At 44.5% G+C, this 117,719-nt stretch overlaps 2 protein-coding genes across 3 annotated transcripts; one reads left to right on the top strand and one right to left on the bottom strand.

The window, feature by feature from the left end:
* Positions 1-808: 808 nt before the first annotated feature.
* SCAI (suppressor of cancer cell invasion) lies at positions 809-108,236 on the bottom strand. 2 transcript variants are annotated; one of them, XM_073313759.1, is made up of 18 exons: positions 108,105-108,236; positions 107,002-107,052; positions 60,931-61,062; positions 38,018-38,113; positions 37,253-37,339; positions 35,868-35,966; positions 34,134-34,230; positions 32,337-32,435; positions 30,964-31,116; positions 25,508-25,609; positions 24,555-24,656; positions 23,267-23,345; positions 20,923-21,022; positions 19,118-19,199; positions 13,190-13,262; positions 11,292-11,465; positions 10,971-11,071; positions 809-9,396 (listed from the first exon to the last, which is right to left on the bottom strand). In XM_073313759.1, the coding sequence occupies exons 1-18, from the start codon at positions 108,149-108,151 to the stop codon at positions 9,247-9,249; spliced, it is 1,824 nt and encodes a 607-aa protein (XP_073169860.1). In that variant the 5' UTR covers positions 108,152-108,236; the 3' UTR covers positions 809-9,246. The 2 variants fall into 2 exon arrangements, with proteins under 2 accessions (XP_073169860.1, XP_073169861.1); XM_073313760.1 differs by having other exon boundaries at positions 809-9,393.
* Positions 108,237-114,032: 5,796 nt separating this feature from the next.
* Positions 114,033-117,003, top strand: RPL35 (ribosomal protein L35). The gene is made up of 4 exons (XM_073313984.1): positions 114,033-114,132; positions 115,090-115,226; positions 115,856-115,937; positions 116,779-117,003. The coding sequence occupies exons 1-4, from the start codon at positions 114,130-114,132 to the stop codon at positions 116,926-116,928; spliced, it is 372 nt and encodes a 123-aa protein (XP_073170085.1). The 5' UTR covers positions 114,033-114,129; the 3' UTR covers positions 116,929-117,003.
* Positions 117,004-117,719: the final 716 nt, after the last annotated feature.

Below are 117,719 nucleotides of genomic sequence, written 5' to 3'. Positions count from 1 at the left end.
TCTGCGGTTCCGTGGCCCGGCCTAGCTCGGGGGAGCGCCCGCGGCAGGCCGCGCCGACCCCGGGGGCCGCCGGCAACCGGGGCCCTGCCGCCCCATGGCGCCGCTGGAGGAGGAGGAGGAGGAGGAGGAGGGCAGGCGGCTGGCCCGGAGCGGGCAGGCGGCTGGCCCCGGGGGCGGCGGGGAGAGGCAGGCCGCAGCCCCGGAGGCCAGGCCAGGTTGCGGCTGGAGGATTAGACGCCGCTGCTCGCCTGCCTCCAGCCTGGCCTCTGCCGCCCGTCCCCGAGCGCGGTCCCTTCTCCCCCCCCTCTCTCGGCCTGGCCGCCCGCTTCTCCAGGCTGCCAGCCAGGGAACGACCCGGCCCAGGGCTGGTGCGCGGCAGCCCGCCCGAGAGGCTCGCGGCCAGGCGGCGCGAGAGCGAGGAAAGTGCCGTTCGGCCCTCGAGGCTTGGAGCGGAGCACGCTCAGGGCACAGGGAAGCCGGGGAGAACGGGGCAGCCGAACTAACAAAGGCCGAGCGTGCCGCTGGTCCGAGCAATTTTGAGAGACTCACCTCAGCCCAAATTTGCTTCCTCTATAACCCCAGGAGCAGCCACTAAATTTCAAGTTCCCGCTCCCAAGAATAAAGGTGCAGAAGTTTTTCCTCAAGACAGAGGGATTTTTTTTTTAATAGGCGTAAAACATTTTCCCCTTCTCTTGCCAAAAATGCCATGGAACCTTTAAATGACCATAAAGGGTTTCACTTGACACCACAACGTCAATGAGCATAAGCTCACCAAGAGCGGATACAGATGTACACAAGGAAAACCAGAAATGTTTAAGCAAATATGTTTATTTTATATTGGTCATACACAATTTGAGTGGATTTCAGATACAAAAATTCATGTACAATAGTTCACAACTGATTAATGTAGTCACATTGAGAGAACATTTACCAATGTGAAAATGTCATCAACACGCTAACAGCAAAAAACCCACACTTTTCATATTGTCATTCAATGCAACACACATTGTTACAGTATTTCGTTCCCTTGGTGCTGTATCAGCTCTGTGCAGAATCACAGTGTTAAATTGGAAAGTCGGTTTAGTGGAATAAGTCTTCCCAGCAGCAGCAAGCAAAAGGACAGCACACACACACTCTACGCTTTTGAGGAACAAGTTGCCACTGGCTATTAGGCAGTCCTAAACCCACTATTGCCATCTTGCTGGGGTATTTGCCATTGAAACCCACATAATCTCTCTCACAGTTTTGCACAAACTACTGCATGAAGTATCATCAATATCAACAGACTAAAGCTGGGAAGAGATTTATCAGATGGGATGAAACAAATGAGAAAACTTCCATGGTTGAGATATTATGGTGTAAGCAATTCAGATGCGTTAAACACAGACAACAGCTTATAAGTATTGCACAAAACAGACATCAGGTTTCGACATCAACCATGTAAACCGTTGTTTATGTGTATTATCATCTTGGTAGCACTTTGCAGAAAAATGTCCTTTCTAACATTGTGAAACCAAAATGACCTCAGATTCCCTCAGCACCAGAAAGGTTTCTCACTGCACTGGTCAGATCAGGACTATTTTCTCTTTAGTATTTTCTTTTTTTAAACCTCAAGTCATAACAGACTGATAAACTGGCAACAAGACACATGGTTATGTAACAAAGGGAAACAGAGACTTTGTGAACCATTACAGAGGTTTGTCACCCAACAGCATCATCACATGCACTACCGACTAGCTGCACTTGGAACAGGATACGTACATGTAAAACTCTTGTGCTTCCATCTCTTCAAAAGAGAGCGCCTATTAGAAATACAACGGTATATTCCCTACAAATGGCATCACAGTTCAACAACATTTTAGTTACATACAAGCATTGGCCACAGTTTATTAAAATTCCTTTCATACCACTAAGGCCGCAAGTTATGACCTCCAAACAATACATGTTAAAAAACAAGCATGTTACTTTCTAATAACAATACAAAGCTATAAAAAAAGTTACATAAATCATTTGTCTCCATGGGAAAAAAAAAAGTCAGATACTAAGTGCAGACATGCTTGTTCCACACATGGCTGATTTCAGCATTACTTAGGATCGTAATATAGAGAGTAAATGTATACTCACTTGAATTACAGTAGGGATTCCATCTGGCTAAGATGGCATTATTGAGTCCAAATATATCATGATTTACATATTCATATCCCTTCTTGACATAAAACGCTGCTGTTGCTATCTGATTAAAAGCTCGGCTTGTATCTTGTAAACTAGAGTGGATCATCCCATTTAAGTTGGGTGGTTTAGGCATTTTAGTTGCATGCAGTTTCCATTCATGGACATTTCAATATGCCTTCCACCTGGATTATCCAAACATCTCCTTATGACTCTCTATTCTCTTAAAGTTGTCTAGTCACCACAACTATGAGAGACTAAGGTTTGTGTATAGCTAAACCAAGAGAAAAATCTGGAGCGCCACTGGTTCATCAAAGGCCAGCTGGCAGAAGCAAAAGCATGCAAGAAATCTGCTTGCAAAATGGCACTGAAAGAGGCTTAGAACTGATAATGGAAGCAATAAACAGGCCTTGGTGTTATTTAATTCTAATTACTAATAAGAATTAAGGTGGAAACTGAATTTTTTTTAAATGAAGTAACTTCAATTCTCACTTTAATCTTAGAAGCTCTAACTTCTTCCTGAAATGTCCAGTGGTCATATATATGTCATAATATCTAATATATATATGTCATAATATATTCCTTTCCTCCCAAAGACAATAGACTATTTTCTGGAATTACATTGCTTTGGTGAGTTACAGATACCTTGCAAGAAAAGTCCATTTGCTCCAAAAATTTTCTCTTTATATACTTTTAAGTAAAATAGGTTTTGTTTTGGTTTTTTTTTTTTTTTTTTTTACCAAAATAGGATATACAGGCACCTGGCTGTAAAATAATTTTGAACCAATTCAATATAAAATTATTTTTAACAATAAATATTCTGATTCCCAGACAAGGCAGAAAGCTCCCATTTTGTGCATGGATGGGCTGCCTGAGGTGGAGTTCATCTTTCTGAATTTCCATCCCCATTTTCCTTGTACTATTTGCTGATCCTAGGGGAGGGGCAGGAGAAGGTAGTGGCACCTTGTGCTTTTTTAGAAGTACATGCTCCAGCAAATCAGCTGAGCGCTGCTACTGAGAAGTGGTAGTAACAGAGTCCTGGGGGTTCCTTCTTGTAAGCAAATATTAGGGAACACAGTCTGAAGAGAAAATGCAAAACAGAATTTCTGCAGCTTCAGCTTGCATGGCAGGCTTTGTTAGCCCTGCAGGAATACGTGCAGAGGAATGACCTCTGAATAAGATCTGAAAACTGCTTCAGTATCTGAACTGAACAAGTAAGCAGTATTTGAAGTCTGTGGCTCAAGTCTCAAAAGCAGGAGGTGAAGTTGGGATCTAAGAGCAATGCACCTACAGGAAGACAGCTGATTGGCAGAAAGACTGAGAAGGAATGGAAATTGATTCCTTCAATCTTCTGAAAGACCACTCTAATTCAGAAATTCTCAACTCTCTTCATCTGGGCGGGGGGGGAGTTACAAAACAACAAGGCAGGGTCTTTTTAAGATGAAGGGTCTGAAGAGCAATGGCAATACAGAGGCCCCATTATGACGATCCTCCAAGCCTCCACACAGCATCCTCAAACACAGACCCAGACTGTACCACAGTCCAGTTGCACCAAGTTTGATGGCATGGTCTGTACTAGACTTTTCCCATAAGATTACCATGGTTCTTATAGGTGCAGCTCTACCAGTTGTAGCATTGGAGAGAGCCCTGGTATGGATCAATTGTAATGTTTTAACTGCTATGTTGCCTAGTCCTGCCAACTCTATATGAAGGCTTCTAGTATACCACTGCTACCACTACTGAGTTTTAATGGTGAGAAAGTCTAGGGTAGACAAAGCCTATTTAAGAAAAGTATTAAGACAGAAGGGCTATTCAGAGAGGTCACAGGTTTTTAACTTCCAGGAAGGAGTTTGGTTCAAAGGTTTATGTACAAGTCTGGATATGGTTCTGATGCTAATGAAAGGATAAAGAAATCAAGCCTTTTCCATGAAGCCTTTTCCACTCTCCAATATCTGCAACATTGTATGGAATTTGGGCTTCTATGTATGCGCCCTCACAATACAAAGAGCAGCCATAGATTCACACACAGGTATTAGCATCTCCTCCCATCCTCACAGGGTCAGTTTTTACAGAGCTGCTAAAATTTTAAGATCTCCAAAGATTAACAAGGGCTCCTGCTGAAGTCTGAATTCCCATTCCTATATGCTCCATTTGACTCTTAGGAGAGAAATATCCTCATTTTCTCTCCCTGAAAAGGTTTCCTAGTAGCCATTACTTCAGCACTATTTGCCAAACATTATTTTAAATCCATCAGGACAAAACCTGAGACTTCTCCAGAATTCATTCCAGAGTTCAACTCAATTTTTCACAGGTGTTCATGCACCTTCATTTCTGTCAGAGTCTAATCCACAAGCAGCAAAGTGGTGGCACCTTTTTATACTTGGAGGGGTTAGAAATTACTGAATTCATAAGAAGCTTCACAGCTCTGTTTGTTGCTGTTAAGCTGAGACACCTAGAAAAAAAAAGGCAACAACAGTAACCTTGGCCAGATGTTTTAAAGCCCAGATAGCAGAGGAGTACAAGGCAAGAGGGTTGCCACCAATGGAGGTAAATTACACCATACCCACTATGTTATCATAGGCAGAACGTAGGAGCTCTGACAGAAGAAATCTGCAAAGCAGGCACTTAGTCAAGTTTGCATATTTTCCTCTAAACATTACAGGCTCAGCTTGCTGTCTTCATAGGACCTTTCCTGCACTTGGAAGGCAAGTTCTCTCCACTGTTGTAAGCAAGTGAAACACCCGTGTGTGTTTGTTTTTTTAAAAAAGGTCTGACAAGAGTGGGTCCATTACTTCTCCCATGCCTCTCTCATAACTGTGATACTCCCAGATCAATCTTTCTTTCACTACTATTCACTTCCTAGCCGTGAGGATTTCTGAACATGAAATGAACAGGAGAACATTTTTCTGTTATGTACAAGCGTGCTGTATGTACACAGAGGTATCCACAACCATATCCACGTGCCTATGCATACAGTAGGTATACACATGTTGAGGACAACTCAGACTTTAAGGTCAGAAGGTACCATCATGTCCATGTAGTTTGCTCTCCTGCACATTACACACCACAGAACTTCACCCACCCACCTACTCCTGGAATAGACCGCTTAGTCCCTGGCTGAGTTACTGAAGTCCAAGTAACAGAGAATCCACCATTTACAATGGATGAGTTAAAGTAAGTTTGAATGGGACAAACTGTTGGAACAAGATAAATGAAGTTCACTCTTTGAAAATCCCTGTTGTCAAGTTTGATTAATAGCAAGAATTCTGAACAAGACCAACCAGGTATGATAGAATAGCAAAGAAGAGAATAAGAGACTCCTTTAAAAAGTGCATCTCTGACTTTTTAGATTCAGGCAGAGTAGATGACATGTTTCGATTTTGACTTAAAGTTCTCATTCTTTTCAGATTCTAAACCAGCCTCTTCTACCAGTCCTCTCTTCATGTGCCTGTCTGACTGGACCTACAGCAAACTCCAGCTAATGGGGAGGAAGGACCAAATACATCACTTGGTCCTGTAGACATAGAAGTCACACAGATACACCATAAGCAGAGAGACTCTTCTTCATCCAGGCTGAGCAGAAGAAAAGCATCAGGGCTTCCCCATCAGCTCACAAACCACATTCCACAAGGGTTCACCAGGACACAAGGAGGGTATGCTAATGGAATCCTTTCTTCCAAGCTCATGTACACATGCTATTCCCAGCTGCAGGGAAGTGAAATGGAACCACAACAGTCAAAGCTAAACATGGGATTTCATTACAGTCACAGTGCAGTGACTTGGGACTGAGCTTCTAGCTTATTTAATGTTGAAGTGCAGGAGGGGGAAGGTAACACAGATGCTGTGTTCCCTCCCTTTGTGCTGCAACTACAAAGATTTCCATATTCCTACATGGCTTCCCCTACGCATCTGCATATAAAGGATGCTCCATGAAAGTTATGACAAAAGAAAAACTAAACATTAATGCAAACACTCCATTGTGTGATTGGGACTTCATGCCCATGGGAAAGGGCAAATCAGCCTCAAGCTTCACATTTCCTGGATTCTGTTGGTTCACGTCACAAAATTACTATAATTTCAGTGTGAATTGGAATATTTACATTTATAAAAACCCCCCTGCTCACTGGATGAGGCCTGCTGCACCTAGTTTTAGCCCCAAATTATTTTATTTACCAAACATAAGCCCCTGAAAATAGAGGATTACAATGTAATGCAATCACAAACTTAACTACAGCATCTTGAATAATGCTTCTAAAACACCCTCATAGAATGCAATCCAATTGGCGTACGTGTGTATATATAATATTTATATATACATTTATTATCTCAAGACCTTCCTATATACAAATATCTATACATATTTACAAGCACACCCAACAGGTAGGTGGGTGTGTACTGTACATAAACACACAAACACTGAGTATATACATATTTATTTTAAAATAAACTCAATCTCAAAGAAGGGTGACAGAAGAACCACAGCTCCACAGAAAAGAACTGCATCATCAACTAGAGGTCTGCTAAAATAAATTCTTCTCATAATGTTCCATTGATTTGTAGTGCCCATGGGAGTGAAGGACTTGGCTACAGCCCAGCCCAGTGCCAGCAAGTGCTATGGAAGCTCCATGCCTGCCACCTACTCTGTAACACCCACTGCTGTTCTGACTGGACTCCCCTACAACAGTGCTGATGGGCACCAATCCTGACCTGTAGCACCCTCAGCCCCTGGCTATTCCAAACAAGAAGATGGTCACATCACTGTGTGATTCTGTGAAGAGGCCCACTGAAGTAGGCTCCAAGGTAAGGAAGCTACCAAAAACTCATTTTAAAAATTGAAACACTGGACTAGACCTCAAAATTAAAGGGCTACTCAGACTCCTCCCCATTTTCCAGCATTGGAACAATGAACGCAGAACAAAACCGCTTTCATGTAACAGCTTAAAACATTCCCACTGTGGTACCATATACTACATTCTGTAAGGACACAACAGAGTCCAGCATGGTGTCCTTGCTCCATTACAGGTTTCGGCATTACAGTACAGGGAGCACTCCACGGGACTTCACTTCACACAGCAATACAGCCATGCAGAACAAAAAGCCAAAAGGCAGCCTTTCCAGCACCATACACCTTATATTCACACAGAAACAAGATGACCACAGTTTGCTTTGCTATCATTATTTCTAGACCTGTCATTTCAGGCCATTTGACAATCTGTTGTACAATTTCAGATACAAAAATTACAATCCATATCTCCATAGACTTGCCTTTCACTGGATTTAAAGTAAACACCTTCTTGGTAGAATGAGTATTTTCAGTTAAAAGCCCACTATTCATTTTACAGATCTTTAAAAACCAAACACTGGAGCCTACAAAAATCAGTTGTGCTTCAGTCTTGGCTTTGGGACAAGCTGGCTTTTACACTGCCAGCAACTGAAGTGGAGCCAGTCTCAAAGCTGAGTGTCTACAGGCTATTAGATTGGGTGTTTAGAACATTTGCTTCATAGAAGCCAAAATCCTTCTACTGTTCCAGTGCTTCCCTCCTCCATGCCTCCTTTCTGTAAAGGGGTGCAAGAGCTCCTGGAGCCTGTTCTGAAGCTAGGAGGGCATTGCTTTGGTAGCTTTACCCTCCTACTTCTCCAGCAAACACCTTCTCTACCTTAGCTTTGAATTTCGTACAAATCATTATGTTCCTTGATGCAGACTTTATAGAGCCCTGCTGGATATTGTCTAGGTCTGGGTGGAATAACTGTGCAATTAAAGGGGCACAGCAGAAGCGGTGATACCTATAAACCAATCCCCACTAGCTGTGTTTTGGGGTTTGTTGGTGACTATGTGCCTCACACACCTTCCCTCTGCTCAGCCTCCCAGTGGCTCATTTGAAAAATGCTGTCAGAGCACGACTCGGAGCAGACATGTAGGGAGTGGGGTGGAGTGATGGGCCCTCACCATACTCATGAAGGGCTACAGTGCTCTGTGGCAGCACTTATTAACCATTATAACATAAGAAAAAAGCACTTCCAGGGTCACAAGGATCCCATGAAAGATCATCCCATTGTTAAAGCAGGCAACAGCACACCAACCCCAAGAGGCTTCCTGCCAGGTGTTTCTCTGTTGGGAAGGGCTGGAACTCAGTACTACTATGGGAGACTGGTTTGATTTCCAGGCAGAGACTCACCAAGGGCTGAGAATACTGCAGAAGCCACTCACTTCATTCACTCTACGAGGTAAGAAGGGAGACACCCTCCACCCCCTGCCCCGGTGATTAAGAAGCTCTACTGACTGACTCAAGAGGAGTTATGGACCAGCATCCTCAGCCAAAAGGGTGGTGGCTCTGACAAGACATGGAGGTGTGACAGACCTTGCTATACTGAGGAAATGGGGCCAAGTTTGTTAATTTTGTAATATATGCCACCAGCCTGCTATCTACACCCAAGCAGGCAGGAGGGGACTTGTGTTCTTGGCCAGAAGTGCTGCTCAGTAGAAGATTTAAATTACTAATTTACATGGAACACTAGATGTCAGGAGATCCCTCTATAGCATCGCTCTAACTGCCATTTGTTCTAGCACAACTTTGTCTAATTACTCACCTAAGATTGAAAAAAATATATTTGTTATGAAGGGCTGTTTCTTTTATTGCTCTTGCTGGTTTGCATTATGTGTTTCCAGCTTTATCATTTCAAATCCAAACTCTTTGGGGATAAAAAATTGGTTTTCTATTGGGTTTTTGCTTCCAATTTTTTAAAACTGTATAAAAATAAAGGATTTCCATAAAGTGGGCTAAAATTGACCAATAATATTTTTATGCTTAGGATCTAGATATGGTTGCTTTCAACCACCAAAACAAAAATAAAACTCCAGGGATTCCTTAGTTTAACATTTAAAAGATGTGAAAAGATTAGTTTAGAAAATTGACCCCATACAGAATGAGGCAGCTGGGCTAATTTAAAAAAAAGAAAAAAAATCCCAAATTTTAAAATAAAATCAAGTAACTCCTTTTGTGGATTTTCACATTAGAAAACTGCACCATTCAAAGTCTGTGGCTAGGCAAATCCTGTTGCAGTAAGGAAGTGTTTCTTTTAATAGTCATCAATGGTGTTTTCCAGGAACACATTTCTAACATCTAGGATGGAAGCCAGCTCCAGAATGTGTTTTTGGAGGTGAGGGTTCTCCACGGTTTCATCTCGTGGCAGTTGGGGATAAGATTCAGGGTAATTTCGAGTTTCCTGCTAGATGAAGAGAAAAAGAGTACAATTATTTTTATAATCTAACAGTACAGAACAAAAAGTATAAAAAGATAATTCATTAAAAAACACACGCTGATCTGTTTGACAGGCCGCAAAAGTGGCCAGATCTTGGCAGAAATGATGAAGTTGATCTTCACAGCCATCTGCCTTGACACACAGGGAGTGGCCTCGTTTTCAAATTATGGCAATTTGGTGCCTACAGGTGACTGTGGCAGTAGCAAAGCCTCATTAACCCAAGATGGCCAGGTGTGTTTAAGTGAACACATGATTAAAATAGAACAGGCCAAAGAAGGAGATTTTATACATGTGCTGAATACACTGCTAATAATATTTTTCTGCAATGCTCAAGCAGCAAACAGGTAAGTTAGATCTGTGCGCCAACATCCACAGTATACTTCACAGTGGACATGTATAATCGCGTAATCCTAGAGGCAACACTTCATTCCTGGCAACAGAGGAACCATCTTTCTGCCCACTGTAATGATCTGCAGGCTTCAAGGTCACAGAAGCGCAGAAGTGTAGGGCTAAAAGGGACTGCAAGAGGCCAAGTCCAGCTTCCTGCAGTGAGACAGGACCCAGTAAATCTAGATCATCCCTGGTGGGTGTCTGTCCAGCCTTTTCTTAAAAGCCTCCAGCACTGGAGATTCCACAGACTCCCCTAGAAGCCTACTCCAGAACTGAGCTACCCTTAGAGTTAAGAAGTTTTTCCTAATATCTAACCTAAATCTCCCATTACTTCTTGTCCTCCTTCAGTGCACATGGAAAACAACTAATCACATTCCTCTTTATAGCAGCCCTTAACATATCTGAAGACTTATCAGCTTCCTCCCTGCGGCTTTTCTCAAGGCTATACGTGCCCAGTTTTTTTTAAACCTGTCCTCAGGGGGTCAGGTTTTCCAAAACTTAACATTTTTGTTGCTCTCCTCTGGACCCTCTCCAGTTTGTCAATATCTTTCCTGAAGCGTGGCACCCTCACACTCCTCAAAAACTCCCACCCACCCACCCCACTTTGGAAATCATGAATTCTGTGATGCTTTCCAATTTGAAAGCCCACCCACCACTCTTGTTTATAAACTTTCCAGGCTGTGTGCCAAGAGGTCTTCTGACTATATTTTTTGACATAGCACTCTTAGTATACACAGCTGTGTACAATTACAGTGCTATATAAATGAATATGTACGTGAACAGGCTCCATACTAGAATGTGTATTTCAGAAATGGAGGGATGTGTCCAAACTCAGATAAATTGTTTCATGCTCTACATGGAAACAGAAGACAGATGCACTACATTGTTAAAACTTGTTTTGATCATTTGTATACAAAGGCCTTTCCACCTGTAAGAATAGTTAACATTACCCGCTACATGCTTCACACATACATTAATGAATACTCATTTAAGCATGTGAGGAGTCCTTATGAGCAGTATTAACGAAGCCCACGAGCAGAAGAGCCACAGAAGTTAGATAGAAAATCCCTTTAATCCCCAACCAAGGCAATTTTGCATGAAAACAGAATTTGTCTGGTGACTCTTTCTCAGAGGGAAAGTTCCCTGCATACCCGGAAAATTTTGTGCATCCTCATGGTGGCTGAGCAGAAGACGAATCTTGTTAGAAGTAAACGAAGAAATTCATCCCCAAAAAACTGAAGAAATGCCTGATCTGCAGAGGAAGAAGGTGACACTTAAAGAAAACTGAATTCAGAAAGGCATTTTTGAGGCAAAAGACCTTTGGGAAAACACCACATGGAATAGCTGTGTATTTCACCCACAAACTGTATTATTCTTTGGCACAGCGGAGCATTGAGAAACAGAAAAGAAACCCAGCTCAAGTTGTGCCAGTAAGTTTTCTGTTGAGTGCGTGTAGGTCTTTAAGGACATACCTATGGAGCGAGAATGGGTCAGCAGCTGGGCGATATCCCGGTTGATTTTTCTAAGGTAATCTTGACACTTCTCCCACAATCCTCTGCGCATGCTTGATAATCCAGAGACAAATAGGAATGCCATTAAAGGATTGTTCAGAAAGAGGGTGAAGAGGCTACCCCGCTGAGACTGATCTAAAAGCCAATAATAAACAACAACATGATGCATTCGGTGTGTGAAACAGGAGCGCTGTCCCTGCCAGAGTAGACCCCTGGACCCCTCCAATCCTCTCCAACTGCGGCAGTAACCTGCCGTGTTTATGGAAAGATCTTCCCAGCCTTTATGATGGGGGCCAGTTCTCCTGGTAATGCACTCACTAATTCCAGTCAAGGTTCATGAGAGGTATGTGCATGATGGGAGCACAGGAGACCCCACATACTTCTGAGTGGTTTAGATCTTTCCAGTTCTGTGCATGGTTTTAATACAATTAGTGTTAATCTTACAATGTAAGATGTTGTATAAGAAGATCATAACTGAACCCACCATATAACATTTCTTTCTTTTACAGTTTATCAGCATTACCAAAAACCCACAGAAACGTCTTTAGTCTGGTAAGAAGTAGGCAAGCAACACAACACTTGGATATATATGGTCCCCCTCCCAAAACAGACATAATGCCCCTTTGTTTTTTCCAGTTACTCTCCAGAAACCTACTCCTTTCCTTGGGAGTGCTGCTGGCTCTATTTAACAGCTTACAACAGAAAGAAGAGAAGCTAGAGAAGTCTTTTACTGTGGGAACCCCCTTTTGGTCACTGGTCAGTGTCTTAACAGAGTTACAACAGATATTTACGGGTGCATTACTAACACTAAACAGGAACCCCACTGGAGACATTGTTTTAATAGGTAAGTTCTATTATTTAATCCGAATTCCTCTGTTAACAGTTTTCACTTGAACAAAAAACTTTTAATATTTTCTACTCAAAAGTTTCTAGCAAATAATAGAACTTACCTTAAAGCAATTGTGAAGTCTCCAGCTTCTCTCATGCATTCATTTGCTGAGCACCACTTCCTGTGTCTCAAACTATGTCAGCAGACTGGACTTCATGCTGGGAAGTAGCGGTAAAATTGGCAGCCCTCACAGATACACACCAGAACCATTCACAGTTACAGGTATTGGAAAGTTAATACGTATATATTCTTATTTAGCAAATATTTATTTTGCTACCTAAAGTAATGGCTGCAGTTGTTTCCGTTAAACTCTGACAAGTAGACCTCCTGACCATAGTGCAGGCCACACTGTAAACTCTGTTCTAATGGAAAAAGGCAGATGGGAATCTGACCATGGTCATCTTTAACCTAGAAACTGGCAGAAGTATTCTGGTCTCTGACTTGCCCATTCTGAAAACCCATTTTCCCATGAGATGCACGAATTGTTTTCTTTAAGAAACCCTCCAAAATCTACACTGGTGCCAGAGAGATTCTGCAGACTAGATATTGATGCAGATTCTACAGCTGGCCTTTAGAACTGCTCCTGGAATAGAGTGGGCAACTTTATCTTAGTGACATTCCATTTGTAGTAAAGATTCTCTCAAATGCTAATAGAAAAAGTGAATTATGACCCCAGCACTGTGATGGCAACTTTCTGGGTCTCTGCTCCTGCAAACTGAGTTTCCTCTCTGGCACTTGGTGAAGCTGCTTGGACAGACTCCAGCTGAATCATGCCATGTTAAAGTCATTCGTCATGAACTGTCAGTAAACTCTGGGCATGCTACACCGCTTCAAGCACTGCTCACCCCCGGCTGGGGTCATCATCAAGTGAAGAGAAAGCATCAGAAGGTGATAATTTTGGAAGCTGATAAATGTTAAGTTTTTTAAAATAATACAAGTGAAGCTGTGAGGAAAGGCAACCCCTTTGTACCTTGTAATGCTTTTGGATACACTGTTGGAGAAAGCAAGCACACCAGTGGCTGTCCAAATAAGTTTGTGAAATTCTGTAACAGAACAGTTAAAACATCAGTTGTTATTTTGTCTTGTTGGTTGGAACCTCAATATATGTTTAATACATACAACTAAGGAGGGGATGAGTGGGGAAGGAAGGGACACACACAATAACTGAAAGTAGGCACTAGTTTCATAGAAACAAATTGCTTTTAGGTAGTAACCCATCACCGTAATGGACTTACTTTAATAACATATTCTGTACTCCAAACAACAAGTTTGTTTGTTTTCAGGCCAAAGACCAACCTGGATTAGCCCTTTCAATTACTTTCCTTGCCATTAGTTTGGCTGTCCAATGAAGGTAAAAATATTGCTTTTTCCTAGCAGTAGGACTGTTCACACTGGAATAGGACAGCCACAGGTAGGATGAGTATTAAAATTGGCTCCATTTAAAAACAAATGTGAACCATTAAGCAGCTGCTATGCGAAAATACTGTTTCAAGTTAATTGCTTAATCAATTTTCCTTCAATATTAGTAAAAGCACACCATATTTTACAAGAATTCATCTGCAATTCAGAGCACTGCATTGTTCTACACTGACACACACAAGGAGCAGAAGATGCATTCTAGAATCTACTTCTTATAGAAAAAGAGGTCATGAAACATTTGTCCAGTTTAGTTACTAATCTGAGTTGTTCTTTTCCTGCTAGCAATCTTTCTAAAACTGAAGAGTTGCAATGCCTTATAAGAGAGAGATCAGGATGTCGGTATGACACCAGCGCACACATTCACACTAATGAAACAGCGGCCAGTTCAGTGCAATTCATAGTTCCCTTCAGATTACATATTATAAACCTAAAATGCACGTTAATGATCTTGGGTTCAAGCCCCAAAAGGATCATTTACCTACTGTAGAACCATCAGTCCCTCAGCTCAAAAAAGAAGGGAGGTCCCAATTCTGGATTCTTTCTGATTTCTGCCTAACAAGCTGATATTTAAACTCCTTGCAAAAGTACTTTAATTAAACTAATTCCTTTTAAACATGTCAAAATACTAACAGTGGCCAGGTCTAATCAAAGTAATATACATTTCCCATGCCTAGAAAAATACTGACTAGGCTAAAAGCTCTGTTCCAAGAAGAGCCCAAGTGAGATTTATGGACTAGATATTAAGATTTTGGTGTCTAATGAAGAATCATCAGAAACTATTACTGTGCAGATGACTGCAAGGCAAAAAGAAACGGATACGATTGAACTATATAGCACGGGTGGCTGAACTGCGGCTCACAAGCCATACGTGGCTCTTTTACAGTTACAATGCAGCTCGCAGACACCCCACCCGTTCTTCACCTCCCACACTGGGGACAGCGGGGAGGAGGGAAAGCTCTGGGCTTCTACCCTGTGGCCGGGTGGTGGGTTCAGGAGCTTCTGCTAGAGATGAAGGGCGGGGGGGGGGGGCGTGGCAGCGCACACAATTTAACGCCCCCCCCCCCCCCCCCCAACAGCTCGAGTCATGCCCCCTCAGGCAAATCCCCCTTATCCTCAGCAGAACCTCCCTGCAGCTCCCAGCTGTTGGCTCCATGCGGCAAGGCAGCAGCAAATCCCTGGGAGCAGCCGCTACCTTAGCTCCCTGGGAAGACACAGCAGCAAAAGCAGCAACTCTCCCTGCTGTTTGCTGCTGCCTTTCGCCATGGCCTCAGCTTGCCAGCTCCAATGAGCGGGGCTAGCAAACCCTGGCAAAAACATGAGGGGGAGGGGCACGGGCACATGACCACCCCCCCCCACATACATATCGCCTATAGCTTCTGCCCAGCAGGGAGGGGGGGCGACTCAGGGCTTCAGCAGCAGTGGGGCCCCAGCTCTCAAACTTCTGAAGATTGTCGTATGCATAGAGTCAGTATATTTAGCTACCCCTGCTATTTAGGAACCATTTAGAACTCCAGGGGTATGTCTACACAGCCCACTAAGCTTGGGGCTTTGTGACCCGGGCCTGCTCTGGTGTTCCACGTCCAGGAGCGCCTGACTGATAAGTAACACCACCCTGGAGGGTATTGCTGACTGCAGGATATCCAGCAGCTTGTGCTGCAAATCCCTGACCTCAAGGAGTGGAATCAGAAGAGCGCCAGCTACCTCTTTGTGAGGTCTGGAAATTTCCGAAGATCATCGGCCCTGGATGGTGGCAGAGGCATAACTGCCTCATCTGGAGAAGAGGTTGAAACAGGTGTTTGACAGTGGCTTCATTATCTGCCCTGGCCTCCTGCTCCTCAAAAGTCTCCTCCTAGTGGTGGGCCAGTTGGGGAGGAGAGGGCTGTGCAACTCTGGCCTCCCTATGGAGGAGAGTACCGATGGTCTGGCAAACTCATCAATAGGCAGTCCAGAGTATAGCCATGGGACGGGGTGGGGACGGGGGCACAATATGGAAGGGGGGGTGGAATACAGGGTTGGTTCTGCTACCCTTGATTAGGAACCTGATCTTTACCTATGACTGTCTAAGAATGGGCTCCTGAAGGGATATGTTGGAGAACCCTGAACAGAAATAGAGAAGACCAATTAGAAGTTCCAGGCAATGGAGGAGCACCCACAGAAAATAATGGAGAGTCCTGCGGTACCAGAAGACAGTAGTCTGGAGATTGGGGTCTCAGCCAAATTATACCAGCTGGCTCAGCCTTCCACCATTCTACCATCCCTCTCAGCCCTCTGTGTAATTACTTAATTGCTTCCCATTATGTGGTATAAAATCGACTCACATGCATTTGTTCTAGATAGGCTTTTCTGCCTTCTCCAGACTTAAGATATGACGATACCCCAGTTCCTCGATTCCAAATTCCGCATTCTCTAATTGGCAGAGGCCCAGATCACTGCACTTCCAACCCACCCTACAGGCTACATTCATTGGCACACAAGAGAGCTCGCACGAGATGAGGACAAAGCACTTTTGGTAGTCAGCCTGCTCCTCTGGAGCTTGCCCCCAATAGAAACAGTGAAGCACAAACCTGTCTCTACTTAGAGCTGCAAGATGACTCTTGGTCCAGGTTTCTCCAGTGGACTAACTATGAAAACCTGCTCTCACAACTGACTGGCCAGATTCCTCCTCTGTCCCTGTGGAAAAACTGTGAGCTGCAGAGGAGCTCTTATAATGTTAATTACTCAATCTAAGCCATGCAAAGTGCACACTTGTCATGGTGATGGGCACCTACTAAATGTTCCTAAATAAAGCAATCCCCAGCTTTGGATGGGTACAACCCAGATATAAATATCAGAGGCATTCCTCTGTCCTTTTTGCCTCCCACTCTACCCCCATAAGAGCACAGTGGTCAGCTCTCTTGCTTAAGTGCCCTGCTTGAGGAGGAACCAGGCGATTTCTCTACAGCATGTTGTTCAGTGTGACTATGCATGCTGCGTTGATAGAGAAGAGATACAAGAAAATGAACGTTTTCTTTTCAAGACCTATTAGCAGGTCTCCTTTTTCCTAAGACCGTGGATGCAAAAATGTTTTAAGACCAGACACCTTTCCTAGAGATAACCTCTGCTGGCTAAGGAATAAGGGACAGTGCCTACATCCCTCAGAGGGCCAGTCCAAAGTCGAGTAGAGTATTTCACAGAGGTGCTGAGTCTCTCTAAGAGCATGACATCACTTCACGGCAGGACTCCCTCCCTGTCATCACCATTTAAATTCTTCAGGAGGAGAAGGAATGACAGAGTGCACATGAGCAGAAAGCAGCTTTTGGGAGAAGTACTATGAGCAATTCATGTTACTGTCAATACGGCTAAGTAGTGCCATTTAAATGTCAAACTAGCGACTGTCCTCTCTGAAAGGATCAGAGCAGTAGCGTGGAAAGAAGTCACTACACTGGCTCTGACTTTTCACAGTTGCACAGAACCTCTCTCTGCGCTGACATGCTTTGACTACAAAGCATTTCATCTCCACTCACAACTCACCCAGGGACATTTGCCAACAGCACTAGTTACATATTCTTACTGCAAGTCACCAAGCACACTTGCAGAGCAATAACATGGGACTTGCATTTACCGAGGGCTGGGAAACACTACCACAGCTGGGCACTCCACTATTTGCCTCTCATTGAAAACTATATACATATTTATGAATGGTGATAGTTTTGTAAACAGTGTTAAGGACCTCATGTCTGAACTTCAGGAAATCTATTTCAAACGCTCACACTAACTTTCCTGAGTTCTCTCCAGAAAGTCACAAACAATGGAGTCCATCTAATCACCAATGTCCTACAAGTTCCTAGCAGTTAACACAATTCCAAGGAAGACCAAAGTATCCACTTTTCCCCTTGCACACAAGCTGGGGGTAGAGGTTTCTCTCTGCTCTTTTCTTCTGCTGGCTGGTTCGTGAGCTTTGGCATAACAACTAATGTACTGGATAAGAAGTTAGAGGTTTGGATCACTGACCAAACAAAGTAAAATGAGGAGCAGAACTCAGGCCAAGACAGGTGTTTGTCTTATTTACGCATAGAAATTCTACAGTCTCCACTTGGATAGGACCGAGTTATTCCTGAGTTTACAAAGCAACTTACTTCCAAAAATATTGTTTATGACTCATGAGAGATGCATGCCCAAATGAGGGAATCCATGACCTCCACCTGCAGATCCCCTGGGCAGAGAACATGCATGTCCAGAGTTGCAGGTGTACCGAGGTTCCCTAATTCTGCCCTCTCCCATACCAGGCCTACATGTTTTTTCAGAAGCTGTAATAGGAAGGGAGGAAGAACGGTCTTGTGGCTAAGCTGGAATGAAAATAAAGAGATCTGGGTTTATTTCCATCTCAGTCACCGATTTCCTTGTGGCTGTGATCAAATAATTTATCCTCCTTTCTGTAAATTGGGATAATATCTACAAGCAAAGCATCATGGTGAAACCAGTTGCATTAGTGATTGCAAAATCCTTCAAGATGCTTTGACAAAAAGGCACTAGAGAAAAGCAGTGCAGTGTTACAACATTTAGGTCAAAGTGTTCCCAAATTGATGATAGACTCATTTTGAATTATATGATTACTGATATGCTGAGTCTTGTTCTCTATCACCCCTCTCTAAACAGGTGAAACAGACAATGGACACTGGAGAGAGAACAAGCATATTTGGCCACTAGACATCCCTAATGCTCCTTAGAAATACAGCTGCATATGTCCATTTGTCTAATTGTAAATAAGTCAAGTTGTAAGAGGAAGGCATCAGGAAGTGACAGTTTTGCATACCCAGCATGTTTCTGAACATTACATTCATTAATGAAATAATGTCATCCAGAAGTGATTGGTACCTCTGGAATTAATCACACTTGCTTCCACATTAACAATCTACAATTCAGGTAATGAGGATTTGGCACTGAATAATTCTACTATGTCTTTACAGCAAACAGTTACAGGAATTTGTCATTTTTCTAGCACATATTATACAAGAGGAGATGCTAAATGTATATCTGATTTTTGTAGCACATTTGTCTTTTAATTTCTCTTTTTTTTTCTCATTCAGATTTTTTTTTTTCAGATAAATGAACACACCTATTTACAAGGCAAAACTCTATTCATTGACACTTTTCTGCCATTTAAAGCAGCTCAGAGTAGGAGGGTTAGATATCTGGAGTAGAAAAGCAGATGAAGTAATCCCCACCAAAAAAGAAACTATCTTTGATATATAACAAAAATAAACCTCCCACCAGTCCCAATTTTAAACTGTTTTCTTACTCCAGGAGGATTTGTTACTTTCCAATGAGCAGCCATTCATGTGCTTCTGTTCTTGTTCCTATTCAAAAGATCAGATCCTGCCCAGCATGCACAACCTCGACAGAAAAGACTAAATACAACCCATTTATAGTTGGTTTGTTTAAACTGTAGACTACCTGTAAGCACTGTACTCCACCACACGTCTGTTTTCAGAAACCTTACCTTATAGGCAACACTGTTTGAGGAGTCCACAATGATAAATAGGGGCTTTCTTGTGAAAGGGTAGAGATCACCAGGGTGAAGGCTAAAAAAGAGAAAGATGAGACAATTCACACAGCACTAGAACTTTCTGTGAAGCTGCTACAGAGGTCATACTGTCCTGCTCTGAGCGAGGAGGTTTCTCCCTAGGCACATAGCTGCCCACATCAAAGGGATAACAGTAGGATGGAACAAGGCAGCCCAATACTCAAGTTGTAGCTCACTTTACAGGAAAAAACAAACAGAATATTTAAGCGGAAATTTTTTTTGCAGTCACCCACAGAGTATTAGCCCCAAACTAGAGAGGATTTAAAGAGGTGATATAAAACATTAGAAATAGCTGGAAAACACAGTGGACATCCAGGATGATTTAGTACAAGTCGGGCCCGACCAAATTCATGGCCATGAAAAACATGTCACAGACTGTGAAACCTGGTCTTGTGTGCTTTTACCCTATACTACACAGATTTCACAGGGGAGACGAGCATTTCTTAAATTGGGGGTCCTGACCCAAAAGGGAGTTGCAGTGGGGTTGCAACATTATTTTAGGGGGGTAGTGGTATTGCCACCCTTACTTCTGCGCTGCCTTCAGGGCTGGGTGGCTGTTGGCCGGGTGCCCAGCTCTGAAGGCAGCCCCCCGCCAGCAGCAGCGCAGAAGTAAGCGTAGCAGTACTGAAACCACCCTACAATAACTTTGTGACCCCCCCCCCCACAGCTCCTTTTTGGGTCAGAACCCTGACAATTACAACACTGAAATTTCAGATTTAAGTACCTGAAATAATGAAATTTATTTTTAAAATCCCATGACCATTAAATTGACCAAAATGGACCGTGAATTTGGTAGCGTCCTAAGTATGAGGCAACAATCTTTTCTAGCCTTTCAGGAAAATAACCGGGGGGGAGAGAATGGGAATGTTCATAGGTAGTATGCAGCAGAGGTATCAGCCAGTGTTTCACCAGTTCATAGTTATCTTACCCTCTATTAGGGGAGTGAGTCTACCTGAACCCCAAATGTCAGAAACAAAGTGAGAGCCCCTGATGTCATCAAGCCCTTAATGATTTGGGGCTACGACCCCATGGAAAAGCAGTCTGATCCTTACCCAGTTATTTCCTGGGTTGAAAATACTCAATTGGAGTCCTCGTTCTGCTGCTGCCCAGAGCTCCACTACTGCCTCAGTTCAAGGGGCAGAAGAGCAGTCAGTGGTCTCCTGGCTGGGCCTGAAGGGGTGCAGGTCCTCTCCTCCCCCTTGACCACACAGGACAGGGGGAGGGAAGGATGGATCCATTCAGTCAGCAAAGAGCTCCAATAAGAGTCCTGATCCTGTTCCTCCTGAACATCCAGGATTTGGGGAAGGAATGGGGGCTTTTTTTTTTTTAAACTAAGATAGCTATGTCAGTGCAAGCACTAGCATAGCTGCAATTTACACTGGTAAAAAATAGCTACACCACCAAAAAACTTTTCTAGTGTAGACAAGTGTCATCTAGATGCAAGTGGAGATGATGGGCAGTAAATACAGCTCAACAGAAGTTAAGCAGCTCAGTCAGACTGACTCCTTCCGGGGTGCATTCTCTTGCCCTCGCACTCCTAGTTCAACAGACAGGAAACTCACCCATCTCTGAAGTTTTGTGACCTATGCATTTGATAAAAAATAAAAAATAAAAGAGCACACATTTTTTCAGAAAAGTTAAACAGGGTTTGGGGCATCTTTATCAAGAAGAAAAACTTGCTTGCCACTTACTTCCCCTTGAGCTGAACTCATGAAACTCACCAGTGCATCTCCTTGTAAGATTGGTTCCGTTTGTGGATAGCATCACCATTTATAATGTCCCGGTTACTGTTTGTAAGGACACCACCAAAATCATAAGGACCTACAAATGTCAAAAAAGAGATAAGATTAGCTGTCATGCCACAACTTGGATAAAGTGATTATAGGTGTAGCACAAAAAAAAAAAGTAATGAATCTGAACTACTACAGTTTCGAGAAAAAGTGATTATGGAGAGTTTACAATTTACTAGCCATGCAACTTAAAATGTGTGTGTTTTGGTAATTTCAGTGACTAACCTTCTGGTTTGATATTACTGAGCATGTTGTAACTTCTACACTATTCACTTATTCTTCAAAACACTGTAGAAATCATAAGACATATACTGTAACTCATTAGGCTATGTAGTAAAAGGAATGCACATCTAGGTCAATAGATGCATCTCCAGGGACAAGAAAAGAACTTTACATATATTTCATACAGGACAATCAATACTAATTTTAAAAACCACTTGTATCAATACATTCTAGAATCAGAATTTGTCCTTCTAAGGAGTTAAGATAAATCAATTTCAAAATTTTAACTTTTCCAGGGCAGCCATAATGCCAGGCTTTGCAGCCATCAGAGCTCTATTAGGAGCACTGTAAACAAAGCTCATAAGTTGAATAGTTGGTTTTTAAACCTAGTGACAATCCAACATTATCAGTCAGGTTTCAGAGCCAAAGTGATGGCTAGCTAGTCTTTGGAATTCTGTTGTTTCTGAAGTTCTAATAAAATATTATACACTTTTCAAAGCTATGTTGCTCTTTTTTGTCTGGTCCTGATGCAGGCTTAGTGATTATTCCACTAGGCATAGCATCTGGGCTGGCAGTTTAACTGACTAGTGGACAGTGTAGAAGTTTTAAAAATTGCTGTCTCCACAGAAATATCAATGGTCCCTGCAAGAGTGTGCTGGTACAGACAAGTATATATTTCTCAGTTTAGTGGGAGTAATGGAACTCCTCTAGCATTAATGGGATAATTGCATATATACTGAGACTTCCTAATTCTGCACAGTTGGATTTCATCTCCAGTATTTCATTTGCAGATAGTCCTTTCCTGTCTACACCTAAAAACCCCTTCCCTCAATAAACAATTACTTTTCACTTGTAAGAGAAGCTTTAAGGGGTCAGGAACAGAGCAAACTCATTTAGTGCTGTCACAGGTGGCTTAAGTGTGACCTATCAGCCAAATCTGGTCTGTATAATTTAACAATGCAACCTGCAGCTCCCGCTTTTTTAATACAGAGCACTACATGCTGGGAATTTAGTTTTTGCAGGCCACACTTTCCTATTTAAAAACCACCCCCACCCACCCACCTGTGACTGCAATCTGATTCATCATGCAAGCCCCTGGGACCTGAAAAGCTGCCTGTGGAGCTCTCCAGAGGACAAAGATTGGGTGCCTCTACAGTAGAGTAGTAAGTTAGAACAAGGCATGCAGTGAAGTTAGCTACAAAGCAGGTTGCAAGGGACACAATATCGTTAAAACCAAACTGTCCAGTTACACCACACTGTAAAATGTTAAAAGCAATTAAAAAAATCACTGCCACAATAGAAAGTTTGAAGGGATTTTTTTTTCTTTTAGCATTTTGAAAGATTCACAAGTCATGCAAGGAGGATGGAACAAGCATGCATCTTATAAAGGAATGCAAGTCTCAAACAGATGAAGGGCAGACAATATTTAGGATGTTTCAAATAATTTCTTCCTTTAAAGTATTATACAAAAGTAACAATCTTTTGACTGCATTTGCACCAGTTGGCCAGTTTTAGATTTTTAGACTGGATCTGCATCCCAATATTCTGCTGGGTTGAACAACAGGGGAAGATGAGGTGAGGGGAATTATTAAAATCATGACAAGAGCTTGAATTGTCACAACAAACGTATAAGGAGTACAACAATCTCTGCAGAGACCCCTTCAGCCCCTTTACCACCATTTTCCTGAACATCTATTTTGATACTTCAGATTGGGAAGAAATGCCAGATGATGTTGAACCATTTTATTACAATAGCTCTTCACTGACGGGCCAATTGACCCATGGGTCTTCAAAACTCATGACATTTTTAATATTTCAGATCTTTCAAAAACTTAGTCGTCCTTTGAAAAGATTTCAAGTCAGTAGATTGTGTGCTAAACACAGAATTGGCTGTTGTGTGTCCAAAAGAAAGCAAGTCTTGGTAGGTAGATGGGCATATGAAATTGGACTTGTCCTTTAAAAGGAGTGTTGCGAGATCTCTGTGGGCCACTTATCCTGAAATATAAAGCAAATTCAAGCCCTGCTCATGACAGGGAGCATTCCTTTATTGTACCTTCACTATCCGAACGACCTGAGGGAAACACGCCAGTGGCCGACAAGTAGATTAGCAGCACACTGTTCGCAGGCAGCTCCTGAAATTCAAGCAAAGGAAAGGGGCAGGAAGAAAATTCAGACATTTCTTGTAACATGCAACATACATTCTGTATCAGCCTGATAAAATCATTGGTATTTACTGGTGCAATTCCCCTGCCCCAGTTGCCCTTCAGCCTTATGTGGCTCCTTTGCATGTATCTATATCGCTTACGCAGACACTTCTTGAATCAATGGGCATTTGGGATAAGAGCGGCCAGACTGGGTCAGACCAACAGTTCATCTAAGCCCAGTATCCTGTCTTCCAACAGTGGCCAATGCCAGGTGCTTCAGAGGGAATGAACAGAACAGGCAATCAAGCGATCCATATGGGTACACACAGTGATGTATGCTGCAGAGGTACTCAGTTGTATCTTTTTAAATATCTGTGATACGCTGGGTTCAGAGGCTGTAACAGCACCATTTCCCGCACATCCCCTCTTCCCTAATATCTAGTGAGAGACAGACTTCCTGGAACGTGGAATCTAAGAAACTCTCCAGCTGGCCCAGAATTCTGAAGGAGGTCTTAGCTCCCAGCCCCTCCTTCCCCCGCAAAAAAGGGCCTACAACAAAAATAATATCCCAAAACTACTCAGTTGGGCAACTTGCCAAAAAACAACCCAGGGTGCTGGATCCTGCATGGGTCTGTGCAAGAAACTCATATGCATCCATGTGCCACCTTTCCGTTCACTCCCTGCATGGGAGCACCGACATATCAGAGACCCCTGCTTTCTGGGGGAGAGACTGAGCATGCAGGCACGCACAACACCAAACACAGCCAGGAAGTTTCATTTTAGGCTCATCAGCTGTGAGACTGCTTCCTCTGTAAAGAAACAAGTTGTTTTTAGCAACTAAATCCCCAGGTTGCTGCTGGTACAAACAAATATACTGGGCCCTACAGCTATATTAACTGGAAATGAATTTAGCCACTGTACCTTTGTAGAATTCTTAGTAAAGATACTTATATATTTAGATCAGATAATCTGCCACTGAGACAGAGAAGTCATTAAAACTTCCATCCTATGAAGAGGATGGAGATTAACCCTTTGCCATTTACTTTACAATTTAAAAAGGCTACTAAAGGCTTAGTTTTCGGGAGGGGGGGAGTGAGGGGGATCTTCTTGACTCAAGTCACTTTTCTTTAGCAAAATGTACCATTCTAGAGATTTTTTTTTTTAAATCAACTGACAAATACACCTGATTTTACAAACCTTAAACGCTGCTGCTAAGAACGTATACAGCTGGCTGAAGGTAGGTTTATACAGCAAGTACTTATGGGGATTTTCCCGCCTAGCAGGTTTCTCAGTCGACTCCTATTTGAAAAAAAAAAAAAAAGCACACCATGTATATTCCTAATATAGCTTTATCTTTAAACTTCCATTTATCTGAATATTCATCTTCAATGTGCTTCCCCAACGTATTGGTCTGCCCATGTAGCATTCTCTACTGAGTACCACAGTAACAAAGTTCATGTCAGAAACCGTTTGACAGTCCGTATTCAAGCTTACAACTCAATGCAACTTGCCACCCAAATCCTGCTTTTATCCTGGATTATAATTTAGAGAGAACAAGGTGAGAAAATGCAGTCTCCAATTCAGTTAATTCCCAATCCCTTAATAAAGCTCCTTGACCATATCGTCAAGGACACAATGTGAATATAGCACACGTCCGCTTCAGTCTAGTGCCTCGTTTTTTACTTTATTCTCCCAAGACAAACATTTTCTTCCATTTTATTTGTACCTCAACACGCTGCTGTGAAGTGTGCCGACAAAAAACAAGGACTGGCAATTCTTCCCTTTGTCTACAGATGAAACACAAAATGCATCCTAAATATCTAGACTACACTAACAGGGATGACCCAAATGAGAGGGACAAACTGCAAGTCCAATAAGCAGAAAGAAAAGAGAGGGGCTTTTGGGAGGACAGCAAACAAAATAAAGTCTTTCCGTTATAACCAAACAATACTTGCGACTGAAGCTTCCACATATAATAGAGAAGCTATCCTTACCCAAGTCCAACTCTAGAGTTTGAACTCCCTTTCTGTAAGTATCAGAATAATCGTTATAACAACGTAACTGCCATGCTCTATGTATAGAGCAGAGAGAAGATCACCTAAAGTTAACAGAATTCTGTTGCCAAGTTTGCAACTGAATATGAAACTCACCTGCATTCCAGGTTTGTTCATTTGTGAAGCCAAGTTCATTGGTTCCCTTTCCAGTGCTTGCAACATTCGGAACATGTCAACCGTTAATTCACTGAACTTTACCTGCAAGAGGAACGCTGCCATCACTAATGCATCCTGTCTGGCATAGGGTAAATAGGTACTCTGCTTCCTAAGAATTACCCAGGTAAGAGCATTGAACGGTGTACTGAAAAGATTAGAGTGCAAGACTATACAATGTCTAAAAGCACCCAACATTTGGTTAAGATACTCGTAACCCCACTGCTGACATGGAAGTATAGAGGTAAGATACGAAAACCACTTGACCTCATTGTTAGCTAAAGACAGACAAATTCCCCAGTCTTTTTGAAAAGATGTTCGTCTGTTGCATTACCCGTGCTCCAATACGTCTGTTAGTCTGTAAGGTGCCACAGGACTCTAACCACCTGTGATGTGACCCTCATATGTGCAAGTGTCACATAACAAGCAATGCAACAGATTGGGTTTCTCCAGACTGTCCCACAAAAGACATGGCACTAGCATGTTTTAAATGTGCACAACAGGCTTCAGGTGTCAGAGAGAGATCATTCTTAACTAGCATAATGGATACAAGTGGTAAAAAAAGGTGTGTGTCAATGGGCTGATATGGAGAGGTCACTTACCTTGCAGTAACTTGAGTTTGAGCAGTTTTGTCGCTACGGGTACTCTTTCGTAGGAGGTGCCCATGCACTCTTGACTAAAGAATGCAAAGTACTGTGTGCAGGGCTGCACCTAACAGCACCTTGTGCCTCCAAATGAGGGCATATAACAAGAGGCACGGACCTGCAGTCACTCAGTTCCTTCTTGACTGTGAAGCAGAGCTCCACAGCTGAGAGAAAGGGGGAAGGGAAGTAGAGCACCCATAGGAACAAAACAACTTGAACTCAAAGTTACTGCAAGATAACTAACCTCTTCTTCAGGTATGTGTCCCTATAGGTGCTCCACCATAGGAGACTCCCAGCAGTAACTCAACAAGGAGACCAGTCCAAGACATTTCAAAGGATCACCACCAAAGGTAGCATCATCCCTGGAAGCAGGTAAAATGGCACAATGCTCGGCTAAGGAATGAACAGAAGACAAATTGCAGTCCTACAAGTTTCTGTTACGGGAACGTCTTTCAGGAGAGCTACAGATGTGGACTGCGCTATAGTGGAATATGCTGTCACTCCGTGAAGGGGCTGCATCCCAGCAGATTCATAACAGGTTAAACAGAAACCCGAAACCCATTTCAAGAGTCTGAGTGTAAATCGGTTGTCCCTTCCTCTTCTGTGCAGTCTACAAATAATCTGGGAGAGGCCCAAAACGTCTTAGTCCTGTCCACGTAGAAGGCAAGAGCCGTTTGGACATCTAGTGTATGTAGGCTGGCCACCACTCTGGAAGCATGAGGCTTTGAGTTCCTGGTATGTGGATCTCTTGATTAACATGATATTCCAAAGAGCTTTGGAAGAAGTAAGGATGTGCTACAGCATAACCATATTTCTATAGAAGGTAGTAAATGGTGTGTCTGCCATCAGAGCACTGAGCTCTCTCAGAGGTTCTATAAAGAACCAAGTCTTGAAGGAGAAGTGGAGGAGAGAACAGGTAGCCATCAGTTCAAAGGGGGTTTTCCTCAGGGCACTGAGATCCAAATTAAAAATTCGCATTGGGGGGGCCAGAGGCCATACCAGGGAAACAAGTCATGTAAACCCTGGAGGAATCTGGCTGTACTGGGATGGGCAAAAAACTGAGAAGCCATCAAAACGTCGAAGGCAGTGATAATGGGCAAATGTACTCATTGCTAGACAGCATGTCCACAAATCCAATAGTTAGTCTAGGATTTTAGAGAGCAGAACACCTCTTTAGTCTATACAAGCACCAGAGAACACCAGGAATGCAAGTATTTCTAGTTTTGAAGGTAAGTTTTGCAAGTACTAAGTTTCCTGCTAGATAGGAGAACTGACTAGACCTTATCCAAACATATTAGCTCCATGCTCAAGAACCATCTAGGAACCATGCTCTCAGATTCGGGGGGGAGGGGGTTCGGACAGACCAGGGTCCCAGAGTTCTGGGACAGGAGATCCTTCGTGAGAGAAAGTCTGGGAGGCATTGCCAAAAAGAGGTGAAAGAGGTTCAAGTACCACACTTGTCTTGGCCAGAATGGCGTTATGAGAATAACCATCCCTTTCCTGTTGCAGTTTAAGGTCTTCAGGATCAGAGGTAGAGCAGGTAAGCACATCACAGGATATGGGGCCACAGTTTTATCAGGGCAGTCTCTATCCCCCTGCTGATTCATATGTAAATAAGTCTCCCCCTGTTTTGATTCCACACTGCTCAATTTACATCGGAGACAGGTCGATAGCTGCCTTCCCTCGAGTTCAGGAGAAAATCTGTTTCTCCCTGGGTTTGGTCACAGACTTTGAAGCATATCAGCAAGTATCCATAATTTCTCATATAGTACTTCCAAAATATATGTATTATGATATTAATCACCAGTAAGTCACAGGCTTTCATAAAAGACCTTACTAAATAAAATTTTTTAATACAGTAATTTGGATTCAGTTGAGTCAATTACTTATCATCTGAGGTTCAGACCCTCATCATTAACAGTTAAGAGATATCTCCCCCCGCCTTGCTAGTTTGATGGCTTTGTTTATCTTTAAAGTAAGTATACCTTCATTATCTCTGCTTGTCTGACCAACCTGCTTGTCAGGCAAATACGCATTCCTTTGTCCAAAGTGTGTTTGGCAAGCAATGCATAAGAACATAACTAGCCTATATGTATAGCTTTGTACACACAACATACAAGAATATTAATGATCAGCCAGAGCCTGCCACCTAAGGGCTGAAGCCCAAAGCCTGAGCCCCACCGCCCCTCGGAAGGTGGGGAACTCACTGGCTGCTTGCTCCTCCAGCGTTGTGTCCCAGGTGACTTCAGAGGGGTCAGGGTCCAATCCCTGCTGGCAGCCCCAAGGCAGGGCATCTAGGAGTGGTGCTTTGCTACTTTGCCCTCCCTGCCAGCCCAGGAGGCTGTGGCCACAAGAAAAGTCCCTGGTGGCCCCATGCGGCCACAGTGGTCGCATTCGAGAAAAACTGGTCTAGATCTCCTCCTCTGAAAGCTCAAATATATGGGAAAAGTCTGCTGCGGATGGTACCGTAACAGTTTAAAGAGCTCACATTTGGGACCTACTAAACTGTCTCTGTTGCAGAAACCAAGTTCCCAGAGACCCTTGAGTCCTTCAGGGTGTGGATGACTGAGTCTGTCAGCACTGAAGAGCTTGGACCCTTTAAAGGGAAGGTCATTTTCAACCATACTCTGCACCTTTCTCTGGAGACCAGAAGACTGGAACCAGGATGCTCTTTGCATAACCACAGGCAGGTATGTGGCAGCCCAGAGGGAGGTTTTAGCTATAAACTGACCTTCTGAAATGAGGGTCTGAAATTGTTCCCGCTGATCCCGTGGCAGATGGTCAGTAAAATGTGTGAACTTGAAATATGTATTAAAATCGCATTTCACCACAGGGCTTGGTAGTTTGCCACCTGAAATTGGAGAGATGCAGAGGAGTAGTTTTTTCTACCCAGGTCTAAGACTCCTTATCATAAGGAGAGAGTCTAGAGTGGGTTTGTTGATTTCTCTATTAGCCGCATCCACCTCCAGGGAATTGGGAAGGAGGAGGAAAAACAAATATTCCATTCCCTTGCTCATTTACAGGTGGGTTGGATAGTAGCAGGTGTTTGCTAGACTGCGCAAATAGGCAATAATAGAGCCTCATTGATTGGGAGAACAATTTTCTCGAGAAGTGATATTTAAAATGTCCACCAAGGAGTGTTGAGTCTCCTGGACCTCTTCTCATAGGATCTGGAGGGATGGTGCCAGGCATTTCAGGGGGGTTTGGAAAGCCCAAAAGTCATCAGCATAAGATTGCTCTCAGTAGACGGACGCAGCGGGGTGTGATGGTATGGTGCCAAAAAGAAAGCCCTGTACCAGGACCTTAGAATCGAAAGCAGGATCATCCCTCGGGCTGAAAGGGGAAACATAAGATATAGGTGCCGGTACTGGAGTCCAGCTGGGGTTCAATCTGGGAGGATTGTGGTTGGAGATGTTCACGCAGTACCAGGGATGGAACGTTTATAGAGGTCCATAACAGGGGAGATTCCAGTTCTTCCAGTTATATAAGTGGTCCTCTGTGGAGAGAAATGTGGAGAGTGCTCGTGGGCTATGGTATCCAGAAGTCTGGTCAGTACTGGAACCTGGAGAAGGGGTCTGTGCTGGAAAGAAAAGCATGGTACCAGAGAGGCTTGTAGAGGAACTTCTGACATCAGAGCTCTGGTGCAGGGAAGGCCCTGACAGTGGAACGTGAGTGGGAGGCCAGCATGCATCTCAGTGCACAAGACATGCGAGTCGGTATCCAGGGAGATGGCTGCTTGTACTGTTTATTAGAAGACTTCTCCTCATGCTGCTTCTTGTGCAGTACTGGCGGCTTGGTACCGAAATCAGACAGAGGCCCAGCTGTACCCCTGGAGGAATGTGAGGTCTCCTGAGAGTGGGATTAATGAGGCTTCTTCTTGGAAATCCGAGCCTCTGGAGGTGCTGCTGGAGCTGCAACAGCCACCGGAGCACCCTGGGATGTTGAGGTTGACATACAGTGGGGGAGTGAACAAACTCCACTGGGGCTTCCGAGTGTGCCATTAGCAGGTGCTTCAGCCTACTCTCTGCCTTTGCAAGGACTACTTTGAAATACTGCACAGACCCTACACCTTGATGGGACGTGGGTGGCTCTGAAGCAGCTCAATTGCCCATCACTATGGTGAAAAAGACTTGAAGCAGGTCTGGCAGGACTTAAATCCCAGGGTCTTCAGCATCACCCAGAGCGCTAATGGACCAAAACAGAGGACTGAGATATGGGGGGAGGCGCGAAGCGGCTCAGAGAAGAGTAACCACCCTTCTAAGCACAACTGTGTTAAAACTAAGAGGAGAAATAAAATAAAACAAATAAAGGAAACACTAAGAATTGCTACATTTAAGTAAGGCAGGAGGCTGAGAATGAGTGGATGTGCATATCTCCATATTGAGCTGCAGCCGGTTGAGAAAGAACTGAGTGGCGGTCGGTCCAGGCTCCTTATATGCCCTCATTTGGAGTCACAAGGTGCTGCTCTGCTTTGCATTCTCCAGTCAAGAGCACTTGGATGCGAGCGTATCCTATGGTGGAGTACCCATAGGGACATACACTCGAAAGAACAGGACAGAAAGGATAGTTCTTGTTGGTTATCACTCAGGTTTTGCCAAACTCTCAGCTAATTTACTGTCACTCTTAACATCATTGCTAAAGGATTTTATATTTGCCTCTTTTGGACTCTGCAATTTCCTTTAGTAGAATCAGAAAAAACCTAACTGTTTTCAATTCCAATTGAAGACTGAACATACAATGCCTTGTCTCCTTTACCTGGTTATTGCAATTCCCAATAATTAATGCATCTGCAAGAGTGAGCTGTCCCACGATCATTCCCTGCTCCAGCAATGGGGCCCCTGTTTCAGCCAGTCGGTTGGAGGTGATTACAATGGTATTGTCATCATTTAAAACCATCACAGGATCTGCCTGGAAAGAGAACCAGCACAGACCATGAATTCCAAGGAAACCTACAGAGTCAACGACCACAAGCAAAAGGGACTATATCCTGTCACTCATAACAGACATCCCATAGCTGAAGTGAAGACTACTTTATGGTGTCTTAATAATGTGCCTTTTATATCCTATGGCTGCAGAGCAATTCCAGCTTGGAAAAGGAGCTGCTCTTAGGGACTAGAAGAAAGTACCTTGGATATTTAAACACAAATATTTGTGTGGCAGCACTTTAAGTGCAGTTGAAAGGAGAACGTACCATTCAGGATAAGCCATCTGACTTAGTTTCCCAGAATCAGAGGAAACAAACTTCACTAACACAAGCGCAGCAGGCAATCCACATGCAGCCCATGCAGATAATTGGTAACACTTTACATGGCAGAAAAGACTTGCATTATTTACATTTCTCTTCTTTCCTAAAGAGAAATAAGGACGGAAACAAGCCAACAGTAGTCCAGCATTTCAATCTAATAATGATTAAATACTGGAGCATAGGTCTTCGTACACATGTGTGTGCATACACATTGTACAAATGAGGTGATCAGGAAACTGTCTCCTATTTTAGAGAAGAAATCCTCATTTTTCTTTGTAGCAAGACATAAAAAGGGCAATATTACAGCTATGCCAAGACATACTGTCAGTATAACTGTTAAGATTATACTGTATTTTCCATTACATATTGCTTATGCATTGCCAGAATAATATGCCAATACTGCAAGCATCAAAATATACTTATTTGGAAGTTACTAACAATACAGTCAGAAGCAGGCCTCCCACAAAGATGGGCCTGTAGCTGGCAGACCTTCTATAGCAGTTACTATGCCAATGGCTATGTTCTGACCCCAATGTCACCTGAACACCAGGTGTAAGAAGAGAGGTGGTGGATTGCTGAGAGATAGCAGGTCACAACCTCAAGTTTCCACTAGCTGCTAGCTTTCTATTGCTTGAGCAGATCTGGCTCTGATGTCACAGGAGCCTCCTTAACAGCTCAGCTAATGCAGAATATTTCATCAGCAGACTGGAGAGGTGTGTGACACACCTGCACACAAGACTGTTCCTTACTAGCTCGCTCCCCATGGCATGGCCTCAGAACAATCTGCAGTGAAGAGTTCCCATGTTTTACTTTTAAAACAAGAGCGGGTTTTTTTGGACACTTTCCAACAAACTGCAGAGACCAAAGTTTCCTTCACTCTCACCTCAACAAAAGCCGCCACCTCTTGAAGAACCAGGTTCCACTCCACCTGGTCCTCAGTGTTAAAGCGGTGAGTGTAATCTTCAATTTCATCTGACAATTCCTGAGGTAGAAAGTCCAAAGGAAGAGGAATAATGAATAACTCTTTTGGAAGGTAAGGCAGTCACCTCTCATAAATAAGGCGGTCTCAGCACTTCAGGGATGAGACATCTAAGCAATCTAATTATGGAAGTTTTGATGGTCATTACCCACATGACCATATCCAATCTGGAACATGGCCAAAAAGTTGGCCAGCATGTGCTACTTCAGGAGCCAGGACTCCAGGTACCCTTACTTTGCCCTCTGAGAACACAAATACCTTTCAACAAACCCAAGAGCAAGGGATGGCACTCATTTACTATCACAAGTGCTGACTCAAATCTAAGGTTACAGATAACTTTCAACAAGTTCAGGAAGTGAATGCCCTGTCCTTTCCCGATGCCTCCTCTGCTAGTTTGTGCTGTGCAGCCCTTTGGTGTCTGTCCCACTGGATCCAGACAGGCAAAGAGCAATGCAGCCTACATAAAACAGTCAACAGCAGGATATGGCTTGCAGCAGCGTAGGAAGGTTTGTAGTGGTAAACACCCATTTTTTCATGCTTTGTGTGTATAAAAAGATCTTCTATACTTTCCACAGTATGCATCCGATGAAGTGAGCTGTAGCTCACGAAAGCTTATGCTCAAATAAATTGGTTCGTCTCTAAGGTGCCGCAAGTACTCCTTTTCTTTTTGCGAATACAGACTAACACGGCTGTTACTCTGAAACTTGGGAAAGTTTGGTGTTCCTGTCATTACTCTTTGGAAAGCAAGACTGTCGTGAGAAACAGCCATCCAACTGCAGACACCCATGCCTACTTGGATGGTTTTCCCTTAATATGAAGTCTCTTCAAGTGGAAATCAGCAGGTCACTGGAGCGTAACGTTTTCCCTAAACACAATAAAGTATCTAATTTGGTCCTGGATATTCCCTCAACTCTAAACATACTGAAGATGGATTACTGCTTGATGACATACCCTGGACTGTATCCTAATCCCTATGTATCTATTGTCCCCCAAAGTCTGAAGCAGTTCTGAAAGGTAAGTCTTTCCCTCACCCCCACCATGCGCATACACAGACTAACCTTCCTGTCCCTTAAAGTCTCAAGCCTTTCCCAATCTGGTTTCTGGAAGTGCACAATAGATTCTTCTCATTTGCAAGAAACACCTCACAGACTCCAGGTACCAGATTGGAAAGGAACACAGCACTGTTCCGAGCAGAAGGACTAGAATCAAAATGGGAGGGATTTCATGGAGACTTTTGAGGTCAGAGAGAGGTGGGAGCTACTGGCAGGGGAGGAGGGAGATGCACAAGGCTAGAGAGAAGACCCCCAAAGCATTCAGACAGCTGAAACAAGTGTTATATTCACATCCACACTGTCTGGGGTTTATCCAAACCCCACTTAATGAGATCTGCCTTCCACCAATAGCAAAAACCACTCTTTGGTCAAGGGCTCGGGTCATTTACGTCTACATGATGCACAGAACACCAAAACACATAAGGATGTTGTTCCTCCCACTGCAGCTCCCAAGGCCAGATTTAGTTAAAGCTGTATGATTAACAGGAACAGCAGCAGCTGAGATCTTGCGTGTGAGATTTCAACTGAAAGAGACATATCCTGCATGCCATAATATCCTACTACATGCAGGAAGAATAGCTCTCCGTGACTAGTGGCCTGTATTGCATGGGCATGTACACTTTCCATTGTCCTCATATCATTAATTTACCTTTACGAGGTCCTTCACAACATCCATTTTGTTGAGCAAAAGACAAACCACTATAAACCTTGCATAGTAACGCAGCTTCTTAACCACCAGTTCAGGCCTGAAAAATAAAAATAAAACACCAATGCAGTGGTCATGGAAAGACGATCTGTGCTAACCCAAGCATGAATTCAAGCAATGTAGGAGCTGCTCTAATTTAGACCTGCTGGGCATAATCCCTAAAGGGCCCCACACATCAGCTAAGGACCAGCAGAGCTCTGTGCTGCCTTGCACACATCCCCTACTCAAATGTGGGATGTGGATGGGTAGTGCAGGAGTTGGCTCTACTGGCTTTCTGCCAGTTTATGGTCAGAACCTGTCTCCTTTGAGTTATCTGCTGAGGGATGACAAATGAGAATCTGGACCACTGAGTCCAACCATCAGAGAGAACAAAAGATTAAATATCTGTAAGTTCAACTATGGGACATAACGTCTGATCACATTTTCACCTTTGTAAAATAAATCTGCCACAGTATTTAAAGGAGACATCTCTGCCAAGCACATCTAGTCTGAAGGAGCTCTGACACCCCAACCGGAGCGAGGAGATTCTCCAAGGAAAAATAAGCTAAGATCTGAGGCCAACAATAAGAGACACTAAAATGGTTGTTTAGTCTATCTGCAGATTTTCAGAGGGTATGCTCAGAAAATCAGTAAGTCTAGGCTCTGCTAACCAAGTCCAAAATGCTTGAGTGCCTGTAACAAACTTGGCAGGCAATTCTATATTGCAGTGATCATCAGTATAAAACTCACAAAAATCAATCCAGATCACTTCTTCTCCAATTCTAACTAGCCACTGACCTCACCTCCCAGCCAGAGCACAGGACTGACAGCCAGAACCTCCTGAGTTCAGTGTCTGCTAATACTGAAAAAAGAAAAGCAGGATGAGGCACCTTAGAGACTAACCAATTTATTTGAGCATAAGCTTTCGTGAGCTACAGCTCACTTCATTGGATGCACTCAGTGGAAAATACCCACTGAATGCATCCGATGAAGTGAGCTGTAGCTCATGAAAGCTTATGCTCAAATAAATTGGTTAGTCTCTAAGCTGCCACAAGTCCTCCTTTTCTTTTTGCGGATACAGACTAACACAGCTGTTACTCTGAAACCTGCTAATACTGAATCCTCCTAGTCTCTTGGGAGCCTGACGTGTTAGACAACACCTCACAGCATCCTTCTGAATGAGCCCTGCTCCGGATGGCTCCCCATAAGAACGCATCTCTCAGGCTTTCTGGAATAGTTAATGGACAGGGAAGACACATTACCCTAGTCAAGTGTGGTAAGGCTGCCAAACTGCCAACATCACTGCACTTCAGAGAAGTAAAAATAAAATGACCTGTTATTTCCTCTACTTTGCTTCTGGATGAGCAAGTTAATCTCCCAGCTCTAGAACATTACGGGGGTATTTCCAGTGACAGCACTGATAACAAGGGTTGGGAAGAACACAGATGAGCAGCTGAAGGTCTTCCTTGCTGCTGAACCCAATTGCTAATCCTGCTAGTCTCCAAACATGGCTGGTGGTTCTACAATAAAGTGTTTAATCAGGGTTGTTAGGATTAACAACGACTTCCTCTGAGGAGCTGCTCTTACACCAGTTATTTTCCCTTAATCACACTTTAAAATTCAAGGTTGCTTCTGCTCATCGCTCTAATCCTTGAAAACAAAACAAAAAAAAAGGGCAAGATGCTGGTGCAGTCATACCTGTCCTCTTTATTGACTTGGGAGTAATATGATCTCTGTCTAATAGCTGAATAGAAGGAGAAGGCCTCATTCAGGTAGCTGGTTTCAGACGTCCGCAGGCTACGGGAGAAACATATTACCTCACGGCTCCATGTATAGGTTCCTGTCACCCATACCTCCCGCCACTGACACACAAGATGATTGAGTGGATAAAACATGCTCTCTCTCAAGTGAGTGCCACATTAAAAAAAGCAAGTTTCCCAACCCCAGCACATGATTGAAGGAGATTCCAGAGCTTCAATTTTGTTTCAGTCTAAGGAAGTAGCCAGCAACAAAGACCAGATGTCAGTACCTCATGCCCATATGTACAGGTGATATATTAACATGGAAGATTTAAAGGGAACAACAGTTTAAAAACCCAAACTAGTAACTAAATCTCTATGCAAAGTCAATGCAACATATATGGAAGACTTTAAAGTGACCCTTGAGGTCGAAGAAGCAGACTTTAGCACTGTCAGTAAAACTAGCAGAATAATATTTGGGCATGAGGGTCATCTTTGGGATCCACTTTTTGATTCTGCAATGAATCTTTTTGGGCAACAAATGCTGTGAGTGGCCCCTCCTGAGGCCTTCTTGTACCACGCCTGAGGGCATGCCTACACTAGAAATATAAGTCGACCTAAGTAAGGTCGACTTACAACTACTGCAGTAATTACTATGGTGGTTCACATCCACAATATCCTCTTTCTGTTGGTGGTGCACATCCTCACTAGGAGTGTTTCCACAGACTAGAGAGGGGCAGTGAGGGGGGCTGAGAGCCTGGCCAGCAAGGAGCCGGGCCAGCTGTTGGTCTGGGAACCAGAAGCGGGGATCCAGGGGGCACCTGTGCTCCGAGCTGGGAGGACACAGCCTGACTGGGAGCAGGGAACCCGGAGAACAGCTGGGCTCTAGCTGGAAACCCCCACGACCCCAGTGACAACTGGGCTTTCTTGTCAATTTCATGGTTCCAGTATGGAGCTGCAAAATTGACAAGAATGAGAGCCAATAGCAGATGTAAGTAATGCAGTGTCAACATGGACACTGCGACACCCTAACTACACGACATACACCCTCCATTTCTCGGGGAGGCAGAGTTATTATGTGGGTGTAAGAGGGCACTTACATCAGAGGGAGGAAGGCTGTAGTGTGTACCCTGACTAATTAGGTTGACGTAAGCTGCCTTATATCAACCCAACTCTGCAGTACAGACCAAGGCTCAGTCACCTGAGAGTACACGATTCCTCCCAACCCCATCCTTCGCCACTGGCTCAGGAAGGAAATTGTTCTGGAACTATCACCATGTATGCTGCATGGGGCCATGAGCAATACCACTTGTCTCCAGCAGACACAGAAATAGATTCACTTACTAATAATGGTAGTAGAGCTGCCCAATCTTGGAGGCAATTTCCCCAATCTGCCACCTCTTCAATCCATATCGATTGTCCAGTACTTGTCTATTTCAAGCAAGAGAAAAAGAAGAGTATTAATATATCCCATGATTTTCCCAGAACAGCGACCCATCCAAATCCAAGTCAAGACACCATTCTAAGACCAAATCCTGCTTGCCTTATTTACATGGGTATTCATAACAGCCCATAGAGAAAGTTTTATAATCTAACATGGCATTTACAAGCCAGCTCTGGCAGAGTTGTGCACACATTAGAAGGGGCACATTGCAAAACAAGGGATTTCACAGCCCCAAAAATGTGTGACAGCTGGCGGGATAGTGTTTCACAAATAACGTGAAAGAGGGTCACAGCTTCCTGAGAACACTCAAGAGAGCCGGGTACAGTTAGGTGTAAAAGATCAGCTTGAGTAGCAGCAAGACATTGCACCCATTCTACATGGGCACACAGGTGCACTGCAGAGACCCTCAGCAGGTTAAGGCAGCGTGCATGTAAGCAGCCTGGGAGTTTTTGGTTTTGTTTTTTAAAAAAAGGTTACAATAAGAAAAGATTATATGCAACATTTTTTGGTTTAAATTTTAAATTTAAACTCTTCAGGGCAGGGACTGTCCCTATTGTGCTGTCCCAGCACAGGATGAAACTCAGTCCAGGCCTCTGGGCACTACCATAATACAAAAAGAACACTGCAGAATTATTTGAAGATGGTTCTCAGGAGCATTTTCTTACCTATGCTGCTGTTGAAATTTCCAGAGTTTAGTGTAAACATCAAAGGTTCGCCCAAAATAGGACTGCCACTGCTTCTGCCCATACTGAGGCAAATCTCTGCAACAGACAAATGCAGAAGAATTGCAGAATACATCAATCAGCCCAGAATATGAGATGCAAACTCGGTCAGAGATTTTTGTTTGGGTGGGGTGTTTTTTTTTGTTTGTTTTAAAGTTAACATTTGTATTCTTAAAAAAAGGCTTGTGATTTTCTATGACCAGTCTACACCTGCAAGTTCATGTTCTGCCTCTGTGGGTAGACCAAATACACCACAGGCAGAAGAGGTCCTGGGTTCAGGCTGCAGGCCAGTACTTGGGTTCATACTTCCTACTGGCACTGCAGAGTTAGGGCAGGGGCACTTTGCTGGAGACACCACACTAAACTGGGTCAACTCATGAAGCAGCTTCTGTGAGTGCGTCAGACAGACACGTATTCCCACACCCCTTATGCTCAGGCAGAATTATTTGGCCCCTGCATAGACAAGACTGGGCATTTCATTAACACTAACAATTCCCAGACAAACTTGGACAACAACATGAATATTTGCTAACGGTCAGTTTGTCACTGATTGAGAATGGGAGAGAAGGGCAGAGTAATGCAGAGATCTGGTGCCTTTAACTGCCTGGCATCATTACCACCCACCCCATGCAATGTCATATAATCTACAAGGCAACACTAGAATCAGAGGCAGGAGGAGGATACGCTGGCATCAGCTAGCATTCATCAGTACTTGGGACATAGCCTTTTGGTGGCTAAGAAGGTATTTTTGCCTCTGAGAGCAAAGAATAGTAGCAAAGAGCTGCTACCTTTCTTCAAAATCACCCACACACCACCACTCCAAACACACTGCCCTGCACTGCAGTATAAACTCATTTTCACCTGCACAAACACACACAACTCTCCCAGCACAACACATCCCACACACAAATCAAACCACCAGTATACATAATAACCCCCAAAATCACTCTGAAGCCTAGAATGTTTATTGGGTCACCATGAAGTGATGGAAAACAGCTACCAATACAGCTGAGAGCTTTTTTTGCTCAGAATATCACCAGATTCAGTCTTCACTAGGATTCAGTCTGTTACCACCCAATTTTAAGTTCTCGGTCATTTTTGTTTTTTTTGTTGTTTTTAAACTCAACTTTATAAATTACACCTGTGCAACAGCAAAGGCTTTTATCTACTAGAACATCACTATAGACTGTGCATTTATAATACATACAACATATTATTATGATGTACTTGCCTCATCCTGCTATGCCTGGAATTAGGGGATGGCTGCCACAATATGCAAGTACAGCAACAGCTGGAGGGAGCTAATGCCATGTGTGAATTCACAGAATGTGTTTACATGAAGTAGGCTGGTGGGCTGTGCAGATGCAGACACACATGTGCATGTGTATAGATGCATGATTTGGAGTGGAAAGGAATTCATGTTTTCCAAGCTCCGTGACTGTGCCTTTTTACCACAAGGTGTCAGGTCTCTTGACATCAGCAAAACACAAGACACTCTCTACATATTTACTGTAACCCTGAAAACAACTCCCAAAGGAAACGGCAGAGTTCTTGCAGCTCCTATGCTCACAAGCAGGCAACTGGAAACTGCAACAAAAGCAGTTATATGCACCAAATACTAAATATCATCCACAGTCAGGAACATACTGCGGAGACTTCAGTTGTACCAAAATCTCCTCTTTTTTTGGGCAGAACACATCATTGTTTGGTTACTCTTAGACACTATGTTACGCAGCCTCTATTACTGTTGGCAGAAATGGGAAGTTAATGGTCAGTGGAATAAAATTAAATGGTCCCCAGTGATTGCCCCATAAGCCAAATCTCCTTGGAGCTTGTGCTGTGTAAGGGCAACTTTGGTATGAAACAATTGTTTATAGACCCCTCCCTAAATTACAAAAGGCAGGCCCATTTTCCTAAAGCCTGTTCTATTCCAAGGCAGAGAGAATACTGATTTAATTCAAAGCTCCTGTAGATATCAGACTGCATTTTTTAATACACAAAAGGGATTTAAGAGGTTACACAGAGAAATTGCCCTATATTTCCTCCGGGGAACTTCTGCTATAAAATGCTATAACAGGCTATCAAAGCCAGTTCACCTGGAGCCTCTATTCCCACTTCCCCATAGCACTAAAGGAGATTCACCCTTCTAGTTGCAGACATACACTAACTGGCTGGGAGCACAATGCTTAGTGTACACAAAAGGACATGGAATGTCAGATAGAATGAGGGGGCCACAAATCGCATTTCACTGAGATTTAATGTGACAACAATATTTTGGGATGCCATGACAATGTCTCCAAAAATAAGCAGTTAGGGCAAATCAAGCATAATCCAATTCAAATCTTGGATTAGACAAATGGCTCTCTCCATTCTTCATCAAGGGCTCAATCCTGCAAGGTGACTGAGGCAGTTGAATACCTCTCAGTCTTAGGCCCTACGATTCCATACGCAAACCAGTTATCCAAGAGTCACTGGAGTCAGCTGGCATGTGCCCGTGCCCAACCCTCATCAGCTCACACTGTAACACTACAGCACTTATATGAACAGAGCAAAGGTGAGTGGGGAGACAAAGCATCACACTTACTACTGGAGACACCTATGCAAGAAACAAAATGGCAGAACTTACATTCCATGGGACATTCTTTGGAGGCAGAGTTAAGGTGGTTTTGCTACCTTTACTGTGAATTTCCATGTTTTTGAATATATTTGTTTGTAGCTACATTAAGGATTTTAAATCTTTAAATTCCCTAGACATGCTCCCAACCTTACTTTCACCCTAACAAAGAGCCTTTTGTAAGGGTATCACAAGCAGCTTGGCATGAACTCCATGGAGAAGACAAAAATATCCTAGCTCCTTGAAGTCAACACATTCAACACAAACCTAGGGTAGAATTTCAAGACAGGCATACAGCCCACATTTCAAGAAGGCATTACATTTAGTTGTTTTTGAATCAGGTCAAGAATTTTCTTCAGGAGAACCCTATCCCAGATCAGTAAATTGGCTCACCTACTTACTCTACATACTGAATAGCCGATCATATCTTCTATAAACAGACATTCTGAAGCCCCACCCCCAATAACAACTTCAAAAAGAAGGACAATTGCAACCTCCCAGGACCAAAGATCTTTAACAGAGTCCAGCAATGCCCCTGAGATGGGCTATTGCAACATGAGAAGGAAACCCCCTCACTTCTCCCTTGCCACTACTTGGCCGATGACTACTTTTTACAGGAAGTCCCCCTCCCCTCACAGGAGCAGAGCTGTGCCAGAAGGCACCAGGGGAAGGGATGGCTACAGGAATGCAGCCTCTTGCTGATCATGCCAGGCTCTTTAGAGGAATAAAAAGGAATAAGGCAGCAGAGTGGTATTTCCACAGCAGAAAGGAGCAACATTGTTGTCTAATCTCTTTAACAGAACTCCAAGTGGGTTAGGAAATTAATATTGCTGTGCTTATCTGCCAGCTCTATTTCCCACACAACATGAGGGAAACTGGCTGACTCATTTTATGCAAAGTGAATCAGTTATTGGCGTTATCCCTACCAGCCTGGAAAACCATTTCAACAGCTGTTGCTATCGTGATGCTGCTGATGCCTGAGAAGTTACACAGGAATTGGCCAGAAAGCAGGTCCTGCCAGACTCCAGCTAGCTGCTCCTAGGGTCTGAAGCAAGTGGATGGAGTCAGGTCTGAATGGGATTCCATATGGTCGCAGGGCCTACTGTGAGAAACGTCATGAGCTTCGGGACACCTCATGCAATAAACAGAACAAGTTTGCTTCAGGAAGTCTTAATGAATCTTAACATTTGTTTTCTGAAGCATCATAATCCTTCCAAACTTTAAAGCATTCTCTCTGGCCACAGACTCCCCAGGTTGTCAAAGAATAGCTGTGGAGCATCAAAGCAAGCCCCTTGCTGCAATCCTCATGCTGCTTTATCCCCAGCCCCATCCTCCTCAGGGTTGAGAACATTCCTCACACCTATTGCAGTGACCGCCCCCAGTTCCAGCTGACTCAGCCGCAATTCTGCTCTACCAGATCAGGATGACAGGTTAGTTTAAGCAAGAGGCTAAAGTGGGGAGATCCTAGAAGAAGCCCCCCTCTTCCTCCCCTCCCCCAAGTAGTCTTCACATTATTTTGGCCATTTCACATCCACCACAAAGTGAGCGGAAAATGTAGCTTTAAACAAGGGAAAAATCAGGCATTCACATACTACATTCTTTACTTGTAACACCCTGAATGTGTGGGTCACCCCTCACTTTTCTGTACATGTTGCATCTCTGTGCAAGTCTAAGAATTCCTATAAAATCCAAAGTTTCCTGGTTACTTCCGTGCTTTGGATTCCCTCTGATTAATGGCCTATTACAATACTTCTGTCCTTACAGCATGTACATGTTGGGCCACTATTACTTACAGAAACTCCTGTGTAGCTGCACATTTACATTTCAAGCAGCAGGCAAGCCTAATCACAGCTGGCATAGCCAGGTACCATGCCGTTCCTGGGTTCCCCTGGGAACAAGGAGGGTCTCCATGGAAACAGACACCAGCACTTTTGATAACACCCTAACAGCATAATAAAATTTCATTTGTGACAGTACATCACCACAGCACCACCAAACACTGTTGGGCAGGGAAGGGCAGCTCTTTGCCATCGCCACCCTCTCACCCATTTGTTGCCTTGTGATCTGCACATCATTCATGCTGCCTTCCTCAGGAACTGCTCTCATCAGTTTCATCAGGAACTTTTTGTTTGGGTGTGCAAGACAGGAAAGAGGAGGATAAGTACTATTTAATTACACACAACTATTATGGTAATCTCTTTTGAATATTATGAAATCTCAGAACGTGCAGATTTGCCTTATTTGCTGAGAAAGGATTAGATATTCTGATGTTTAATCAATCTTAATATTCTGTGGACGGGCTGTTTGGTAGTTCCTCCTTCTCCCCTACCCACTCAAGCAGATAGGGACTATGTGACCCAGCTAAAAGAGAGATACACAATACGAAAGAAAACTGGATACATTATGGAAAGATGCTGTGCTATTTCAGGTCCTATAACAGGATAATGGCCCTTAGCAAAGGGAAGGCATAATGGGAAACAACAACCTGTTACTTTCCTTCCCCATAGCCATCTCCCTCTTCTCCTCCTCACCTCTCTCCAGGCACCTAACCCTGAAATGCAAGCCATCCAAATCACAGTGCAGGATGCAGAAGTGACAGACAGATTTGCCATATGGGATGGATAGTGCAAAGAAAGGAGTATCCCAGCCACTGAAGGATAGGCAAAATATGCTGAAGGGATTGACTAAGAGAACAGTGAAAAGACATTCAGTCATTATCTAGAGTTTGCTACTAAGCCCTCCAATTTTAATGGTAAACAAATGCCTTTAAAAATTCAGATTTTAACTCTCTCTAATGTTAAATAGGAATGAGTGAAATCCCACAATTGCTCCTGGGGCATGGCACACACTATGGGTGTAGTCTGTTGGTCCATGTACTGCACTGAGACAGATGATGGATAAAGCTGCAGTGAACTTTCAGCCCCATGTGGAAGTTTTCCCCAGTTCTTGCTATGACCTGCTTTACGAGGTATATCACTTCATCTTGTGTGTTCAATAATTCATTTTCCATCAGTGGTTCCAACCACATTGCTGACAGAGGCCAGAGCTGCACTGGTTGAAAACAAGTTAAGGAATATTCCTTTTGGGTAACCCCACATGGAAGCTGTCACAGAGGGACATGTCTCAGACTGAATAGAAGACCTACAAAATCCAGGGAGATTCTCAGCAGGCCTACAGCAGCAATGCGAGGAGCAAATGCTACACTTGAATTTAACAGAGAAGCTTTCCAGAATGATGTGTAACTTTTTTGGGGGGGGGGGGCGCGGGGGGAGTGTGTGAAGGTTTATGTCCTTGTGCTTGTCTGTTCACAATCATACAGTCACTCAGCCAGGACCACCTCTTACCTCCCATACCCAGATACCAGGACTGTGCAGTAACTCGCCAAGGGGCACAACCTCCTTACCAACAAGCCACTGTGAGCTAGAAACTGCACCAGAAACCTCCTCAACAGCACTGCTTCAGTGGGGCGGGGGCAGCACCCCAGATCAGAGGCTGGCAAGACCCCGATTCCATAATTTCACAGGGGGAGGAAGGTTCAGACAGTAGAAGTACTACAGCCTGACCCTTCTGCACCACACAAGCAAAGGGCCCTCCTCCTGAGACACACGGCCAGCCGGCTTACGGAGGATGATCTGGAAGGGGAAGACAGGAGCACAGCCTTTGATGGGCCCACATCAGGAGCAACTTAGGGAGGAGACGGACCTGTATGAAGGTGAGGGGTGGAGTGTTTGCAAGATTCATAGATACTAAGGTCAGAAGGGACCATTATGATCATCTAGTCCGACCTCCTGCACAACGCAGGCCACAGAATCTCACCCATCCACTCCTGCAATAAACCTCTCACCTATGTCTGAGCTATTGAAGTCCTCAAATCGTGGTTTAAAGACTTCAAGGTGCAGAGAATCCTCCAGCAAGTGACCCGTGCCCCATGCTACAGAGGAAGGCGAAAAACCTGGAAGAGGCCCTGGAATCTGCCCTAGAGGAAAATTCCTTCCCGACCCCAAATATGGAGATCAGCTAAACCCTGAGCATATGGGCAAGACTCACCAGCCAGATACCCAGGAAAGAATTCTCTGTAGTAACTCAGATCCCACCCCATCTAACATTGGTCCTATTTATCATGAATAGTTAAAAGATCAATTAATTGCCAAAATCATGTTATCCCATCATACCATCTCCTCCATAAACTTATCATCGAGTTTAATCCTGAAGCCAGATAGGTCTTTTGCCCCCACTGCTTCCCTTGGAAGGCTGTTCCAGAACTTCACTCTTCTGATGGTTAGAAACCTTCGTCTAATTTCAAGTCTAAACTTCCTGATGGCCAATTTATATCCATTTGTTCTTGTGTCCACATTGGTACTGAGCTTACGTAATTCCTCTCCCTCTCTGGTATTTATCCCTCTGATATATTTATAGAGAGCAATCATATCTCCCCTCAACCTTCTTTTGGTTGGGCTAAACAAGCCAAACTCCTTAAGTCCCCTTTCATAAGGCATGTTTTCCATTCCTCGGATCATCCTAGTAGCCCTTCTCTGTACCTGTTCCAGTTTGAATTCATCCTCCTTAAACATGGGGGACGAGAACTGCACACAGTATTCCAGATGAGATCTCACCAGTGCCTTGTAGAACGGTACTAACTCCTCCTTCTCTCCACTGGAAATATCTCACCTGATGCATCCCAAGGCCGCATTAGCTTTTTTCACGGCCATATCTCGGTCTCTCTCCTCCTCCGCTACTTCTAATTGATGCTTCCCCAGCTTATAACTAAAATTCCTGTTATTAATCCCTAAATGAATGACCTTACACTTCTCACTATTAAATTTCATCTGATTACTCCAGTTTACAAGGTCATCTAGATCCTCCTGTATGATATCCCGGGCCTTCTCTGAATTGGCAATACCTCCCAGCTTCGTGTCATCCTCAAACTTTATTAACACACTCCCGCTTTTTGTACCGAGCTCAGAAATAAAAAGTTTAAATAAGACTGGTCCCAAAACTGATCCCTGAAGAACTCCACTGGTAACCTCCCTCCAGCCTGACAGGTCACCTTTCAGTAGGACCCGCTGTAGTCTCCCTGTTAACCAATTCCTGATCCACCTTTCAATTTTCATATTGATTCCCCCATCTTTTCCAATTTAACTAATAATTCCCCATGTGGCACTGTATCAAATGCCTTACTGAAATCTAGGTAATTTAGATCCACTGCGTTTCCTTTGTCTAAAAAAATCTGTTACTATCTCAAAGAAGGAGTTTGGCACGATCTACCTTTTTTAAAACCATGTTGTATTTTGTCCCATTTACCATTGACCTCAATGTCCTTAACTACTTTCTCCTTCAAATTCTTTTCCAAGACCTTGCATACTACAGATGTCAAACTAACAGGCCTGTAGTTACCCGGATCACTTTTTTTTCCCCCTTTCTTAAAAATAGGAATTGTGTTAGCAATCCTCCAACCATACGGTACAACCCCTAAGTTTACATATTCATTAAAAATTCTTGCTAATTTTGTGTGCCAATTCCTTTAATATTCTTGGAAGAAGATTATCTGGGCCCCCCGATTTAGTCCCATTAAGCTGTTCGAGTTTCGCTTCTACCTCAGATATGGTAATATCTGCCTCCATAGCCTCATTCCCATTTGTCATGCTACCATTATCCCTAAGATCCTCTTTAACCTTATTAAAGACTGAGGCAAAGTATTCGTTTAGATATTGGGCCATACCTAGATTATCCTTAACCTCCATTCCAACCTCAGTGTTTAGCGGTCCCACTTCTTTCTTTGTTTTCTTCTTATTTATATGGCTATAGAACCTTTTACTATTGGTTTTAATTCCCTTTGCAAGGTCCAACTCTACTTGACTTTTAGCCTGTCTCACTTTATCCCTACATGTTCTGACCTCAATAAGGTAGCTTTCCTTGCTGATCCCTCCCTTCTTCCACTCCCTGTATGCTGTCTGCTTTTTCTTAATCACCTCTCTGAGATGCTTGCTCATCCAGCTTGGTCTACGACTCCTGCCTATGAATTTTTTCCCCTTTCTTGGGATGCAGGCTTCCGACAGCTTCTGCAGCTTTGATTTAAAGTAATCCCAGGCATCCTCTGCCTTTAGATCCATAAATTCTTCAGTCCAATCCACTTCCCTAACGAATTTCCTTAATTTTTGAAAGTCAGCCCTTTTGAATTCAAAAACCCTAGTCGCAGATTTATTTTTGTTTATCCTTCCGTTCAGTTTGAACTGAATTAGCTCATGATCACTTGAACCAAGATTATCCCCTACAACCATTTCTTCTATGAGGTCTGCACTACTCACCAAAACCAAATCTAAAATGGCATTCCCTCTAGTCGGTTCAGCAACTACTTGATGAAGGAATCCATCAGCTATCGCATCGAGAAAAATTTGAGCCCTATTATTATTACTAGCACTCATCCTCCAGTCTATATCTGGGATGTTAAAGTCTCCCATGATCACGCAGTTTCCATTAGTATTTACTTCATTAAAAACATTAAAAAGGGCTCTATCCATATCAGATCCCAGAGGTCTACAGCACACCCCAAGCTCTATCCCAGGGGAGGCTCTAATAGTTTTCTTCCCCAATGTAATTTTTGCCCAGACAGACTGTCTTATCCATTTCATCGCTTCTTATTGCTTTACATTCTACCTCATCACTGATAGACAACGCTACTCCACCACCTTTACCTCTATTTGGGTCTTTCCTAAACAGCACAGACCCTTCAATACCCGTAGCCCAGTCCTGACGACTCTTCCACCCTGTTTCTGTTCCCCCGAGAATAGCTGGTTTCACTTCCTGCACCAGTCGCTCTAGTTCCTCCATTTTGTTACCCAGGCTCCTCGCACTGGGGTACAAACATCTTCATTTTTGCTGTTTGGCCTCCCTCACATTCTGTACCCGATTAGGCACGGTCATTCTGCAGCCAGTATAATCTATTAGACTGGTATCCACATTGCCCTTCCTCCTTATATACACATTCTCCTACCCACAGCTGTATCCTTTCTTACTTCATTTTCTTCCCTCTCAATGCTAAAATCCGGTGTGGAGATTACCTGGACATCTCCCAACCATCTCCCCCAAATTCCTAGTTTAAAGCTCTCTTAATCAGTTGTGCCAGCCTCCATCCTAGAAGTCTATTTCCTTCCCTACTCAGATGAAGTCCATCCCGAGAGAACTGTCCTCTGTCCATGAAGGCCTCCCAGTGGCCATACATCCCAAACCCTCCTTATAGCACCACTGCCTGAGCCATCTGTTGATAGTCATAATCTTGTCACACCTTTGTTGCCCTTCTCTAGGAACAGGCAGAATCCCACAAAAGATCACAGGTTTCAGAGTAACAGCCGTGTTAGTCTGTATTCGCAAAAAGAAAAGGAGGACTTGTGGCACCTTAGAGACTAACCAATTTATTTGAGCATAAGCTTTCGTGAGCTACAGCTCACTTCCTCAGATGCATATCGTGGAAACTGCAGCAGGCTTTATATATACACAGAGAATATGAAACAATACCTCCTCCCACCCCACTGTCCTGCTGGTAATAGCTTATCTAAAGTGATTTCCAGCACAAATCCAGGTTTTCTCACCCTCCACCCCACCCCCCCCACAAATTCACTCTCCTGCTGGTGATAGCCCATCCAAAGTGATAACTCTTTACACAATGTGCATGACAATCAAGCTGGGCTATTTCCTGCGCTGGATTTATGCAGGAAATAGCCCAGCTTGATTGTCATGCACATTGTGTAAAGAGTTATCACTTTGGATGGGCTATCACCAGCAGGAGAGTGAATTTGTGGGGGGGGGGGGGGTGGAGGGTGAGAAAACCTGGATTTGTGCTGGAAATCACTTTAGATAAGCTATTACCAGCAGGACAGTGGGGTGGGAATAGGTATTGTTTCATATTCTCTGTGTATATATAAAGCCTGCTGCAGTTTCCACGATATGCATCTGAGGAAGTGAGCTGTAGCTCACGAAAGCTTATGCTCTAATAAATTGGTTAGTCTCTAAGGTGCCACAAGTCCTCCTTTTCTTTTTACAAAAGATCACCTGAGCCTCAATTTCCTTAAGCGTCTTCCCCGGCCTAGCATAGTCTCCCTTAATACTTTCCAGCGAGAATCTAGCCGTATCATTTGTTCCCACATGAAGGTTAATTAGGGGATTCTTTCCTGCTCCCTTTAGGATCCTTTTCAACCTCAGGTCTACATCCCGTATCTTAGCACCTGGAAGACAGCATACCCTTCTATTCTCTGGATCAGCTCTGGTTACAGGCCTGTCTATTCTTCTCAGTAAAGAGTCCCCGATCACATAGACCTGCCTTTTCCTGGTGACGGTGCTATTCTCCAGTCTATCCCCTGTTCCCTCTGGCTGCAAGTTCTTTCCATTCCTATTCTCCCTTGTAATCCTCTTCAACCCATCCTGTATCCTCCTGGGGCACACATTTGGTTTAGTCTCCATTGACTCTTCCCCTTTTCGTAAAGGACTAGCCGTTCTTCTCTTCTTCCTTGCCCTTCCACCTTCAGTGACCACCTGCTGAGCCCCTTCTTCATTTTCCAACTCTGCAAACCTGTTCTTGAGCTCTATTTCTCCTTCACTAGCCCATCTTTTCCTCTGCCTGGTTCTTTTAGTCACATGCTTCCACTGACCACTTTCCTCACCCAGTCTCCCCTCAGAATTCCTCAGTCCTGCTACCATCTGCAAATCTGAGCTTTTCCCTTCAGATACCTCATGTCTTTGCTCCATAATCTGCTCGAATCCTTTTCTAAACTCAACCAGATTTTCCACCTGCATCTCCAAACTTCCGATCTTTTCCTCCATCAGCTCTATCAGACAGCATTTCATGCAGACAAAACGCTTACCAGGTATCCCCTCCAGGATCATGTACATACCGCAGCTTCTACATCCAGTCATCCTCATTGTGTCTTCCACTACATGGGTCACTCCCACTGCTGCCTCTGTATCTGTCATAGCCTTCCCACCTAATCCCTGTTAATCTGGGAAACACAAACCACACCAAAACACGACCACCACCTACAGCAAAAACAACCCCCCAACAAGCACCACAAGACAAACTCCCCCTCAAACTCCCCTGTTTACAGCTCTGTTTGCTGTATCCTGTGCCGCTGCCTGACTGGCTGGCTCCCTTTTTGGGTCCCTAGTCAGAGAAGCCAAGGGTTGTCAAGTGGAGTGAGGACAAAGTAGATGGAGGAGTGTTGCACAGCATGCAGCTTAGGCTCAGAATGGGAAACAGAGAGACAGTTGGGGATGGGGGTTGGATAGTGAGGGAGTGAAGTTTGATTTTGGAAGGAAGCGGGAACTGGAAGGGATTTTGATGGGGTGGGAGTTGTATACACTTAGCAGCTCTGCACACAATTTAGTCACGTCTAGTTCTATCACCCTTGCCCACCTATCTCACTGGATTCCCTTCCCCACCCCAACACACACACACACACACACAGTTGTATTCTCATGTCCATCATTAGATTGAGCTTTGGGAGAAGGGCTCTGCCTTCCTAATACATTTACACAGCAAATATGAGGAAATATCATAATATTAAGAGCCACAGCAGACAGTATAGAACAAAATCAAAGAGGGTTTGATCTGAGTCCCTGAAAAGCAGTGTGCATCTTACTGGAATTCTGGGAGAAACAGGAAAATGCTACCATCTCTTCCAGTAAAGCATGTTCTTGCAGGCCACACAGTGAGCAAAACATTATTGCTAGACTGCAAGCTCCTCCAGGACAGCATCTTCTCACTTTCCATAGCACTGAACTCAACAGTTAACAAGTGAGACTACTAGAAGCAATGAAGAGGCTGGAAATCCCACAGCTAGGCACTTCCTAGCACGTTCCTTCATTATTCCAAGACAAGGGAAAGCAAAGGGGATACAGACTGGGACATCTGCAATTAATTCTGTTTTTAAACGTATAGCTAAGGATGTTTATTAAGGGAGGTAAGTGCTACAGACATATCTCCTCCCCCCCCCACTCAAATACAAATAATTCTAGCAGCTATAGTCACAAAAAGGAAGCAACACCCTTACCCACTGCTAAGAGCATAATATATACTTGGGAGCAACAACCTTTATAACAGGTTTTTCTCAATGCTGTATTTGGCAACTGAATTAGGAAGAGAGGAAGGAAATACTATAGAAACAAAGAGGTGGCAGGCTGGGCTCTTGCCATTCTGGCAGCAGAAAGAGTGAAACAGCTGCCAACACACAGCCATAGGCTTGGCTTTCTGCAGTTCGAACGCCCAGAAGAATTTTCAGGAAGGAAACCCCCAGCATGAAACATTGTGTGGGTTAAGCCCCTGTCCACAAAGCAGCAGAAACCATTACCTTAGTCAAACAGGTCAGGCATTTACCGATGCATACATTAACCTACAGGGAGGAGCCAGTGGTGAGATCAGGAATCAGGAGGACACTCTGCCTTTTCCAGGCAAGCCAGAACGGGACAGGTAACTTGCTCAGGAGGTATCATGCAGAGATATGTTATAGCAATGCTTCACCACAAACCCTAAGCCAACAGAAACTGCAGCTGTGAGGAGCACTATGGGTGAAATGGTGATTGATTTCTGTGCAAGGGGAGACTGCATTAGTTGTGTATTTTACTTCAGATGAACCCATGAAGTGGCATATTCAAATACGACCAATGGTCACCTTGAGAAACAGTCTGAGCCTGGTGACTGGAGTCCATCCTCTTACATTGATTGCTGAAACCCATTGGTATTTTTCTACTTCCTAGCTGGGTGAGAAATAATTCTTTCCCCCTGCATACCAGTTACAGTATCAAAATCCTGATCCTCTTTCAATCAGCTGGAAATTTAACACAGCATGTAGCTGTACCAAAGGCTTTTTCAAAGAAAAGACACTTAATGGTACTGTAGCAGATCCCAGCATCCGTCAGGTTCTGAGCCTGAACTTTCCTCAAGCACCAAGACACAAGAAGTTCTGATTTATTCCCTACAGGCTCCAAGGGCTACAGCCACAAGCATGCTATGACCTGAGCATGACAGGATGGGACATATGGTGCCAGAAGCCAACTGAGAAACCTGGGACTCAGGATCTTTCAGTCCTGGTGTACCAGAGTATGCTTCCTTAGGGTGCTGCATAAGGTCAGTGAGGACTTTTGCTGGTCTGCTTCCCATTTGCTTTATCACTCACATTTTGCAGCACAGGCTGTTTGGAGTTTGGAAATCCAATTAACACAGCAAATTGTAGGATTATCAATAGTTTATGAGAAAAGGGAAGAGAACATCTTTACTAACCATCTGTGTTTGCGTATCAGCAGTCCATGCAGCCCCCAACACACAGTATTACTCAGACCAGTAAGATGCTGAATTGCCAGGGAAATAGTGGCTGTGGTAAGTGTTGCTCAAGAGATTCTACAAAGAAGTTAAGAAATAAAGCTTCTAACACAAACATCAGCCTAGAGGGAATTCCCTACATTCTGGAACAAGCATGCCCATGTCACATTGTGAGTGCTTGAACCACTATCCCACAAGCACCTCAAAATTCCTGAAGCATCTTTCACTGGCTTGGACAAGATGGCAAGACTTTCAACTTTACTAGCTGCTTTGGATAATTCTAGATTTGACCCTTGTCAGGGCTTGCTCTACAGATAAGGTTAGCTTGAGCAATGACCTTAAGCTGTGTCCTGGGCATGACAATGAATCTGTGCCAGCAGGAAATAACTCTGTACCCCTTAAAAACAAAGTAATCTCAAACATGGCCTGCATGTTATCTGAGGCACAAAAGAAAGTGGCTTGTTCCAAGGTCACATGGGAGTCATTAACAGAGCAGAGAATAGAACTTGGGATTCATGACTCCTGTTTCACCAACGTTTTAACTATTCACCACCACCACCGGATTCAAGATTGCCTCTCTGGGTTGTGCAATTCTCTGCTACTGCAGACAGCCATTTAGGGTGAAGGTATAAAGTGAGGAATCTGAAGTCCACCGTCAGCCACCATCCTAGGCAAGGACTGGCGGAGATTCACTCTGAAGCTATTTATTCGGCTAAAGGGGTCCCTGTTAAGTTGCACAAGCAGCTTTCCCCAAGGGTTGGGCTGAGAGCACTGATTCTCAGTTTGGATGGCCCAAGAAAAAAAACAAACGAACAAGTGGGGTTAGCTTCTGAACCCAGATAATTTGCATAGAAGTGCAGTTCCAATCCACCACCCAGCCCTTTACTCCACCTGGCTAGCTTCATGTTTGGGGATCTTAAGGTGTATTGTTAACGTGTTGGGGGAAACCCCAGAAAGATGCAAGGCATAACCCCATTAAATCCAATTTAGGAGGCATAAATGCTGCTTTGCTAATTCGTTCTAACAACTGCTGAAAGGGACCCCCATCTTTGCAATCTGCCTGCTCTCAGATCCCTCATACATTTGCTCAAGTTGTCCTGAACAATGCTGCTCACGTAACATCTCTTCCTGAAGGCACTGAAGACTGCCTCAGTAAGACTTGTATCAAATGTTTCACCAGACCTTCTTAGTGTCTGCATATTGGCTCCCCAGATTGAACCAGCTAGTATGCTGGTCAGGCTGTGTGTTTTGTTTTTTCAGTGAGGTCTTGGTAAGGTGTTCTTGAATGTCCAGGTGTGGTTCAGTGTAACACCTAAATACACAACTTTAGGTCATGGTCAAGCTATGTCATTCAGTAAAATGTCAAGCTGAACGTTGGCCTTTGTGTGGTTTATATGGAAACAGCTGGAATCTGTCTTTTTGGTACTTGGTTTAAAAGTTTCCATCTTTGATAACAGTGGGCCATCTCTCTCATCATCGCATTCAGGATTTCTTCTAAGTGACTGAAATCCTGGTCCCGCACAGCCAGACAGATATTCTGTAGCAGAGCATCATTCCCTGTGTGGCTCATCTCATCTCACAAAGGATAGTCAACAGTCAGCTAAATGAAACTATGCACACAATCACTAGTATCATGAGACCGACCAACCCAGGCTCGCTGCTGGTCCTGTCCCACCTTGCCCCTTCTGACAGGAGGTGACAAGCTGCCTTGCAGAATCTGCTCCTTAAGGTGCAAGACATGCCACATCTACCTGTTTAAAAGTGTGTCTAATCCACCAATCTACTGTCTTAGCTCATGGCACGGCCCTTTGGACAATTCATTTAAAGAACCTCAAAGTCACCTCCAGATGGTGTACTAGGTGGCAAGGTTTCAAACACAGCCATTGTTTATCTTGTGAGACATCTGAAGCCCAATCCCCCCAATTTTGACCTCCCACACCACCTATAGACAAAACACAATAGTTTTCAATGTAGAGTTAACAAATAGGCTGCAAATAACTACTAGTGGGACCTTTTTGACTCTCTTTTACCACGGTTTCCAGTTAGAAGATTTTGATCATAAACTTGCAGGCTGCATCTGTTGGCAATGGCTGCTTGATGCCCTTCCCTCAGCTACTGAACAGTTAAGACATTTAGACATAAGAACATAAGAATGGCCATACTGGGTCAGACTGTTATATTGGATCATATTAAAGAAGTTCTGTATTAAAATCACAAATGAGTTTAATTCCCCATAGTTTAAATTCCAGGGTATTACTAATTAAGAGGCCTCTTGGTTTTTGGTCTCTTGTTTTTACTGTTTCTCCCCCTCTCTGTATGAAACTTGCAAGTTAATTGTGTTAGTACATCCTAAGACGGAGTCTTTTCTCAAACCAATACTTTGTAACTACTCATACAGAGAGACTCAAAGCAATACTTTGAAACAGAAACAGTACACAGACTCCCCGCCCTTTTGTTGTATTTATCTCGCTTTGTTAACAATTGTGATTAAAATAGAGATAGAGCATGTATGTGATGGATGCTTGGTGTGGATAATAAATGAATGATCAGGGAGGTGGGAGCCTAAGAATCCAGTGTCGATCGGCCAAAGGCAGCCTCAAGTGGAAACAACCTGAGGACCCCCAGAGGGCAGACTGGAATCCACCCAACAGCCTCAAGGATGGGAGAACTGAACAACAAGGTAACATCTGGCAGCACGGAGCTGTCAGGAATGTGCCATCTGCTGATTGATTCAGCAACAGCATGATGAAGCAATTTCCATAGACTGGCATAGGAATAAATTCCTATAAAAATGGACTCTAGAAAGTGAGAACTTTGGGGTCTGATTCTGCAAACCAACTTCCAGGAGCATCAGATGAGCATCTGACAAGGCCCTGCTCCCTCCTCATGTCCAGGCCACCTGGCCAGTGGCTTGGCACGAGCAACTCTAAGGCTGGTAACTATGATAACAACCTTGCAGAACCTGTGTGTGTATGAATGAATGTGTGAATAAATATGAAATTTAATTAAATGTTATAGCTATAACTGCTTACTATGATTCTTTCTGTATTCACGATAAATGTGGCATTTTGCCTTATTCCCTTTAATAAGATCCTGCTGGTTTTTATTTTATTGGTATAACAAGATCAAAGGTCCATCCAACCCAGTATCCTGTCTACCAACAGTGGCCAATGCCAGGTGCCCAAGAGGGAGTGAACCTAACAGGTAATGATCAAGTGATCTCTCTCCTGCCATCCATCTCCACCCTCTGACAAACAGAGGCTAGGGATACCATTCCTTACCCATCCTGGCTAATAGCAATTAATGGCCTTAAACTCCATGAATTTATCCAGTTCTCTTTTAAACCCTGTTATAGTCCTAGTCTTCACAACCTCCTCAGGCAAGGAGTTCCACAGGTTGACTGTGCGCTGAATGAACAACTTCCTTTTATTTGTTTTAAACCTGCTGCCCATTAATTTCATTTGGTGGCCCCTAGTTCTTATATTATAGGACCAAGTAAATCACTTCTCCTTATTCACTTTCTCTATACCACTCATGATTTTATAGACCTCTATCATATCCCCCCTTAGTCTCCTCTTTTCCAAGCTGAAAAGTCCTAGCCTCTAATCTCTCCTCATATGGGACCCGTTCCAAACCTCTAATAATTTTAGTTGCCCTTTTCTGAACCTTTTCTAATGCCAGTATAGACGAACATGGTTGACTTCAATATATGTAAATGCAATCAATAAAAAAAAATGGACCTTCAAATACATCCCCGACCTGCTATATGTCAGCTGCTTTACCACACACTAGAGAAGCGGAAGCCACACATTCTTCAGACTATGCAATCAGCCTAACTTTCACTTAAACCAGCAGACAAGGGTGTCAATTAGCAACATGCTTTCACTCTTGAAATACAGTCAGGCTCAAAAGGCATGTTGTCAGCTAGCAGAGACAGACATTATTCCTGAATTCATGTTACCTAAATCACAGTCTACAATTATTGCCTTTAACAACAAAACTCTGCAGCCTTGACCCTTAAAGCTGCACCCAGCTCACTTTTACACACACACACAATGAGAAGATTGCTTTATATACTAATCAAAATGGTTTAAGAAGGTCAACACTAATAGAGTAGCCTAAGAAAAATATTTTAAAAAGCAAAGAAACTTGCTTTAGAAGAGAGCGGCAGTACAGTCTCATGTAATACTTCTCAGTCTGTCTGGGTCCGCAACCTAAAAAAGGCTGAGGTCATCTTGCAAGCCACTGTGTCCAAAATCCTTTGGAGTCCGATTGTGGGATCTTGGTCTTAGAAAGAAGCAACAGGCTGTTTTTGGGTGCTGAAGCTTGAGCATTGTGGAAAATGTCGATAGAGTATTGGGAGCTGTTGCTTTGGGGGTGGAGTATCAGTCTGCTGGAGTGGAATGGGGTGCTTGTTGCCTGTTCAGGTGCAGGAGAATAATACTTTCAGTGGTTGCAGAATTGGCTCTACAGTTCCTTGCAAATGCATTTCTGAGCCCTAGTGCAGAGCAATGGGTGGTGTGAGGGAAGAAGAGAGCAAAGACAGATCGTTGTATGATTGGGTAGGAATCAGTGAAAGCACAGAGCCAAGGTGGTGGTGGCAAAGGCGGCAGCAAGATCGGAGAGGGAGTGCCTGCAGGATTTCATTGCTCATGCAACTTTACTCCTTTGGTACCCACTTCCCACATTGCATCCTACTGACTGAGAAGTGCTGGGTTAGTGGTTACTGCACAGAACAAGGTGTCAAGGAGTCTAGGTTCTATTTCTGGTTCTGCCCCAGACACAATGGGTGGCCTTCAGCAAGACCCTTACCCCCCCCGTGCCCCACTTTCCCCCTCCAACAAGGGCAATATTTAGCTTCCACAGGTGTTGTGATGATTAATTCACTGACATTTGTTAAGCACTCTTTGATACTTATATATGCTGACTCAGAGAAAGACAAAGCATTAACACATTTGTTTCTGGCTTGTAAGTTGGAGCTAACAGTGTTTTATTGCTGATGTGCTAGGCAAACAGTAGACACTGGAGAAGATGTAACTAACCAGCAGACTGCTCCAACAGGAGGTTATAGATTCCACCTGGCAAAAGTCATGTAGCAGTCACCAGCTCTAATCAGATCTGTCAAAATGGAGCTTCAGCTGGCCAGATCAGTAAAAGAGATGCTGACCCATCTTAGAAGAAGGCTGCTCTGTGTGGCTCTCACACCCCTGTAATATTAATCTATGCTCCCGATATTTGGAGGATTGCTACATAAGGGCTTGCCTACATGGGAAAGTTAGTGTGAAATATGGTAGGGTGTGAATTTAAAGCAGAATAACTATTGTGCACTAACTCCCCATGTAGACACCCATTCCACAATAAGTGCCTTTTTGCAATGTATGCTATGTAATAGATTTAAATTCACACCCTACCTAATTCCATGCTAACTTTCCAAACAGACAAGCCCTAAGCTCTTTCCGAGAAGTACAGGATGTGCAAATCTCACATTAGCAAGACAACCTGCTCAACTTCACAGAGTGTTTTTAGCTAATGTTTCAGAACTGGTGTGTACCAGAGTTTCTTGGGAGCAAGGTGAGTGGAGCCGCTTTGCAAGATATTAGAGTCATTTCCAGTATAGTGCACCTGCCACCTTATTACCACAGGGTTGTCAGCTACATTATTAAATTAGAATGGTGCCAGGGCAGCATGCAGGTGATCTTGTAAGAGACAGTTGCTTAACTGCCCATAGGTCCACTGTTGGAGAGGGGGTGGAGGGAGGGGTAGTTTGCACTTGTAAGGAAAATGGCTGAAGGTTTGTTTTTAAAACATGTAATATACTGAATAAACACTACAAATAGACATGAAAAGGCAAGTCAGAATTCAGAGCCATTAACCCTGACAGGCTCTTTTACTCAACAGCATAGCTAGAAATCTTTTCAGTTACGGCTTTAGGAAGAAAGATAGTTAGTGCCACTGATGCAGCCAACAACATGCAGGAGGAAGACTATATATGTAAAGCAGGCTTTGAAAGTCACCTTGGCAATCGGGAGAAAACTGAGCATATTCCATAAGATACACTGCTAGCACACAGTGGACTCTCCAGTACACATCTTCTACCTGAGCTGACTTAAAGAACAGAACTTATCAGTAACTAGCTTTTCATGGATTCCGATTAAGCTTTATACTGCAGCTATAACACTTAGCACTCATTCAGTGCTTCACTTCCTAAGAGCACTTTACAAAAACACCACCTAATACACCACCACAACTCCCCTGGGAGGTAGGCAAAAAATATTATTGCTCTCCTTTTATAGCTGGAGAACCTTGAGGCACAGAGAGATGATCTGACTTGTCCAAGGTCATACTAGAATCCTATGGCAGAGCTAGATAAGATTCTATTCCTATGTTCAAGCCATTAGACCACACTGCCTCTCTGATTGCCATACGCCAGATCGGGAAAGAATTTTCCCCTGCAGGCCAGATTGGCAGTGACCTTTGGGTGTTTTAACCTCTCTCTGCAAGTGTATGGGTGTGGATCACTTACTAGGATTATTTGGGTATAACCCATTGCAGGGGCCTCAGGCATTGGTGCTCCTCGGTGTCTTCTATTCTCTACCTGTGGTACACAGTAGTTAGGCTCCTGTGGGTTGTAATACTTGGGTCTTAATTTCAGCTGCTGGAGGGTGTTAGTGGCCTGTGATGTAGAAGAGGTCAGACTAGATGATCTTGTAGTGTCTTCTGACCGTTAACTCTATGACTCTCTGGGTGGCAAACATTTGCAACACATAGTTTAATGCAAAAAAAATATCTATTTAGAGGTTTCAGAGTAACAGCCGTGTTAGTCTGCATTCGCAAAAAGAAAAGGAGTACTTGTGGCACCTTAGAGACTAACCAATTTATTTGAGCATGAGCTTTCGTGAGCTACAGCTCACTTCATCGGATGCATACCGTGGAAACTGCAGAAGACATTATATACACACAGAGACCATGAAACAATACCTCCTCCCGCCCCACTGTCCTGCTGGTAATAGCTTATCTAAAGTGATCATCAAGTTGGGCCATTTCCAGCACAAATCCAGGTTCTCTCACCCTCCGCTCCGCCCCCCCCCCCCAAACTCATTCTCCTGCTGGTAATAGCCCATCCAAAGTGACCACTCTTCACAATGTGTATGATAATCAAGGTGGGCCATTTCCTGCACAAATCCAGGTTCTCTCACCCCCTCACCCCCCTCCAAAAACCACACACACAAACTCACTCTCCTGCTGGTAATAGCTTATCCAAAGTGACCACTCTCTTCACAATGTGTATGATAATCAAGGTGGGCCATTTCCAGCACAAATCCAGGTTCTCTCACCCCCCCACCCCCATACACACACAAACTCACTCTCCTGCTGGTAACAGCTCATCCAAAGTGACCCCTCTCCCTACAATGTGCATGGTAATCAAGTGAAAGCGCACAACTGTTATGAGTCTCTTTAGTCAGGCTAGACTCCTAGAATTTGCCTGCACCTTTAAAAGTGTTCTGAACCCTGGGGTCAGTCAACAATCAGGCATGTGGAATTTCCACACCAGCAAGTTTTAGGCACACTTACCCAGATGGGCACTATAGAAAACCATAAGTGCTGCACATGGAAATTGGATCTGCAGCTTAGTAGCTTCTTAGGCAGTGTGCATTTTTGAACTAACCAAGTTATTCTTCATTTGTTGAGCTCCAACACCACATTTGGCAAGGTAGAGAATGGAGAGGAGATGAAAGTAAGCTCCTTGCGGGCAGGGTAATCTAAGCAAATACCAAAAAAAAAACAAAAAAAAACCACACCCCCAACACACCCCCAACACCAATAATAAATTCAAAGGTAAGGAACGCAGTTACTCAACCCCTCCGCCCCCGTGCAATCTTTGCTTTTATAAGGAGATTAAATATAAAGGGAATGGAAAAAAATAATGTCCCTGAATATAAAGAACTAGAACTGGAGAGAGGAGCCCACAAGTGTCAGTATTTCTTAGTTCAGTTTTATAACTGTCAATTCAGGAAGCCCACTCACAAAGACACTTGTTATATAGCAGGAAAGAACAGAATCCCATCTCCATCCACAGACTGTCAGTCATTTCCATTCCTGGCAACACACAAGAAACCCAAGTAGCCACACAGATTTCTGCAAAGGAATCTGTGGATGCAAGTTTATAGGCTGTCTTACTTAACAATAGGCCATTGGAGGGGAAGGTTAACACATTCCCACTTTAGTTCTGTAGTCCTACATCAGTAATATTTACATCACATCAATGCAACCACACTAATTTGTTCTGTATAGTTATGCTATGATAGACTAGCAGTGGCTTACAGCCGTGTACAAATTGCATCAGCTCACAAGTGAATACAGGGACTGTCTTCTTTGCAATTTGTCTACACAGTGCCTTGTGCAGTTGGGCCCATATTCTTTGCTGCAGGTCCTAAGCCCTACTATAATACAAGAAAAACTACGGCCTTTAGTCTTCAACCATCAGATGCCCAGTGTAAACGGAGATCTAAAATAAGGGACCCAACTACATGCAGTAGCCTTCCACAGATCTAACTCCTTCTCAGAAGCCCAAGAAATGGCTGTGCAGCACTCCAGAGTGCGCACTGTTGTAGGAATCTGGAAAAGAATTCTTACAACAATAGAAGAGATAAAGTGGCCTTATATAGGAACTGGTCTCAGCTCCTGCAACTCGGAACAAAAATGTATGCAAAACCATAATAAATGTGTATGCACAATCCTTTCCCTACCCCAACATAAACATTTTAATTATTTTGTTTTAAAAACAAGAAATTACCATTTACTTCTGGTTTGCTGTACGCACTGTATACTGTACAAACTTCAGCATTGTTCATGCACCAACATCTGGGTTACAATGTTGTCCCTAAGGAGAAAGAGGGTAATTTGCTTTCACTTGTGTAGCACTACAAATCCACTAACCTTAAGCCATTGAAGAGCTGTTTAGATTTATCCAGTAGGTAACAAAAGTCTGTGACCGTTTTCCTCTCTCCCTGAGGGATATCATCTTCAGCTCCTCCAGATGACATGATTTCTTTTAGGGCAAATTCAGTCCTAGAATAAAGGCAAGATCTATATGAGATAAAGATTGCATGCAACTAGGAACTCAGAAGACAGGTTTAAGCATGATGGTTTCACAGGGATAACGAAACATATCAAACATGCAACTCTCCCACAGGTTACTTTCTTTGAGGCTCACTGAAAGTCACAATAGGAATATCAACTCAGGATCAGAAAACCCTAACAAAGCATGGGGATATTTACAGCGTGGCTCACTAGTTAACAGAGCAAATGAAAATGGCATAATCATGAAATAAAATAACTTGTTGACAGGACTATTAACAACGAACCACAAATAAAAAGGATTGTGTGTAAACAAAACTTGATGTTGACAACTCCTCTCTCTAGGTTTGTCTATTAGCGAAGTGATGTGGTTGCCCCACAGCAATGTTTAGAGAGAGAAGAGACCCAGGCCCTAAATCTGTTTACTACATGTGTTGGGACACATTTCCTTTGCTTTTACATTTGTTGGAACCTGTAGTTCACTGTTCATCACTGTAGGACAGCATGAGGACATCAGCTGTGTTGTCAGGAAGACCTGCCCAAAATGATATCTGTTCCACCGCATTTCTTCTCTCTGTCAACTCTGTGGGCTGCAACCCCACAAGAAGACCTACACAAACACTGATTTTTTTTTAATTATTATTCATCTGTGCACAACTTCATATTGTGCAAGAACGGTGTTCGTACACACAGTTATACCATAGCAAGGATCTATAGTGTGGCTAGACTTAAAACTGAGTAAAGGTGTAAAAGAGTTATAAGGATACAGTGATCTTTTTGGGAAACCCGTTTGAAATTAATCCACAGCAAGATTGTTGCTATGATCATCCAAGAGTGAACAGGGAGCTACAGGTTCTAACACCTGCAATAAGATGTGCCGCACTTTAAATGGCTAACCACTTTGGGGCCCATCTATGCTCTTTAGAAACTTTGTGTTGTGTTGGGTAAACACATGCCATTATTAGGAAAACAGAGAGAGGACCAAGTCTTTTTGGCATCTCTATGGAATCTGGCAAACTAATGGGTTTATTTTGCGGGAAGGGCAGAGATTTAAGATAAATTCCATTTGCACAGGAGCATTGTGCAATGACTGTATATGAGCAGCCATCTGCAACCCCCAATTCAGGCCAAGAGGTAGCAGGGCCTGCCCTGTAAGTATGGCAAAAGGGAAGCTTATATGCAGACACTGGAAAGTAACTGCAATTATTTTCCCATCAACACCATGCCAAACCCTCAACTCAACCAGACTTTGGTTATACTTTCCTGTGACACCATTTCATGCATTGCCAAGTACTAAGCAAAATAGCAACTCCCTCCTTCACCTTTTAAGGATCCGTTAGTGAACATGTCCCACCAAACAAGGAACTTTGTGTCTGCCTGTGTTTGGCAAGGGGCAGCATAGCATGTATTCACTTTCCTCTCTCACATGCTGACATAATGACACACATAGCTTTATCACTAGAATGTGGTTTGCATTGCACAGACCAATTGCTGAAGAGATTCAGAGGGGAAAGTTAAGAAACATCTGTCCAACTGATTTTCAATTAATTACTCCTGTGTGATGCCAGACAATATGCAAGAGCTCAAAACATATCAATCACATATCAGTGGTTGCCAGTATGAACTAAGAAAGCAGGACCTGGGTGCAATGAAGAACCAGTTTGCATTTGAAGCCTGCAGCATCAAATATCTAACATTTTACGCACAATGAAACATGAGACAATAACTATTCCAAGCATCAGCATATGAAATTCACCCCCCAAAAACAAAAAAAAAACCCACACATGGTGAGAAGAGAGCTAGAAACAGATGAGCAAAGCAGCTGAGAGGTAAGTCAAGTATTTCAGGAAGATGGACTGTACCCCAGGTCCTCTGTGCTCCGCAGCAAGCTTGACCTAAATCCTGTGGCAAGGCCCCTGGATTCTGCAGTGCTCCACTGTGGCAGACAGGATACTCTACAACAGCTTCAGATAATTTTTTTTTTAAATGCAAGTTTGAATTACATATAAATCAGAGTAATACAGTCAGTACAGTATGTTTAACTCAGTGATGTATTCAGTTTATTTTATGCTGCCTCAAAAAATTCTTAATTTTTAATGTCCATATAGATACTACAAGATATCCAAACGGCTAACATTGGTTCAGCTCCATCAGAAGCCCTCGATTAGGCAAGCATGACAGCTATCCCTGTATTTAACATTTGCAATTAGACGCCCTCGGAGCAAAAGTGTGTTTTTCACTTTCACTCTTTAAGACACGAGTTTGAAAAATGATAAACTACAAAACTGTCAGCACAGAAAGGCCCCAAAAGACCAAAATCCTTCCTGTATGATAGAATATAATAATCCTTGAATCATAACAGCTTGTTAGGGCTGAGGGGAGAGAATTTATCAGAAAGTCAGACCAGGCAAGACCCGTAAATCATGAAGATACATTTGGGACAGCTATGCTCTATCCTGCTCCTGAATCTTTGTAATGATGTCTGGATCTCCTCCCCTTGTGGAATCTATTTCACTGCCCATTTGCTCTGTCTATTCTACTGATGCCATACTATATCTGGGGAGAGACTGTGTATATGTGTGCACACATGCTAGGAGGAGAGGGCTTAGATAGCAGGAACTCATGTTTTAATGATGTTTAAAATCATATATTTTTGTGCTCAATGGAGCAAGACTTTCACATTTTACAGTCACAGAAAGAAACTGTGAAAGCCAGCAGGATCTATCTGCCTTGATTACAGATTCTGTTGATGCAGAAGTGTAAGAAGGAAGAGGAGCACATTCCGGTGCTGTGCAGGGACCTGAAGAGTTATTACCATTGGGCCACTGCACTGTGACATTCAATTTATTACCTACCTGCAGCTTCAAAAACTTATGTATGCTGTAGCCAAGCCTGACACAGATGCTATCAAGCCCAACCAACAGCTCAACTTTTAGTCTAGGAGGAGGGATTATTATAAACTTTGGCTGGTTTCAGGGCACTGCTTTTCAGGACAAACAAGTCACAGGAAAACAGTCAAGCTTTAAATTAATGGGATGGGGGTCTTTTACATCATTAAAAGGTCTTAGAAAGCCCAATCCCTCAATATTGATATTTTGTGCTGTTTTGTACAATTCATGTGCAATGTATACTCAACTGACATCCACAGTCATTGTTTAGTCATTAAAGGTCACATTTAGATAGCTGCAGTGAAGCCTTAGGACAACAGTCTTCTCAGCTCTGTAAAATTTACATATGAAACTCCACAGGTCTACTCCAGAGCTGCCAGATCTCGCATGCCCTGCATGCTGCCACCCACCCTTATAAAATTCTGCACACTGTCCTAAATGCTCTCAGTAAAATTGGAGTACTTGTGGCACCTTAGAGACTAACAAATTTGAGCATAAGCTTTCATGAGCTACAGCTCACTTCATCAGATGCATCCATAGAATTGTAAGTTTGGGGGTGATTCCTGAAGTATTTGATAAAAAGTATTCAGAAAGGCAGAGTTCCCTTATCAGCCCTAATAAGTGCCCTCTTTTCCCAGGCACAGCAGGTAATGCTGCCTGGCCAGACACTGTTCCAGTCAGGGTTGCTGTATAACTCTCAGCAATGCAGTTTGTATGGACACCCAGACCTGTGGATAGGCCCACTTTAAATACAGATTAATAACCAAATCAGCCATACCCATTTGGTAGCCAATACCAAATGAGTTTCTAATCTCAATGCACTTCACAGAAAATCCTGGACACAGCACAAATACACATTGCTACAGTTAGCTACCCTACTGCTCATCAGCAGTCTCAGCAGAGAGGCCAAGCACCTAATGGATATGTAAAGAACCACCCCTCTCATCCACAGAGAGTCTTTCCACAAAAGGGGTTGAGACTGTACCTGCTCTGAAGAGTTGCTTTCAGCCTCCAATGCTGTTAACTCAGGACAAAATGTACTTTAAAAAACAAACTTAAAACAAACGAGTGATGTTAAAAAGTCAGTTGCAGTGAACAGATACTGCATTTTATGCAACAACCCTTCCTTGATCTCAGACTTGGGAAGGAACAAACTGGGTAGCTCTGAAAAGCATTCTGTAGCTCTGTCAACAATCCATATTTGCAAAATTAATACGTGGGCTAAAATACAGTGTAAGAGAACACAGTTTACATAGAGTTAAAGGGATTGAAAAAGGCTTAGCCCATGCCACCCCCACCCGCCCAGTCCACTGAACAGACACGGAGTGCAAGATCAAACGTGGAAAGGTCTGCCTTTGGGCAGGTTTGTTCTATTAAACCAAAACCAATATTTGGATAATGACCTGGAGTTGGGCAATAATAATTATATCCAATAAACAATCACTCATGCAGCAGGAACCATACTTGCAACACTATTCAAAACATTTAAAAAGGCGGGGGTGGGGGTGGGGGAAGGAATCATAGAATATCAGGGTTGGAAGGGACCTCAGGAGGTCATCTAATCCAACCCCCTGCTCAAAGCAGGACCAATCCCTAATTAAATCATCCCAGCCAAGGCTTTGTCAAGCCTGACCTTAAAAATATCTAAGGAAGGAGATTCCACCACCTCCCGAGGTAAAGCATTCCAGTGTTTCACCACCCTCCTAGGGAAAAAGTTTTTCCTAATATCCAATCTAAACCTCCCCCACTGCAACTTGAAACCATTACTCTTTGTTCTGTCATCAGCTACCACTGAGAACAGTCTAGATCCATCCTCTTTGGAACCCCCTTTCAAGTAGTTGAAAACAGCTATCAAATCCCCCCTCATTCTTCTCTTCCGCAGACTAAACAATCCCAGTTCCCTCAGCCTCTGCTAATAAGTCATGTGTTCCAGTCCCCTAATAATTTTTGTTGCCCTCCGCTGGACTCTTTCCAATTTTTCCACATCCTTCTTGTAGTGTGGGGCCCAAAACTGGACACAGTACTCCAGATGAGGCCTCACCAATGTCAAATAGAGGGGAACGATCACGTCCCTCGATCTGCTGGTAATGCCCCTACGTACACATCCCAAAATGCCATTGGCCTTCTTGGCAACAAGGGCACACTGGTGACTCATATCCAGCTTCTCGTCCACTGTAACCCCTAGGTCCTTTTCTGCAGAACTGCTGCCGAGCCATTCGGTCCCTAGTCTGTAGCGGTGCGTGGGATTCTTCCGTCCTAAGTGCAGGACTCTGCACTTGTCCTTGTGGAACCTCATCAGATTTCTTTTGGCCCAATCCTCTAATTTGTCTAGGGCTCTCTGTATCCTATCCCTACCCTCCAGCGTATCTACCTCTCCTCCCAGTTTAGTGTAATCTGCAAACTTGCAGAGGGTGCAATGCACACCATCCTCCAGATCATTTATGAAGATATTGAACAAAACCAGACCGAGGACCGACCCTTGGGGCCCTCCACTTGATACCGGCTGCCAACTAGACATGGAGCCATTGATCACTACCCGTTGAGCCCGACAATCTAGCCAACTTTCTTTCCACCTTATAGTCCATTCATCCAGCCCATACTTCCTTAACTTGCTGGCAAGAATACTGTGGGAGACCGTGTCAAAAGCTTTGCTAAAGTCAAGGAACAACACATCCACCGCTTTCCCCTTATCCACAGAACCAGCTATCTCGTCATAGAAGGCAATTAGATTAGTCAGGCATGACTTGCCCTTGGTGAATCCATGTTGACTGTTCCTGATCACTTTCCTCTCCTTTAAGTGCTTCAGTGCTATGGAGACAGGCAAAGAGAGACAACCCCTTATTCTGTGGCCAAATAGATGTTACTATTCCCTTCTGAGCCACTCTCTTTTTAAAGCTGTAATATTGCGCAACACTTCAGCAGAATAGACAGATGAAGATTTCCATTTGTAATCTTGCTTCCTGGGAAGTGAAGTTCATGAATATAATTTAACTTACACCCACCCACTCTGCAGCCTGTTCCATTCTTCATTGACTTTGGAGCTTGGTATTCTACCCTCACCTCAAACAAATCCACATTCCACCTGTTCATCCCAGCTCCCTGACCTTTACAAAACCCAATAACTGCATAAAAACAGACACTGGTAAGAGATTATTTGAGCTTCGGACACCATGTCAAGACTGCACTAGACACATGGTCTCAGCTCAGGCAGGAGAATGAGTACACTTTCCTAAAATCATTCTCCTCCACAGCCACCCCCTCAACCTCAATGAAGTTTCACTGGCTAGTTTGCTCTCTTCTGATCTCAGTCTCAGCCTCCTGACCCTCCAAATATTGTTGATATTTTAACTGTAAATAAATGTGGTGGGTGCCCCGGAAAGCTTGGATTATTTTTTTTAAATTAGGTAGTGAACATTTACAAACTATCCTGTGAACACAGGAGAGAGAGAGAGAGAGTATTCAGCTACTGTACACTGATCAAGTGGCTTGAACTAGTAAAATGGTTCATCATCTCTAAGTGGGGCTCGCTGGTTGAGCTCTTCCACTAACCATATCGAATGAGGGATTTCCCATAGGGATGCATTTTCCTCTCCAAGGGGCCAAATACATCCCCTTCACTACAGCATCACAATTCATCTAACAGGAGCCAGCAGGGAAGAATGATGAGTGGGGTAGTGGAGGAGTTTACTCCCAGTCACAGATCCTCAGGATCAGTCTCTTAGATGAACCCCTTCCACATGCCAGACTCCTAGGGTCTCTCTTCCTTCAGGGAAGGCCATGTGGCCTTACTGCCACCTGAGATGGAACCTCTGGGCAGACCCAGCTTTAGGGGAAACAGTGGCCTGGGTGAACTTGTATTTTGGTGCCTCTGGCCCCCACAGGCACCCCATCCCCCAATCACCCCTGACTCCCACAGCTCTCCCCATTCACCTCCAGGCCCTGATGACTCCCCCCCCCCCCCCATTGCTTAGTTTTTATTGAAAGAAGTGCTGGAGCTCAGCCCCAGCAAGAGCAAAGCACTGGCTGGGCGGCCAGTGCTGGCCAGGCACCCAGCTCTGAGTTTTGGGGGGGGGGAGTGTGTGTGTGTTGGGGGAGACAGATGGGGAGTGTGTGCACGCCTGAGTGAGAGTGTCAGTGGCTGTCTCTGTAAGAAGGGAATTCAGGAGTCTGAACAGCTGTGCTGGCAGCTCCCACTCCGGACCCAGAGGCACCAGCACAGACGCACTCCCCCCGACCCAGCTCAGTGGAGACTGGGTACATAAGTGGGGGGGGAGGGTACATCCCAACATCAGCACACACCCCTCTCCCGCACAGGAGACAGGCTCCAGGGGGGAAAGGAGAGGCAGAAGCAGGAGTGGCTGCAAACAGCAGTGGATCAGGGCAGCAGGGGAGATGGGGCACTCCTGCTTTAGAGCAGTTAGCTTGCTGGTCCAGCTGCACCCCTGGTGCTTGGTCCATCCGCCCTCTCCAGGCGCTGCCCCACCTGCCTGGCAGCCTCTAATCCTCACTGGCTGTCAGCAGGTCAGGAAGAAATAACATGGCGCCCCCTTGAGTACTGTGCCCTGGGCAGCAGCCCAGCATGCCCATCCCTAAGGCTTGCTCTGCCTCTGGGCCTTCAGCACTCCTGCTTCCCACCGTGAGCTCTGTTCAGCGAGCCCAACGGAGATACGCCCCTGATAGAGTCTTGTATGATGCTCAGGGATTAATAAACTATGGCCAGTAGTTACAGTGACACTCAAGGAGCATTTTCAAAAACAGTCAGGTTTATTAGTCAATAGGATCATAGCATAGGAAGTCCTTATGTTAGCACAGAGACATGAATGTATTCGAGCATAATCCATTCTGGTCCTACCAGAGCAATTCACCAGCCAAACTGTAGTGAACTTCATTTTCAGGCTGTCTCTGACTTCCCTCCTTCAATCAGTTCCCAAGTAAGAGAGCCTTCAAGATTCTTTCAGATCCCACACTTATCCCCCTCACCTCACAACTTCCAGTCCTTTGTGCTCAAGCTGGGGTCTATGCTCAGCTTCCATGATAACAGTTTCAGAGTAACAGCCGTGTTAGTCTGTATTCGCAAAAAGAAAAGGAGTACTTGTGGCACCTTAGAGACTAACCAATTTATTAGAGCATAAGCTTTCGTGAGCTACAGCTCTCTTCCTCAGATGCATAGCCTGCTGCAGTTTCCACGATATGCATCTGAGGAAGTGAGCTGTAGCTCACGAAAGCTTATGCTCTAATAAATTGGTTAGTCTCTAAGGTGCCACAAGTACTCCTTTTCTTTTTTCATGATAACAGTGTTGATCCATGAGTCACTGGAACTTACATCCTCTCTCTGGATTCCTTGTTGATCTGGGTCCGTTTCAACCAGTTTCTGAACAACTTCATTTCACCCAGACAGGGAAGCAACTCCCTGCCAATGTCTCTTAGGTTACCCTAAGAGCTAACTTAATCTGTTTTTCCTCCACTAGGTAGCAATGCAAAATACAGGGGAAACTCAGGCACACAGAATTCATAAAAAAAAATACTACAAAAATTCCCACTGTGTCACTCTCCCCCCATGCTTCAATCCACCTCAAGCCAGACTGTTCTCCTAGTTAGTGAGGAAGCTGTTCATGGTCTCCACCCATCCTGGGGAGGATGGAGCTGGCTGTGGAGAGACTGGTCCCTGCTGCTGGTAGTATTGAGAAGAGTCCTGTGCAGCCCAGCCCAGCAGGGAGAAGTGGCATAGGTAAAGGGAGAGTCTGTGCACCGCTGCTGCTGGGGTACCTTGTGCATACACACCACCTGTTCCCAGCTGTGATGGCAACTCCCTCCTGGAGATGCTAGAGGAAGGAGAGCGAGGGCTGAATGTGAAGTAGAGAAGGAAGACCCTAAAATCCCTTCCCGCAACACAAGGCCCCAGTGCTGAGTGTCTGCAATGTTGGGCACAGCCCCACATGCATACTTATTACTGAAATGTCACTTTAAAAATACCTTCCATATTTGTGGCTTCTTGTGTTAGTTTCTTAAGATGCTGCCTGGGAGATTTTGGTAAGATGGGCAAAGCTCAAGCCTCAAGGAAGGGCACAACATTTAGAGTTACTTCTTCCCCCCTTTCATTTCTGTTTAATGAGTTAAAACCATGTGGCTAATGTTCAGAAACTACTACAGCTGTGATTATGACACCAAAGCAATGGAGACAGGTATGCCTTGTTAGAAAATAAATCTCTCTTCCTCCATCCTCAAAGAGCTACTTAAGGACAAAAATGTAGTTAGTGTTCATTCACACACACCCCCAACACACACCCCAACCTTTAAAACAGCCTCATTTAAAAGGTCCTATGGGTAGAGCAATCTGGAGCCTGTAGGCCAGAGCAGTAGCTGCCATGAACAGATGGGTTCTGTTCAACTACCCTATTTCTTTAACTTGGAATGTACTGGTAGAAATTGCTTCACTATCATTGGCTAGTTTCTCCTAGTGTTTAAGAACAGCTCATATTCACTGCTAGCGAGGTTTATGCCCTAGTCTCCCTTTCAGAGTGTTATAAACACAGGACCTTTGCAGGGTATGCAGATCTCTACACTATGACAGCACTGAGAAATGCTGCTGTGTAACCAGTAGGAAAGAGCTTACACTTCAGACTTCATCCAGCTGGATTAAAAGTGAGATTCAAAAAGTGAGCACTTCTATAGAAATTACTGTATTACCACTTTTTTAGGCTCCAGGATGGTATTTGCAACTGGCACCATATAGGAAAAAGTTCACGTGCCCCCTCTAAATTGCCAGCTAAATATGTACTGTATTCCTACAGCCCTTCTCCAAAGCTAAATAAAATGATGTTTGTTCATTCTGCCAAAAGGCATTTTAGAAAAGTAACCGGAGAATTTTCTTAGCTCAGACATCTTGAGCACTTCTCCATAACAGAGAAGATCAGGACTATAGAGGCTTATGTAGACTTTAAGTCTCAAACAACAAGTTACAATACTTCATCAATATTTGTCACATCAGGTCCTAACAGTAAGATGGAATTTCACACAAGTGAGAGGAATGTCTCTCCTTTTGTCCTAGAGGCTGGACTGCCTGACTACCTGGCAGCTATAAAAACACACACTCTCTCACTACTCACATTTGTAAGTGCAAATACTAATGGTACTGCAAATTTCCCAAGAGATTAGATCATTCACCACTGCTCTTTTCAGGCCTGTTTACAGCAGGAAATTGACCTACCACTAACAGTTATCAGCAAAGGGTCCCTCTGAACTGTTGCCTTTAAAACTGTCTATAGTAGTAAATTGGAAAAAAAAAAAAAAAGTATTTTTCAGCTGCTTTTTATACTTACATATGGGACTGTGGTCACTCTTAACATAAAAAGTATTCTGTCACACCAGATACATACTAACATATCTTGATGGATTCCTTCAGGCTACATGATTTATACTTAGATTTATAGAGTATTGTGATAAAAGACAAGTAACAGGGATCTCATCAGGTACAGGTAAATAAATCAAAGCGCTAAAATGCCCATGAGCCCACAGCCTTCAGAAAGGGGGCACCTATTTTCCATTTTCTGGAACTTAATTCTTCCACCTTTTAATGACTATTTATTTTAATGACAGGGTCTTCACTTCCCATTGACACCAAGTTATCTGGCAGACCCAAGATGCAATTTACAATTTTCATTAAGTGGTAATTTAGATGAGAAAGAATATTAGAAACAGCTAAAGCAGGCATGGCCAAAGCCCGGCTCACGAGTCACACACAGCTCTTTTACAGTTAAAGTGCAGCTCATAGAGCCCCCCCAAACTCCCCTCCTTTTTCCACCTACCAGACTAGGAGGGGAGGGGGAAGGAGTTCAAGGCATCTGCCCTGCAGCACAGTGGTGGGACTAAGGGATTTAGCCATGCAGGGGTGGGGGGAGAGGGACATCAGGGCACAAGTCCTGTGTCCCAGCAGACACCGCCGTGCAGGGCAGAAACCCCACGGCCTGGCAGCCACCGTCCCACAGGGCATGTTGTGCATGTCTTGAAGCTCTTGAATGTCTGAAAAATTATTGTATGTGGCTCAGGAGGTTTGACTACCCCTGACCTAAAGTATCCAGCAATTGAATAAATGGAAACAGAATGTTTGTATTTTAGAAAAAGTACAGAGACAATATTGAAGCCTTTGTGTTTTAGCAATAGATGAACTTCCCTGTTGTAACCTTGAAGTTGGTATTCCCAACTTCACACTTTATTACTATTGTTACATTAATTTACACATGTACCACTTCCAAACACTATTTATAAACATTTGAACCTACAAATTTTGAGTGAGAACACCAGCTGCAGTTCCCTCTGCTTACCCAGAGAGAAATCAAAGACAACCTGGGTTTTGGTAATGCCAAATCAATAGTTGTGTGTTTTTTTGTTTTATTATGATGGATTGTTGGTTTCAATCATCTCTAATGGGTTTAGCTACAGCAAGTTTGAGCACAGTGGGAATGGTTTACTGAATTATATTGTTTGTAAGTGTTTCTTCGGAACTTCAGTAGAAATCCACTAGCAGGAAACCTATCCTCATCCCAGTAGGGGGGAGATGAGGGAGTACATTAGAAAGTAAAGAGGAGGGAAACACTGACAGGTGAGGTTGGTGGAAAGACTGGGATGGAAGGAGGAGGGTTAAGAAAAGAAGAATCAACTGCAAGAATTAACGTGTTAACAATCCAACAAAAACCCAGCCATTAGTAGGAAAAAACAGATATGGATAGAAAGAAGCAGAGTCAGAATAAGGACTTGCAGAAACGTGAGAAAAAAGTCAGAGTGAATGAGCACACTGAGAAAGACAAGTGTGGTAAAATGGGGGCACATGAAGAGTGCTACAGAGATGCATCACGACAGAGTAGGAAAATATGGCACTCAGAAAAGAGGAGAAAAAATGCACAGATGGACAAAGGAAGTATTTTTACAGAAAGTTAGCTTCTAAACATTCAAACAGTTATGACTAGCAGCACAGAAGCCATGCCCTCTGCAACAGTGGAATGCCCAAGAGAGTCAGCTATTATAAATTACATTAAATCAGTAAAAAGAAAATATAAGCTAGTTACTATTGTGTTGCAAATTTCAGAGCAGAACTGAATGTTTCCATAGCTACAATCTTTTCTCTTATTTTCATGCTCCCCCCCCAACCCCACCCCCGCCCAAGAGAAGTTAAATGACCAGAATAGCAAACAGTGAGAACCTTGATCATCACTACAAAAAGTTCTCTCTTCCCCCCCCCACCCCTGCTCTCCCGCTGGTAACAGCTAATCTTAAGTGATCACTCTCCTTACAGTAAAAAGAAAAGGAGTACTTGTGGCACCTTAGAGACTAACCAATTTATTTCAGCATGAGCTTTCGTGAGCTACAGCTCACTACATCTGATGAAGTGAGCTGTAGCTCACGAAAGCTCATGCTCAAATAAATTGGTTAGTCTCTAAGGTGCCACAAGTACTCCTTTTCTTTTTGCGAATACAGACTAACACGGCTGTTACTCTGAAACCTCTCCTTACAGTGTGTATGATAACACCCATTTTTTCATGTTCTGTGTGTATATAAATCTCCCCACTGTATTTTCCACTGAATGCATCCGATGAAGTGAGCTGTAGCTCACAAAAGCTTATGTTCAAATAAATTGGTTGGTCTCTAAGGTGCCACTAGTACTCCTTTTCTTTTACAAAAGACACAGGCGTCAGAAGATCCCGGTTCAACACCTGGCTACACCACAGACCTCATGCATACTTTCAGCCTGTTTCCTGATCTGTAAAGGTGCAATTTGCCAACTTTGTTAGTGTTTGTAAAGCACTTTTTGTGACACAAGTATTCTATTATGTCATAAATATAAAGGGAAGGGTAAACCCCTTTGAAATCCCTCCTGGCCAGGGAAAAGCTCCTCTCACCTGTAAAGGGTTAAGAAGCTAAAGGTAACCTCGCTGGCACCTGACCAAAATGACCAATGAGGAGACTAGATACTTTCAAAAGCTGGGAGGAGGGAGAGAAATAAAGGGTCTGTGTGTCTGTCTATATTCTGTCTTTGCCGGGGATAGACCAGGAATGGAGTCTTAGAACTTTTAGTAAGTAATCTAGCTAGGTATGTGTTAGAGTATGATTTCTTTAAATGGCTGAGAAAAGAACTGTGCTGAATAGAATAACTATTTCTGTCTGTGTATCTTTTTTGTAACTTAAGGTTTTGCCTAGAGGGGTTCTCGATGTTTTGAATCTAATTACCCTGTAAGGTATCTACCATCCTGATTTTACAGGGGGGATTTCTTTATTTCTATTTACTTCTATTTTTATTTAAAAAGTCTTCTTGTAAGAAAACTGAATGCTTTTTCATTGTTCTCAGATCCAAAGGTTTGGGTCTGTGGTCACCTATGCACATTTTTATCCAACATTTCCCAGGAAAGGGGGGGGGGTGCAAGTGTTGGGAGGATTGTTCATTGTTCTTAAGATCCAAGGGGCTGGGTCTGTAGTCACCTAGGCAAATTGGTGAGGCTTTTTACCAACCCTTGTCCACGAAGTGGGGTGCAAGGTTTTGGGAAGTATTTTGGGGGGAAAGATGTGTCCAAACAGCTCTTCCCCAGTAACCAGTATTAGTTTGGTGGTGGTAGCGGCCAATCCAAGGACAAGGGTGGAATATTTTGTACCTTGGGGAAGTTTTGACCTAAGCTGGTAAAGATAAGCTTAGGAGGTTTTTCATGCAGGTCCCCACATCTGTACCCTAGAGTTCAGAGTGGGGGAGGAACCTTGACATATTAATATACAGGAAGTGAATTTCCTAAAATCCCCACCTCAGGCTAATTTATTTGGTTATAAACAGTTAAACTGAAGTCCATACAGATTAAATGAAACCATAAAAATATGCATAATACCATCTCTGTGTTTGGGTTAATTTCTCAATCTCTAGTCTGCACAATCTGTAAACCTCATTTTTCAAATGAGGAAGCAAATGCTTAAAGAATCCTGTAAGAAATATTCATGGTTATTTTTAGTCTCCATAAAGATGACATTTTCCACTAGGAGTCACAAATCTGTCAAAATCAGAAGCAATTAAAAACACAATAGGTCAATTAAATGAAAAATTGTGAGGGCCCAGGTTCATTATTTTCACCACCACCAAGACCTGGGAATGCGTCCAAAAATAAAACCAAATCATTCATAACGAGTCCACTGGGAGAAAAGTATCAGGATCCCAAACAAATAAAAACATCTTCAACAGTCTCCCCAGTTTCAGGACATCAAAGGACCTTTCCAAAACACTTGAAAGAGCCTCCAATGCTTTATGGGAAACAAATATTCTGTTGAGAGACTATAATTTTCAGCACCTATTTTAATTACTAGGAATACTTTCATGAAAACAGGGTCTTTTGTTTGAAGGATTTCATCGGTTTATTCCCTTCCTCATTTAACAATAATGCAATTGAAGGTCTGGGTAAATAAAGCAAGACTAATTTTTCTGTGTCAGTTTCTGAGGCAAGTGTCTATGCATTCATTTAAGTACAGCCACAACCGCATTTTTGATACTTCTTACTTGTCAATGGCATTTGCAGTTCAGTTGATAGCTTTACTTGAGAGGATACCTTATAGAGCATCCAGTCAACACAGTCTCCTTAATGGGATGGTGCAGCCTGCTCCCCTTTAACTCATCTGCCAGGCCAATCCCCAACTACCATAAAACATTCCTCCAGTTCAGTTGTAAATCAACACAGAAGAGCAAAGCAGCACACACCCTGTACATTAACACAATGCAGAGTATCCCAGGGGGTCTAATGCTATCTCAGACAACACATTTAGCTGCCAGCTGAACTATTCAGACATCAGGATGACGGAAAGTAAGTATCAGAGCAGAGAGCTAAAGAAAAGACCTGGTTTCATGCAAAAAAAATAAGCTTCCCTAGCAATAAGTAAATACAGACGCCCCCCGACTTACGCAAGGCTTTCCAGAATGGAACGATTGCATAACTCACATTTTGCGTAAGTCGGAAACATATACCCATATGTTACACAAAAATTTCCGCAACTCAAAAATCCTATTTTTAGCTTATGGAACTTTTTCCATAAATGCAAATTAGCGTAAATTGGGTCTTGCATAACCTGGGGAGCATCTGTATGTAAGAAAATAAGATTAATGGCATGCCAGTGTTTAAACTAGGGCTATCGATTAATCATAGTTAACTCATGCAATTAACTCAAAAAAATTAATCATGATTAAAAAAATTAATCCCAATTAATTGCAGTTTTAATCAAACTGTTAAATAGAATACCCATTGAAATTTATTAAATATTTTGAATGTTTTTCTACATTTTCATATATATTGTATTCTGTGTTGTAACTGAAATCCAAGTGTATATTTATTACAAACATTTGCACTGTAAAAATGATATAGTATTTTTCAAGTCACTTCGCACAAATACATAACTGCACTTAAAACCAAATCAATATAAAACTTCAGAGCCTACGAGTCCACTCAGTCCTACTTCTTGTTCAGCCAATCGCCAACACAAACCAATTTGTTTACATTTACAGGAGATAATGCTGCCCGCTTCTTGTTTACATCACCAGAAAGCGAGAACAGGCATTTGCATGGCACTTCTGTAGTTTGCACTGCAAGGTATTTATGTGCCAGATATGCTAAACATCCATATGACCCTGCATGCTTTGCCCACCTTTCCAAAGGACATGCTTCCATGATGACTACGCTCATCAAAAAAATAATGCATTAATTAATTTGTGACTGAACTCCTTGAGGGAGAATTGTAAGTCCCCTGCTCTGTTTTACCCACATTCTGCCATATATTTCATGTTATAGCAGTCTCGGAGGATGACCCAGCACATATTGTTCATTTTAAGAACATTTTCACAGCAGATGTGACAAAAACACAAAGGTACCAATGTGAGATTTCTAAAGATAGCTGGAGCACTGGACCCAAGTTTTAAGAATCTGAAGTGCCTTCCTAAATCTGAGAGGGACAATATATGGAGCATGCTTTCAGAAATCTTAAAAGAGTAACTCTACGATGCGGAAACTACAGAACCCGAACTACCAAAAAAGAAAAATCAACCTTCTGCTGGTGGCATCTGACTCAGATAATAAAAATTAACATGTTTCAGTCTGCACTGCTTTGGATTGTTATCGAGCAGAACCCGTCGTCAGCATGGACTCATGTCCTCTGGAATGGTGGTTGAAACATGGAAGGACATACGAGTCTTTAGCACATCTGGCACATAAGTATCTTGCACCACCGGATACAACAGTGCCATGAGAACACCTGTTCTCATATTCAGGTGACATTGTAAACAAGAAGCAGGCAGCATTATCTCCTGCAAGCGTAACCAAACTTGTTTGTCTGAGCAATTGGCTGAACAAAAAGTAGGACTGAGTGGACTTTCAAACTCTAAAATTTTAGAGTTTTATTTTTAATGCAGTTTTTTTTACATAATTCTACATTTGTAAGTTCAATTTTCATGATAAAGAGATTGCACTACAGTACTTGTATTAGGTGAACTGAAAAATACTGTTTTTTTACAGGGCAAATACTTGTAATTAAAAATAAGTAAGCACTGTACACTTTGTATTGTGTTGTAACTGAAATCAATACATTTCAAAATGTAGAAAACATCCAAAATATTTAAGTAAGTGGTATTCTATTATTAACAGTGATTAAACAATTTATTTTAATTGTATTGGCCTGGCATTGGCCATTTTTTAAAATCATTTTAATTGCTTGACAGCCCTAGTTTAAACAAAGCTGTTTTTTTATGAAGCATTTTAATGAGGCATCAGCTAATTATGTAAAGGATGACCCTTCCAGTATAATATTAATATATCAGCGACCTACTGGAAGTGTCCAATTGACAATGTAGGTGAAGACGAAGCAATGGATTCGATGGACGAGGATGCACAGATTTACAAGGAAAGCGCAAACAGAAATAACTTGACAGCTTCTGCCAGGAATTAGGAAATGAGAAAAGCTATCACTTCAGATACAAGACAGATTTTCTACTTACTTAACAATAAGGGCAGGCTGTTATCTATTACTATAACTCTGTATAGATCACCTGCACCCTTTTGAACAATTGTAGGACCCATAGCTCAACTCAATTCATCTTGCATTTACTGACCTACCTGTCAGTCTTGCATTCAACTGATTATTGGATCATTGTTGTATGCTATGAAACCACTCAATTTCTGTTAAGGTTCTGAAGATCAAAAGGGTATATAGTACCATGATAAAAATAATTCCTCCCCAAGTCCCTAGCTGCCCTACTTCTTCCTCAGTACATCTCAGAGATCACAGACCAGTCCTAGATGTTAAGGAATTGGATTCAGAGCCTCTCTCATTTCTAGGTCATGGATATGGACCATAGTGACCAAAAGTCATCTCTCTCCTAGAATTGTCCTGTTGCCTACATGGAATAAATTTCTCAATTTAAAAGTCCTAGGAATTTTAGAAATGAGATGTGCTATGCCATTCTCGGAGTGATTTTCCATCGATCTTCAGAAAGATCTTGGATTTTACTGACATGTATGATGTCATAATAGTCCAAGTGTTCTCAATATACCTGTTCTTTGGCCAGGTACCACCTCTAGTATACCAGTTACAAACTGTGCAAACTAAATGAAAATAAAATAAAAAGTGGTCAACATATGTCCATGAAAATGGACACTATCCCGTTGAGGACTGTGACACTGCAATACCACTAAATTCTCTTTGCAAGGAGCCTGACTTAAGTATTGCTGCTGGTAACTAATTCCCTTTCCTGTGGAGAGTTGATGTAACAGACTGCAGCACAGTCAAGTCGTCTAAATTTGAGCTCTGCATTCACCCTGCTCTGTTTCCTGTAGTAATCCTTGTTCCGCACTATGTTCTCTGCTTGGGCCTGATTTCTGAACACACTGATATCCCATAAGCACCACACAGGAGGTGCTCAGCTTCTTCAAAATGAGGTTCTTATGTATTTACCTCCCAATTAAGCCACGCACACAAAGTGGATTTGCACCCACAGCAGTGTTATTGTTTTATAGAGAGGGGCATAAGTCCAAAAATGAGAGACCCAGAGTTGTAATAAATGCCAAATCATTGTCATATTATCCTGTTGTATGGCCCATAATGGGAGAAACGTCCCACATTTGTGTAAACCAGGGTTGGGTTTTTTTGTTTTTTAAAATCTAATCTGACTGCCAGTGTACCTTCCAAACAAACAGCCTTTCTAGGCATGGTTAAAACCAAGCTCTCTCAACAAGTCTCTTGCCCACACATTTGCAAAGTGTTGTCCACTATATGCATCTTTTGCTTATATTGTATACACCGTGTCTGTGTCAGAGATGTGGGCAAGTGAACATTATATATTATAGTGTCACAGCAGTGCCACTATAGTTAAGGTTGCATCAGATTTCTGTTTAAAGGTCAACCTTTTAAAGTCCTCTAAGATTGACATGCTTGGTCAGATTTCTTCGAAATTTGGTGTGCCTCAAGAGGGTGCAGGATAAGGTAAGTGATCTAAATTTGGGGTCACTTGAGCTAGGGGTTGCAGTAGATAAGCCCTCAACAATAACCATTTTTCAAAAAGGTTTTAGGTATGGTTTTTGTGGGGGTTTTTTGTGCAGAGATAGAAATTAAACTATTGCTGTGACGCAGGTCAAATTAGTCTGTCAGTCAGTTTTTACCCATGTTAGTCTTTACTTACTCACTAAGTCTTTGGGGGACTCAATTGCACCAATAAAGAAAAGATGCAAGAAGGTTTCTATGCTGCCACTTTATGCTTGCCTAGATAGTTCAAGGGAATCTGCTGATGCCATTACCCCAGTGAATACTCTGCCACTGATGTTTCTAGTCTGGACCTTAGTACACCTGACCAATAAAGATTTAATAACTCACATTGCTTGCTACAATTGCTTGTCCCTGTTACATTATAACATGTTATTTTCTGTGGATAGGCAAGCCTTGTATTGCCTATGCAACCTTAACATTGCCTGCTTTCTGGAATGCTGTAATATGTCTCATTAACTCATCTACCTTTACTCTGCCAACCCCAAAGTTTCTAAATGTACATGCTCTTCACCTCCTTTTACAACGCATTTACTCTCATCCATGGGATTCCATCTAAAGACTATTAAAGGATAACCCTTGCCTCCTTTTTTATCATGCCATCTTCCCTCAACCCTCTTCAAGAAATTCCTCAATAGACAGAGTATCAAGGGTCAGTGAGAGTAAGATTCAGGAGGTTCCAGATCCTAGCATACACTCACATTCTTACCCAAGTCCCCAGAAAGAATACCACATGTACAATTTAAGAACCACTTCACAGCCTTTTACAACTGCCTTACACTTACTCACAGGACACCTCCATCTACTTTCATTTAACCATGATTAAAGCATAATCCTCTCAAATTCCACCTACTGCTGATGAATATTCTTTGTAATAAAAGCCCTATACCATGCTATTGACATAACCTGCACAATTCTGGATTGAAATTATGCCTACCGGATCCCGAAGGTACATCTGAAGCTCTTCCCTTTGCTCACACGCATCAAAGGGTGCAAAACATAGGCCCCCTCATAGGATAATCACAGCTCTGTCAGACCCCCTCAAAGTAATCTACACATGTCCTCACATCACAAACACACCTCTGCCAAGCAGGCGACTGCCTCCACCATTTAGCACAGGTACACCTAGCACCTAACACACTGACTGCACCTGGAGTGCATGCAAATAGTCCCTATTCACTACTGCCAGCTCCAGGAGATCAGAGGAAAGATGGTGTAGGCTACTTTTTTCCCTATTTTTTGTCCTTTATTAGTCTTAGATGGAATCATGTGGGTGAGAATAGGCTGTAAAAGGAGGTGAAGAACTTGTACATTTCAGCAACTGTAAGGTTGGCAGATCAAAGGTATGTGTGTATTGTAGCACTGCTGAAAGAGGACAGCGTGAAGGTTGCATTTATACCCTCAATTGTGCATTTCCTGGTTTTCCAAAGCTCATGTTTTGTTCAACACAGTGTTCTGCAAGAGGAGACCACACCACCAAGCAACCGTAACATTGCATTAACCAATTTGCCAAAAGGTAGTAATTTCACTGAAACAAGCATACAACTCTTAAATGTTTTGTATATTTAAAGCACATTACAAACTTAGAGCAATCATATCACTGACTTCTCAGTAACTTTAAAAGGAGCTTAATTTTTTCTTTGCCAGAATGATCCGAATTTAAAATCTTACATTTATTGAACATGGTACCTTCCATAACCCAAGAACCCTAAAGCACTTTACAGTTTATGTGGATCCCTTCACTCACTGCTGAACCACAGCCACCCCTGGAGTGGAACAGGGCAGCTTTCTAACTATAAAACAGCTTGGGACAAAATTGAACAGCACACACCAAGTCACCAAAACCATTTCCTCCAGCAGCAGAGATTGGTGGCATTGGAAAATGTCTACTTACATGCTAGTACCTATGATGATTAGTAGCAAGTTTTTGCCTCATCATTTATTGGTAGGGCCCTACCAAATTCTCAGCCATGAAAAACATGTCATGAACCATGAAATCTGGCCTCCCCTCCATGAAACCTGGTGTTGTATGCGCTTTTACTCTATACTATAGAGATTTCATAGGGGAGACCAGCGTTTCTCAAATCGGGGTCCGGACCCAAAAGGGAGTTGCAGGGGGTCAAGATTATTTTAGGGGGGTTGTAGTATTCCCACCCTTACGTCTACGCTGCCTTCAGAGCTGGGTGGCCGAAGAATGGCAGCTGCTGACTGAGGGCCCAGCTCTGCAGGCAGCAACACCGTACCATGCCATCCTTACTTCTGTGCTGCTGCTGGCAGCAGCTCTGCCAACAGCAGGAGGGAAGAAGTAAGGGTAGCAGTACTGCAAACCCCCCCTACAATAACCTTGCAACTCCCCCACAACTTTTTGAGTCAGGACCCTTACAAATTAACACAGCATGAAATTTCAGATTTAAATAGCTGAAATCATGAAATTTATTCTTTCTAGAATCTTATGACCGTGAATTTGGTAAAGCCCTATTTACCACATTACTTACCTCTGAATTGAGCAATATAGGTATTGGCCTACAGGGAGCAGTATAAAACCCTACCAAACATGAGCAAAAGTGTGTTTTAAAATGTTACCATGAATTCTGCATGGTTTGGCCTGGTTTCTTCCCAGCTGAGAGCCAAGCCTATTTATATGATAAAAATATAAAATAATTTAATGCTGTGGCATCTGTATAATGATCAGGTGGAGCAACAGATCCACAGGGAATCAGAATCTTGCTTCCAAAACTGAGCAAAAAAAGATACAATCAGGAAAACAAATGAGGATTTAAAACCAAAAAAAGAAACAAATGAGGAGACAAAGAGGCAAAGCTGGGTTGTAACAAGCATGACAAGTTCCATCTGCAAAATATTTCTGAACAGAGCTGCCAGAAGAGAATTATTTCATGGATTCCAAATTCAAGATTATGGTTGAGTTAATACAGACATAAAATGGGTGTGCTGCTGCTGTCAGCCCTGGTTTCACTCAGCCATGACATAAACCTGAATACAAAGCAAAAGGGGGATGGAGAGGGAGACCAAAAAGAGGGGGGCAAGAAAAGAATGAAAGCAGTTAAAATGAGAAAGAGGGAGGAAAATAATGACAGAGTTAATCAGAATACAAAAGCCAGCTCCACCTACCTCATTCTGCATTGGCTTCTCATTCACAGCAAAAGGCAACGCAGCATTTTGGTACTGTGCAGAGACAGAACTACTATCATAAATTGCTCAGAGGAGAGGAAGGAATTATTCTGCCTACTAAAGGCACAGCATGTTGTAATGCCATTGCCAGACAGGAGGAAGAATTCTCATGAGAAATATGAGTAGTGTAGCTATACTCACTTCCTAAGAACGGCCATACTGGGTCAGACCAAACGTTCATCTACCCCAGTATCCTGTCTCACGACAGTGGCTAGTGCCAGGTGCTTCAGAGGGAACGAACAGAACAAGTAACCAAATGATTCACCCAGTCACCCATTCCCAAATTCTTCCTCCTTCTCCCTTTGCTAGGACACTACAATTCCCTCAGGAATATTTAGAGCTACAAAATGAAACGAAAAATAAAATATAGCCACAGTATAAACCTCATTTCTTGACTCCATCTGCAACCCCAGAGATCTGGGCCGTGCAGGTGCCTAAAACCAGCACGCTGGGCTATAAGAGACCAGCCACTTTAGAAAGATTTGAGATATAAAAGAACCTCTGGTTAATTTGTATGAAGGAAAACACAAACACAAATTCATGAAGAATGAAAGACAGGAGTCAGGAACCAGCAAAGATTATTTTTTAAAACACAGCATGAGTCGTTCCTTAGAGGAATGGTTTCTACACTGCTGGCTCTGGTATCCCTGCAGCCCCCCCAGACACACTTATTGAAACATTAGCTTAAAACAAAAAGAAAAGGAGTACTTGTGGCACCTTAGAGACTAACCAATTTATTTGAGCATGAGCTTTCGTGAGCTACAGCTCACTTCATCGGATGCATACCGTGGAAACTGCAGCAGACTTTATATACACACAGATCATGAAACAATACCTCCTCCCACCCCACTGTCCTGCTGGTAATAGCTGTTTCCACGGTATGCATCCGATGAAGTGAGCTGTAGCTCACGAAAGCTCATGCTCAAATAAATTGGTTAGTCTCGAAGGTGCCACAAGTACTCCTTTTCTTTTTGCGAATACAGACTAACACAGCTGTTACTCTGAAACCTAGCTTAAAACACTGACCAAAAAAGCCAGCAAATGGATACTTTCAACACAGTTTCATTACTTTCTCTCAAAGACTTCACTAACTCCTCAGGCTACGTGAGGCAGAAGAATCAGGCTTGTCAAGGACATGCCAGGTCCTTTCCAAGGTAGTCTCAAACACACAATACTTTAGATTTCTCTAGTTCACGCCATTTGCTTAATGGGTTGCAGGATTCCATCTCATTGCAATTCCCAGGGCAGAAGGATTTTACAAGCATCCTGAAGGTGATCAAGTTCATCAAAGCAGTTCAGCTTGATGAGGGATGGCTTCATGATGCCAGCTGATATTTTCAAAGGCTCTATGGCATTTATACCACACACAATTCCACTTCTAGTGGTTTGCTGTATTTGGCTGATGTTTTGCAGGTTAAGTTGAAAGGGGGAGAGATTGATTAAACAAATCTGGAGGCTGATACTCAAGCTTGCAATGCAAAGGCTGCTTTGCACATGGTAGCAGAGACTGCTCTGACCACAGAGAATCAGGCTGGCTAACAGAAAGCCAGAACACACATGCACAAGTGGGCTAAATACATTTTTTTTTTAGCCACCGATGTGTTATCTAGCCAAAAATATGGCATCCAGTTACCCAGTAGCGTCCTGGAATCAAGTGGTCATTATCTGATATTTAATACTTATGTGAGGAATAAAGCCTCACTCCATACAGTTAATGCTGTTCTAGAGCTGAACAGTATTTCACAGAGGGAAGCTGGGAGTGGAAAAGTCTCTAGTGACTGAGAAGGGCAGAGAGAAGACGACACTTTCCCAGGGCTATATAAAGTGAGGGACTGGAAATAATTGCAGGATGTCAGTGACATGCAGATTCTGAAGCTGCAGAGAAGTGATGACTTAACACAGAACAGAGTTGGTTTTCTGAAGTGTGCTGCACAGAAAGTCAGCAGTCTCCTGCCTTCCCAGACCCTCATTGCTTGGGCAGTTTCAATACTTTAAGTATGAATGTAAGAATTTTCTCTAATAGCAGTGCTTTTTCTGGGTCTCGAAATGGCCAACTGAGAATGTGGTGTTCTTAGCATATCATCAGCAGTCAGGTTTGATACTTTGGCCTTGTATTGTCAGTAACTGGAATTCCCTGCCTCTAACAATTTAATTGCATATTTGTTCCAGCTCACATTCTAATGAAAAGACCCAAGGCAAGAGTGATTTAGATGTGTAAATGCAGATTTTGAGCAGCACAAAGTGTGGCCACATCATATGCCAGGTATATATACACTTTCTTCCTTCTACAAAGTACACAATACATACACTAAGCTTCGAAGCTTCCAGGTTTGAAAACATTCTCTTCAGAAATCCTTAATGTTTGCATTCATTTAAAAAAAACCACACACTAATTTCTGGAAGACTTTCTATTGCTCATGCCCTGTCATTTGAGGCACGTGCCTTTCATTTAATGTATTTATTCTAAAAGTTTCAAACTTCCATCAAAATAAGACACAATGCTCAACAGCCTTAAACTCAGATTTTTTTAAAATGCATTTTTCATGAAATGCAGCCTCAAGTAACCACTTGTCTTCAACATCCTCTTAAGAGCGTATCTTGAAAACATATAGTGTAAAACCCACAAACATTCCAGCTACATGAATGCAGTTTCTATTATAATTAATTTTTTATCAGAGGGACAGGAAATTTACAGGACCACGGCTCCCAGGGGAGCTATGTCTCCACAAAGGTTGGGGGATAACAGAGATTAGCACAAAGACACTGGGTCTCGATATCTGCAAATTCTGTCTAGCCAGCTACCTGGTAGGGTATACCACCAATTATAAAGCTGTGACTTTACCAACCTGACAGCTGGGTTGAGGATTAATTTAGCTAAAGATCGTAAAATGGCATAAGTGCTATTCGAGACCCATTCAAACTTTGTGGACTAACAGAAGGGAAAACAATCATGTCTCACCATAGTCACAAGTATTCCACAATGAATTCCTCCTCTCCTCAGTACTTGAACAGAATATGCTAGACTGTCAGCATGAAATGCAGAGCGCTGTCAAAAGGATCTAGTTTGCTAATTGGGGTAGGGTCGTAAGTGTATTCTCTGAAAACCAAGCCCATCTCACACTACCATCTACAGGCTGCTAGTAAAGCTGTAAATCCTCATAAGCAGCAACACAATTCTCCACTTCACGGCATATGGCAGGATCACCAGGGAGACAAGGAGCAGCAGCAGGTACTCAGGGGAGGACAGCACTCTGGCAAGGTATCGGAGTGGGGAAGGGCAGAAGGGAAGAGAAGAAATAAAGAGCAGCAATTCTCAGAGTCTTCACAATAAATAGGTACAGAGAGAGCTCTACCCATCTCTCATTCATTCAGTATTTTACTTCCTCTCATGGAGCACAGAAATCAGAGGGATTCATTTGCCTCTGAAGTGTTTGGGAGATGAGGCTGTCTATGTAGTTCATGTACTACACTTAGGTATGGATACACATACCTAGCAGGCTAGGATGAAGTCCAGTTGTCATGAGAGCGGTAGACACAGGTTGGTGAAGACCGTGTATGCAGAGGATAATGGGCAGCAGGCCTGGCTCTACTAATGATTAAGAGCAGATACTAGATAGCTAGAATATTGTCCATGTCAAATGCAATCCTTCTGGTGAATGTTGCTAAATCATGTTGCTATTTTCTCCTCTCTCACATGTACTTGCAGTATGCTTTGAAAATGCAATTTAACCTTCAAAGTCAAGCAAGTTTCTGTCCAACAATGTTCCACTGGTAACAGGGCTTGTCAAAGGATGCTCTGAAGGGAAGAGATCACCGAGTTTAAAACAACAGATTAATTTCAATAACTTTCTTATTTACAACAGGCAATTGGTAAAAAAAACTACAGCATAGGGGTAGAGCCAAAAGGCTAAAAAAAATGGGAAGTTTATGTAGGAGCAGAAGTATACAGTAGACTACAGCAACACCAGTGAAAGACCCAAAATGCTGCAAAATGGAAACACTCAGGAATAAACCCCTTAGAGACCTTGCCAAGGAATATTCCTGGGCATTTTCCCTTTCCTATCTATAGAACAAACTATTTCGGAAGACTTGTATCATATCAAGTGTTTTGAGATCTTCAGGTGACAGGTATAAGATATTATAGCAGATCCCTCTTAACTGGGTCATCCTCTAGGCTGGCGTATCTTCCCAAATAAGAGTAAAGTCAATTTCTGTAAGAAGCAGTCTAAAGAGTTGAAAAAATGAGATACTGAATAAAAATAGTGCTCTGCATTTCATCAGCATTTCTTGTTTTAATCTTTGGCTTAGCAACTTCTGTATCAATAAAACAGTGTTCAGTAATTCATAAACATTTAACACCTGGATAAACACCACTCAGAACCAACTAAAGATGACCTCACTGTAACATAGGAATTGTCAGCCCAGTTCAGTCCCAAGGTCCACCTTGTCCAGTATCCTGTCTCCAGCAGTGGCCTGTACCGGATGCTTCATAGGAAGAGGATACCCTGTAGTAGGCAGATGTAGGATAATCCATCTCCAGAAACCTTGTCCAAATCCCTACTAGACAGAGATTGGTTTAAAACCTGAAGCAGGAGGTTTTACCACACTAACATAACTCTTTATAGTTACTCTAGCTCAGGATATTGTTATCCATACAAATGTTCAATCTTTCTTTGAATTTTACTACATTCTTGCCCTCAGTAACCATAGCAACTAATGCCTAATTGTGCACTGTGTGAAAGTGTATTTCATTTGATCAAGTTCTGAATGTGCTGCCTTTCAATTTCATTGAGTTTTCCCTTGCTCTCTGTCCTGTCTTAGAACACAAAAAGTTTCTGATCTCCCTTCTCTAGGCCACTCATTTTTGTGTACTTATTAGGTCCCATTTTAATAATCTTCTTTATAAAGTAAAAATCCTCACAAGATTTTTCCAGCCCCTGAATCACGCTTATTGCCCTTCTCTGAACCTCCTCCAACTCTGCAGCATCCTTTTTGAGAGGGGGTGACCAGTACTGGAGATGCATTTGATATTCTCCATATTGTTCTCCGTCCCATTCCATATGGAACCGGGCATCATTTGCTTTTTTTGGCCACAGCTGCACAATGAACTTTAGTTTTCATTAAGCCATCCACAACAATGCCCAGGATCTTTTCCTCAGACTGGTTATGAGAATCCTCTACAGTATGAATTGTTCAAGTTTTTCCCCCAACAGAGAAAACATTTTGCAAGCCTCAAAAAAACTAAAGGGGAAGTCACAAGGTAAGACACTCTTCTGCAGTGCTTGCTATTTTGCGGGTAGCGCAGCCTCAGTGCTTTTTCTCCTAGCCTTGGGTTTATGATGTCAGAATGGTTATCTTTTGCAGCTGCCTGACTTGCAGTGGTATTCATATGCCACTTATTCAATTTCACACATTTTAAAGACCACTTTAATTAGAAGATGAAATACTGAATATCAACCTAGTCATGAACATGAAACTTACTATGACAAAGGGAACTGATCAACGTGACCTCTGGAAGCTTCTTTGGCTAAAATTAGAAAAAGTATCTGTATTTTATTTCAGGCTCCAGCAGTTTCGATTACTGAACTTTTGGCATTGTCCCTTGATAACCTGTAGGCAACCTTTAGAGCCAACTGTGGATGCAAATCTAGTCTCCTGTGTGTGTGCTCCAAATGGAAAGAGGGCTTTTCCTGTTGCACTTCACCCCAAAAGGTTAGCAAACTGGCATAAAATAAGCAGTGAACCAGACAAGTTTGGCTGTATTGATTAGTCTTTAACATAAGGATAGCAGTGTTTGCGTTGCTGTGACACAGGATTCAACATACAGCAATAATCACCTTATTTATCAGATGTCCTGGCTCTCAGGAATTTTAAAGTTCATAGTTGCAACAAACCTAAGAGAAACTCTTATCTAATTAATATTAAAATTCTGCATATTGAGCTGGAAAAATAATCCTGTCGGAAGAAATGTGATCCAGTGTTCAGAGTGCAAGACTGGAGTCTTGACTCCCAGTTCTATGAACAGCTCTGCCATAAATTTGCTGTACCACCTTGCCTGAGTCATGCCCATCTGTGCCCTGTGCCACAGCAGACCATTGCACAGAAGTTTAACAGTTACTCTCTAACATCTCATTCAGTTCTTACCCCTATATGCATGCATAAGCCCAGATCAGAAAGATGACACCTTTATTTATTTTTAAGAAACAGGGAGGTCGGGGGGGTGGGGAGAAAGAAGGGAGGAGAAAAACTGCTCTGCTTCCCAGCAACCAAAATATTTGAGACCATCCTGCTGGTACAAGTTTCCTTGCTTGGACTCACAAGAAGGGGGAAAAAAACAAAGTTAAATTGCTCTCCATGGAAGGAGAAGGATATAAACAGGAAGGATATAAACATCATTGCTAGGTTTTTTGGGAACCTCTCTCAGAGTCCTAATAACCTTGAGTCACACACATGAACCAGAAACAGCTTATAGTACCATTGTGGTTTTCTTCTTCTCACTACTTTCATTCCGACACATCTGTCTTTCACAGTCAGCATTGGCAGGAAAGAGAGAGATCTCAGATACCATTGGAGAGCCTGACCCCACCTTTGAAATCTCATTAGCAACTTAAAAACGTACAGAAAAAAAAAAGTCAGCTCCTGATTACCCATCCCTGTCCCAGCGGAACACACCATAATCCATCCTCCTCACCCCTCAGGCCCCCCCAATAATCTGGGGATCATCTTTACTCACTGCCCTTCGCATCTAGGCCAGGTCCAAGTGCTGCCTCCAGAAAATTTCTAAAATTCACAGCTAAAACTAATACAGGTTCTCAACAACTCCCACCTCAATCACTGCAACCTCCCACTTTCTGACTTTCAACCCACATCAACTCTCCCAGAGCCAATTACAAACACAGCTGCTAAAACAATCTTCCTTCCCCATTGTTCTGTTTTCCTCCCTATAAACCCCTTCACTGCCTCTCCCTTCAATCAAATTTAAGATTACCCTGTGCTCCCTCAAGATTCTCCACCACTCTGCCCCCTCCTTACATTTTCAGTTGTGTCATGGCACTACCCCAAGTCACTCCACTGCATCAATAGACTACGTGAATGTCCATTTGCTTCCCCCACAAACATCAGTGCTTTCTTTCACTGTGCTCATTAAGTAGGGAATGCCCTTTCTGTACCAGTCCATAGGGCTGCTATCCTCTTCCTCTCTAGACCCACTTCCATCATGTCACCTACAATAAATCAGTTAACCCGTAAGAGCTGCATGAAGCATCAGAGATAGTTGTTTGTTTATTAAGTTCTGATTGTTTGGCTCCATGAAACTGTGCATCTGCTACATGTGTAACAATACTCTTGAACTCCCACTCTCCTCCTATAGTTTTTAGAAACATACAAGCTAGTGTGACAAACTATACTACAAACTAGTAGCTGAAAGCCCATGCTGCCACATGGGTGTAATTCATTAATTCATCTGTGTAAAAAGAACTGAAAATGGCTGAGAACTTAAAAACTGGATGCTAACAGACCATGAATCCCCGTGACAACTGAACCGGTGATGATCTAGGACAAGAGTTTTATGGTAAGCTTGAACGGGGGTAGGCAAGTGTGTGTGTTATGCTGGGAGACTCGTATTAATTTGTGAGTGGCAAACTATGGGTGCGTGCTGCACTGAGGAGCTGTATGTGCTGGGTTTATTGTGTGCACTAGTTATGGTTATTTGTGTCTGGAGGGGACGCATGGAGAGATTTGTGTGGATGGCAGTTGGGTGCAGAGATGTGGCAGTTGGACAAAGTAATTGGTTGTATGAGACTGCATATATGGTGAATTAAGTGTTGCATTCTAATTAGCTGTAGAGTAAGGGTGGTGATTGGCAGAGTTACCTCTGATATCACAGCATGCTAAGACTCCTGCACAGATACATGCTTTACTATAGCTATGCGCCACACAGGTGTAATTCATGAACTCAAAATGGCGGAGAACTTAAAAGCTGGATGGTAACAGACCATGTAATCCAGTGATGATGCAACTTGGTGATGTTTTGTACAGGGGCAGCTTTGGTGGGGGTTCACAGGTACAACTACACCTACAGAAACTCCCATGAGGCCACACCCAGCTCCCCACTCTCGGTGCTTCAACTTGGAGGCACCACCACCCTCCACCCACACACTGCAACTCTAATTCTGGCCCAGTGCAGAGGGTAGGCAGCTGGAGATCAAGTCCTCCCCCACACTCAACCCTCAGTGGTGGCTCCTATCTAACAGGGCTGGACCCAGCTTCCTCACAATGGGCACTGTGACCTCGTACATGGGGTCACAGCACTACTCAAGTTTCGCCCAGCCACCCTTCCAATCAAGCCCACCAGGTTGCAATACCCACATTGGGGAGCCAGCCCCAGCAGGCCAGAGCCACTGCTACAGGATGAATGTGGGGCAGGCTCATTCTCCAGCCCCCACCCTGCCCCAGGCCTCACACCTGCTCCAGGTCAGTATTAGATCTGCGGTGACAAAGTGGAGCATGCTGCTGCAGGTTGTCTATGCCCCTACATCGGGGCAAGGAGGCAGCATCAGCATGCACCCATTGAATTGGAAGGCTACATCCGTCACTGATTCCAAACAAAAAGCTCTCACCCAGGCTTGTAGCTGCTTCCATCACTTCACACTAACTCAGACATTTTAGGCTTCAGAGTAACTGAAGCTTGGAATTTAGGAATCTTATTACTTTGGGGGTGGGGGACAGGGACTGTGTCTACCTCTGAATTTTTAATAGTACCTAGCACAACGTGGCGCTGATCCCAAGTAATGCCATCAGTGCTACTGCAATACAAATAAAGGTAAATCCCAAATTCACCCTTCTGCATGAGAGCTCATACCGCTTCATTAAAAGCCACTACTCGGAAATTCTTAAGGCACAGTGTAGATCAGGCTCAAGAAACATACGGAAACCTCACAAAAAAAAAAAAATCCCCCCAGCTCCCAAAACACACACTTTGCAGATGGTTTGTGCCAATGCTTAAAAAAAATCAGCATGGAATAATTTTATTCCAGACATTAAGAGACAAGCCAACAAACAAAGCACATCAACTATGGTGACAGTTACAAAGAGATCCATGAATTTTCTCTCATTATTTCAGGGTGTTTAATAGCAGTCAGCACCAAGCATTAATAGGCATATCTTATCCCAAAACCACTGCTCGCCTTTGAACATAAAAATGAAATAACCTAGCTAGACCCAGGCTTCAGAGGTATTTCTTTGTTTATACAGCGTACAAACAACTTGGAGTATGATTTTTAGAAGAAAGAGTGGACGAGCTGTTAATTCTATTTGCTTTATGATGTTCAAAGCACATTCTTTCTGCTTGTCATTTCCTCTATGACTTGCTTTTTGAGCTTTCAAACAGGCATTAAAAGAGGGGTTCAGGGGTGGAGTGGGAAAAGAACAGGATTGTGGTTGTACCAGAGTTATCTGTGGATACATTCCAATTTGGCTTAAAAATACCACCAGCTTGCCGAGGAAGCAATTAAAGAGGTAATTTATAGCCAAATGATTTACTCTAAACAGTAACGGGCAGTAACAGGTACCTTTGGCCAAAGTAAAAAGATCTAGTAGGTGTTTAAAGGGAGAGGGGGTGGGAGACAGTAAAGGGCTATAAGATAAAGGAAGAATAATCTTACCTTGAGGGCATGAAGTTAAAACCTTCCAGATCTATGAAGTTCCAGCACGTGAAAGAGCAATTAAACCAAAAGCAAGTACTACAGACAAAACAAAGTTTTAATAACTAGATACAATTGCTTATTTCCTTCTGTCCTATACGAGGATAACTTGAAGACTTAACAGTAAATTTGTATTGTTTTAAGACAAAAAAATTTACACCAATTGCCATCTCTGCACTCCCTTTGATCTCTGAGCATGAACAGCTCAAGACTTCTGGTAGAAAAGAAGCCAACATAATGGCAGCCTCCACTTTACACACACAAATTAGTTCTATGCTACATAAGTGTCTATGTTGTAGGTCCAAAGTATGGTTGTGAAATACATAAAGTACACTTTTACACATAAATATTGCTGTTAATTGAATGTATGAGCTCTAAGGTTACTGGAATATTTATATGCTCACTGGTCATTCTTAATAAGAGGCACTTTCTAGAGTCTATAATGGTGTGACTTGAGGAACTACAAAGACTTGGGGAGGAGGAATAGCCCATCCTACAGGGATCACAAATTAGTTTACAGGAATGACTTAATTCCAAGTAAAAAAATAAGGTAAGAAAGATCTAAAACAAGCTAACGCACCTCAAGGTACAGTCTTAACTATGAGTCAGACACCTCTGTAATTCAGCATTGCCCTCAGAATTCGAGCAAGAGGGAAGGAAGCATAATCGGACACTCATATTCCTTTATACAGTAGCTAATTTGATTCCCCACATAGTCAGATGCTTCAAAATATTACAATATTCTTTCAGAACTCTATACTAACCATGAGGTTGTTTAGAAGCTCAGCACACTGGAATTTTAAAAGGCAAGGAGGTATATGTTTAAAAATAGCCACAAAAACTCCACCTCTTCCGGTTCTCTCTCTTGACTACATCCCTACCAACCCTCATTTTACAGTCACTAAAAACACACATGATCAGTGGTCTGATTATGCCAAGGTTTTGATATGTAGCTTTAAGCCATTCCAAGAGATTTAAAAAAGCACTGCCATGCAGCAGGCATTCATCTCTCCTTAGCCACAGCTTGACTCCATCACAAATAGTGACATCACACTGATTTATAGTTTTTGGGAAAACAAATGAGACATTGGACATCTAATCCTTATTCATATACTAACAATACAGTATTCAGAGTAGCAGCCGTGTTAGTCTGTATTCGCAAAAAAGAAAAGGAGTACTTGTGACACCTTAGAGGCTAACAAATTTATTTGAGCATAAGTGTAGCTCACGAAAGCTTATGCTCAAATAAATTGGTTAGTCTCTAAGGTGCCACAAGTCCTCCTTTTCTTTTAACAATACAGTAATGGCCTCTCACTACCCAACAGATATCCAAGCCATTCTTTTAAAAAACAAAAGTACATAAATAAAATTTCTGCCTTTGGTTCTTAAGCATTTGACTACATCAGGGGTAGCCAACCTAAGCTTGAGAAGGAGCCAGAATTTACCAATGTACATTGCCAAAGAGCCACAGTAATACATTAGCAGCCCCGCCGATCAGCGCCTCCCCCTCCTTCCCCACACTTCCTGATCAGCTATTTTGTGGCATGCAGAAGACTCTTGGGGGGAAGGGGAGGAACAAGGACATGGCAGGCTACTGGGAGGGGGCGAGAAGGGGTTGAGTGTGGACAGGGGCTGAGGCAGAGCCAGGGGTTAAGCGGTGAGCACCCCTGGCCCATTGGAAAGTTGGCACCTGTAGCTCCAGCCCCAGAGTCGGTGCTTATACAAGGAGCCGTAGATTGGCCACCCCTGAACTACATCCTGCCCCCTCCCACCTGCTCTCCTCGGAGCAGAACCCTACATCCATGCTCTTTCAAATGTATTTCAGTTCTTATCACCCGAACGAAATTGTACCAAAAAAAGTTGGTTATCTGGAGATTTGTGAGCCTCAGTTTCACTACATTTATCCAATGTAAGAGACCAATAGGAAGACAAGAATATTTATTTTATTTGACAGCATCAGCTTTTCACTCCTATCAGACAATTGGCCAAAAAAGATAAAATTACAGACACCATTCATTTATATACATTATATAATCTGCTTTCAAATAATTTTAAACTCATGAATTACTTTAGTGGATGATTTCAGAGTAACAGCTGTGTTAGCCTGTATTCGCAAAAAGAAAAGGAGGACTTGTGGCACCTTAGAGACTAACCAATTTATTTGAGCATAAGCTTTCGTGAACTACAGCTCACTTCATCGGATGCATACTGTGCAAAGTGTAGAACCCCACTCTCCTGCTGGTAATAGCTTATCTAAAGTGATCACTCTCCTTACAATATATATGATAATCAAGCTGGGCCATTTCCGGGGGGGGGTGGGGGTGAGAAAATCTGGATTTGTGCTGGAAATAGCCCAACTTGATTATCATACACACTGTAAGGAGAGTGATCACTTTAGATAAGCTATTACCAGCAGGAGAGTGGGGTGGGAGGAGGTATTTTTTCATGCTTTTTGTGTGTATATAAAAAGATCTTCTACACTTTCCACAGTATGCATCCGATGAAGTGAGCTGTAGCTCACGAAAGCTTATGCTCAAATAAATTGGTTAGTCTCTAAGGTGCCACAAGTACTCCTTTTCTTTTTACTTTAGTGGATGGTAACATTTCGACCCACGTACAAAACTAGAGAATTAGAGACTAAGACATAATAGATTACAAATCTGTGTTTCTACTAATCCCATAAGGTTTCTTACCACAGTTCATAAAACCAATTATATTTACACAACATGGGGGAAAGATCAAGCAAGTGAGATTTACAGTCCCTAAGTTTATGATTTGACTTTTAAAACAAAAACAGTATCAGGAAATCAGCTTGATGGGACGCACTTGGTCTATTTCTTCTGGATACACATGTTCTCACTTCCTGTGTATTGTTCTCTACCATTCAGAATGATAGTTGCAGGGGCACTGGATCACTTTTTGTTTTTTTAATTTTTACATGATAGTTGCAGGGGCACTGGATCACTTTTTGTTTTTTTAATTTTTACATGATTAGACCAGGAATTTCTCCTAGTCTTTTCACTAAATAAATTGACTTTCGACAACCTCCACTTACCTCAAGTGCTTTGTTATTTACGACTAATTTCAGTATTGGTACTAGGGTAGTAGAGCGTGGAGTATTTTGCGAGCTCAGGTGACACTGCCTCTGAGCCAAATGGACAAGAATAGACTCGTAGACTGCTCTATCACTCTGTCCTGTTTAAACCTAATGGACTAAGGCACTGAGCAGGAATCTGTGGAGTGGATCATTTACAATAGTTGACACAAAGTAAAGAACAAGTAAAAGTAAGCAGATCAAATATGATTGGGAAGAATACAGCAGAGAAAGATATGCATAAAAGTCTGCAAAAGGAAAAAACCATCAGAAAACACAGCAAAATGGCAAATGAATAAAAAAATCATTTATGAAAAGTTCCTTTACGTGGGTGATGTAGTCCGCAGGCAAGACAATAGGTATTATATAGAGTAGTATAAACAAATCATTGTCAGTATGACATTTTAGTTTGTACCGACTTTGCTAGTGCTTTTTATGAAGCCTGTTGAAAACTAGGTAAATATCTAGAGGAGTTGATGTACTCCCTGGAAGACCTCTACGTACCGCTGGTGGAGAACCACTACTGTAGCACCACTGCTGTAGTGGACTTATGGCAAGGCCTATCGAACAACAACTGTGCACAAATGCAAGGATGTCGCTAGTTCCTCCGTTCCAGGGATCACACCCCTTGTCAAAACACCAATGCTTAAATTGTAAAAAGGCCCTTCCATGGGATGGGGAAGTGGATCGCCTCCTGGAGGAAAGTAAGGCATGGATAACCTGGTTGTAATAGCCCTCATTCTACAAGATGGTTCATTCAAAGAGCCATGCTAGATGTAGAGATCCTGGTATTAAAGAGGTCCCTCTGCGAAGAGTGTGTGGGTGACACTAGCGGAAAGAAAGGTTGCAGGGAAGTCATTGCTACGAAATCAGAAAATAAGGCCTTTACAGACTCTCTGAAGCACTGGCAACCTAATGGACTATTTTAATTTGTACTGTTTAGAAATAGGACTTGTGGGAAGGCAAACAAGAGAATCCTAACCAGAGTAGGAGACAGCCATTTCCCAGTGGTGTTGGGTCCTTGCATTTGAGAAATCTTTTGCATACTTAGGTATTAAAGTTCATTGTGAATAAATCTATTTGTGGGCAGCTGAATCTTTCTGAAGTCACCCCCAAAGATTTCCGTTCATACCCCATCTTGGCAGGAAGAATACTATTTTTAAGCTGGAAGTTTAAGTGGCACTGAAATTTTTTGGGGCCCCAAGAATGCTATATTCAAGTCAGGCTCCAATCCTGACTCCCTGCAACAGGAAGATACACTTAAACCTGGACTACCAAAGTCTTAGTGTCTCATATATTTTAAGCTGCTAGACTTAGGGGAAATCCATTTCCCCGCAATACATCTCTCCCACGTGATGTAACTGAGAAAAGCTCAGAACCTCATAGGACTGGTTTTACCCATTGCAGACATTGTACGATTTTCTTTCCTCTTACCTTTTTTGGGGACAAGACTGCCACCGAAGTGGTTACTGCAGAGGTTGTTGTTATAATTACTGCTATCTAGCATTGTAATCATTATTTTGCTTTACTCACCCACATGGAAAATTGTATGTGTGATCTTACAAGAGGATACATTTCAAATTAGCTACAATTTCCATGTGCAATGCAAAATGGTAAGATCTGCCATGAAGAGAGCAGAAACAGGAACTCTGCCTTTAGTCCTGGTTGGTTTTAAAGTCATTTTCCAGGCAGGAGGGGAGGGGAGGGGAGGAGAGGGGAGAACACAATTAAACCAGGACCCCAAGCTCCAGGGTTCCCTCAAACATCTGTAACAACTGTGTAAGTGAAGTGAAATGGGAGGGGTGAGGCCCCAGTGAACATGATGTACTGGAGCCTCAAATTTCTCTCTATAGGCTTGCTCTTTCCTCCTCTGGTTTGAAGAGAAGAGGATGAGATGCACAGACACCCGCCAACACATTATAGGAAAGGTGTCTCAATTATTGTTGCTTCCAGGAACCTTTCACTCTACCAAAGTCCGTTCCCCCCGCCAGGTGCACCCTCTTCCGAGAGGAACACTCTTCTATTGAACATGGAATCCTCCATGAGAGACTTGGTGTAAAGACTTTAGCGTCCCTTCCAACCCAGGAAATATATTTGGTGGTAGACTACAGACACTGGCAAAAAGGGAGTGTATGTCTAATGATTAGAAGATAAAGCTAACATAGTTCAGTACAGTGAGGACTGATTTAAATCAAAGCAATGTAAGTCAGATTTAAATCAGCAAGCAGGAAACCTTGATTTAAATCAATTTTAATCATGTTTTACATTTGTACGGTTTTCCCAAACAAAAGGGCATTCTCATTAAAAACATGTTGATTTACAACTAAATACAGCCTTTAAACTAAGTTTGTACTACAGATAAGGTATATTATTTAAGCAATTATGTAGCTTAATCTGAATAAATGTAAGTTCTTAAAGAGTTTTCACATTTTTATGATGTTAGAAAATGGTAAATGATGGATTTCTTATTTTCTAAATTAATTTTTTACTTGTGATGTATGTCAAGTTCTCTTTGGATGGTAATTAGAACTCAATGAAAATACAAAAAAAATTATTTAAATAAACCTAGAAAAGGTTTATCAAAACAAGCTTTGTATTTAAAATTACCTGATATAATAAACAAAAGGAAGTATTATCTGTAGTGAACTGAACTGATTCTTCCCGGTCACCATGCCCTTGTAGATTTTAGAACAGTTCAATATCCCCACCTCTGCCCCAACTAACTGCGTGACCAGGGGTCATTTCTCCGTTTCATTTTCCCTGTCCATAAGACGGTGATAGTAATGGCCTACCTCACAAAAAGGTAGCAAGGCTAATACATCAGTGTATGTAAGGCTCAGAGCACTTCTGTAATGTTGCAGCCAAGGAACGCAACATCAAACAACTTATATCAGCCATGGCTAACAAGATGCTTGATATGCTGATTTCCTTTGTTACTATAATCAGAAATGCCAAGTTAACTGTTTAATAGATCAGAGTGCTAGTTATAGAACTGTATCTAGACTGCAGAGAACAGCACACATGGATAAATCTGAAACACAGTCACTGAGAAGCTAGTACAAGCATGAAGCTGTCCAAGCAGCTTTAATCATTCTGAGCCCATTATGCTGTATTTTAGGTTATTAATAGTACATTCACATTTACCTATTTCTAAAAAGGCATTCTGCAAGAAGCTCCAAATGAGAACTTGGCTTCTCTATTTCAAAAAGAGAAAAACTCTTACTGGCCAGGTCATTCTGAACAACAACTGCCTGCCAGGGCTATTTCACCTCAAGTGTTCCATTTAAATCAACACATAAGTATCAGAGCTCTCCTGCTTCACAAGTAAACATGAGCTCAAGTTTCCAGACAAACACCCAAGAGACCGTGTCTTGCAGAATGCGACTCACCCTTAGCAGGTGGAGACTCTCACCTGTGCAGCACATGCTGGTTTGTTTATTTAGCTATAACTCAAGACCTGCCAAAAACTGCAAGAGAATGTCTTTCTAAATTTCTTCCCTTTCTCACCCACTGAAGAGGGCTGTCAAAGGACCTGCAGCGCCCCCTCCAACGCTACACTTTGCATCACATTCCTACCACAGAGCTGATTCTAGCCAAGATCCAGCATCCTCACAGCTCACCTTACCTTATTTGTCCCAAGACAAGTTGTTGCTGGGCCTAACTTGCCTCTTATGTGTTTTTATATTTTAATTAATTTAATTTCAAGAATGGGGAGTCAGCTCTGACATTTCAGCCTCAACCAAGTCTCCACACCCTGGCCTGCTGGAAAAAAGGCCCTTTCTGGATTGGTTTTCCCCCAGGATGAAATAAAATTGCCTACACACCACCACATCCCCTATACGTGGCTACATCCTTTCACTTCCCATGCAAGGATTTAGCCAGCTGCCTCCCATACACTTTCTCTTCCTTACATTGCTGCCTCTGGCAATTTGTTCCACATTAGTCCAGTCTGTGTGCTCCATGCTCTCCCATTCACTGCAGTTCATGATCCCTTTTATATTTTGAATAAAAAGAGCCAAAGTCCCCACAGCAGGTCCCCTGCTCTTCCCTCATACCAACTTAACCAGCATGTTTAAAAATAAATCAGTCACTGAAGCAGCCAGCTTCTGGATCAGAGGCCTAGGAAGCCCCAGTGGATGGTTCAAAGGAGATCGGGGTTTTAAAAACACATTGATTTAGGATGTTCTTACTGAAAATGGTTGGAAAGGAGTGCTCTGCCCTGTCACCAGCAATTTGAACACAAGCATTGTAAGTGTCACACCACATCCAATGCTGCACTACATTAAAAATTTAAGTTACATCCTAATGTCTTTAGGACAGGAACCATCTCATGTGTTCATGCAGCATCTAATGCAGAGGTGGGCAAACTACGGCCTGCGGGACCATTCTGCCTGGCCCCTGAGCTCCTGGCCCGGGAGGCTAGTCCCCGCCCCTTCCCCCACTGTTCTACTTCCCCTGCAGCCTCAGCTCACCACACCACCGGTGCAAAGTTCTGGGCGGCGGGGCTGTGAGCTCCTGGGGCAGCGCAGCTGCAGAGCCCAGCCTGACCCGGTGCTCTGTGCTGCATGGTACATGGTTGGCTCCAGCCGGGTGGCGTGGTTGCCTGTCCTGGTGCAGCCGCGCTGCCAGCCACCAGTGCCCCAGGCAGCATGCGGGGTTGGACAGAGGTTGAGACGGTCAGAGGGTGGGGAACAGGGATAAGGAGTGGTTGGATGGGGCAGGGGTCCCAGTGGGGCAGGGGGTCCAGGGGTGGTCAGGGGACAGAGAGCAGGGGGGCAGGTGGATGGGGCAGTAGTCCCAGGGGGGCTGTCAGGGGATGAGAAGCAAGGGGGGGATGGGGGCCACGCCTGGCTGTTTGGTGAGGCACAGCCTCACCTAACCGGCCCTCCATACAACTTCTGAAACCTGATGCGGCCCTCAGGCCAAACAGTTTGCCCACCCCTGATCTAATGCAACAAGGTACCAACCCATGACTTGTGCTCTTAGGCTCTACTGCAATACCAATAATCATAAATGCTAACTTAGGATGCTGCTAAGTGAAAGACAGAAAAGAATGTCTGAGCAATCTAGTCTGTGAAAAACAAACACCATCCTCTGCTGAAGGTTGATGTGCCAAGGTATTTACATTTCACAAACTGAACTATACTGTGGTTTCTTTGCAGTGAAGTGTCAGTAGTGTATCTTGCCACATGCTCAAGGAAACAAGCCACAAGATCACAGTAGTAGTGTTAAATAAACCACTACTCTGCACAGGTCGGGAGCACTCCATGAAACCAAGGGGTGAAGGGGGAACAGGCTAGAAGGCAGAAAGATAGGTGGCTGAAGTACAAGAGTTGAGTACCTTAAAATGACAAACCACCAAAATGCAGCCCTAGAGCTCAATACAGTCCATGGGGCTCTCTCACAATCTCTACAGCCTAAGCAGCATGCCCAGTTCAACCCACATAGCAGAGCTAGAGCAAGGCAAATCTGATCTCAGAGCTCCCCCTCTGCATTAGAGTTGGGGGGCGGGGTCCACAGTCAGTTCTATTTTATGCACATTAGGTGGCAAGTTGCCAACAACTGTTGGATGAGCCAATTCTGGGCCCCTTGAACTAAGCCATCACCTAAAGCAGTGTGGAAAAACACATGCCTCTCACATGAGCCAAGTTCCTGGAAAGCATCTGAGTTAAAGGATAGGTTTTTTTGCTTCCTCAGAAAGCTACTGACGGTTTAACCCTTTGATATACAGACACTAGTTCAATCCAGAGACGCTGCTATAATACCACATAATATGGTGTGAATGCTGCGTAGATCATGAGGAGATGTACTCACAGCAAGTTGGATTATTGCCTAGATAGCCCAAGTGGCATGTCAGGCCAGCTCCTGAACTAGAGGGCAGTAATCATATCATCCTACATCTTGTTAGTATTCTCAGCAAGGGTATTGGTGGCTGCCTTCCAACTGGAACTGTCTCCATTAAGACAGGAGAAGATAGTACAAGCTCAAGGAGAGCTGTCAGACTGGTTTGCTGCCCTCCCTCCACGTCTGAGAGGGGAGAAAGTAATGTATGAGAATCATGTGCAGAGTATATCGGTGTCCTGGAGATTCACTCTCCAGATCAGAAATCATTTCTAGACCAATTCTTTACGACCAAGCAGAGAAATCGCTGTGCTCCAGTTTCTGCAATCATAAGAAAGGTTTAATTATATCACGAAATTCAGTGTCTGGTCTTTGTTTTATTACAACAGTAATAATTAACAAGACTTCAAAAGAGAGTCTCCCCACCGAGGCTTTTCGGGATCACATTCTTCCCTTTCTGCCCAACATCCTGAGAGAACCAGACTGAGTCCAATTACAGGACCCTACTGGGCTCCCTTGCCACATGTAAATAGCAAGGTAATGTTTATGTAGCAGCTAATTAGCATACTTTATGGAAGCAGACCTCTGCTTGATCCTCTGTGCTGCTCCCACACACTCAGACCATTCCTTTATGCTGCCCCCTCATGCCAGAACAAGTAGGCTAAGAACAGAGGAGTAGAGCGGGTAGCTTGAAGTCACACCCCAAGAGTGGAGTTTGCATACTTGTGGCAAGTAACCCGTGAGGAGTCTGGTGGCACCTTAAAAACTAACAGATTTATTTGGGCATGGGTTTTTTACCCACGAAAACTTATGCCCAAATAAATCGGTTAGTCTTTAAGGTGCCACAGGACTCCTCCTTGTTTCTGTGGATACAGACTAACATGGCTACCACTCTGACACAAGTAACCTATGTTACAGACCCAAGACCTGAGTCTGCAACGGTCAAGATTTCCAGAGAAATTAATAGGGAGAGTTTTGCCTGCACAGCTCTGATTTCCTTCAATCAGTGTTCTCTGGGGCACTGTGAAGAGTGCCACACCACATCCACATACGTCCATAATACAGGCTTTTGATTTTACTTCACTTTTCATTTTAAAATACAACATTAGACAGTGGTTAATTTTAAACATTTGCGAACTAGCCTCATCTCAGGAGATTTCAGACTCTTTCATATTGGAATTCCTCTCCCGCTGCCTCATGTCCCCAGGCATAACAGATGAGCCAGCAAAATGACAAATCCAGATTATCAAATTCATATCTACACACAGAGTACGATTCTCCTCCTTCACTCTACTGAAAGTCAGAACACCATTGAAATCAGTGAAGCTAAATCAGTGTAAAAATGATGTACAGCACAAGCAGAAGTTGTGCAGCAGTGGCCCCCAATCAAAGACCAGAGCCCCACTGTGCTAGACACTGTACAAATGCATAACAGAATAAGGCAGATATTTTTGTGGCATCTAAATGACACACAAGTATCCTGAACATGGTAAAAAGAACAGAACACCAATGTCTGTCCTGTTACTCAGTGGAACAAGAGCTGCATCCTGCAGGGAAATATGGGAGGGATTTACTCTCCCACCCTGCGAGCATCTGGGCACAGTGTTCTTCCTGTAGACACGGATTACCAGGCCTGCTTCTCCACTATGTACTAGTCAAGTTACACTGGCTGTGCCCTATGTTTATTTGCTTACTTCTATGACCATGATATTTTTCAAGCAGCAACTCTTCAAATGCAGTCAAAACCTTAGCAAGACAAAAATTTGCAGTTTGGTATGCATGGAGATTATCATTCTTAAGCGTCTAACATTTTAATGGTACATTTATATAGCACAGCCCTCTGGCAAAGAGTTGTTTTTCCAGGGCTGTTTTTCAGACCAAGTGTTTTTAGAACTGGGACAGGTTTCAAGCTCCTCAGCACAGGGACTCTGTCTCCCTATTTTTCTGTAAAGCACTTGGCAAACTTTGGATGCTTTATAAATAATAGCAATATAGAAACAGAACATAATTCAAATAAGGTACCCATTTCTCCCTCCAACTGTTATAGGCTTATATCATTGTTATAATATAGATCTCACCTTTCACGTGAGGTGTTGGGAACATTAACATGGTGCCATTGTCTTCACATGCCTCTACAGTTACAGCTTAACCAAGTTAGTTGTCTAGGTGAGGGAAGGGAGGAATGCTTCCCATATTTAATTGGGAAATTGATTTTCAGTAGAATTCCAGCAGTTTACTGTTTATTTCTTCAACTGCAAAGACTAACATTACAATAGCTGGTTTTCTCTGTAACACAATTTGAGCGACAAGACTTTCAGACTCTCCTTTCCTCACAAATGGCTTCTGTAAAGAGATCCTCATTTTCTGTAGCATAGTAGCTGGCTGCTGTAGTTGTGTATCCTATCTGCATTATTCTGGCAGCCCTGACTGATAGAGAATGATGCTCTTGCTTGTCACTAAGTGACTCAATGTTTGTTTCAATTAAAATAAAATACTGCTTGGCTTACAAAGATTCCCCAAACCATTTAAAGAGTGGGAGCAGGCCAGGAAGGGGCAGGCAATTAATCTCAGATAAAAATTAAAAGTCTTTTTCCACAAGTCTAATCTACAGTCAGGTGTGATGCTAAGGTTCCTAATCGCTTACGCATTCAATGGACTGAGCAATGAAAGTTACAACTCTTATGCAACTGTGTTCATGTAAGTTCAGTAACTGCATTCAAGAGTAGCTGTTTCTGTAAACCACTGTGGCTGTCTCTACACTAGGATATTTTTGCTAAAATTCCCCACAACTGCCATTACCATTTCAGCTTTGTTGCTGGCAGCACTGGTGGGAGAAATAGCACAGACAGGGTTCCTGGATACACTGAGGATTTAATTGCTATATTGTTTAACCCAGCACAGAGCAGGCCTACATGGCAAGGCATTGAGAATGCCAGCAGCTGTCTGCCCCCCATCTATATGAGGGCTCCCACCAGTTGAACTGAAATTACATTAACTACATTAGAAAATTTTTACTACAATTCCTTAGCGGAGACAAGTCCTAACTACAAGACTCAAGAAAGAACTAGCCCACAAAGCTTTTTACAACTGCAACTCAACAGACTTTAGTGGAGTAACATCCTATTCTCAATGACAGGAGATCAGAGTCAGACCCTTGGATCAGTGGAGTTTGGACTGAGTCAAGGGTTCAGATCAAGCCGTACGTCACCACAATTCTTACCGTAAGTAACAGGAAGAGAGAGAGAGAAGCAACAACAATTCACAACACAAAACTATTAACAAGCTTATTTATAAATATTTCAGTTTGTGAATAAAATTCTCACACACACATGCAGCTTTTCCATCTCCCTTCCCCACCCAAATCTCTCTTGCTGAACAGATTGTCAGCCTGTACTGCCTAGCCCCGAAACCCATTGAGCTTCCTATCAACTGGTGAAAATGGAATTTGTTTTAATAGCCCTTAAGGCACAGAACTACTGAAGGAGTTCAAAGCATGAACAGCAGACACAGGAGGAAGACAGTAAGGGGACCCTAAACTTTTTCCATAGGGTGGACCAGTGGTGAACTGCAGCCGGTTCGCACCGGTTCGCGTGAACTGGTTGTTAAATTTTGAAGCAGTTTTAGTACCGGTTGTTAACCTGCTTCCCTACAGGGGGCGCTGAGGCTTTGATGGGCTCCAGCCGGGAAGTGATGTAATTCCTCCTCCAGCTGCCGGGGGCGCTGCGCTGTGGGAGCCATGTGGGCTGCCGCCTGGCCCTGAGCACGAGCCCTGTTGCTGCTGCTGCTCCCCTGGCCCTGGGGCTCCCGATGCTGCCTAGTGGGTCCCCAGCTGCTCTGCTGGGCCTGGGCTGCATCCTGCTGCTCTCCCCGTGACCGCCCACCACCCTGCCCGCAGCCAGCCCCTGCCGCACGCACCCCCTGCCCTGTCTCCAGGCAGCTCTGTACCCCCTGCCCTGCCCGCAGCCAGCCCCACACCCCCTTACCTCCAGCCAACCCTGCACCTCCTTGCCCTGCCCACAGCCAGCCCTGCACCCCTGCCTCCAGCTAGCCCTGCCCCACGCCCGTCTGCAGCTGGCCCCACGTCCACTGGTGCCCTGCAGTTCCCAGGGCAGTAACCCTGCACACCTGCTTCAATGAGGGGGGCAGGGAGCAGCTGGGACCCACACATGTGCACACCCTAGGGTGACCAGACAGCAAGTGTGAGAAATCAGGACAGGGGGTAATAGGAGCCTATATAAGAAAAAAAACCCAAAATCGGGACATCTGGTCACCCTAGCACACCCCCAGGAAGTGGCAGGGACCCACACATGTGAAACAGACCTCATTTCTAGTTCAGGCGCATCTTTTTAAAAAAAGAACTTTAGGCAGGGTTAACATACATCCGTATTTTCCCGGACAGGTCAGGCTTTTTGGTTCTTAAATTGCCATCCGGGAGGAATTTTTAAAATACGAACGTGTGGTAACCCTGTTGGTACAAAAAACTACATACTGGGGCACATGCCTTGAATCAGAATTTTTTATAGGGAACCAGTTGTTAGGATTTTGGCAGCTCATCACTAGGGTGGACCACACCTTAGTAGAGAAAGAGTCTCTAAGACAACCACCCTTCCAATTCACTGTGGCACAAACTACCTTCTCCACTACTTGCCTTCAAACAACATTCAGGTGAGATCCACAGCAGCTGCTTGCATATAATAAGTTAGGAAATTATTTGTGGCCTCTTTTAATGCAGTTTTGCAGATGGAAACAGAAAAGTGCCAGCACCACTCACTCTATACTGACCAGTCTGGAGACTGCAGGAATAAAATATTTACACACAAAGATCTCATGCATGTCGGTATTCGTACTGTTGTGTATGTTTCCCATTGTCAAACCTCCCCCACTACAAATCACTAACACTTTTAGACTCCTGCTGTCAGAGGCTGTAACGAAGCAGAAATCATCAAGTGAAAGGAGCCATGAAATCCACACTGAACCAGACAGAATCTGGAGAATATTCCAGAGACTAACAATAAAATCCCATTCCCTCGCCTCAGAAATTAAGTATTGAGAGCAAGGGAAAACCAGCCTCCAAAAAGGAGGCTAGTTGCACAGAACAAGGCAGCAGCAAGGATTTGTAGACATTTCTCTTCTGGGTGAGCAGACACAGAAACTTGCATGCTAAATGCAAGCAAAAGCATCTCCCTATTGACATCTCCAGAGTAGGAAAGAAATGCCCTCTTGCCTTTAGAATCACTTCCATGGTTCTTAGATACTCAAGATCTTCCCAAGCAGAGAACTGATTTTCTCCTATGTGTGTTTTTCTATCACCTGCACAAGGTACATACACTACAATGCACTATTTGCCTTGGTCTGCAGCTTTAACACCATTTTACAATCCCCCCACCCTCTCCTAGAGCATTCACAGACATGTCACTTGGCTAGCAGAAGCCAGGGTCTCCTGGCCTAAGAGAGCAGTTCATTTTTTGACTGCACACACTGTGGACACAACTCCCTTGATTTTAATGTGCTTCACTCCTGCTTACACCAAGGCTGAGCCTGATCTTGTAGCTGGAGGCTCTACAGAAGTGCCTGTGAGGGCAACGAGGCATGAGGGTGGAAGGAGGTCTATTTTGCCTATCCACAGAGTCAGCCATCACCAAAGTAAAGGGGGGATGGGAAATCACCATCTTACCTGGATTTCCGTTTGCGAGAAGGCTTCTCCACCAGGCCTGTTGTTCTGGAGGTGGGAAAGAAAGAGAAGGCAGTGACCTGGAGGGCCAGAGGTACGAGCACCAGGAAGGGCAGAGGGGTAACAGGCTCCAGCCAACACACCCCAGGGTCCTCCCTGCCACCCTTACCTCACTGGCATAATTCAGCTCTGGTTAGGCACCAACAGCATGCTCAGCTCTGAGCATGGGGCCCTGTCCCCAGGAACTTACAGGTGAAGGGATCCAGTGAGGCAGGTCAGGGGGAGGGGGACATGGCAAGGCACAGGGCACAACAGGGGCCATTGCACAGGGGAACAGAGCAGGAGTGGGGGGCTCAGGGCAGAGCAGGGGGTAAGATGGGCAGGGGTGCTCCAGCAGGGAGGGGGTAAGAGAGCAGCACAGCAGGCGGGGGTCCCGGCCATTACGGAGCGGGGAGGGCGCGAAGAAGGAGGGGCAGGGGTTACAGGGAAGGGGGCAGTAAGGCGTGTCAGGGAAGCGGGAGCGGGAGGGGGGGCAGGCGGGGGTCCCGTTACGGGGCGGGGAGGTCGCGAAGAAGGAGGGGCGGGGGTTACAGGGAAGGGGGGAGTAAGGCAAGTCAGGGGGGCGGGGGTCCCGGCCGTTACGGGGGGGGCGGGGGTTACAGGAAAGGGGGGAGTAAGGCGAGTCGGGGGGCGGGGGTCCCAGCCGTTACGGGGGGGCAGGAAAAAGGAGGGGCGGGGGTTACAGGGAAGGGGGGAGTAAGCCGTGTCGGGGAAGGGGGAGCTGGGGGGGTAGGCGGGGGTCCCGGCCGTTACGGGGCAGGGGGGGTTACAGGGAAGGGGGGAGTAAGGCGAGTCAGGGGGGCGGGGGAGGGGGCGGGCGGGGGTCCCGGCCGTTACGGGGGGGGTTACAGGGAAGGGGGGAGTAAGGCGAGTCAGGGGGCGGGGGAGGGGGCGGGCGGGGGTCCCGGCCGTTACGGGGGGAGGGGGGCACGAGAAGGGGGCCAGGCCGGGGGGGGCTTTACGCGCTTTTCCTGCGGCCGAGCCGGAGCCCCCGAGCTCCTGCCCAGGCCCCCCGTGCGCGCGCACTCGCGGCCCCTCACCTGGAGGCCGGGCCAGTGCGGGGCAGGCGCTGCCGGGCGGCTCCTCTCACCATCCGCGCCGCCTCCGCCAGCTCCGCGGCGAAGCTGCTGCTGCCGCTAGCGCTGCCGCTCGGTGCCGGGGGCGCGCGGACGCCGCCTCACACTAGTCTGGGGCGGACTTGCCCCGCCCTTTCCAGGTTCTAATTGGCTCGTCGCTCGGCGAGGAGGCGACTCCGCTCTCTGACTGGCTGCAGCTCCCGTCACTCTCTTGCCATTTCCCTAGCAGGGTAGGTTGAAACAGCGAGTATGGCTCTTGCTGCTTAGCTACGGACAGGAGCGGCTGTGCAGGAAGCAGGGGCGCCACCGTGCGGGGAGAGGCAGAACTGCACCTGGAGTCTGCCTGCACCAGGGGACTGCCTGATCCCCACTGCACCAAGGGGCTGCGGACACCAGGGGACTGCCTGATCCCCACTGCACCTGGAGTCTGCCTGCACCAGGGGACTGCCTGATCCCCACTGCACCAGGGGACTGCCTGATCCCCACTGCACCAAGGGGCTGCGGACACCAGGGGACTGCCTGATCCCCACTGCACCTGGAGTCTGCCTGCACCAGGGGACTGCCTGATCCCCACTGCACCAAGGGGCTGCGGACACCAGGGGACTGCCTGATTCCCACTGCACCTGGAGTCTGCCTGCACCAGGGGACTGCCTGATCCCCACTGCATCTGGAGTCTGCCTGCACCAGGGGACTGCCTGATCCCCACTGCACCTGGAGTCTGCCTGCACTAGGGGACTGCCTGATCCCCACTGCACCTGGAATCTGCCTGCACCAGGGGACTGCCTGATCCCCACTGCACCAAGGGGCTGCGGACACCAGGGGACTGCCTGATCCCCACTGCACCTGGAGTCTGCCTGCACCAGGGGACTGCCTGATCCCCACTGCACCAAGGGGCTGCGGACACCAGGGGACTGCCTAATTCCCACTGCACCTGGAGTCTGCCTGCACCAGGGGACTGCCTGATTCCCACTGCACCTGGAGTCTGCCTGCACCAGGGGACTGCCTGATCCCCACTGCATCTGGAGTCTGCCTGCACCAGGGGACTGCCTGATCCCCACTGCACCTGGAGTCTGCCTGCACTAGGGGACTGCCTGATCCCCACTGCACCTGGAATCTGCCTGCACCAGGGGACTGCCTGATCCCCACTGCACCAAGGGGCTGCGGACACCAGGGGACTGCCTGATCCCCACTGCACCTGGAGTCTGCCTGCACCAGGGGACTACCTGATCCCCACTGCACCAGGGGACTGCCTGATCCCCACTGCACCTGGAATCTGCCTGCACCAGGGGACTGCCTGATCCCCACTGCACCAAGGGGCTGCCGACACCAGGGGACTGCCTGATCCCCACTGCACCTGGAGTCTGCCTGCACCAGGGGACTACCTGATCCCCACTGCACCAGGGGACTGCCTGATCCCCACTGCACCTGGAGTCTGTCTGCACCAGGGGACTGCCTGATCCCCACTGCACCTGGAGTCTGCCTGCACCAGGGGACTGCCTGATCCCCACTGCACCAGGGGACTGCCTGCACCAGGGGACTGCCTGATCCCTGCTGCACAAGAAAGACTCACACAAACAGCTGGAGAATTTTATTTAGCATGTGCATAGTCGTCTAGCCAAGTGATGGCATCTTCAGTGGCGTGATGCAGTTCTTCTGGGCCGGGGTGGCCAACCTGTGGCTCTGGAGCAACATGCGGCTCCTTGTATAGGCACTGACTCTGGGGCTGGAGCTACAGGCGCCAACTTTCCCAAATGCCAGGGGGTGCTCACTGCTCAACTCCTGGCTCTGCCATGCGCCCTGCCCCCCACTCCACCCCTTCCCCTGAGCCTGCCATGCCCTTGCTCCTCCCCCATCCCCCCCAGCCTCCTGCACATCATTAAACAGCTGATCAGGAGGTGTGGGGAGGGAGGGGGAGGCGCTGATCAGCGGGGCTGCTGGTGGGCGGGCGGGAGGCACAGGACGGGGGAGGGGAGCTGATGGGGAGCTCATGATGTATTACTGTGGCTCTTTGGCAATGTACATTGGTAAATTCTGGCTCCTTCTCAGGCTCAGGTTGGCCACCCCTGTTCTAGGCCAATGCTGAACCTAGTCAGCAGGCATTCATCGACAATGTGTGTCATCATCTGTGTTGCACCGCAGCTGCACAAAGGGCTGTCATGAAGGCCCCAGCAATACTGGCTGGCTGCACAAAGACCTTGTCCAATCCAGAACCTGTTCAACAGAGACCATTGGCAATGGGGCATGTCAAAACCAGGCGGGCAGATAGGGATTGGTTGGGCTCTGAGGGGTGGTAAGCTCGGGAGAGGGGTGGGCCGGACTGGGCCTGGGAAAGGCTTGGTGGGGACAAGGCCTGGGTTTGAGGGGGCAGCCAGCTTGGGTCTAAGGGCTGGGCTCAGGGGAGGCTCTGGGAGGTGCTTAATTATAACAGATGTTCATTCCTCTTGCCAGAGTGTTTCCACCCTAACATGCTGGCGTTGTGGATGAGACCATAATGGGCGACGTGACAGCAGACATGCAGCTGGTGGTTTTAAAAGGTCATTGAGCAGGGGCAGGCTTGGGTTGGTCCATATTTTCTCTAGTAACTTGCCAGAGACAACCTCTCGTCTAATACGAGGAGGAGCAATATTGCTCAGAACTGGAAGTCATGGGAGTGGAGTCGGATGCAGGGTGCCAGAGATGATATGTATGGCAGCATGTAACTGCGTATCCACCAGTTTGGTGTGTGATTATCTACTCCAAACACTTCCGCAAGTGGGTATTGTAGTTGTAAGAATGCTTGATAGAGCTCTTGTAGGTGTTTGTCTCTGTCTGAGGGGTTGGAGCAAATGCGGTTGTATCGCAGAGCTTGGCTGTAGACGATGGATGGTGTGCAGTACTCCACCACCGAATACGAGGTTCCAAGAGCTGACGTCCACAAAGTTGGAGCACGAGCACCCCATGACTAACCTGCCAATTTGCTAAGAAGATTGTTTTGCGTCTTAACTTTAGCTGCTGTCTTCTTCAGGTGGGCATGGTAAGTCAGTGTGCGGTCTAAGGTCACACCTAGATAGACCGATTCTACTTCATGCTTCACCTTCTGACCATTCAGATAATTTTAAACATTCAGTTCTCGGGTTGCTCTGGCGTGATGAAGATGGAACAAACTGGAGACTGTTTTTATGATGCTTGGCTGGAGGCGCCAAGTCTTACAGTAGTCAGCTAACTTTATCATGTCCTGGTTTAAGATGGCATCAAGCTTGTGGAATGACTGGGCCTGGGTACCGCAGCAGATGTCTTCTGCATAAATGAACTTTCGTGACTCTGTTGTTGGCAAGTAACTGATGTAAAGGTTGAACACAGTTGGAGAAAGCACAGAGCCCTGGAGTAACTTACTGCTCTGTCATCTCCTCCAAGCACTCGTCTGCTCTCCCATATGGATGCTGAACTGCGTATCGTGGAGCTGGAGAAAGGACCAATTAAGGCCCCAAGCCTACATTGGGATCTGTGTTCACTGACCCTGCATTCCTACAAAGGTCTGTTAAAATCAAAGGGGTTAAAGTCAGAGTGGTCCCTGCTTGTGTGGTTTGGAGCCCTATTTAGGGAAAACAGTGACATTGTCAAATGCACAAATACAACCTGAGAAAATAGATTTTTCTCTGATCTCTGTTACATCAACCTAAAGTTCCGAACTCGCAATTGGATCCTTGCAGGTAGATCCTGTACCCATGAGGAGACCCTTGGTCTACCCATCTGGAAACAACTGCAGGTTCAGGGCCTCAGGTGTCCCATTAATATTAGCAGGAACACCATTTTCAGACAGAAGCATGATTTTCAAGTTGACACTACCCAGTTAAGATGGAGCAGCATTACCACAGCAATGACATTCATGGATTTTAGCACTTTAATTGTCTTTGCAGCAGGTCAAGTCAGTGCCTTGCACAGTATCCTCAGACAGCATTAACCTCTTACTTTCTAAGGCCGCAGTGATCAGGTCTGATTATCAGCCAGCCGTTATAAGATGGAATGTTACAGAGCAGTAGTTATGGTACATGTTATCATTCTGTATCTTGACAGCTACTGTTACCTGTTACATTAGATTCTCACAGATAAATCCGAGTATAAGGGCTGGTCTACACTACGGGGGGAGATCGATCTAAGTTACGCAACTTCAGCCATGTGAATAATGTAGCTTAAGTCGACATACTTAGATCTACTTACCATGGTGTCTTCACTGCGCTGTGTCGACGGGAGACGCTCTCCCATCGATTCCCCTTGCGCTTCCCATTGAAGTGGAGTCCACGCTAGAGTGATCGCTGGTCCATTGATCGTGTCTAGACTAGACACGATAAATTGACCCTCGCTGGATTGACCACTGCCCATTGCTCCGGCAGCTAGTGTAGACATGCCCTAAGAGACACAGGACCTGATCATGCAAGGGATCAATACAGAGCCTCATGGAAGCCCTGGGCATGCCCATATGCAGAGGCATGGCAGAATTCCGGCCTCATGCAATATAATTACTTGCAGTGGTGAGCTGGAGCCAGTTTGCATCAGGTCACTAGAACTGGTTGTTAAATTTAGAAGCCCTTTTAGAACCAGTTGTTCCGTGAGGGACAACCGGTTCTAAAAGGACTTCTAAATTTAACTGGCCAAAAGTGGCGCCTTAGGTGCCGACTCCATGGGTGCTCCAGCCCTGGAGCACCCAAGGGGAAAATTTGGTGGGTGCAGAGCACCCACCGGCAGCTCTCCACCCACCTGCAGCCCCAGCTCACCTCCACTCTGCCTCCACCTCCTCCCCTGAACGCGTCGCCCCGCTCTGCTTCTCCGCCCCCCCAGGCTTCCCGCGAATCAGCTGTTCACGCGGGAAGCCTGGACGGGCTGAGAAGCAGGCGGTGGCTTTGCACTCAGGCCCAGGGAGGTGGAGGTGAGCTGGGGCGGGAGGGCGCGAGCAGGGCCACCCGCACCGCACCAGGTAACCCGTGGGGGGCTCGCAGGGGAACCGCTCCCTGCCCCAGCTCACCTCCGCCACCCTGGGCCTGAGCGGGAAGCCACCACCTGCTTCTCAGCCCTCCCAGGCTTCCTGCCAAACAGCTGATTCGTGGTAAGCCGGGGGGGGGGGTGGAGAAGCAGAGCAGGGCAGTGCGTTCAGGGGTGGAGACGGAGGTGAGATGAGCTGGGGTCAGGCGCGGGGAGCTGCCGGTGGGTGCTCTGCACCCACAGAATATTCCCCATGGGTGCTCCAGCCCCAGAGCACCCATGGAGTTGGCGCCTAAGGGGCCACTTTTGATGTGATCAGTGAGGGGAGCACCTGCTCCCCCCCAGCTATGCTCCCCCGCCCCTAGGAGCCAGAGGGACCTGCTTGATGTTTTCTGGGAGCTGCCCCAGGTAAGCACCGCAGGGACTCCCCACCTTGCCCCCCGGTAGGTTCCTCTGGCTTTTAGGGGTGGGATGGGCACCTACTATGGTGGCCCACGAGACCCTCCTGCCCAGTTCTGGGGGCAGTCAGGGGATAGGGGAGGATGGGGCAGGGGTCCTGCGGGGGCGTCAAGGAACGCAGGGGGTTGGATGGGGCAGGAGTCCCGGAGGGTGGGCAGTGACCCCCTCATGGGGTGAGGAGGGAACCCGTTGTTAAGATTTTGGCAGCTTATCACTGATTACTTGCAATAGTTACTGTCCTTATGGTAGGGGTTGATTTTATCAGAAGGGCAGCAATTGCTAGGATTGCTATACATTAGCACCAGTGCACAGAGGAGCAAGTTCTACAGACTCTGGACCCCCAGGGCCAGCAGCCCCAGGACACCTGGCCCCGCCCCTCTCAGTCGGGGAGGCGGGGCTCTCTGTGGGCGGGCTGTACCATTGCGCGGCGAGTCTGCGGGGGGCGAGTTGCGGTGAGCCGGCTCCTCCCATCACCCTGCACTGTGAGACCGGATTGGTTGATCCCGCCCAACCAGGCTTTTTCGCGTTCTAACATCTGGCCTCGTTCGGCTTCCGTCCTTTCGCTCGAACCGCTGGCGACATGGTGAGTGGATTCTGTGGCTGGGGCCCCTCGCAGCTCTAATCCGGAGCCATCCGCGGGGAGAGGCGGCCGGAGGCCCGGCCGCTCCCGCCGAAGCACCGCTGTTCCCTCGCGCGGGCCGGGAACGGGGGCGCCGAGACTCCGCGGGGCCGACGCCGGGGCTAGGCCGCGCCGGGTGCCTGGGTCCCCGCTGGGTCCGGGCTCTGAGGGGCGGGCTGGACTGGGCCTCGGGGGAGGCGGGCCCGGCTTTGAGGGGGCAGCCGGCTGGGCCCGGGGAAAGGTGCGGGGGACGGGCCCGGGCCTGGCTTTGAGGGGGCAGCCGGCTGGGCCCGGGGAAAGGTGCGGGGGACGGGCCCGGGCCTGGCTTTGAGGGGGCAGCCGGCTGGGCCCGGGGAAAGGTGCGGGGGACGGGCCCGGGCCTGGCTTTGAGGGGGCAGCCGGCTGGGCCCGGGGAAAGGTGCGGGGGACGGGCCCGGGCCTGGCTTTGAGGGGGCAGCCGGCTGGGCCCGGGGAAAGGTGCCGGGGACGGGCCCGGGCCTGGCTTTGAGGGGGCAGCCGGCTGGGCCCGGGGAAAGGTGCCGGGGACGGGCCCGGGCCTGGCTTTGAGGGGGCAGCCGGCTGGGCCCGGGGAAAGGTGCCGGGGACGGGCCCGGGCCTGGCTTTGAGGGGGCAGCCGGCTGGCCCCGGGGAAAGGTGCCGGGGACGGGCCCGGGCCTGGCTTTGAGGGGGCAGCCGGCTGGGCCCGGGCCTGGCTTTGAGGGGGCAGCCGGCTGGGCCCGGGGAAAGGTGCCGGGGACGGGCCCGGGCCTGGCTTTGAGGGGGCAGCCGGCTGGGCCCGGGGAAAGGTGCGGGGGACGGGCCCGGGCCTGGCTTTGAGGGGGCAGCCGGCTGGGCCCGGGGGGAGCTCTGCGAGGCGGTCCGGCAGGGGTCTGAGCGGGGCGCTCTCGCTCTCCTTGGCAGGCTAAGATCAAGGCCCGTGACCTGCGAGGGAAGAAGAAGGAGGAGCTGCTGAAGCAACTGGATGACCTAAAGGTGGAGCTGTCCCAGCTGCGGGTGGCCAAGGTGACGGGCGGAGCCGCCTCCAAGCTGTCCAAGATGTAAGTCCGAGCTCTGCCTCCCGCTTAGGGGCCTGGCCGTGAACCTCTGGGGGGCAGTGGCGGCTGTGAAGCTGCAGTGCTGTAACTGCATTGCGCCTATCGGATCTCACAGTGCTGTGCTTCAAGGTGGGGAATCTCCAGGGCCCCTGGCCCAGGGTTACATTAGGCTACAGGTGCTTCAGCCCTCATCCAACCCTAGCCATAGGCTATGCTGTGTGGGCACACGCTAGCCTGTTGCAGGGCGAAGGGAGCATTACTTCTTTCAACTGATATTGCTGTAGCAGTTTCTTCACCTAACAGGCTGTTTCTCGGTGATGTGGCACATTTGAGATATATGATGTAGCAATACCATCCTTGTCCTGAGAGTAGGTAGCATTGAAGAGGAGGAAACAAATGTGGACTAGACAGGAGAAGGGGAGTTAAGTGTTTGGGTAGAGGGGAAGCTCCAGGGTAGTAAGATTCTAATTGTTAAAAAAGAGTAAAATAATTACTGTGCCTTGAATATAGTAAGAAATAATTCTCAAGTAGTGCCTCCATTATCCAGTTTCTATAGTTCCTCTTACATATTTTGCAAAGTACTTGCTAGTTTTAAGCCTGTGTTTTGAGACACGTTTCTTTACTCTCTGCAGCCGGGTTGTCCGCAAATCCATTGCTAGAGTGCTGACTGTCATCAACCAGACCCAGAAAGAGAACCTGAGGAAATTTTACAAAGTAAGTCCGAACTTTGTACTTCGTTAGGCCCTACCCTACATTTCTTTCTGGCCATTTTCAGATACGTGGATAGAGTTGTGAGGCAAGAGACCCAGCTAGCTGCAAGAATAATTCTTCAAATGAGATCTTGGGAAAAGTGTAACATTAATCTCATGTTATAATGGTCCCTTCTCAAAATACTGTTTATTGCAAGACTAACACCCAGCACTGCTCTGAATTGAGTAGATGCAGTGTGAATCTGTTCTTGCTAAAGGATTCTTCTACTGGACAGCATGTAACTCTGTTATCTGGCTTTGTGTGCTTTCCAGTAGGCACAGGTGTAAGTGCTTTGTTGGAAAATACATTCGTAAAGATTGGCAGTCTTGAGGGATCAAGTCAGTGAGAACATTGGAACGCTTTTTCCCCTCAGCAGGGTGTTATTTCTCATGGGCCACATTCTTTGCTGTACACCAGGATTATCTAGAGCAGGTGACCAAGTGTATACTTCCAGAGGTCCTGGCAGACTCCTGGGATTAATAAAATCAGGAATCACCCAACTTTAGGCTGCAGTCCTGTCTGGTAAAATGGCTGGTAGTGACTGAGGGTTGGTACCCTCACAGGTGTTGAGTAGCGTAAAGCCATTTCCTAGTGGACAAAGTATATGTCCTACACATGAACAGCATAGGGAAATTTTAGCTTCTCCTCTCCGAGCAGTACCGACAGGCAGGACAGCTTTATGTACTTGTACACACCCAGATCCTTTGCAGATTACCCTTGCCACTGCATCCACACTGCTCAGTAAAGTCTGCTTAAAAAAAACACAACTGCTTTTGAAGTTCATTTATTATTTTTCTGCAAACAGGGCAAAAAGTACAAGCCTCTTGACCTACGGCCGAAGAAGACTCGTGCCATGCGCCGCAGATTAAATAAGTACGAAGAAAGTTTGAAGACCAAAAAACAGCAGCGAAAAGAGCGCCTGTACCCTGTCCGGAAGTTTGCTGTTAAGGCATAACCCTTTGCATACTATGGATCTGTCAATTATATTGACTAGTTTTTCTCATTAAACATCAAGTTGTTTGGAAACTGACAGGCCTAGATACTTGTTTCATAGTATGGATTTGGTTCAGAACTCACGATAACACTTTATGGAGAGAAATGATTCTGTTAGAGATCATGGGAGCCTTATGCTAGTGTAGCTTGGAAGATGCTAAAGTTAATTTCTGTCACCATTTGCATTATAAAACTGTTTAGTTTTCTGTAGTGTCCTCTTTAAAGAACATGCTAATGTTTTAGGCAAACATGAGTCTTTGCAAATATCTGAATCCACTAAGCTTTTAAGTTTTGGGGCAGAAGTATTAAACTTCTGACTTCTCAAAGTGAATTAGTGTGTGTCTACTAGTTCGAGAAGCTTTTTCTATTTTAAGCTTTTCTTGAGTGTCAGTCACTGCAGGATCTGATCACTGTACAGGTAAATTAGCATAGTGAGGTTCCTTCTCTCTGCCTCTTTTTGAGCAGTGACTCTACAGCTGGAGCTCCTGACTGTTGTTGCTCAGATGAACCCCAGTATATCCAGTAAAAATGTCTATACAGCCATTGATGGTGTTATGTCATTCTAAACCATCTGGCATACAATTCATGCTTAAAAATTACTAGCATTGATAGTAATGCTTAAGCTATTATGTGGAGATTCACCTCACTTTCAACAGGTGTTCAAGTGTGGCTTGAAAGCTCATTGCAATCTTAATCTTGATTTCAGAGGATTGGCCTCCTTCTGAATAGTAGTCATGACTGAACTACGGGTAT

The sequence above is a fragment of the Lepidochelys kempii genome, chromosome 16 (genome assembly GCF_965140265.1).
Source record: "Lepidochelys kempii isolate rLepKem1 chromosome 16, rLepKem1.hap2, whole genome shotgun sequence".
In the NCBI taxonomy this organism is placed as follows: Eukaryota; Metazoa; Chordata; order Testudines; family Cheloniidae; genus Lepidochelys; species Lepidochelys kempii.
The sequence above is the reverse complement of the archived record's forward strand: the minus strand, read 5'-3'. Positions and strand labels throughout refer to the sequence as shown.

What these genes read in the sequence shown, in the direction of transcription:
- SCAI (XM_073313759.1), bottom strand. Translation starts at nt 108,151, where the DNA reads ATGGTGAGAGGAGCCGCCCGGCAGCGCCTGCCCCGCACTGGCCCGGC. An exon ending in TCTTAGCAGCAGCGTTTAAG is followed by an intron (nt 23,346 to 24,554) that starts GTTTGTAAAATC and finishes CTTGAATTTCAG; the next exon opens with GAGCTGCCTGCGAACAGTGT. An exon ending in TCTTACAAGGAGATGCACTG is followed by an intron (nt 19,200 to 20,922) that starts GTGAGTTTCATG and finishes TCTCTTTTTTAG; the next exon opens with CCTTCACCCTGGTGATCTCT.
- RPL35 (XM_073313984.1), top strand. An exon ending in GCCTCCAAGCTGTCCAAGAT is followed by an intron (nt 115,227 to 115,855) that starts GTAAGTCCGAGC and finishes TACTCTCTGCAG; the next exon opens with CCGGGTTGTCCGCAAATCCA. An exon ending in ACCTGAGGAAATTTTACAAA is followed by an intron (nt 115,938 to 116,778) that starts GTAAGTCCGAAC and finishes TTCTGCAAACAG; the next exon opens with GGCAAAAAGTACAAGCCTCT.